We start from the raw sequence: 124,467 nt of genomic DNA, 5'->3' as shown, positions 1-124,467 counted from the left end.
TGGAGGTATTTAAAAGACGTGTGGATGTGGCGTTTAGGGACATGGTGTAGTGGGCGTGGTGGTGTTGAGTTGAGAGTTGGACTCGATGGTCTTAGAGGTCTTTTCCAACCTTAACGATTCTATGATCCTATGTACATTTTCTAAACGTTTTTCCCAAGTGGGATAAAAAGATGTACCGTTGTGTGTAGCCTTGCTGCTAAAATGTACTGAATGCTACTGATGTGGATTTCAGAAATGAAGCGTAATGAAAAAGCTGTGGAGAGAATGTCTGCTAATAAGAGGATTAGGGGGATGGGACAGAGAAACTAGAATATATTTTTCAGATCTCCTCAGGAAAAACAAGTCTGTGCAATAAACACATTTTTTGTTTTATTTTGGCTTTTTTCACAGGCTAGGTCTTCTGTCTGTGTGTATTTATATGCCTGTATTGTTGTATTTAAAATTGGTTTCATTGTAGTGGGAAGCTTAGTGTAGCAGTGTCCACTTCTTGGTGGTTTTATGAAAAGAACTTTGTCATATCTGATACTAGTATTTCCTGGAAAGATGTCTTGAAGGGAAATAATTCCACCCACCCCCACCCCACCCCCCCCCCACCCCCCCGGAAATAAATCCATCTTAACTGTATTTTCTGTGTTGAATATATAATACACATATGTACATATTTCTTTCAAGGATAACTTTGCATCTCGATTTCCTCTTTTTGTCTGTTTTGGAGAGAAAGGAGAGGTTACTTTTTTCTTTCTCTCACTATTGTGATGGTGAAGGTTCTTTTTACATATGTAAATCATTAGCTGCTGCTCAAAATAGTACCTTTTACTGACATGGAGTCCATGCTTCAATCCCCCCAGTCAAAAACAGGGTTTGAATTTTACTTATGTGGAAATAATGTTAATTATTCTTTAAAATATGAAAATAAAAGGATTGTGAAAATAGTATGCTGTTGTCACTGTTAGGATGTTATTTTCATGCTGTTAGTAACAACGGACATCCTCTGAAAACCCCCACAAGAATAGAAGGTAATTCTGAAGTGTGTTTGGGAGAACTGTTCATAGATGTTGTGCAAGGAGAATGCCTTACCATAACTTGCCTGTGGTTGCCACTTGTATGAGAGAGCTGTGGCATGAAGCAGTCCTAAACTGACCGAAGTATTATTTCATACTTCTCTTTGCTCTTTCTGGGATTGAATCTTTTTAATGGGTTGTAGTTCAATTTTAGTCCAGTTAAAAGGCAAACCCAATATTAAATCAGTAGAGTGCAAATTTTTCTTCCCTGCCCTTGCTGTAAAGCTTAAGGTGATTTCTTACCAGGTTTGATAACCTGAGTTCCACCCCCTGAGGACAGAAGCTCTGGGGTTTAGAGAACGAAGAGGTGAAAAGTTAGCTGAAAGAGAACAGAAAGAATGGAAGACAGATGTAGGAGGTTCAGGCAAGTAAAAGTAATGAATAGAACATTAAATAGAAGTGACTGAAATGCTTTAAAACAATTTTGCCTAAATATTGCAGCAGTACGTAACAATGCTGATTTCACGTGACTGGAGAGATTTGATAGGATGCATTTGCCAAGGAAGAAGAACATTTACCTACCACACAGAAGTTGGAATTGCATCCCCTAAGTGCCTGGAAGTAGTACTTTAATCTTTGGTCTCCTGAGTGGAGGAAAACAATAGAAAGCAGCAATTGTATTTATTGTTGAGTTGACTTTCTGGGAGTCTTTTGAGTTGTGCAGAGATGACGTGGGTGCTCAGCAATGTTGACTGACTGATCCACACACAGTCTTTGATTTCTCACAGCTTACTGTTCTGTGCAGTAGGATGCTGGATGTATGCAGTGCTCTCTTCCTGAATCTACAGATGGAGTCTAGAAGGTAGACCAAAAAAAGTGAAGCTCACTGCAGTAGATTGTCACTTTGTGATTATTTGTTGGCTTTGGCTAATTAATTCATTGCTAATTCTTGAGGCAGAAGCTTTTAAGTGTTCTGGAGCTACGGGCAGAATTCAGATACTGCTGCATGTTTCTTGATTTAATAAGTTACAACTGAATCAATCTTATCAGTGATTCAGTATGCTAAGTCAGAAGTAAGACTTTTGTTGATGATTAGGTCTACTGTAAGGGTGTGAAAAGGGTTTCCCTCTGTAAGGGAAAATGCAGAAGCCAAAAAGAATTGCACTATTCTGTGCATGAAGAATATGTCTTACGTGCCAGAACACTGCTGCCCGTTAGCGTTTTACCTTACAACATCCTCATAAAGTTTCTAGATTCTTCACAGGTGTCACCAAGTTTAATACAAACTTCTTTGTTTATTACCTTTGGAAGAATAATACTTGCATTACTGCACATATGCAAATTTATGTGTTCAGCTGCACTCCTTGTAGTTTGCTATTGTATATGCATTAACGCTTGCCTGGAAATTAAGGGGTTTTTTTCAGACCTGAAGATCTAGTTTTTGTGCAGTGTTAATAGATCACTGGATGGTCCTGTAAGCTTCTCTTTCAGAATGAAGAGAGTAAATGTAGTCACTGAAATGGCTGCACTTTGTAGCTGTTATTAGCTTTATGCTCATTTATTGGTGCGTATATCAGGGATGTTGGAATGTTACGAAACTGGTTTGTCTAATCTGTGTATCTGACTGCTGTCTGCTGCGATTATACCAGCTACAGGTTTAGGATTTTTCTTAAGCATTTTGTATTTCACATTTTAAATATGCTGAAGAGTAAACATCTGCCTGGTGTCATAAGCCCTGGTTTGGAATACAAAGAATTAACTTTAAGTTCTGCTTTCCCATAGTGTACCTTGTGGGCTTGGGCAGACCACGTAATCTTTATGCTACCTGTAAAATGGGTAGAAAAGTTTCTTCTGTGGGTGGTCTGATTTCTACCAGAGACCTGACACTTGCCCAACATTGGGAGGGGAACTCCTTCCAGTGTCTAAGAAAATGTAGGATACGTTCAGCTTTGTTTACAGTGAGAAGGTTAGCTATGCTGACAGGCTTTCTGAAGGACTCCACTGAAGATGCAGGCTTCGCTAGTCAGACTGATCTGCCTGAGGGTTGTCTGATGGCACAATTATCTTAAGAGTGAAAAGAACATCAATGGTCGTGAAAGTTCAAGGTGTAAATTGGCATCTTCATCCTTGTGAGTTCTGCAGGAGACTAGACTCAATTCTTAAGCAGGTCTTTAAGTCTCCTAATGGCCTATGTGTGGTGTTTCTGGAGTGCAGAGAAGCCTATTTCAAAGTGTAACACCTGGGAGTTCTGAGCATTTTAACTCAAAACCATGGGAGGCCTGGGAACAAAGCTGGTTTAAGAGTCAAAGTGAAAATATCCTGCTAGTTCCTGCTATTTAGAAGACCTACTATGTGGTAAAAAATCACGTCTAGCTGAGCGGGATTGGGCAGCCTGCTCTTCCCGGAGAGCTGGGATGAGAGGGAAGGCACAGTCAGGTGAGGACAAAATTCCCCTGACAGAGCTGTTCACTGAAATTTACTTCTTGCCTCATTATTGCCTTGCTTTGACTAGATTATTTATGCCTTGTATGTGATAATTTGGGAATCAAGAATTTAGTAATTCCTAGGCCTTTACTTTGGCAGTTTTCCAACTTGGACAAACCACATAAATCTCTCTCTCTCTTTTTGTGTCTATAGATAGGGACAGTATCTGTTTATGTTACAGTAATGTTGTGGGCATTAGTTGCTTAAAAACTTTGAACATCAGGGAAGCCTTATTACTAACAGATATCTCTCTGACCCTATAGGTTGGCAGCATGAAGCTTCTAAGTGTTCAGACGAGGAGTTTCGGAATCCTGTCAAAGAAAGTTTCTATAGCTGTATGTGTGGAAGGGAAATCCTGCAAGAGAAAAGGAGTCAGGGTGAGAGCAGGGCAGCAGAGCAAGGATCGTTGTGAAGTGTGTATGAAAAGAAAGTTGTAGCTTGTCGTGCAACCAATGGGGAGAGCAAGAAGAGAACGAGGGGACCCAAATGAGGAAAAGGGAAATGGCATCTCTATCCAAATACGAGAAGAGATTTGAGATTCATGTTTCTGTGGACCTAAGTGCCATCAGAACATCTTTGTCTGTTATCTACAAATTATGTACAGGTGTTGCTCCCTGATTACGATAATCTGCTTTGTAAAAGTAGCTCTCTGATTCACTTAGCTCTATATCTTAAGCTGGAATGGTTTGTGGGACCTCCAACTGAAATGCAAATTAGCCTTAGATGTCTCTTTTTCAATTCACACTTCTTGGAAGAAGTGGCACAATTCTTGAAAATATCGTAATGATGTTTCTGTGATATGCAACCTCTTTATTATATACGTAGTATAGCTAATCTGAATCATACCAATATGCTTATGGTCTGCCTGAAAGTGTAATGTATGCAAGTTGCACAGCGTGTGGTATTTTTCACTGAATGCATGATCTGGTGATCTCATGTAAAAACAAAAGTTATTTTTTCAGAGAAGGGAGAAAAATGGGGGGGAGGGGAAGTGCCCTTTACCAGGAAGGGACCAAGCAAACTGTAGCAGTTAATGAACGTATGCACACCAGCTCCTAAAACTTCAGGATTTCTTTTCCTTTTAACTTAAAATCCTGATCCTTTTCTAAATACAGGTTTAATAAAATAAGGACGGAAAAATTGTTTGTTTATGATGATTAGTTGCATAGTGAATAGAGGTGGCTGACTCATTTCCAGTTCTCTTCTATAATGATTGGTTTTTGCTTTCTGAATGTTCAAATTGTAAATTTTCCTATTTAAAAATACCTATTTTGAAACAAGTTGCACTGAAGTCTTCTGACCCATCAAATGGTATAGAGTATCCATAAAAATGAAATGCTCATTCTGTATAGTAACTAGGAAGCTATTTTTTCTGATTTTAAAGATGCTATTTTCCAGAATATGAATAATGAAAAAAACCTCATTTTGCAGCCATAACCGTTTTCTTCGTCTATTAGAACTTCTTGTAATCATGATCAGAGAGCATTGTAGTAGGTATGTTGAAATATACATAGCACCTCAAAGAGCTAAAAATCTAAGCAGAAAAAACAGATGAGAGATGGGAGAAGAATTAAATGCTATTCCTGTTCTGCTATTGAGAGGACTTGAGGAGCAGTGAATGTTAGTGGGTTACTCGGGGGCAGTGACCGGTATGTGAAGCCACTCTACAGAAACTCTACGTGAACTCTACAGAAACTTATCCTGACCCTTCAACCTCTACACTGTAATATCATGGTGTTACTGTTTGACAAACAGTTATATATTATATGGGGCGATAGTGGCTGTTTGTAACACAAAACAGTCATGTAAGCAGGACTAAAGTTTAAGTGATAAATTTAGCATACCCTAAATAGTAAAAATGTAGGGTATTGGGACCTTAGATCCATGCTGTTGTAACTTAATGTCTCAGTGGTCTACGTACGGCATGTTGCTGAGGCCCAGAAAAGGAAGCCTTGTATTCACAAAGATAAAAGTAAACGAAGTGCAACTCACCTTGAGGAAGTACTTTTCACTGGACTAAAACCTATCTATTGTGTCCTTCTGCCAGCTGAATCCTAGAGCTTCCATGAATGACACCAGCCAACATGTATTTCTCTAATGTGCAACCAAACTGTGAAGAATTACTGCCTTCCAGTAGTTAAGCTAGCATCACTTGAATTGTTTTCACAAACCCTTTGAGCTGGCATTTGGAGATTACTGACCTACACTATGTTCCTGTAAAACACTTTTACAGCATTGACAGAGAATTGTCACCTCACAGCTGGTGCCAGGGATAAGAGGTTAAAATCCTTTATTACATGAAGAAACTTAAGCATCTAATGCAGACCTACTGAGGTCTCGTCCTGCTGCTTACTTCCAATCTTGTCATGTTGATGAAAGTGTAAACTAGATGCAATTCCTTTGGCAGGGTGACTGAAAGTGTTTGTGTGATGGGACTGTAGCCATTTAAGTTGAACTATTCATACAGTCCCGATAATTAACTATATTTGTTAGTAGTTTTCCATTAATGAAAAATTCTGGTGTAGAAGTCTGTGTATTTGGCTTTTTATTCAAGCTGATGATGTTTGTTTCAGTAAAAGTGTGGTGTTTCGACCATATGCTCAAATGTTAACATGTTTAATGCCAGCAGCAGAATATTTACATTGAAGGACGTGGAGCCAAGTTAAACTCAATTGCAACTTTATTAAATGGATTACAGTATTATCAGCAAAAAACAGCTGTGATAATCAATTGAGTGATCTCTTGCTTTTTTTCCTCTTTAATTTTCTGAGCAGGCTCAGGCAGATCTGCCCTTGTTGGAAGTTGTGCTCTAATTACTCTCATAAGCCCTAGTGCAGCAGGGTAGAGGGGGTTCCAAGAGGCATTCCGCTTGGACTGAAACCCTTGAGAGGGAGGAATAGGAAGGTAAGCATATCCAGGATTTTATTCCATACTCCCTCCCTCTTGTCAGGGAACTAGAAAATGTTACATGCTTTCTTTTGACAATGCACGATTTAGCTATGTTAAATTAAGCAGTAGTTCTGGAAGAGAGATTTTACAGGTAAGACTGAGACAGTTGAGTAGATTGTCCCCAAAAGGCTGTGGATGCACAATATCTAACTGTAGCAAACGCCTCATGAGGTTTCCACCTCTCAGATCAGGCTTGCAAAGATTTACAGTTATGATTGTATAACTGAACCGAGGGCATTTGATAGGAATGGCTAACAGAGGGATAACCAGACTAAACAAGTCAGCAGATTTGAGGAAGTGGTAACTCTGAGCAAGGCATGGCGTGAACAGTTAGTGATGGACATCTCTTCTGCTCTGTTGCAGCCAGGGAAATGGTCTGTTCATAGATAGTGTCAGAACTGGGACTGCAACGCAGGAATAAAATCTCTATGCTTTGTTTTAAACAGTAATGAACAGATTGTTGCCTAGTGGAGTCACAGCTCGTGGTAGGATGATGTGACCGTGAAGCTCAGAATTTGAATAAGCATTCAGTCTTAAAAAAAAAAACAAACCAAAGGAAAAAAAAAACACAAAAAACAAACCCCTAACAACCTCAAACCCTGGATGTTCATCATGCCAGTTTGGAAAGAGGATGAGAAAAGTCTTTCTTTTCACAGTTCCCCTTTCTGTCTGAAAAAGAGAACCATCTGAGGAGCACAGAAAGGAGAAGTTCAACGACACTTTTATGGTTTGTTTGTTGGCAAACACTAGGCCATTTTCTTCTTTTTTTTTTTCCCCTTCTTTCTTTTTTTCCCCTCCCCTTTCCCCTACCAAAGTTGTTAATTCTAGTTAGGCCCATTCCAGATGATCTTGGAGGGCTGACAGGGAGTTAGCATCATAGTATGATCCAGTCACAAGTGATTTCTGCAGAAGATGGACCTTCAGCATCCCGTGTGTATTTTGTATGCAATATGGCTGCCCTCAGAGGAGATCTGCCTTTTTGTTGAGACAAGAAGGCAGCAGAAGGGGCGCACAGTGAAGAATGAAAAGCTGAGGAACTTACACAGAGGAAAAATTGATCTGCCACTTGGGATTATGCAGCAATAGAGCTGTAGACAGTTTTCTCCTTGCTGAGCTGATGTTCCTGAGGCTGGGGATGGTGGGTGTTCAGGCAAGGTGGGGGCTTGTGCACTCGTTTTTTGGAGAGCACAGATTTCTAAGAGTGAGCGTTGGAACTGGAGTTGTCTGGGTGCTCAAGGTGAGAGGAGGCAATACACACTATGGAGGCGATACATATGAAAACGAGAGATCTAAGACGACTGTGGAGATGAAAGAAATAAGTGGATTTTTCTGAGGGATCTTTTTTCCCACCTTGTGTGTTACTGCTCTAACTTTACACTCGTGAGTGGGAGCAAATGAAAGAGACCCTTCTTTCACTTGTTTGTTTCTCAATGCCCATCAGCTTTTCTGTCTCACTCAGCAAAACCCTGTGACACACACTTTGACCACAGCAGCTTGTTTCTCGTTTTAAGAATATGGTCAGACTGTGGTGACGCTTAGAAAGGGGTTATACAGATAGTAGCCTCGACTTCCCCACTTATTTTAGGCCCCAACCACTTCTGAAAGGAGGATGAGTTCACTCATGTTAGGGGGAACAGTTCACTTCTTAAAGCCATCAAGCTCTCAAGCCATCTTGTGTTATTTTTCTAGTTACAGTGTCTTCTCAAGAAAAGATCCTGTACGATGCAGGCACTGACCCAAGAAGGAAAACAGTAGTTGGAAATGTCAGGAGGAACGGAAGGAGTACTTCCATGTTTGCAGAAACTTTAACATTTGGTCATGCATTTACCGTGGTTTTCCAAATTTTTTTTTAAATGTTTTTTTTCCCTGTATTCAGTGACCTTGTCCAAATCCTTGTAGACAATGTTTTTTTCGTTAAGGTGATCACATGTGGAAGTTGGTTGGAAAGCATTGTTCAGTGGTGCAGGCAAATGAAAAGAAGCTCAAACCTTAAGAAAATATGTTTGGGGGGAGGGAGCTGCATAAAGATTAAGTTAAAATGCAAACATTATCCAAAACAAACTGTGGGCTTAGGTCTGAGTTAATTTTTCCTCTTGAAGTAGTTGGAAAATTGTCTCTTGCATTCCAGATCCCAAATTTAAAGTGCAGTCATGCTTTGTGAAACTGAAGACGTATTACAGATGTTGATTTCTGTATGTGATTTAGTGGTTATGGCAAATGGCAGATTTACAGCATCAGGACTTTCAAGTTTTATTGCAGACTGAGTCATTTAGTGACCTTTGGGTGACTCTTGGTTAAACACCTACGTACGGAGCTTGGTCTTGAGCAGTGAGGAATGGCTGCAGCTTCCCCGGGCCCTGCTTGAGCTTGGCCAAGAGCCACGCAGAGGGGCAGGGACGGCCGCCCTGTAACGCCTGGCGCCCCGCATTTCTGCCTGCCATCAGCAGGGGTAGCTAAGCTGCTGCCGTCTCTGGCAGTCCTCTTCCTTCCCTTTCCTCGCTCTTCCTTGCCTGGCAGAAGGGGCCAAGAGAGTAACCACAGAGCTTCTCCCCCCCGCTGCCTGCGCTGGGACGGGGACAGGAAAGGGGAAGTGGTGCCGTGTGTCAGCTCAGAGGGCTGCTTTCCTGGAAGCATGCTGCTTCCTATGGAGGTGTGCATGGAGATGGGAGTTACTGTCGTTCCTTTTTCTTCCCCCCCCGCCCCCCCCGATGCAAGACTTTTGGTTGAATGTCCTGAAGTTTGCTTTCTTGATGTTGAAATGAGTTTGTGACAAATGTTTCAAGACCCTGAATGGAAAAATGCCATTTGAACCTCTAGGAGACTTACAGGAGGTGAGGGAAGACAGAAGGTAAGATGAGGAGAAATGACAGCTTCATCCAGATTAGCTTCCGAGTTAATGCCACATGGCAGTCAGATGACTGAGCACAGCTGCATGGCTGCGTGGTCACATTATCCACATCCTCGCTAAGTAGTTTGTTGGTTAGTTCAGAAGGACAAGTCAAGGAAGGGGAAGGCAGAGAGACTGCTGGGACCCACTGTCATGTGGCATGGGAGACTCTGTGGTGCTGTGCTTCATGCTGAGACATGTGAAAATAGCGAGCAGTGAAATACCTTTGTGCGCAGAGCCTGATTCTGTGAAAACCCAGGCTTACCGGGCAAAGCAGCGCAAAGAATTCTTGTGCAGATGAGTAAAATGCTCAAAGATTGCTAGTTTCCACCTTCAGCATTGACTTTTTTCACACAAAGAGATGTGGTGGCGGGTCTGGGGCTGCTGGCAGGCACAGGAAGAAGCATTCAGCTGCATGGGCAGTATTTACTGTCTCCGTTTCCTCCAGAGAAACAACTGTGGGCGGGTCTGGTTTTAGTGCATATCTTTTCAAACTAGCTTTGCACATCATGCATGGTGTGCATACCACAGTTTGGGGAGTCCTGGCCTAGATGAAGGGAAGCCAGTGAATTACTGCTCTCAGCCTCTTTGAAACTACAGTGCCATAAGTAAACGCTGCTTCTAAAAGGAGTTGTTACCAGTAAGGTGCAGCAAGCCAGTGGTGGTGTTACTTACCTGATTATTAGCAGAACTGCTGAATCAGTCCCACTATTTGCATTCTCTAAATTTAGTCCAACACTAAATGTAAAAATCAGGTAGAGGAGGGAAAAAGCAGGCAGGGAGGTGGCTAATTTACTTCTGTTGCTGTAATCCTTTGGCTTCACGGAACACATCAGAAAAGGATGGGAGAGGCATGTGTGGCTGGATGTGGGGATGGAGCAACTCCTGGAGAAAGTGTGTGAATCTGAAAGCTGTGGAGTCATTGAGACATCAGCTTCACTTCCCATAATTACAAGGAGGGAGGAAACTGGAATAAGGGTTCAGACCCTGGCTAAAGGCGAGTCCGTCGTCTTCGAGGCAAAGGGTGTCCTAAAGGGATGATGAGACTGGGCTGGCAGTAGGGCAGGATGCTGCCCTACCATGTCAGGGGCAGCCATGGCCGCTTCTGCGGAAGGGCAGGAGAAGTGAGAGTGAGTGAATATTTTGTATTCACTATTGGCTACATAATACTTCTCTGCCATTCTGGACATGCTCCAAGACTTTGGTACCTTATGCTCAATGTATTTAAAACATCGGATATTTCATGAGGCTGTTATGACATGCCTATTCTGCTGTTTGTCATGAAAGACTGCTGTGTTTTGGTAAAAGAGGAGTGGGATTATATGAATTTGAGAGATCTCAAACAAGTTGGTTGTGACCTCTGCAGTTTTTTCTTCTTTCTTGAAAAAAAACCACCAAACAGACCCCCCAAAACACAAAAAACCCTGAAAACAAAATTTTTTTTTTCATTGGGGAATTTTGAAATGTTCAAAATAAGCAGCTGTTTTTTCAGCTGTTGCAGGTATTAAACAACAGCAAGAAAATCCTCTGCTATGACCTGTCACAGGAAATAATCCTTTCTTGATCATGGTGAACAGCTGGGTTCATTGCTTCTGCTGCAGTAGTAATCCTCAACTTCTCGACTTGTTACCTGCACAATGGCTCGTCAAAATTTTAAGCTGACGGTATAAAAAAATGAAATAATGAAATTGCAGTTGTTTAAGTGCATCCTTGGGATTCATAAATTATGGGAACTACAGTGAATTACTGTTAGGAATGAATTAGGTGTTTGGAAGTGACTTACTTTGAAGATATTTTTCCTTTTTTAAAAATGCTAAATGCTTTTGACCTTTCTTCCCATTGCAATGCAAGTGACCACCTAATAACACCACTTCACTTTTGTTGCTTTTTTGTGATAATAAATAGCATTTACTTTTCAATGGTGATACTTGAATTATGCAAATCAAATTCTCACTAATAGCTTTTTTCAGACCCCACAAATCTGCAGTGTAATTTGTTCTTTAAAAAATAGGTCAGGGGAAATACAACAATGACAATGGTGGGCAGACGCATTTTGGATCCTCTGTTTAACTACATGTATGCCATGTAGTCACTTAAAAAAAACAAACAAACAAACAACAAAACAAAAAAAAACCCACAAAAACAATGCCAAAAAGCCCCCCAAACTGTATAAATGTTAAGAAATGGAAATCATTATTGGAATTGCTGTGTTTTGTGTTGTTATTGTCAATAAAGGGGCTGTTGCCACTTTACTTCACTTAACAAATACCAGTGGAACCAATCCTGAAAAATCTTACTCTGAGAATATCCTGTAGGCTTCCTTTACTTGGAGACTAACATGTTTATTTCTGGCTTGAATCTGCTTATTGTTTAGATTAAAATCTGCTTTGCGTGGTCAAGATAGTTGAAAGCGAGCAGATTGCCTTCTGACTCCTACATTATCAACACAAGAGTAATTGCAATCACAAAAAGGCAGGAAATAACATGCATTACTTGAAAAAGAACACAACTTTCATGTTCACAGATTTTTAAGGTTAACAGTTACTTCTCCTCCTGCTTTCAAATCAAAACAGAACCCTACCCCTGAAAAACACCAAAAACTCAGGAACAAATAAATTACCCCAAAAGCTGAGAAGCAGGCAGCTGTGATCTGTAATTGCTGGGACAAATAAAAATGGACTTTTGCTGTGTCATTTCTAGAATCATATTTGAGATTGGAACTGTGACTGAATTGTTGCTGCATTACAGAAATAAAAGCATAGGGACATACTGAGACAGAGTTGCCAGACCAGAAACCCAGTGCACTGCAGATATGTTTAATTCTGTATGTGGCAAGACAAAGTTATTTCTGGGTGATGTCTATACTCTCACATGTACACCAGCCATGGCCATTTCAGCTGGCTGATTGCATGGGATGGAAGTCTGGTAGATAATCTGAGGAGAAGTGGAGTCGTGAGGAGAGGGCTTGGAAGGAGAGTAGTGCTTCGCACTATTCTGTATGCAGGGAGAGTAGTGTGATAGGCATAGCCAAAAAAGGTGCATTTTAACAGAGAAGATTAGAAGTTCTCCATGCCATGCTTGTCCCTTCCCTTTACCATCATTTTCACATTGTAAGTTTTTATAAAGAAAATTAAGGGTGTAAGAGCGTGAGACACCTTAAAGAATCAGTAGGTGAATACCAGTTCTTTGAAGATAAGCACAATCTGTCTCAGAGGACTTGTTGATTATCCAACAGCAATTTGATCTCGTGCTCTGTTGGTTCAGTGATTTGACACACTGTGTTGGCATTGTTACTTAGGGCGTTTTATGTAAACCAGTATGAGCTGGTTTATCCTGTTTAGAGCGTAAGCTAGTTCTCCCATTCCTGCAACTGAATCTAACAATTTCATTACAGTGAATGCTTTCCTTATTTGTCCCTGAGCTCTTAACTACCGTCATGAACAAAACAGCTATGTCCTCTGTCTCTGATGTGAGGTTGTCAGACTTTTCTTAATATAAGACAGGGGATACTGCCCTTGCTTTGGATAGCTGTTCCCCATTATCTTTGGAACTGAAATCTTTTTTTAAAAAAGGATGGTGGTATCTGAAGAACCTTCATTATATCAGTGTTTCTCAGGCTACAATCCTGGATTGCTGGTCAGCCATAAAACATGGAAGGTTATCCCAGGGAGGACAGAAAGTAAATCACGCAGACTGTGCCATGTGTGTGCTCTCACATATGTCGGCAAATCAACAAAGTGGGAGGAAATCAGCAAATAAAAATAGCAGACAGTCAGAGTTTTAGCCTCATTTTTTGTTGGGAAATTTTAATAAGTAACAGAGCAACAAGCATGGCATTGGATATTGCTTGTCTAATTTCCTGAAGGGGCAGATAGTCTTTTGATTTATTTATTTCTCGGTTGTTGGGAAGCATTGTGCTTGGGCTCTGTTCTGGTGGGTCTGATTATTGTAGACAAGAGATGCCGTCTCTCCTGCCTCTGGTCTGGAGCACTGGTGTCGCAGGCACTGGTCTGCAGGAAGAACTAATACACCTCCCATCGCAGCCAGCTCGTGATCATCGAAACTTGGAAACTATTTGATCCCAGTTTTTCACATTTAAAATCCTCAGCACGGACAGTCGTGCTATTGCCGTTCTCAGAAACACCTGCTTTTCTTCAGGGCTAAGTGGCGTGGCACATCTGTCTCACCTGAACCATAGACAGGCTGCTCTCCCTGCAGTGCTCAATTCGGGCAGCTTTCAGAGCGGTCTTTTTACATGATGGCTCGGAGGTTGGAGTGTTCAGGCCTCCAATTTCTGAGGAAACGCAACCCCTGCAAAGCTGAACAGATGGATCTGAGTCCCAGCAAGTAGACAGGGAGCTATGTTTAATTCCCACATCCTGAATGAGTGCTCTAACCGCCAAGGAAGGGCAAGGAAACTGCTGCTTCCTCTGGCCACGCTGTGTAGCAAAGATGTTGCCTTTGCTCATGAGAGCAAAGGGGTAGGCAGGGCAGACCTCAACGTGCTGAACTGCGACTGAAAAGAAGGGCCTCCTGTTGCCCTTCATGAAGAGCCTGAGCCCCCAGAGGAGGTGCATTTAAGGAGCTTCTCTCTCCTCGGTGCTCCCTGGTGCTGGCTGAACCAGCTTATCGTGCAGTGAGCCTTTTTGCGTGGCTCGCACTCTGAAGCATCAAGCCCTTTCCTGCACATTGCATGGGGAACCTACTTGCTGAAATCACAACTGTTTCTTCTGCTGCAAAATCTAGGGACTAAAATAGTTAAGCGCTTTTGTGCAGCACTGCTGTGCCAAAAACCTAGGTTCACAAATAGATTAATAGTTTGTTCCTTAGAGGGCATTACACCACAATACTCTTGAAGAGTAATATGTGCTTGTACAGAGAAAAAGTAGCATTTGGTACTACTTTCTTCCCAAACCCTCCTCCCAGCAGTCTCCATATTAAATATACATTAACACACCCCCCCCAATAACCACACAAGATTGACAGTTGAAACAGAATTAGAGGAGCTAACATAAAGCTAGACCCTGTGTCCCACCTGCACTGCAGGCTGCTGTCAGAGCACCTGTCAGTCATGATTTGCATCTGTGTGAGGATTTCTTTCCTGGAAAAAAGCAAAACAAAAAGCAGGCTTTCTTCCAGCCTGCTACCCTGATAAAGCTTATCAGTCATAGTGACAGCGAAGGCATAGCGAGGATAGCTTGTAACGCTTGCACCACTTTGCTCTTAGAAGCGTAGATGACACAGCGCTGAAAATCAGTTGCTTGCATCTCATTGCACTTCTGCTGCCGGTGGGACATCTATCAGCAGTTACAAAAAAAATCCAGCTGTAGCATATGCAAAGCCCACCTTGATATTTCTGTGGACCTAACAATCAATTTCTTAATGTCCCGCTTCTATGCAAAATTTTTATGAGATATTTGTGCAAGAAAAAACCACTCCAGTTTCTCTAGAACGCTCTAAGCTGCCGGGAGTGGTCTAACACCTGGAGTCCTGATGATCTACATGTTACCATAATTCAAGAATGGATGGCATCTTTCTCTTGAATAAGCAGCATGATTAGCAGGAGAAAGAAGCAAAAAGCACCTTTCCAAATGGCTGGTATAATACATTGGCATTTTCAAAGGTTGTTCTGGACTTTTAGCATTTACTCTGGTAGCCCTGAACTCTGAAGTTTCAGTATATTGCATTCATTGCTTTGGATGGATGCCGCTTTTCTTTCTAAGCTAAGATCAAGCACAGAGGCAATTGTATTTTCAAGATAATAATGTCTTTAGTTAAATAAACCTAAGACACTGCCATTTTTTAAAATGTAGCTCTAACCCATTTGTTGCAAATTATGGCTTTCTGTGTTTGCACTGCTGTGACTATGCTGGTTCCTGATGTGGGCTCATTAATAGATTATTTCCTTGCTAGCTGTAGGTAAAGCTTTGACCTAGAGCTGATTAGGGAAAAGAACTTCTGTATCTATTATCTTTTCTCTCTCATAATTAGTATAATTATGCTTCTGTGCCCTAGACAGAAATCTCAGACAGTCTGCTATGGAGCCACAGAAACCGTCTGGGCTGCAGGAATGGAGTTTGCTGTTGAGCAAGGGATGGCCGGGTTCTGTAGCATCAGACAAAAGCTGAATTACAGCATTACACAGAAAGTAACCAAACCAGCGGAGAGAGAGTTCCCTTCCTCCCCACCCAGTTAAATCCAATTAACTGGGAGGAATGCAAAAAGCAGGTTCTGTCATTTCCACTTTTTTTAAGGCAAATTGGCATGCCTATGAGACAGAATCATTTAAGGACACAGTATTCCAATTTATAGGTGGAAATCACAGGTAGTGTTGAGCAGGAAAGCATCCAAATGAAACCACTCTGGTTTTGACACAATACTACAGCTTTTTAGTAATGCGTTCACCTGCTCTCTCTTGACTTGGGCTGGTTGAGAGTGTTTACAGCTGTGCAGAGTGGTGTGACTGGGACTGATTCAGCACTGGGGTGGGGGCTGCTGCCCACAGGTGTGGGTGGGGTTTCCCTGCCCAGGGTGCACTGGCTGGCGGCCGTGCAAAGGCCAGCTGCCTCTGGACTTAGGTTATAAAACTCTTTCCCAGGTAGATCTTAGTAGCCTTTAGGTGGAAGCAAGTTAAGAAGGTGAGTTCAGTTTAGTACCTTTGGTTTTCATAAAGCTTCAAGCAGCCTAGAAAGTCCTAAAAAGGACATGGCTAAACTATTGGTGTGTCTGGAAAGCACTGAGCAGCTTAAATGGCAAGAAATCTTGAAGCTTAAACTTGGAGGAGTTTAAGAGTATGTTGGAGGGCACTAACAGCTCTCTTTTTGTTGCCTCTTGCCCTTCCCACCACGTTTGTTCCTCGGGGTATGTGTGGCTTTTCCTTGTAGTGCAGCTGGACTGATAGGATTTAACAGGACTGTTGTTCTTTATGGCCATCTCAGATAGCATCGCTGTGCTGCTATGGAAGTGTAATTCCCTTCATAAAATGGCGGCTGTACCTAGGCACTTCCCAGTAGGGCTGAGATGCAAAGCTCAATAGAAGGAGAAAGGAGGTCATGGTGGTAGGTGAGGGTGCAGCAAGCGTAATTCCTTCCTTGGGCTCAGGGCTTGGAGACCCCACCTCGTGCCTCGCAGTGGAGTTCTCCAGTGAGGTGGGAATGGGTAGTTGTTCAGTGGGAGCAGCCTTCATCCATCCTTTTGAATTAATCTTGCAACTTGAAAGAGTTGCAGTCCGAGTGCCTGTATCTGAAGTGGAAAGGGAGGCTCTAGTGTTTCATGCTCTTCTCCATATAATGATAAATGCATGAGCAGCCCTTGGAAAAGAGGAGAAAGCTCAGGCTCTGGGATACTGGTAGCTTAAGTGTTAGAATGCTTTCTTGGGAACTAAGAATTATAAATTTGGATCCCTTCCAAAAAAAGAGGGTCTTTAAGGCCTCATCTACCACATCTCAGCTAAATGCTGAACTAGTTGTGGTCTGAAAGAAATTACTTCTGCTCTAAGAGTAGGACTAGCGGTGCTTACTTTTAATCAAAGGATGTGCATCGTGAAACAGTGGTCCTGCTTCTTAACAAACCCTTGAAGGCCCTGGGCAGGCTGCAGGAGCTTCTGCCAGGGATCCTGGACTGTGCCGCTTGTCTGCCCCTGCATCTCCTCTTGAGGTACCTGGTTGTCCCTGGGCTTTGGGTAAGCTCAGCGGTTGTGTTGATGCAGTCCCAAGTTCTGCTCAAGGCCTGGTGATCAGTTAGATCCTGCAATGCTAGCTGTGGAGCTGCTCGAGTCCCTGTTTGGGATAGCCATCAGCCCTGCCAAGAAATAAATCACTGAAATGTGTGAAAATACTTCGTGTAATAGAGTACCTGGCAACTGACAGGGAATAGTTGGATTTTTTTTTTTGTTTGCTTGTTTTCATTATATCACCTCTTTAAAAAACAAAAAAAAAGGCTTAATTGATTAAATGTAAAAATAATCCAGTTATAAATGGCAAAAGCACTCTGGGTTGTGCTGCTGCATCCTGTGGTGTAATATCCATGTTCTTTCTGTGTTCCACAGTGATAAAATAACCTGGGAGAGAGTAGGGTGTCTGTAATCCCGTGTCCCTGGCTCCCTGCCTGGAGGTGTTCCATAAGCAAAGATGAGCCGTGATGTGGGGTGTGTCATGTGTTACGGTTTGATGTGGCAGGGGAATGAATGTGAGGCTGTGATTAAGGCTCTTGTGATATGCCGTGAGAAAGTAAAAGGCTTGTGTGTGGAAACAGAAAAGGAGATTTGTGATGTATGGAGGAGTCCGCTCCTGCGTTAAACCGTTTTCAAGCTGTGATTAAATGCTCTTATAGGTAATGATGATTGTCTGAATTTTTAATACAGCATTGATAGAACTGTTGTGTTAGTCTAATAATTAGCACATTTTGGAAGAAAATACGCGGTTGAGCACAAGAGCTTGTATGTCTAAACTAGGTTAGTGGCTTGGGGCCCAAGAAAACAGGTAAAACCTCTTGTCAAGAAGAATGATACCATTTAATCCCGGGTTACCAAAGAGAAATTTGAGATAGTAAGCAAAGGAGAAACTGCCTGCACCTGGAAACATTACAGGCTTCAGCTAGATTTTTACTAATTTTAAGAGACTGAGGTCCAGCTAAGACGTGTGAATTGGTTTATTAACTGGCTGTTACTGACCTTTCTCTCTGTTTACTTATGTTGCTAATGCTTTCTGTGCATTACAGCAGGAAAACATAGCTTATGCTTTCTTCCTGTGGAGCTTGCAAGCATTTACTTTGCAGCGTGAAACCTCTCCCTTCAACTGATAAGGAACAAACTGTGTTAGAAGCGTAGCTATTCAAACCAAGACACAGTCCCAGTTGTACTGGGTGGAGGCTTAGGAGTGCTAATTAGCAATGGTTGAATAGGTCCACGTTTCAATGGGGACAAGCCCAGTGTGAGCAAGGCTGGCAGAGAGCAGGTGGAGGAACTAGATGATCTTAACCTGTTTAGACAACTTACTGACAGTTTACCAACCAAATAAATAAACTTGCATGCTGACTGTATCCAGAATGAGTCAGGTCATTTTACAAGATGTCTATTTTGGTTACAGAAGTGTATGCATTCTTTTCTTGTCAAAGGTACTGAAAAAGAGTGAGACTGACTTTCTTCTAATGTGTGTGGAAGTTCTGGCATTCACTCCTGGGGTTTCCTTACCTCCTGTTTGCTTGTTACCTTAAAGTGTGTTACTTTTTTCTAGACTTTCTGAATATAATTTCTTTTTATTAGCAATCCAGTCATCATGCCATCTTCCAGCCTAAGGGAATTAGTCATTCCCAACTCCTTTTTTCCTTTCTCATTTTCAAGGTGCCTTAAAATCAAATATAAAACCCCACAGATTGGGTGTGGCTCCCATGTGAGAGTACTTGAAGAGATTGGATTGATTTGTTGTTCACTGACTTTCCTTTGAAAGTATTCAAAGTGAGGGGCTTTAATGTTCATATTTTTGTGCTTCTCTTAAAATGAAAGAGATGAAAGGGTCAAAATCCTTGTCAATGGATTTTGACTTCTACATAGTATCTTGGTTTAGATCCCATTCCTTGCCACTTTTGTGAGAAAAGCCTTTCTATTAATTTTCTTACAGGTTACAACTATTCTTTTTATAATGTTGGCTTCTGTAGGTATGGTAAACAGGTTATTGAGTTGCTAAGAAGGGAGGTAGAGAGGATTTTTTTTAAAAAAAAAAAAAGAGAGAGGAGGAGATTAAAGAGAGACCATAGGTATGATTTCTGATCTTCTGGAAACGCTTTGAGTCACAAGCACCAAGAGCTGTGTTTCATTGGCCGCAGAACCTGGCAGGATATTCAGAGTCATGTGTGAGCTCCTGTCGATGACCTAAGTTTTTTGTTCATTTTCTGGAATTTGTATAGGTGGTCATAGTAATAGAGCTCCACGGCAGGAAAATATCATAAAGGCGTAAGCAGGTTTTCTTCTGGACTGATGGAGGGCAGTGGACAAGCGTATGGAGGGAGGCAGTTTACTAAAATAATCTCCTGTGAACAGAAGTAACATAATGATAAATAGAAGTCACCTAATAATTCTCATAATGGCCTTTTTTTTCCTCTCAAAATTTCTTTCCCAGCTGATGCTGTTGAGTCAGTCAGGGTGGTGAGGCTGGTGGAAGAGTGGAGAGCTCTGAAAGGGTTCTATGGCTCCTGCAAGGCTGCAGTCAGCCTATGGTGAGGTTTAAAGTGCCGAGACTATTGAGGGATGAGGAGAGGATGATTTCTTAGTAGAAGGAAGAGGTCTTGTTGCTGATGCATAAGAGTCTGGGTGTCCCAAACAGAAGTAACAGCCTGGGTACTGATGCTGACTAAAGACCCTGGTTACCTTCTCTATTAGGACAAATCTGTCTCTACCATGTTGAGCAAATAGATCTCTTCAGCACCTGAAAATGGATGCAGAGAAGCAACTCTTCAAATCCCTGGAGCAATTTGGAAGCTGCAGAAACTTATGTGGCCCTGAAGAGGATTAAGACTTTTTGCGGTCATTATTGACGTCTTGGTACTCCCATGCCACTTGTCGTGCCAGCTCTGAAAACAGTATTCTGGCTTCCCGGATCAATTTCTCTGCCATTCCTGTGGATTCACTCCTCCTGCTCGGTTCCCAGAGGCGCGCTCTGTAGGCAGTATTGTCTGCTCACGGTTTGCATTCAGGTCCCTGCTTGAGAGCCTACCAGATGGAGGCCTATGGTATAAAGGAGAAGCCGGACACTCAGTAGATTACCTTCGCTGTGTAAATGATCCTCTCTGTCTCGGCCTGACTTCCTGCAGCATTGCAACAGGCAACTGTAAAATTGCATCCACAGCAAGAAAGTGTTGCAATCTCTCTCCTCAGACTGTCCTTCTTCTCCTCCCCCCGTCTGTATTATGCCAGGATTATGCTGATTTTCACTGTCTCTGTTTCTTTCTTTAAGGAAGAAATTGAATGAGATGGAGCTTTCTCCTTTTTCTCTCTCTCTCAAGCCAGTCTTCCCTCCGTCACATATGATCCATTCAGAAATCCTCAGACCATGTCTTGCTTTGATTGGTAGCAGTTACAAGATGGTGCTTCTTATTCAGTATAGCTTGTGTGCATCTTGGAGTGAAAACTGTGGTGAGCCTGGCTGGAGTTCTGCAAAAATTGCTGGGTTGTCGTACTACTGACAAATAGGCAGGGCTGAGTGCAGTTCACTCGCTTTTGTGTCATTTCTTACACCTTGATGGTTATTCTGTAGTACTCTGCAGAATGGCTGCATCGTCTTGCCTGGAACTTTCCCACGAGTCCTATATCCAGAGTAATCTTAGCGTTTTAAAACTTTATAAATTACCTTTTGGGAAGGACCTTTGGAGAACTAAGCTGTTGTGAGGGTTTCTTGCATCTTGAAAGGGCGAGAGGGTCAGGGCAGCACTGTCTTAAATAGCTCTCTCAGCCTGAACTCAGCCTTGTAAGCAAGGCTCTGAGAAAACTATGCATTTCATAAACCATCTCCCAGAATCTGTACTACTTATATGCCAGGTTTTGCAGTATACCATAGACTGTTCTGTGAGCAATCGAAAATTGTATAAACAAGGTCTATCTTTGTAAATCTGTAATTTGGGAAAGAAAAAAAAAAGGTGTTTTAATAAGTATGGAAATAGATGTTACTGTAGTCTGATCTACAGTTAGTCTGCACCTAAATACTTTTCCAAGTGGCTAGCGGAGTGTTGGATGGTTAATGTGAGATGTTAAAAAGAAGCTGAAGTGCCCGTCTGTATTCCAGTAATCAGGTGGCTTGAAAAGGTTTCAAGCTGTACACTCTGAAAGCCTTGGAAGGCTCCAAGAGCTTGCAGTGTATTTGGCCATGTACTTTCTATAGACTTCAGGATGTTGCTTCATTCTTTCCCTTAAACCATAGTGATAAGAGTGGGGGGAAAGAAAAGTGGGGGGTTTGCTTTCTACTTATATGGAGTTAAACTAAAGGAAGAGAATTTAAGTATCTTCATCTCCAATTGTCTTACCCCTGACAGACTAGAGTGCATTTGACTAGAAAATACCCTTTGCCACAGGGCTGTTGGCAATCCCCAGCAGCCTTTTAGAGATCACTGCTGATTAGCTGGGATACAGCCCTTCTGCCTCTGCAGCTATAAACCAGTGGTCAGATGCACTTCTCGGCTTTACATTTGGGGCAGTTCACTGAAGACAGCTTGGAAAAGTTTTTGCACAATGGGCTGTTTTGTTTAGCATTTTGTGCAGTTATTTCCGAACGAGGCAGTACAGCGTGCCTGTAATGCTGGAAGCTAGTCCTTTTGCATTGAACTTGCTGTCCGAGACAACTAGAAGCATCATTGTTGAATTGTGTGGCACTTCTCTAGCTGAAAGTTGATTCTGACCAGTGGGTTTTGTTTTCTTCCCTTGCAGCTAGCCAGTACTTGATGTGGTATGATTAGAATCAGAAATCATTTTGTATGGATTTTTGCTGGGAAAAAGCAGTCAGCAGATCTGCATCTCTGGGGGGTTTATTTTTTGAATTCTTTTTTCCAGACATGACAGCATCTTTCCCGTCTCTTGATGATGCAAATAAGATTTTATGGGTCATAATGAAATATTTTATTGATCACATTATGAAAAATCAATGAAAAAGTTGCCCTGGCTGTCAATCCTGTGCTACCTACTGTGTATACAGTGACAGGTTTGACTGCTCTCCATTGTGGCTGAGAAGAGAATACCTGGGGGTGCCCAATTACAGCAGCAGTGAGAGGAAATTCAGAAGAGTAATTTTGGCTTCCTTCATTGCCTTTATGTTGGCCTCTGAACGAGTGGCTGTTCCACTCCTTTCAGATTTCACAGCAGCAAGAGCACTAATGGCAACTCTGTGCAATTTTGACTTCTCATGTCCATGAGATTGAATCAATGCTTTTCCTTCCACATTTAGTAAAACAATTTTCCACGCACGCTGAGCAGCTATTCTTGTCTATACCTGCTTTGAGATGGGCTAGATGAGCTGGAAGATTTTATAGAAGGTCATCTCTTTCATTCTTTCTTCCTTCCCCCCCTGCCTTTTTTTTTTATTTAATAAGATTGACAATGGAACAGTTCTCTAAAGGAGGTATTTTTAAGGCAAAGATGAGGAAAAGCCAAGTGTTTTAATAGGGCTTATCTCATAAGAGGTGGAAGTTTAAAGCAGGAAAGAAGAAAGTTAATGTAAACAGAAAAAAAGCAGTTGAGGTCTCCCAATTCAAGGATACATAATTCAGGTGCTCTTATGCTGTTACCATAGTATCTGAACACTTAAATTGTTCATGTGTTTATTACTATAACATTCCCATGTGGTTTGGAGTAGACCCTTTTGCAAGGGACCTGTGACCGAGAAACCCAGTTAAGGGGCTTGGGTACCTAAAGCAGGTTCTAAGCAGAGTTTAGATGCTGAAATTCGTAACTGCGGTCCGTGTGTTCCCTGTTCAGTCACTACTTACCCCTGGAGGTGGCGCATCTCCCTGACATCTGTGAACAGCTGGATTTTAGATCTGCTATCCTGGTAATTTTCCCAGCAGCAACACTCTCATACTGGCCCAGGACTGCTCAGAATGGGAGTCCCACAGCATAGCTCGTAGGGAGGTGTAACCTGACCCCAAAACGAAGCGTTCCTCTGCCTAAGTTCTGATCAAAGTGGACTCATTGCTCAGGGGAACCGAGCTCCTGACAAACATCACGCCTCTGTTTTGACCGCTTTTAAAGCATAGCTGGGGAAGGAGAGAGCCTATTGGGGAAGGTGCTTGCCTATGAAGAGGAAGGCAGGGGTCAAGTGCTATCTCTGAGCACTGTCTTTTAATGTGCTGTTTAATATTAGCATCACATCCATAAGCAGAAATGAGAACAGGCAGCAGAGCTCTCCATTCCCCTACTACAAAGTCACACTTCCCCTTAGGCATAGTTCTCTCCCTCTGGCCCAGCAAATACAGTGTTGTAATTTGGGTTGAGTGGCAGGAGGAATCTCCTTCCTCGCGGAGAGGCGTGTCTTGGACTACGGCTCTCGCGCTCTCCCCTGCATTGGAAGGCTTGAAGCTCTCCTGGCAGTCATTTAGAAATGGTGACCACGCTTCCTAACAGGAACCCAGCTGCATTTTTGGAAGATGGTTGTGTGCATGGTAGGGAAGAGATCTCTTTCCAGCCTCTGTGGCAAAAGGTCATGTGTAACCTATAATCTCTCTTCTTAAGTGTAATTGATTGATCAGACTTAATGGAACAAGCAAGAACTTTGTTTGCTCTTTACCAGGAGCTGTTTGGGAATGCTCACTAACAGCAGGGCCCTCCGCGGATCGAACAGCGTCTGCTCACTGCTTAGTCCGTGCTCTAGAGGCAAGCAGGCAGACATCAACTATGCAGCAAATCTCTTTGGTTTGTTTTTATCAGCACAAAAATTACACATAACCATCCCGAAAGAGGGCAGTGGCTTTCCTAGAGCGAAAGTCCATAAATTACGCTGTGGAGAACTACCTCCAGAGAAGTCTAACAGCCATGTGTAACTGGTGACTATCAACTGGCAGCAAACTACTTCTGAGGAAGAGGAAAAAACCAGCCGCTAACGTTCCCAGCTAGTCAGATGTCAGCTATACCTGACCGTATGCATACTTAGCGGTGTATTTGAGTAGTTTTATAGCGCCTTACTACAAAGGCACGAAGAGACCACATAGGAATACTTGTTGGATTCACAGAAATTTGTCAGGTTCTCTTCAGACTTTGTGAAGTTTTCTTCTTTCCCGTGCACTCAAAATGTGGGTTTTTTGGGGGTCTAAGTATGCGTAAGCGAGCTGCTTGTCTGCCTTTCCCAAGGAAGCAGCTGCCGCTGTGCCGCAATAGTGAACGTGGTGGCAGAGGAGGAGGCAGCACTGCTTTCTTCACATTAAAAGCATAGCTGCAGGAGCTCTGAAACCTCGTGGCTACACTTGACCTGGTTTACTTGACAAAAGCACATCTGGTTTTCAATTTGATTTAACCTGGAAACCATGCCTCTGCCTGCACTGGGGCTAGGAATCCTGAGTCGCAAATCCTTCTGTCAAATGCTAGTGTGTTGCTGCTGGGAAAATTACCAAGATAGCAGATCTAAAACATTCCCTGTGTCCTCTTGGTAGTCCTGTGAGAGAGGCTCACCTTTGTCTTGTCACCTTATGTGTCTGGGATTTGCATCTGGCAATTTGAGTGCCACGGGAACTGTCAGACCTCCTTTTCCTCCTTGTACTGCTTCGGTTTGGCTGGTATCGCCCGGCACCTCCTCACACTGTCATTGTCTTGATACAGATGAGTTTCCTCATCCTACCGTTAGGTCAGCTAGTATTTGTTGCCTGGCGTTTTGGCCAGGAGGAGCCCAGGGTGTCCTCTGCGAGGTGTGTGTGTGTTGTGCCATGGCCTTGGTCCCCCTCTTCCCTGGAGCCCCTCAGCTGAGGACTTTCTGCAGCTCAGCTAAGCCTGGGTCAAGGTGGAAGTAGGCTGCTCTTGTTTGCATCCTGTGCTGGAGACATTGGAGTGCTTTGGTGCAAATGAGCAGTCGTTTTCATCGTCAGAGCTGGGAGAATACATGCCTGCAAACTGCAGCCCTCTGACAAAATGCATGCTTGCTTCTGGTACGGGGAGTGTTAACTGCAGAGAGACAAACAGAGGGGAGATTTGCCAGGGTTACTGATTATAAGACTGTATAAATTCTTGAAGAGCAGGCAAGCCTGAGGTTTTAAAATTCTGCCTTATACGGTCCCTTCCAGTATCCTGTTCTTCTGCCTTAGGAAGGCTGTGCGGATGCTGCAAAGGTTCAAATGCAGGTCCAACATGCGGAGTCTGGATGTTTTAAACCAGGGCCTGAACTGAAGGGCTGTCAGGCAAAACAAATGTGCTGGGGGTGGTGGAGGAGGAGGGAACAGCTAATAGATGTTTTCCCCTTGCTTGACATCTGTCACCTCCCCCCACGCCAACCCTTCCTCTGTTTACAGCAAACCATTTGCTCCCATTAATTAGAACTGGATTCCTGCCATCTGACCAGCTTTATGCCTGTACAAATGTCAACAGAGCCAGGACTACACAGGTGGGGAGAAGGGCTAGTCAGAGGAGATCTGTTGCATCTGTTTGGGGAGGGATGGATGGGGGGAAAATGCCATCCCCTTCCAAATCAGGCACGTTAGCTGCAACCATAATTGAAATGCGGACTGGGAGCCCCAGGATGCCACTTTCCCCATCCCTTTTCAGAGCAGACTGCACTTTAAGCCATCCCCTCCAGTTAAATCTCTTTACCAAAGTGGTCTGTATGAAGGCTTACATACAAGAAGATAATGGTGCTGTCACTTTTACAAATAATCACAACAGGAGCAGAAAAATAAGAGGAAGATGATTACGCCTGAAAATCCAATGAGGTTCCAATTGCTAATGCAGTGGAAGCTAAAAGGAAGCTGAACCACGATCCCAGGCTGTTCCTGCCAGGCACCGGGCTGGCTTTTCTGCCGTGATTTAGGAGTGTACAGCTGCGTTGCCATTACATTAGAAGGAAATGTGCTTACCCTGGGATGGTTTTCCCTGTGTAAAGTACTATAAAGACAAAATATTTAATATACTAGTTGAAGCAAATCCTGAGTGGGAGAAACAAGTTAACCTTGATTAGCTTGACTGGATTGTAAAAGAAAAAAACCTGCAAACCCGCTCGTGGCCTCAACACAGCGACTGCTGTGTTTCTGCTGGGATTATGAATCAAGAGTGGCACTGTTTTTCACTGAGGATTAAACCCCATCTTAAAAGGAAGTGGAACAGCAGGCTCTCCCTCCCCCCACTCTTTCATATAATCATTTGAAGTATTTTTTTTATGTGATGTGGGAAGGAGGAGGGTGATGTGATGTGCCTGTGTGTACCCCAGACTATCTTAAGCCTTTTACAGCCTGTAAGATGGTGCTCTGAAGCTGTTCAGGCAAGGAGGACCTGAATGTCAAGGTTGTGACTACTCAAACCACTGAACTAATGGCAAAATGGTCTGGGGGAGAAAGCGTGGTGCCTTGTTCCTATGTCTGAAAGAAACAGGTGCGGGCTCCAAACCTGGAAGGAAGGCGACCCTTTGAAGCCAAGAATAAGGAGATTTCTAAACTGAAAGGCCTTGGGTATGTTTTTATACTATGTTGTAGGAAGTATGTAATTTCTTTCCCCATGGCCTGGCATCTGAGGACCCCTCCCTTGTGTTCCCCTGGGTGGACAGGGGCCACCGGCACCCCGCTCTGCTGCAGGGTGGCTACAGTGAGCGTGGTGCTTGGCTGGGGCTCGAGTGCCTCGTGTTGCAACGTGCAAGTCAAGTACACAGCTTCAAGCCCCAGTTTTCTCTGTTGATCAGAGAGAGTAGAAGGGATAGCAGTAGATCTTTTACAGACCTTTTCCTCCTCCTTTCTCACTTTCTTACCCCAGTGCAAGATTTTTCTTCCCTCTAAACAGAAGGATTTTTTTTTCTTTAAATCAGCAACACTTTCTGTGCTAGCTTCATGTACATCAGTTACTCCCTTTGCTGGTTAGAGATGAGGCAAGTAAAACATGGAGCTGACTGACTTATTTGCAAGTTCTGCAAGAATCTCTCCTAGTACAATATTTGCCCTAATTAAAATAACTTAGGGAACCATTTACAGATGGGTAAGTAAGTAAAGGGATCCACTTAATATATAAACTTAGTTGAAAAACATTGATGTGAGGGAGAGCTGTCATTATAGCTTATGGGGTGGCGGGGATAAAATTGTCAGTCCTCTGAGACAAAATGGATATTTACTGAGTGCCTCAAAATTATTAGTTGTGTCTGCATTAGGTAAACATAGTTGAGCGTAACAGAAACTTGACAGATGCATGTTTTTCAGAAAAAAAAAAATGTTACTCTGTCAGTTAAATAGCAGAGTATTAATTTACTGCTGAGATTATGGTATCTACCAGTTCTCATCTAGTGCTGCTGGACTATCAGCAGCAAGCGTCAGTGAGTTCCGCGTGACGCTTGTCACACAAGTGTAGAAGTAACGCAGAGCCCTGCCTTGCAGCTCTGCTGGCGGGCACGGTGCCGTGCTCTTCTGAGCAGCCTATGGGCAAGAGAACGTGCATTTCTGTAAGCTCTGTTTTGCAGCTAGGTGTAAACCACAGGGTTCACATTTACATCCAAGGTCTTGTTCCCCTGCTTTGAGTTTTACTTGAGGAAAAAGATTTGAGGTTTTTTAAATTTCTCCTAATTCGTATTCGAAAGTAGTGGTGAAACTGTGCATACGGAGAAACCACGATTACCTACCACTTCTTAATCCCTGCCGCCTTCTGTAAGGTGCTTTACTTCCCCAGAAGAAATCCTTTTGTTTAAGTGTTTTTTCCTTTTCCCCATTCCTCCCTGCTGGATGTTTTTCTGTATCTTTGAGCATAACCACCTGTTGCTCTTAAATTTTGCCTGGGGTTTTTTCAGATCATCACAGGCTTTTCAGTCATCCCCATAAAAAAGCTGTATTGTCCTCTCTGTGAGACGTCAAAAGGCACAAAATGACAGAACAGATGGGTAGGAGAAGAGGAAAGGCAAGGCAGAAGCTACCTCTGGGAGCTGGGTGCTGAGCTGGGCACCCCCAGTTGTAACTAATTTATCAGGGCTAGCAGCCTGTGGTTTGGGTAGTGATGGTAAGTGGTGCCTTGGTCACAGCCACTTGAGGCACACGAGCAACCTGCCCTTGTCTGGGGGAGAGCCTGTGTTGCTGGGAGAAGCGCGGTCGGCAGGTACAGTTTGTCTCCCCAGTGGCCTTGGCTGGGAGCGCGTTAGCTGTGCCTCTGACGCGAGATCTGTCCAAGTGCACTGAAGAGAGAGCTGCTTATGTTAAAAGGTGGCTGGTGGGAGTGTTCATTAATGGCAGGATCTTTTTTGGTAGAAGGCTAAAGGGGTGACAGACCTTTGTTAAAGCGAGTGCATCTGTCGGTTCCAGCTGTCTAATGCATTAAAGTGCACCTGCGCACAGAAAAGAGCAACACTTAGCGGCTGCAGTGTGCTAGCCTGCCTCAAGACATTCCCATCCGGGAATATGCTGAGAGCCAGGGGTGGACGTTACAGATTTTTTGAGTTTTAAACCACTGCTTCCCGAAGACACTTAGCTATATGAATGTACAGAGTAGGGGGGCTTTCCCAAGGCGCGTGGCATTGATGGATGGGGTAACCAGGGCTGACAACAAACTTGGGGTCTTAAAAAAGAAAGCTTGAAAAGCTTTCAAGTACCAATTGTCGCAGAAACATTTTGCAACCATGGAGAGAGCAATTTCTGTCTCCTCCCACAGAAGAGAGTATGTCAGGATTCAGTCCTGATATCCCTTGAAGTTAAAAGAAGGGGCCATGAAAACAAGCTTTTGTCTGGTGCCTGCAAGAATGTATGTCCTGGTATCGTTCAGACACGCTTTCTTATTGCTTCTACTTTTCCCTAGATTACGTGTGATTTAGATCATACATGAGGTTTTAGGCTTTTATAATTTTGTTTTTTCTTAATCATAGAATCATTTAAGTTGGAAAAGACTCTTAAGGTCATCAAGCCCAACCGTTAACCTAACGCTCCCAGGTCCACCATTAAACTACATCGCTAAGCGCCACATCTACCCATCTTCTAAACACCTCCAGGGGTGGTGACTCAACCACATCCCTGGGCAGCCTGTTCCAGTGCTTGACAACTCTTTCGGTGAAGAAATTTTCCCTAATATCCAATCTAAACATCCCCTGGCGCAATAATACTATCTGTTGGAGCATCCGACCATTTGGGAGCAATTGGAAATCAACTGAAAAATGCATAAACAGGTAGAGATAAATACCCCAAACAAACCAATGAACCCCTAGAGTCTCCCCCGCATCCTGCCTCTGCCAGGTGTGCATTTGTGGCTGTTACTTGAGCAGTGAGGAAATTCCAGCAGTGAATATGCCATATTCATCTGTGTCCACAAACACCAGCAGGAAACGGGCAGTGATGCTCTACACCCTCTTCCTGCTCATAAAAATGCCTCCCTCCTTCACTGTAAACACAGATTTTATCGAGCAGTAGCCTGGGCTAGGTAGCTAGCGTCCCAATCCGTTAGAGGCAAGAGTAAAGCAGAACTAGGAATAAATGTGATACCTAGGTCTCCTGTTCTGAAGTCCCTAGTGATGCGTTTTGTTTGAGCACGATGCTTGAGTCGGGGAGGATGGAGGGGGGCTGAACCCGTGTGGGCGTGTGGGCCTGCTTCATTGAAAAGTTTGGGTTGTCTTAGTATGTCAGTCGATGCATTCAATTTCTAAGCTGCTGAAGTATGCAACTTCCTCCGTTTCTCATAACATAGTTTTAGATTTAAGTTCCCCAGGCTAGCAGTTTCCCCAGCCCTGTAACTGTTGTCCAGTTCCCCTGGGGCTCTTGACCTGTGGCTGGTACTAGGGGTCACGTTTCACTGCGGTGACTTTGTTGTCAGCTGATAAAAGTGACAGGGAAAGACAAGTTTCTGCAAGACAGACTTAGAGTGCATTAAATAAATATAAATTTTATTAAAAACACCACATCTCAGCGTTATCAGGAATGATATAATAATAAACAGCTTTCAAATAACCTGCATTACATTACAATACTTACAGTATTTATAACCATCCTTGGATTCTTTTTATAGACATACCAAACATTTCATGAAAATGAATGAAACTAAAGTAAAAAAAAAAAAAAAAAAGTAGAACATAAGCATAGAAAATGCACACAGAAGTTCATTACCTTAGTGTCAAACTGCTAAAGTTTCCTACACAAGTTAACTACTAGCTTTAGAAGTGAACTTTATACCACTGTGCGTCAATCAAGATGAAAAATTCATTCAAGTAAAGTTGACACCACTCAGAAGCATCTTCAAGTATGGCTATAGTCAACCTGATAATCCTATACAAGCAATTTTATGTCTGCTTTGTCATTCGTTCCAACTGAGGCAGGGTTCTGTACACCAAAAATTACAGCTCGGGTATTTACAATACAAAACTGATTCACCAACTAAGCTTCCTGCTCCTGCTGCCAGCAGTTTGGCAAATGACAGTGCACAGCATATTAACCAAACATCTACTATGGATTACATGAATAATATAGGACTTAAAAAAAAAAAAAATCACCGAAAGATGAAGATTTATAATGATTTAATTAATCTGACATATAACCATCATTAATTTTTTTTTTTAAAAAAGGCGAAACTTTTGTTTCAATGCAGTGGGTGAAGTCACAGACTGAGAATTAAAAAAAAAAATTGCCATAATAAATATTTGACCATTAAACCCAAAGGCCTCCTTTATTTACTCGAGTTAGGTTGTGATTCTGTTAGATAAAATTTCTTTCGACCAAACTTAATCTTACAGTATATTGCACAAGATATATCTGGGACATGGAGGTTTGCATGTTTAGGGAAGCCCTTGTACAGACTGTACCTTTTTATATTTTATTTTATTCATTACAGTATCCAAGAAGCCTTGTTTAGAGAGTGACTTGAACAACTCTAGCAAACAGTCACTTGCCAAACCCCTGCCTTACATTTTTCCCTTTAATCAGCTCAGTGCATTCTACTTTCTTTTTGTTTATTTGTTTGAAACAGGCAAAACATTCTAAATCTCTTAAACACTTTCATTACAATAAAAAGAGCTAACGAATTTACAAAATTAGTTTTAGTTACATCAATACATGTACAAGAAAAATTAGAGAAGGGATTCAAAAGAAAAGCATTAAATCCCTGAAAAAAAAACCAAAACAAAACAAAAAACCCAAGAATAATATATTTAACCTACAACAGCTTTACATACACACAGGTGACACGTTGGCATAGGAGAACATGAGCTGAAATATCCCTGAATTTTTAGAACAAAAAAAAAAAAAAAAGTTGAAGTTCAAGTTATACTTGCTAAAATGTCAAGTATTGAGAGAGTTTTTTTTGTTTTGTTTTTTTTTTTATTTGTTTTTTTTTTCAAAGGCTATTGGGGGAAAAAGATGGTATACAATATATAAACTTTCACACTCAGTTCAATATCCTATTGCCAAACTAGTGTTGAGGTATATGACAAGTAGGAACATCACTCAAACCTTTTAATGTTTTTTTAGCTCACATTATGATATATTTGTAGCAGGCTGAGTAGCACCATGGTGTGAATTCAGCTCATAACCCAAATATATATAGATTTAATATTTTTACAGTACTAAAATACTAAAGCATTGCGTTAAAAAAAGTTTTGTTTACAATTTAATTTACTATACAACTCTCCTGCTTTTTTTTTAATAGAAATTAATGATTTAAAACCACCACAGCAAGCCAGCTGCCTATTTTTTTTTTCTATTTAATCAACGGAATCACACAGAACTAACCCTGTTTCATTCATCTTGTGTAGGCATCGGTCTGCTCAATCTTCCTGGAAAAGAGGACGCTTGCACCGAGAAATGACTTACACCACAATGTACATAATTATCAACACAAAAGCAATCTGCCATTCAATATTTGAAGAGCATACAGATCTTTAAAAACAGCAGAAGCCCAAGCTAACTAGTTGTAGTCTGTCGCATGCTGCTAATTATTACCTGTGGTTAATATAAAATTCTTTCCTTAAAACTGTACATATTTGAGCAATGAACTTGTCATAATAATTGTAGAAAACAGTTTACAGTATAGCTGTGTGAGATGAGCACCAGAAAAACATGTGTTTTGTGTACTAAAGTATTCCCTTATATCCAGTAAGCCCCATTTTTACCATAACCGACTGTATTAAAAATGGATATGTAGCTCACTAGCAGATGCACAGCTAAAACAAAAGTATTTAAAAGCTTTTTTAGTTTAAAAAAATTATCTTTGCATTTTAAAATCAAAGTAAACTCTTTTTTTTTTTTTTTAATGTCTTAGTACCTTAGCATTGTTCAAGTTGCCAAGCTTAGGTAGACAAAGTGCTTTTGAAACACTATTTAAAAAAAAATATCTCTCTATATATTTTATTGTCCTTTTCTAGGACTTGACTGGATGAGCAAAATCCAGAGGTCTTTGTAATTTCCATATGTTAAAAAGTAAGCTTATTTTAACACCAGGTAAATTCAATACATACATGAATGAAAAGGTCCTCCCTGTTGTTGAAGAACATTTGACTACATCATTGACATTTTGTAAAAAGGCATTTTTGACTGTTAAAAGAAAGACACCATTCTTTTAGATAGCACCATGGTTTTAGAATATCCAAACAAATTCAGTGTTTTGCTGTCTATTCATTATGCTTTATACTTATCTACTTTGTTAAATAAAATCAAGAGACTAATAAGAATACAGTAAAAACTGCATGTTAAAAAGCCATAATTCCAGTATTTCAGTACATCATAGATTCAGCACCAGATGTTATTTTAAGATTCCTGCAGTTGTAATACTACAGTATTATTTTTTTAGGGTTTTTTTTGCTCCGGTTCCATGACTATGCAAACTTGATGACATTAAAAGTGGCCACAGATGTGCAAAACTGTAAGAAAAAAAAATCCATTTGCAGATTATCTCTTTCAGTAATAGAGCCAGTGTTTTCAAATGTAAATTGTGAAACACTTTTTTGTTTTGTTTTTGTTTTTGCATAGGATGCTTTGGTCTTGTTTCCTACGTGCCATCTGTGTCCACTTAAAAATCAGTGGAAAATAAGTGCGCTAGTGAGATTACCTCTTTTTGCTGGTGTGCTGAGGCTTTTTCCACTGATGAGTTTCGTAAAAACACTGTTTTCTTCGCCACCCTTGCCTTCCCCAAAACCTAAAGAAGAACTACCCTACTGACAAGGTGTTTTTTCAATGAGGTAACCAACAAAGGTGTGAAGTTAGATATATCGGTTGTAAGGCCCTGTAACCCGTGTAAAGGCATATGGAGATGTAGTTACTGTGGAGTCTGTGGTGACCGACAGTGTCCTTTGTGCAAGAGACTTGATGAAGCGCACGTACGTTGGCTCTGAGGGTTCATGTGGCTCAGCAGGCTCCCGCTTTGCTTTTTTGCCGTAAGACTTCTGAGGCACGTAGTCTGGACCGTACTTTTCACATTCCTCCTCTTTCTCTCTTGCCTTCTCAGCCATCTTTGCCTCCCACAGAGCCAGACCATGTTTTGGCTCATTCATACTCTTGTGCTGGTAAAAGACAAGGGATATTCTGGTGGGATGGTTCCTGTTGGGATTTTTTAAGGGAGTCGTTGCGTGGAGCTCACGTTTTGCACACTCTATGAGAATTGACCCATGAGACGGAGCAACTGCCACTCCTCCAATTTCTGGATCCAGAAAGCTCTGCTCACTATCTGACCAGACTTCATCGGGATCCTCTGCTTTTTCTGGATTCAGCACATCAGTTCTATCTAAACCACCCTGGGGAGTAGTCCTATCATGGTTTTGACCTGGAAGCATGTTCGACAAACCATTAACTGCATGTGAAATCATTTCACTATCCTTATTTTGGAGATGCAGTGAATTAGGAGGACCACTAAACATACTTGGAGCAGAATGGTAGTCGTGTGCTAAATGTGGAGGGGGTTGCACGTGATGATGTTCACCGGTTTTACTCATGGAGGCATAATCCATGCTTGGATTACTCAGAGTAGATTTTAACCTTGAGGCAACCTCCATAAAATGGCCGTCAGCCTCATGGGTGGAGTAAGAGGAAAAAGACCCTACGTGGTGTACGTTTGGTCTAATGGTGCAATTACTGAAGGAGTCTACCTGCATATTTTGGTTTCCATAATTCAAGTACTTGGGACCAAACCTCTGGTTATTCCCAAACCTATGCTGGTATAATGTTTGAATGGGTGGTAGACTTAGTTTAGACATATGGTCTTGGCTCTGGCAACTATACAAGTCCATGTGCTGATGCTGGGAAGGGTAGGAGCCCAAGTAAGAGGGGCAGTTGTCCATAGGTATGTTTCCATTGCATTGGTAGGGTGGATATTGGTTATTTTGACTTAATGATCCTGAATAAGGGTTCATGGGACTGGAAGAATTCAAATAAGACCCCGCAGGCTGTGATGAGGTTGTGTAGAGGTTCATGGGACTGGACCCTCCATAGGGATCTGACGTGTATGAAGAGCTTGGATAAGCATTGGCTGGATTGGGCAACCTTACATAGAGATTTGCAGAACCTGAACCCGAGTAAGAGTTAATAGGATTTGACTGAGGGTTGTTAGGGAGAGTGCGCTGTGGATGTTGCTGCTGCTGTTGTTGTGTGGCTGGTCCTGAAAGACGTAAAAGATCTGTAGATGTGAAAAGAAAAAAAACCACACAACAAACAAGCTTTTTTTTTAAAAAAAAAAAAAACAACAATCTACATACTTTATAGACTTTTCATGATACATATCTATGAAATTTCTAAGAAAAGTGTATCATATGATACGTTAACAGAGGTTCCCCTTCTCATATCTCAAATACCATCCTTTAAGAAACTGACTAAATACTAAGGCCACTCATCCTTTTTGGCACGTGTCCAGTGAGATCAGATGCTACTGGCAATGGGGAAAAAGAGGACAGTGCAATCTGTTCAGAGTCACGTGCACAAAATCCAAAGAGTTGAATCATCGTTTAAGTAGCCCATGAAATGGAGCATCAAAGTGCTCCCAAACAGCCGTGCACAAGGTGACCTTCTTTTCCCCAAGAATTAATAATTCTTCTCATCTATATTAATAGAACTGTCTCAAAAAAATGTCCCTAGCTTTATGTAAAAAAACAACGGTGACATTCACTGATAGAACAGTTCAGTAACAAGTGAGATTAACTGAAGACATAAGAGCAAAAACTTCATTCATTAAAGTGAAATGGCATCGTTTAATGGTTACAACCCTCCCTGGGTCATAGGACAGCTGACTTCTATTCATAGGTATTTCAGTGACCTTCTGGGTGGCCTTGGATGTATCGCTTTTTTCCTCTCTGAGAGAGTTGCTGTAACAATAAAATAGTCATGAGGAACTCCTTTGCTCAGGACTCTCAAATCTACTGATGAAAACGGCCAAGGATTGTTAAGTGGATTTTTAAACTCTTACTCCACTATGGAAAAACCTGCTCTGCTTTTGGTCTTGAAGCAGAGAGTATAAATAGTGGTAAAGAGGTTAGGCTTGAATCCCCTCAAATTAGGAGGTTCTCTGTAACACTGACAGACAGTGAGTGATGTGTAGGTCATTCTTTCTTTGGCAGCACCATCACACACTTCTCTTCATGGCTTCTAGCACTACTAGTCTTTTAAAGGTACTTTACAGTACACTGGATGGCAAGCAGAGTTTGCAAAAGCATCAGATTTCTACAGGTGTTAACTATCCAACAATAAAGGATTTCTCATAAAACTGTTTTTTTTTTGTCTTCTCCAGAGTTGACCACAATTTGGCACTCTAGTATTTATAAATATACAATATTGATATTTACTTTCAAGAATTCTCTTTCCTTTTTACTTTAAAATGTTCTTGGGCTGAGAATAATGGTTTTCTTGAGACTCATTATACATGGCCGTGATTTCTAGGAAGCTTACCACTGTTGATAAAGATCCCGATCAGATTCACATGTTTACCTGCTAGCTGCTTTGCATGACCTGCTGCCTCAGAGTTGCCTTGCTTGTTGCGTGCTGTAGCAGACTTATCTCTTTCAGCTTTGCTAGACCCATTCTCCAAGGAGGAAAGCTTTTCTGCAGCTGCTTTCTTTGCTTCTAGCTTCCTTTGCCGACACGTCTTAACGGGCTCTGCTAACATCCTTACTTTTCGGCGAAAGGAAGTAAGGACCTGGATACTGCCATTCCTCTTCTTCTCCTCCTGGCCTTCAGTGCTTCCGAACTCATCCACATCAGAGACTTTGTATAACGGGAGGACATGGAGCTGCTCGTCTTCTGGTGTTTGGCCAATTTCACGATTGTCTTCTCTAGTTAGTGTGCAAACCTGTCGGAAAGGTGTGTTAGAGTAACTCTCTCAAACCAGTCTGAGATGAAGAGATCTGAAATACTAGCCTGTGCATTTACCCTGCCCTGCCATTGTCAACGTTGGCATCTGGCAAGCTATTTGTAAACTGTAAGTTTCTGTGCAATTTATGCTTATCACAACAAGCCTGCAATTTCATTTCTTCCATTGCTCTGTTCGACAGTGTTAATGGAAACAGAAGGCATACATATCTATTTCTTGTACTTGTGCTGAAATGAACAGTATAGCTAGGGATTACCCTAATGTGAAATAAACTGTGTGATCCATTGTACCTTGGCCAGAGAGCTAAACCAGTGGAACTTGGGACTTCGTACTCACCTGAAGATTTTTTCACTATAATACATTAGCTAGCTACCTATTAGAAATAGTGTGCAAGATAACATACTGCCATTGTATTTCACACCCCCTTAAAATGGCAACTTCCAAGACTTTGCAAAGGAGCAAGTCACTGTCATGTTAATAATAAGGTTTAAGGAAGTTACTGTTGTGTCATGCAGCACGCTCATTGTGTTAGCTCCAGCTAAAACATATTGGGAGGATCTCAGTGGAAAAAAAGATGCTGATACAAACATATTCTGTAGCAAAATCATTGCCTCAGCCAGTTTTAGGAAGAAAGCTCAGCTAGAAATATATATTGTATTGGTGGTGGTTGACTTGTCAATTAAGTCAGACCCTGGAAACAGGAAAAATTTAGTTGGTATTAAGAAAAGTAGATATGCTCTTTGGTTGTAATAACAGCTGCACTGTGAATCTAGGTAGTTACTTCAAATTACAACCATGATGATTATTCAGAACTGAAAATTATTCTTCCTCATGTTTACCCCAACTGTATTGTCACAGAGAGAGTAGGCAGGGAACAGAAACAAACCAATACACATTGAAAACCAGCTTGTTTGTCTGGTATCTTCTACAGAACCTTTGCTGTATGTGCTAGAGATCAGAACTGAAGAGAGTAAAGGGCACGTAAAGGATGGCAAGGCTTGCAGACTTTCTGCTCATCCCAAGCAGGAATGAAATCCACAACTTCTGAAACCCTCCTGGAAAGAAGTTATTTGTTTCCATTTTTATTTTATTAGATGATATAACCCAAAGTTGCTAGAAAAAAAGCATTTCAAGAGGACAAATATAAACCATTTTGTGCCAGGAACACTGAAACAGGCATTTCAGCCCTGCTGGGACCTTCTTTGCATTGTCTCCACAGTTTCTCTCTTACCAGTTCTGTATTAAACCTTTCTTTAATACACCGTAAGTCTCATTCATTTGAATGAAAAATCGTGTAGGGGGTAATAAGTTAGCTCAATTACTGCTTAATGTTTCTTTTTTTAGCAATCTGCGTTATGCAAGTATAGATTTAAACAGACGGGAGATAATGAATTAATTATGTATGTGAAATTAGTGCTGGAGTAAGGAGGCTATATGCATCACGGACTTACCAGTGTACTCCCGTTCTGCATATTGTGCAAGTCTCTGTGAGCATGAGCGCAAAAATCCAGGCAGGCAGTGACCCCTGAGAATGGACGACCTTCTTTTAAACCCAGGCGACACTCGGGTGCTCTGTGTTCATACTCGATCTGGAAAGAGATGACAGGTATCACTGCAACTGAGCTGGATGCTGCAGTACACGGAATTAGCACTGAATGCTCTGCCGTGGCAACATGCATGTCTCCTAACGTCTTGGAGATGGCAACATACAGATCTCGAAGGCAAATAAAATCGAGCGATTTGATGGCAATTTTGTATCTGTACTTCATTCCTTGCTGCTTTGTTCCCTGTTACCTTCTGTCTCTGGCGTGATTGTGAAACTGGCCAATAATACTTTTCCTTGCGTATTAGTTTTGATTCTCTGCCAGTGGTTGGTGTTTTTACATGACAGATGCAGCGCATGGTTTCAGCATCTGGCACTGTAATAGTGATATGTTTGTGTAGACTGGAAATACACCAAGCTATTAAGGGAAAATGGCTTTAGAAAACTGACTTCAGAATGACTTCATGAAAAATAATTTGCTTTTTGATTTGTAATATTTTGGCGCGCTAAACATATATTTCATTAGCTTAAGTACAACTCTAACCCCTGACCAAAAGGAGAGATAATTCAGTCAAGACAGTACTTTCTACCCATGCACTCATTATTAAGGAGGTTTAGAAAGAGTTGATAATGCAACAATAAACCTTACACAAAAAGAAAGGATTTTGTAACGGAAGATCAAGCCTTAGACAAATGACGGTTTCATATTTTATTTAGAAAATTAGAAATGAAACCACGTTTGTAAAATGCTTTGCTGAAATTCCTGAACTTTTCAAGTGAATGCAAAAAAATCTACACGTAGTGGAACTTAATGGATCCCATTTTAAGTTAAGGTGAACTTAGAAGTTTTGCCAAGTCTTGATCCAAGATCACTAAAAACATGTCTAGTTTGCTCACAGACCTTTTTTTTTTAAATTTGGAATATTTACTTCCCTGGAATCTGAAAATAAAAGCAGAACAAAACTTGAAACATGTAAACCTCTTTGGAATTAAATGAGAGTGGTCTGAAATGTTAGCAAGGCTATAATTATCTGATTAAAGTACACTGGTGCAACAATTCTCTGAGATGTTCTGTTGGGTCCAGTTGGAAAAACAGACCCTTTCCAATTCTAGATTTTAATCCAGTAGCAATCCAGACTTGGATTAGAATAAATCTGGGAATTTCTTTTTCAAAGGGGGATTGGGTTTAGGGCTTTTTGGTTTTAGAACCTTTTATGATACCGTACCAATTAGGCCTCGATCATCTCTCTTTAAAGTCACTGAGAGTAGCTTGATCAGGGTTTCCCCACAAATACAAGGTCTGCATGAAACTCCTGAAATAGGCCAAGCTATATACATGCTTTATTACACAAGGCAAAAAATTGAAACTTGTAAAAGCATGTATTTTCAACAAGTGTTGGGCAGGACCACGGCTTACATGGAGAAAAGTTCATTGTGAATTTCTGTGGGAAAAGAAAAGCAGCCCAAGCAAAGAACCATTTTATTGTTCACCACCCCCTCATTTTTTCTTCTTCTTCTTCCTTTCTTCTCTTGCAGAATGTCTCCCAGATACTTGGACAGGTAACCACAGCTAGTGGGCACACGGCCACAGTTTCCTCCGTAATAAGTCTCCAAACATTATCTGATCAGGTAAGTGAAATTGGGTAAGTCTGCACTGAATCTGCTTACCCTGTCTAGTTGCTACTAAATATGCAGTAAAGGAGCAAGTTTTACGGCAAATAAAAATGGACAGTTTTGTGTTAGTTTACTGTTTCCGTTACAGTTGAAAATCTTAACAATCTGTCTTGTCTTGGTTGCCACAGCATAATGCTGTCAACAAGAAAGAAAGAAGATGTCGTATTTTGCAGTGATGCTGATAGTTTGGAGACTATAAGTTCTGTGAATGTCTGTAATGGTAGTGAACCTGAGCAACGAATATGAAGGCCAACAGTTATGCGTTTGCAAGGAGTATGTTGTCAAATTTCGATGCAAATATCTGAAAGACGTTTGGTAAAGGAATGCAGATGAGAGACAGCCACAACTGGGAACCTCATAAAAGCTTTGAATGTGCTTTTTTTCTGTGAACGCTGCTTCACAGAAAATACGCACGCACGATGCCCTCATGCAAGAAGGCTGGTGCAGGCACTTGTGCGCGCGTATGCGGGATTGAATGTGTTCAAATATGAAACTTTGCTTTAAAAGCATGTTTGTAATGGTTATTTTGGTGAAAACTACATTCATCTGCCACTTGAGAGAGCAGAATTGAAACTGTGGTGTCAGGACTCGAGTGCAATATGATACACTGCCTTCTGACGCTGTTGCCAATCTCATACCATCTTCATGGCTGTTTTGCTAGTTTACCTGGTGAATCATGCTAAATCCAGAAGTTTGTGTTGTACAGCTGAAGAGTTCTGCTCAAGAGTGAAGTAATTTTATTGTATTGATGTAGGTGAAAAGATTAGTTCTATTTAGTGGACCAAATTCTGCTAGTTTTACTTCTGAAAGCATTTTAAGTGGAATTGTTCTTTTCCATTTGTCTTTACCCTGCTGTTAAAGAAATGCTGGCACAAAATGTACATAATGGTTTGGTGCAAGGTTGAAGCATTGGGAAGTGTGGTAAAAATCAGGTTATTTGCCTGACTACTTTGATTCCTTTTTTCCCCACCATACCTGGTTGTTATATGCATCAGGTGCAAGCTTCTTGTAGGTAGGTGCCATTAGGGTTGACAGATTCTGCAAATTGGATTCTAGTTTTTCTTCCTGTTAGGAGATGAAATAGAGTTCAATGACATTTCCATACTGTATGTATGGGATCTAAGAAGTTAGGGTCTTTACACAATTATGTTTACTAGTTGTGTGAAGGCCTAGACCATTGTCATTCTTGTTTAGACAATAATTGTTGTTAATCTTCTTTTAATTTTATTGTTTCACAGCCTTTAAAGTAATGAAGTAGTAGTGTAGTGTGATCCTTGCAAGACGACATCATATACTATGATCTTGATTTGGTTTATATTAAAAAGAATCACATTCTTTAACATGGAGATGTTTTAGATCCAAGCAAGATGACCCTCATTATTTTCCGTACTGGAGTTTTGGGAGAATAATACTCTTCAGAAAGCTTGAGAGAAATAATATCAGAATGGTCCATCAAGTAAATCTGGCTAATTTAAGGGTTTTGCACATTGCAATGACAGCACTTCAACACACTGAAATATCTTTTCATGCAGCAATTTAAAAGTATTTAAATACTGCAGACTTCAAAAAGTTCCCAATTCTTAAGCAATGAAGAATGTGGATGTGTCTAGTAGTTGGTGATATGGGGGTAGGAATGACCACACTTTTTTTTCTATAAGGAGAGGTACACACTCTCAAAATGAAGGGCTCTTTAAAAATGATGTACTCTAATAACATACTCCAAAGTTGTTCTCCATCCTTGCAGGATGAGAACCCCAAATTCAAAACCTTGCGTGTATGAGGCCCTTATTTTTAATTTCATGTGCATAAAGAACAGTGGCATACTGGAGTGGTATACTTGTTTTTAGGAGTTTGTATACTTTAGGAATGTGTGAAGCGCTGTGAAAAACCTATGGGTTTGAGAGAGACGTGTAGGTGCATTAAAAGTTTGTATCTCCTACTATGGGACTATATCCTAGTTTGGGACTCCAAATTGACATTATGAAATTGTCAAAAAATCTGTGACCTTGTGGCTGCTGCCAGAACTTGGAGCTTTTGTATGGCCCGTAGGTTACCATTTTTAAGTGTAACTTCTAGTTTTTATTGGTAAGGATCCTATTTGTGTTGTCTATAAACTGTGTCTATGCTATGGGACCCAGCCCCTGGATGCATGCCTTGGCTGCCCCCAACTTTGTGTGAGAACAAGACTGGAGGGTAAAACCATCTCCCCTGCCCAGCTCTGGCTTCTATGGGAAGTAAATCCAGGAATGCAAGTTGGAAGAGTGCCCCGGTGGGCTCTGGCCAGGTATCCAGCTTAGAAAATTTAGCAGGTTTAGGATTGCAGGCTATGATAAAGAAGGCTTTGTGCCGCAGCATGACTGAAGGAGAGCTACTCTGTAATTCTTGGGGCCGTAGAAGAGCAGTGGGGAGGAAAAACTGTATGTTAATTATGATGATATTTTAAATAGTGTGCTATTCTCAGCACAGGCCATAGGATGCAGAAGTACCCAGCTCTCTGATCATGTGAAAGAAATGCTTGGATTTGTGTGAGACACCAGAATACAGTGAAAGCTGTGGACCTATGTGTCAGTACACAAGCAAGGGACTAAATTTGCACGTGCTTGCCAAAAAACAGATTGGGCCGTTGGAGCCTCCCAGACACATGACTAGCTGGAGGTGTCCAGGAGTCGCTGTAGTCATAACTTCAAAGGTATGTCATGCCCAGGCTAAGGTCAGTGTTTTTTTTTATTACTCTGACTCGCTTTAAACAGTTGCCAGTTTGCTGTAACACAGATCCCAGTCTGGAAACATTCAGTGGGGCAGGACTGTATGTAGAATGAGTCTTCCTATCCTCTTCTTCCTATTGTCATCTCAGAGTTTCAACATGTTTGTCTCCATGCAGTCTGCTCTGGTTCCCAGTTGCAATGTTATGTGCCTTCAGTTGGTAAACTTTCTGCTCTGCCACTGGGGAATGCCCAGTTGCAGGCCTAATACAGCCACAATTATTCAGGCTGTGCCCTCTCCTCTAATTGTGAAAGCCTGCAAACATGGTTTCAAGTCTCAGGGCTTTTACTAGCTGTCAGAATTTGGACAGTCAATTCAGCTGACTCAGTGACTGGAATCAATCAGTTTTGACTGGCAGTTATTTAATTACCCTACATGTATGCCATTCAGGCAGAGCTCTGGCCCCTGGTCTCTTGTACTGTATCTCTATTTGCAGCGTGACAGAAGACATTTCCTTGCAAATGAGGCTCATTTTAGAAATGGACACCAACCTCTTTTGGGTCATCCCCCATCAGCTTAAACTTTCTTGGAATCTTGCTTCTGGCAAACTTACAACCATTGTAGTACATGCTCCAGGAGCAACCAAAGGAAAATGAAGCACCACAAGTTTCAGGGTCCAGCCCTTGACATGCGCAAGTCCGTCTGAAAAATATGAGAATATGGCTGTTAGCAGCAGGCGGGTCACCCTGGGGCGCTCCCGCAGCGTGCGCTCACTGGTCTTGGATTGTCTTCCATCAGTAAATAATGAAGAAATGAAAGAGGGAGGCAAACGTGTTAGAAGAATTTATCAGAGTGAATAATTTCATGGTTGCAAAGCAAGGACTGTGGGGTTTCTATGCTTCTATGAGAAACCTGGCTTTGCTCGGAAGAGGGTATGTTTGTATGGTGCCTTGCTAGGTAGTGATATTCGTGGCACCTGAAAGGGGCATATGCTGATGGCACTGCAAGACTGTCGGAGCCCTCTGACAGGGACTAAGCAATAATTCCTGAAATATAACTCTACCCATGAAGCCGTAGTAACATACAGTGATAGCTATGTTAATTTTGGTCTAAATGTTCTTCGCTATCAGAAAGAAATGGGAAAACGATATAGTGCACTTTCTTTAGATTCAGGCTAGCTTCTGTAGACTTACAGTATGATTTAGTGCATCTAGTTTTTATTTCAAGGTTGAGGTATCTGCTGTCCTGCGCCCTGCTGAGATCTCTTTCTTTATATATACCGAGATGCTTCAAAACTCTGGGAAGATGTTTTTCCCTGATTTATAAGAATGTTTACTTTGCTTTTCTCACAAGGTTTTGGGTTTTCAAACTGCCTGAAATAGTTGGAAAGGTTATGCGTATTTCAGGGTAATAGGACGAGCGGAGGTGCCAGGTCCGAGGCTGAAGGTGGGGTTGCAAGTTTGGCAAGCGTACCCTTTGTTCCACTTACTCTTCGTTCAGGGCGCACCGCCGGTTTGTGAGCGTGCCATACTTCCTCAGGGTGTCGGTGAGTTCGGAGTAGAGCTTGTCGGCCAGGCTTGTTGGGATTCCCTCCCAGACCAGGATGAGAATCACGATCACGGCCGTCTCACACGTGTGGCCCGCTCGCTCGCGCACCAAACAGAGTAGCTTTTCCTCCTGACTGCTTCTGCGGACTACCTGCATGCACAGCAACACACACCCCCAGAGCCCCAACACAAACAATGCGTTTCTTAATGTGAAGAGCAAGAGAATAGGAAACCTCAGCATTGGTGTGCGTGTGAGGAGGTTACTTCTACCTCTCTGTTCCTCTGTTTCTGGCAACTCGGTCCATTTTTCTTGTTTAGCGATAAGGGCCAGGGCTACCTATTCTGTTTAATGAAGTGGACTCCAAGAGGCTAAGCTTGACTGATGGCATGGAAAGCCATGGTGGTGGAAACCAGCTTTGTAAAGGTATCCCTCATGCTCTGATTCAGCAGGAACATTCTCCTGAACCTGTGCTATGGTGTAAGTGGTCTAGTTTGATTAGTGGGCAAAAGGAAGTGAGCAGTGAGATGCCCTCCCTGCACAGAGCTGGATGGTGGACACCTGCGCTTAGGGCAGGAGCCACGCGGGGAAAGGCAGGCAGCTAAGGAAGGGACTAAATAACTGGGCACAGGAGCTTTCTCCCTTTCCCTCCCAGACTTACGCAGCTAAACTTGTAATCAGCCACTCACTTTTGTGACCTGCCCTTACTACATACAAACATTACAGTGATGAGAGGAAAGCAGTAGATGTTGTTCAAATAAAAGTGTCCCTGCTTCTCAGTGCTTGTGCTACTGTGGGTATTTCTGACAAAAAGGTGCCGTCTGGCATGCGTAAAGACTATAATCATGTATTAGTTTTTCCTCATCCCGTCTTTCCCCAGCCTACCCAAACCACTCGGTCATTTGTGCCAAAGTACGACAGTGTTTGCTAAGAGGGTGTCCTAATGCCTCTCTCGAACTGGGAGTGCATTTTAAAAACATCATAGTGGTGCACTTACTGGACTTACTTGTAAGCTAAAATTAAACAGCAATGAGAATGTCTGGTGTTGTGAATCTTAAATCTAAGAGAAACTGCCTTCCTTCTTGGGTTTTCATACCTTTAAGCCAAATTTTATTCTTGCCATTCTCCATGTAACAAGTAAATGGAGTGTGAGAGACAGGGGTGGGAGCAGGCTACAGGAGTCCTGTGCTACTGCTGCCATTGAGCTATTTTAAGTTTCATAGTGTCAACTAACAGAAGGACATGTCAATGCTGTCTGCTTGCATGAACCATCATACTGAAGTAGATTAGTCTTAACATTTGTGTACATCACTTACCCATTTAGCAATTGGACATCCTTGAGAACTTTTGCCTTCTTTCCCAGTGTAGACAACCCTCTCAATCCTTATAGCTTTACCCTTCTGTCCAAATCTTAAACAAACAAAAATATGTACAATAAGCAGATTCATTTGGTTCTATATGAACACTGAAAAGATGGAGCACATTTGCCAGTCTTATCTTAAAAAAATAAACACTATGAATTACAGGGAGGGATGGGCAATGCGGTTTATCTTGCTGATTTTATTATAGTGGTGGATTGATACGTTAAGAGAGGCAAATGTCTTTAATACATCATGGATGAGTAAAAATTATCCGTATCACATTAATATTCCCAAATCTTTTAACTGTTTCTGTAGAGAATTTGTTATAGATAGCATTCTGAAAAGTGGACTTGAAGTCTCTCTATTTTGGGGAGGAATTTTACATTTTTCTTTAATTTCTGGGTTAAACTTAAAGTTATTACTCTGAAATGTATATAATTAAGTTGTCATGGAACAGCTGGCATGCAGTAGTCACTCCATTATAATTTTCTGTGCTTGTTTCCGTCTTAGATACAGTGTGAATCAGTTAAGTGATGATTAATTTGCATCATATCTATTTCCTTTACTTTATTATCCGCTCATAAATTGTTACTTATTTACTTCTGCCTGACTTCTATACTGAATTAGGATCACAAGGTGCCCTCAAATGATGTCGTTTGTGTACCTCCTGGCGACCGAGGTGGGCAAGCTCAGCTCTTGCTGAAGCATTTAATCAAGGTGATTATGCCATCAAGGCAGAATTTAGCCCTACATGCAAGTAGTGCTGTTACCCAGAGCAAATGGGATCCACTTTCCACATCCTCTGATGGACCAGGTGGAAATATGCAGCAAATGCTAAGTGAAGCAAATCTTGAATCAATAAAAAGCATCAGACCTGTTAAGCCACCTCCAGGCATGTTGTCTGGCCAGACCTCTCCCCGGCTGCTGCAGCTGCGGGGTGCCCACCTGCTGAGCCCCAGAGCACACCAGGTCTCGGGTGAGGCTGTGCATTAGAAACCTCAGTGCCTGCAACATTACAGATCCAGCTACCGCGTTGACTCGGCTGCATTTTGGGGACTGGGCAGATTGCATTTCCATCACCGTTTCCTGAATTCTGCCACTCTCATTGGCGTTACTTTTTTCTTTTTTTTAATATAACCAAGTGTGGGGACTAAATCACAATCTCCTTGTTCTTTGCCTGTTACCTATAGAGCAATCAAGATAGCGCCTTCCTGTTATGCAACCATTTAATGATGCCTTGAGAACTTTTGACCTTTCATCCCTCTTGTTTTTGCACCAAAATCTTGGTGACATATTTAAGAGCAAATATTTGTATTTAAACTTCTGTCCTGTAAAGGAAATGAAAAATTCTTATTTTTAGATGTGATCTCATTGTGAAATTTCAGTGTCACAGGAAATTATACAAATAAAATCAAGTTGTACTACACATGTTCTGCAGGCAACTGTTAGGTCACTTTTTCCTACTTAGGCTTGGATGTTAGTATACATTTGTTTCTTTAATTAACCACATAAAAAAAAACATTTTTAAATCTTAATGTTTTCTATCAATTTGCTAATCTGGATTGCAGGACAACTGTGCGGATGCTGCTAGAGAAATACGTTGTGCATTACACACTGGAAATGAAATGGACTTTGCCTCAAATCTTTTCAACTGTCACAAAGGAATTTGTGCCTGATGTTCGTCATGCTTGCTTTCAGGCCAGAGTTGATTGGCTTTAAAACCAGAGCAAAACTCGCTGAGCACGAAGTAGGGACTGGGAGAAGGAAGAGGTAAAATGTATGTATCCACCATGGATTCTGCAAGGAATTTGTTCTGGTGTAGCTAAAATATTAACTGTAAGTCTAAATCCAAATCCTGGTTTGTTTGGCAGTGCTGATACCTTAAAAGTCAATCCATATTCATGGGAAGCCAGTTTAAAAGTGCTTCAGTTGTGATTAGTGTCACCAACTGCACACATGTGCTTGAGAGTATCTCTATAGTTAAGTGCTTTTTTTACTTAGGGATACAAAATTAACTAACGAGGAGGAGTTCTGGAGTTCTTCAGTCAGGGAATCACACAGTTCATACCATATGAACAGTTGAAAACTAGCCATTGTTCAAGTGGCTGCTGCTATATTCTGCTGAACCTGGCTGAGTAGATGCATGTTATCTATAATCTCTCAGGATTTCCTTCTGCCAACATAAAATGAAATTAATGCAAAAAAAAAAAAAAAAGAAAAAAAAAAAGAAAAAAGGTGAGGTCAATATTAAGGATGAAAAATTACATTCCAAAGTAAAGAAATGAAAAAAGTTTCATCTCTAATAATTGACATCATGACATGAATGACCTTCCTCTTTTATTTATTCTTTGTAAATACTAAAGAATTAACCAGTCAATAAGAGCTCTGAAGATAACAAATTGTAAGAAGCTTCTCAGGAGGGTCAGTGTTCACTCCCCCTTTGCAGAAAGAAGCTGATTTATGTATCTTACATGCATTTGAGCTGCTCACAAAGCTGAAAACAAGTATTGGGGCAAACCCTGCACAGGAGTCACAGGGAAGGAGGTACTAAGAAAGAGAAAGGACCTTAGGACTTAGAGGTAATCCAAAGGGTTTAATATGCCCTAAGTGGCCCATGGTTGTGCAGTGATGAGCACAAGCTAACAGACCTTGCTAAGAAATGGTGCTCCTTAGCTTTTGGTTCTGCAACTAGCTGGAGCTTCTTTGCAGTTCTGAAGTCCAGATTTTTAAGGTATGAACAAATAAAATTCCCATTTGTCTCTGACTTACTGGGGAGCTTTTTGTTTGCTTGTTTGTTCAGAGCGGAACTGAATTCCCAGATACCTTTAAAAATCTGGCCATTAATGTCTATGCAATTCAAAAGCTACAAGTAATGCAGAATTCACAGTGCAGAAGTCACTTTTGTGACAGTTTTGAATTTAAATACCTTAGAAAGGCTGGTGGGTTTTGCACTTACACATATTTTTAAATCATGTATCCATTCTGTGCCATTCAAAATTCCTGGTTTAGTTGGCTTTGATGTAACAAATATATCACAGGATGCAACACAATACAGGGGTTGTCTACAATCAAGGTAAGGCTGGTTTTGTGTAATACTCCGAGGAAGGGGGATGTCTTTTCACAAAACTACTTATTGATTCTTGGGCTGAAGTCCTATCCAACAATTTTGTGGCACTCCTCTGGATGTGACCAAGTTAGATTTAGCCCTTTAGGGTTGTACTATATACTTAGTAATTTGGGGCAGGGGAGAGCTAATTTTGGAGTTTGGTATTCTGCTCTTCATCTTCCTTCTACCGTGGCATTCTCCTACCCAGAGGGAACACCAGGTCTACGCCTGCTTTTGCAGCCATTGCCAAACGTCTTGCTTGGCAGGCTGGTGAATACTTGTTCCTGCTTGGGTTTGCTGGCATCTGTCTCAAAGTGCGCAGCCTGTGCCAGCCAGCAGACTATTAGCCCTGTCAAATATTGTGACTCTCTGGTGAATAGCACAGTGCGTAATGTTGGCAACACTGGAGTAGCTAAGCCTACAAGTAATTACTTGATTTGCAATTGTTTATTTCTTTATGTGCAAAAGCTGGAAAAATTCTGACATCCACAAAAGGATAAACGTTAATCTGCCCTGTGCCTTTGCACTAATTACCTTTCTTCCATGATTTCTCTAATAGCTGCCACATTAGGACCGGCTCCTAGATGGGTATAGAAAGGACCTTCATCTTTTTCAATAATTTGCTCTGTTTAAAACAAAATAAAGGTTATTACTTCGAAGCTTAATTCTTTAATGTAAAAAGTCACATTGCAAAGCTTACATCTAGGTCGTTAGAATACTGCTGCATGGGTCTGGGGTCAGAGTTTTCAAACACTTATGTCTAAAGTATGCCCACACAATTTGTACAAAACATGCAAAGCACGTGCCTAATCCTGAAAATAGCCGTGATACAGACTGTGTGCCTTTTGCTAGCACAAATGGTTGTTTCACATCTGGGGCTCTACGCTGAAATTCAAAAGGCATTTTCCTGTTATCACCGAACAATTGTTTCTCCTTCTCCCACTTCCTCCTCTCCCAGTATCTAGAAAGGAGGATAAATGGGATAACAACGGTAAATATTGACGTTAGTGAGCTGTACAGTACTTGTTTTTCAGCAGACATTCAGTTACAGTGTAGGAACCTACAGCTTCAGAAAGTGGCCAGTAAGGTTACAGAAAGAATTTCTGCCACGCACAGAAAGACTCTGTGGAATCAAAAAAAACAAGTTTGCTGAAAGAAATCCGACATAAGGTTTAGTCAAAATGCTTGTATGCTAAGAATGTGGCCTCAGCTTTCTGTATGTAGGTAGGACCATGTCAGCATTCGCAATATATGCTATATTCTTGGTCTGATACCAGGAGGCAGGCTCCAGCAGTGAGAAAGAAATGGCCAGGCTCGCCTTGGGTTCGGGAGGAGATGGTGGAGCTGTGCTGACTTGTCTGAGGCCTGACTTTATGCTTTCTGCCATGCTAACTCCAAAGGCTGGATGAGGTGATGCTGCTCTTGACGTACAGCCTCCGGAAGCATGATGAAGGCATGCTATAAACCTGAACATGCCAATGGGGGAATGGCTTAATTTAATCTTACTAAGGTCAAGTATTGGTAGGAAAGAGCAATAAACCCTATCGATTACGCTGTGGCACTGTGCTCTTCAAAGAGGACAGGAACTAAGTTTCATGTTCCTTTATTTCCTAGAGGGTCTGCTAAGACTGAAGAATTAAAATGCAAGTGGAGAATAAGGACTTATGCTTAGTTAGTGGTTGCAGTACTGGCTAAAAAATAGTGAGAATAATGAAATGATTGCTAGAAAAACTTGTGTCAACTACACTGGAGAAACCGTCTCAAGAAAAAAAACCCAAACAACTTCAGTGTTTTCAAAAAAATGACATTTTGTAGATTGTTTCTTATAAAACAACAAGGAACAGCAAGGAACTGGCTTCCAGTTTTCTTCCTGGGAGCTTTGGAAATCCACTATCTCCTCTTTATGTTCCCATGGATCATCTCTGAGACATAGCCCCAAGCGTTCGAAAAGGAAACTCCATTTTGCAGTTTTGGAGGAGCATTGGTTCAACTTTCCTCTTTTATAGTTGGTACAAAATTGCAGTAAGTGAAGCTATAACAAGGATGACTTTTTTTTTCCCATTTTTGGTGCTGAACCTTTTGTCTCAGTTTATCCAGTAGAGTCTGAAAGTGCCTGTTAGACCTGGCTATGTGCAGTGCCAGTGCTGTATGGAAGCTCAGGCTACGGGGCCATGCCTGTCACTCTACTTTTCTTCCCTCTGCTCTATTCTTCCAGCTTTTGGAGATCGAGTATGCCATGAAGAAACACTGAGAGTCCCCCTTGCTGCTTTTCTGGTGCTGCTTGCGTAGCTTCTCTAAGAAACTGCTGATCTCTTTAGCCTTGCAGGAGACAAGTGCGTGAAAGGGAGGATAAACTGTTGCAACAAGTGAGGAATAATCTGTCATCCCTTCTTTGCTTAGGCTTTACTGAAGGAAACTTTAGCAGTTAGAGCAAAAAATGGCATAAGGATCTCAAGTTTTGGACCCAGGACATATTTTATAAATGCTATATCTAACCTTGACGAATAAATTAGATTATAAAGTTATGACCTGCTTTTTATCAGCAGGTTGTCATTACATGTCTGCTGCTCGAGGAGAATGGATGTGAGGGGATATATTACTGGCCATAAGCATTCTGACTGAAAAAGCAAATAGGTAATTGCTTTATGAAATATTGAGAAAGGGCCCGTGTGTAGGGTTGGATAAGTGGAGTAGGCATAAGTGTATAAAACTGCAATTTTATAAGTCTTTACTAATTACTGTTCTAAAAAAAACCAACCCAAAAAATCCTCCAACAAAAACATCCAACTAACCCTGCGATCCCAACTTGAAGGCTCATTTCCTTCCTACGAACTAGTATGTTTTTAGTACATCTCAGCACTTACCAACACAGCTGCAAGATGGGAAATCATACTGGGTTTTGGCAGGTGTGTCCAATAAATTTTTTACAGGAGTATCCAATAACTTGGAAGGTGAGTCTAAAAAATTATTGAGAACAGTTCCAGCTGTTCTTTTGGTCGGGGTTTTCTCAGCAGACAAGTTTGCTTGCTGATCTAAGGTTGGGGTCTGAGTGTCAAAATCTGCAGCACTGGTATTTCTTGATAGGATGGTAATAGGGCCTGCTGTTTCAACCTTCACATGTTTAGGTGATTTGATAGTAAAAGTCTTGTGATCAAACAGTGATTTGACCTGTATCTGTTTTAGCTGCTGTTCCATTGTCTCGATGATGCTCTTTTGTTGCATGTTCTCACAGCCAAAGTGCTGATTCTCTTGTTTAATTGTTTTTTTCCACATTTTGTTTTCCAGCTGTCCAGTTGATGGACGCATGCAGACGTTCGACTTTGTGCCAGCCTCAATTTTTATAGGCTTGCGCGCTGCACTGGGACCAATCTCGGTTTTGGGTTGCTGGTATGCTTGTTGCTCCTGTTTTTGCAAGAGATGCCACCTTAGAGCAGCATGCTTTTGAAAATCCTTAGGGGTTTGGGACTGCAAATGACAGCCTCTCTGGTCTTGAGCATGTGGGGCAGTTTGCTGGCTGTGTGGTAAGTACCGCTGAGGAATCTGTGTAGCTTGTTGGCTCGGGAGATCTTGGTTCAGACTACCACCGTAGCATTGTGTTTGCTGGAGTGGTGGTAGCTGTATAACTGAAGCTTGTTGTGTCTGTTGCTCTTGTTCTTGAAAACAGTGATTCACATCTTGCTTTGTGGTCAAGCTATTTGAAAAATACTGCACATGTTGCAAGTCCTGCATTTTGTTGGCTCCAAAGCGTTCAATATTTGCGGCGTTTTCTTTCTTCTCAGAAATCAAGTGCATGTTGTTTGGGCAGGGATGCTGCAGACTAGCGTTTGCTTTCTGCGTGTAAAGGGGAGCTTTGTTGTTAATGCTCTGTACCTTTTCTAGGCCTAGCTGAGGGTTATGCAGTGGGAATGCAGTTGATTTCATGTACTTATTCCCAGTTTGAAAACATTCATCTCCTTTAAGTTGATTGAAGGATGTCCTGTCTAGCGGCTGCTCAGCATTGCTTTGGGAGTGGGAAATGGTTTGGGGCAGGTCTTTATTTTTCATTTGCAGAGCCTGTTGCTGGTTTGGGGTTAGCTGTGGACTGCACGGCAGTTGCACCTGCTGTGCCTGTTTTTGAAGCATCTGTTGCAAAATGTGTGAATGCAAGAATTGCTCATTTTCCCCTGGCTGGGGATTCAAGTGCTGCTGTTTCAACGGGGCCCCTAAAGGCTGTTCAGGTTGTTGTTCTGGTCTTTGCTGGAAATGGAGCTGCTGAGGAGCATGTTGCTGCACTTGGGACTTGAGTAGGGAATCCATCTTCGTGAGCTGTGGCTGCGGTGAGTGTTTCTGGAACGGCAGCTGCTGGTCAGCTGTGGGATGCGGCTGCAGCTGGGAGGTCTCGCTTTTGTACAGCGGAGGAATTTGTTCCTGTTGCATTATCTTCTGGCTCTGGGGCTGTCCTGAAGGCCCCTTTAATGCATCAGGACTTCCAGCATACTGTTTTGTATAGGCTGTTTCGGCTGTGTGTGCCTGGAACTGAAGAATTGATCGCAATAACGCTTCACTGGGCTTTTGGGGAGGCTCTCCCTGGCGGAACTGGGTGGAAACCAGTTCTATCCAGGCTGGTTTTGAATAATATTGAGCCTGTTGCACAGGCTCTTTCACTTGGTCCTTTTCTTTGTCGGGAGGAATCTCGGGTTCTCTCTGTCCTGGGAAATGCTGATAGTGTTGCTGCAACTCACCCTCACTTCCACGTGCTTGCAGGTTTTGGAGGGGAGGCTCTGACGCCGGCTTAATTTCTTCTGGGCGCTGCTGAATTGAGGCGGCCACAGCAGCTTGCGGGTTGCTTTCACTGACATCTTCTTGTGACGTTTGTGCCTGTTGCGGAAGTTTCTGCTGAGGGTGAAGTTGTTGCTGGCTGAGGCCGGGACTCTCTGACATTGGTCCCTGCTGTTGCCCTTCCTTTTTTATCTCCCCAGGAAGAGTTTCATCACATCTGTTGTCATAGGAATGGTGTCCTTCTCGCACCACGACGGACAGTGCATGGCTCATTTCCGGAGCAGGAGGAGTGGAGGAATCTTTGTGAAACGTTGAGTTCTGTTTAAAGAAAGCACCATTTTTTTCTGCTTGCTCAGAAAACCTTTCCAGAGCGGCGCTCTGAGCTTGCAGGTTACTGCTGGAACTTAGAAAGCGGTCTTGGTTGGGAACCTGCCCTACGCTTCCACGAACAGTACTGTTTCCTACGGGTAACCGGTGTGGATCATAGCCCGGAATCTGTTGCGGTAGCTGTAGTTCTGGTTTCTGAAGCAAACAGCTACCTGGCAATACAGGTGGTTTACTGGAGTCTTCTGCATTGTAGACCTCAGTAACCACTACAGCTGGCACTTGAGGCAGCTCAGAGTTTGAGGTCTGTGGGGAAGTGATCTGCCCTGAGGTATGGGATGAATGCGTTGTCTCATAGGACAACTCATTAGTAGCCTGACTGGTAATGGCATTGATATGAGATGTGTTCTTCTGCATTGCTATGGAAACATGTTCTGGATAATATTGAGACAGTGTTTTCTCCAGGAGTTCACCATGCATGCTTTCCATGGAAGAGGCAGAAACTGTAGCACCATTAGGCATTGGCACTGCCTTGTTCTTAAATAGTAAGACAATATCCCTGTTGTGGCAATGAATGTTTTCCCGCTCCTGCTCATCCTGAATCAGGAGGTCATGAGGGTTTTCTGAACCACCACTGTTGTATCTTGTAGACTGTATCAAATCTGAAACTTCATTTTCTTGTCCTGTAAAACTCTCGTGTTTCTTCTCACTGTAACAATTGGAGACGCTCGGTTTTTCATTATTATCCTCTGGCTCAGCTTTTTCTCCGTTTACCTCTTTGTCTTGTTTCACTTTCTTGCTCTCATGAAGTCCATACAGAGAGGGCTCACTAAAAGTGCGTTTTATCCCACCATTTTGCATATATTTGGAATATACTTTCTTTTCTTGTAAAAGGTCAGGGCTAACGCGGTTGTTTGGACTTCCCTTCAGGTGGGGCACTCCATAGTTGCTTTTAATGAATAGTCGCTTGTGGTCTCCATTTACTTCAACTTCAGGCCTCTCTGTTGCTGGACTTCCATTCCGTAGCTTCACTGCAGAAGGCTCTGCCTGGCAAACGTGAGAAGATTGCGGTATTAGAAATGGACTCAATCTATTGCCGTCAACATGGTTGGTTCTGTCCTGTTCCATCTGGCCTGCTCCGGGGCCATCCACAAGGCTACCCTCTGAACGTATCTGAAAGAGGAAAGAAATGGGAGAGAATCTAAGTCAATTTTAGTTTCCATTGATGGACAGCCAATTACTGACAATTCCTGCAGCATTCAAGCATACATTGTCCTGACCAGCTCCCACACACAATGTGCACTCGCAGGTGCACCCAGGAGGGGTGTTTCACTATCCTATCGCATTTTGCAGCCGCATGTCTCCCTTTTTTCTTTAAGGTTTGCTCTTCAAGATGAAAAGAGTGAAAATACAGAGTGGCTCCTTACCCCCGTTTAACACACAAGCAGATATTTTACCAAAAAAATCTCTCCTAATGGTGCAAAAAATACTCTCTGCTTTTGAATGATTTGCATAGACTCCTCTGTTGTCACTTTTTCCCCTTGGTAAGGCAGAAAGTCATGCCAAAACCATGGTTCCCAGACTTGGTGCTAATCCCGTTATTTGATTAAGTGTGCCAAACCTCTTTTGTGTGACTTGAAGGATTATTGCCACCAAGCTTGCCAATTAGAGGGGAAAACCTCCTTTTTCCTGTCTTCAGCTGTCTGACAAGGTGTTTTAAAACTGGCATTCCTAAAGACCACGCAAGTGGCACGATACACATGAGAGACAAAGCCACGCTTGATTGCTGTCCATAGGAACTCTTACAGTTCATCAACATCTTGGAAATGTTGACAGAAACAAATCAAGAGATTTCTGAAAGGTTTGATGGAAGTGGTGTTTTTTCAGGTATTAATATCCTTTCAAATTTACATATAGACATCAAGCATGGCTTAAACTATGCATTTGGGTTTTGAACTGAGCCCCACAGCTGTGGAGCTAGGATTTTTTTCTTCTTTTTTTGGATAGAAAATCCCATTTTCTCATATACTCTTTGTATTTTATTTATAAAATGAAGTTTTTCATTGGATAAAAGTACTGACAATGTGTAGTGAACAAATTCTATATAATGACAAGCTAATCCTGTTCACATGGATCTTCCCAGGATTCACAATCCCAGTTAACATAGATAAAGCCCTCGTTTGACTCTGCTTGTAATTTATTCTTTGTTGTCTTTATGGTTCTCAACCAGTCACAAATGACAGAAGACAGACTGACAGAGGGTCTTACAGATGTGAGATTGCACAGAGAAAACTTGGACTCATGCATGTCTTTGTCCTGAAGCCTTTAGTTTTAGTTTGCATAAAGGGGAATCTGAAGAATTTTCCACTACCAGGTCATCCCTGGTTGGACTGCAAAGTCAGGAGAAGCACTATGCGTGGCTGGTATTGCCACTACACAGGAAGAATTACTATACTGAAAAATTTCTCCCATCACGTTTGCTCTGCTTATGTATTTATCCTACACTAATTTTTTTTTTTTTAAATGCTAAGGAACGTCTAATTTATACAGTTTTCAGTGCAGTATTGCCTTACTCAGTTGAGTAATATGATTCTAAAATGCTTTTAAAAGTAATATTAATTCATGAGTTTCATTACATCTAGCAGAACCCACTCTGCTTGCAGCTCTGATTTCAGTATCGAGACAATTCAAACATACATTTTGACTGGCAAGCACCTATATGATGACTTGTATCTGCTTCCTCCTTATCCCAAACTTGGTTTTAAGTTGCTTTTGACCTCCTGAAGTTTTTTTCTTTTCTTTCTGTACTGAATTTATGTTTTGTATGACAGAAGTAGAGAAGTTTTCTCTGCAAGTAACAGTACTTAAGAGTTTTTGAAGGGAAAACTAAGAATAGGGAGATGGAAAAGAATGTTTGTCCCTCTTACCTATTTTCTTGACAAGGTAAGGTAGGCTTCTTCCCTTCTAGATATATTTCAGTATATTTCCCAACCTAGCTTTAAAGTACCACAAGACACAGCCTTTGCAGCTTTCCCAGGGAGACGATATTCCACACTTAACAGAAAAGCAGCGTGAAAAGGATTCCTCTGATGTGTCATTCTAGGCCGGGCGGCAGAATGATGCTCCCAGAGTGTCTCAAAAATAAAATGTCAGCCTAATTTGGAAACCATTCTTTGCCTTTGCACCTTTCATACCTAGAAATTGCAGCTGAACCACAACTCAGACATGAGTGTGTAGGCTGCTGTATTTCGCAAGTATGAAATGAAATAAAAGGCACTGTAGTAATTAACACTGTGCTGTCAAGCTGCTTCTACAATATTTATTTCTTTAAAAAAAGTTTTAGTCTGTGTGATTGAGCCGTGAGAAACTTCCTCTGGCCCTCAAAGTTTGCCTTGCTGCTTGTGTTCTGGTGTACTGTGTGGCTTGCAACTAAATTCCTTCCGAGAGTTCCCAGACAATCTTTCTTCTCAACTCCTTACTGATAGGGAAAAACACTTTTTTGTTTAGAAGTGGGGACTGCCCGACTTCTCTAAACTTAGCTTGCAAGTGTCGCGAAGAAGCACATCTGTGCTTCAGAAAAGAGTCTTAGGTTCATGCCATCCCCGAAAACCGCGAGATTATCTTCACTGTGTGACATGGATTATTTATTCACGGTATTCTCAAAGACCTCATGGTATGAGTCAACCAGTTCCCCCAAATTCTGATCACCTCCAGTGTAAAAGGCACTGGTTTTAGACATTGCAAAGGACACGGGAATCATTTGGTTCTTTAAAATACAAAGTTAATTAATCGATTAAAAGTGCCAGATTTGCATTCTTTGAAATGCATCTAGGCTTGCGGTGACTTTGCATTATACTTCTTTCTCTCTCTGTCTACACTCAGTTATTCACAATCCTCAAGTCACACCCGAGTACAAATCTTGCTCAAGCAGCTACAAACCACAGCAATTATTTGTAATTTAAAACTGGCAAAAGACAAATGGCAGCTATACCTTTATTACTGGTTTTAACTGGGACACCATGAAGATATTCTTGATGCTACTACTAAGCAGACCTGGTTGCGCCTTACAAAGTCTCTGTGCTCTTCTTTATAATTGTTGGGGGGTGAACTGTCTGCCTCTCAAAGTAAATCTACCTTTCCCTAAGCGTAGCAGTTAGCCTTTTTTCTCTTTCCCATAACTGTATTTTATCCAGACCATTTAGTAGCTCCACATATTTTTCTTCAGCGATAATTCATTATAAATTCAAGTCACATCAGCAGCATCTGTGAAACAATTACTGCATCTAGGACTGACTCTGCAGTCTAATCCATCATAATTATGACTGGCCTCTTTGAAGATGCCACGATGCGTGACTTAAATATAGCACATTACTGTGCAAATGGATCAGCATCTCATCCCACCAATATGCATTCAAGTTATAATTCAGTCCACCACCGTTTGACTTTTTCAGATGCAAACAATGTATGTACATTTATTTCTTGCCACATATGGGGCACAAATTGGAAACCAGCTACTGAAAGAGGGTTTGAGATTTTTTGTTTGTTTGTTTTATGGGCAAGCTTGGCATAATCCTGCCACTCTATCAATACGGGAATACTGAAAGACTGTGGAAGGCCTTGTTATGAGCGCGACAAACATTTCGGCGGCAACAAAAGTACTCTTAGTTATGTCATTTTCTCTCATGGAAAACCTTTCTTTACTTTTAGCCAGTTCCAGAGGTTCATAGCTTATTTCATATAGCACCCTTATCTGGGGAGTTTGTGAATGCAAAGCAGCTCAGATGAATGAACGGACCAATACACCCACTGCAGAGGAGTACAATCTTCTGCAAGGCTAAGCAAGATTCCCAGTAGAAAAAGTAGGTAGGGGGATGCTGTGTTAGAGTACTTACGGCCCTAAAAGGACCGAAAGGTGGGATGTCAGATGGGTTGTTTCCCCTTCTGGGGTTAGCTGGGATAGAAATATATCTCCTCAGAGGTTTTTCTCCCCAGCAGAAATATACCTCCTCAGATCACGACCTCAGCTGACTTGTGCTCGAGTGATTATCAGGATGAGACTCAAGAAAGCAGAAGTCGGATACCCGGGAGCTTGTTGATGGCTTGCTGGGTTGTTGCTGGAGCGCTGCCACAGCCTCCATCCTGCTGGCACTCTTCTGCCACCGCCAGATGACACAGAGGTCTAAATTGCTCCCAGACAAGAAACCCCTGGAGCACTTTCTAGACAGGAGGTGAATTTACCTATATGTCTTGCCAAACTCCAGTTTGGTAGGCTGTACTTTCTGCTTACACTCTCCTGCTCTTATCACCTGGGTACAGTAGTTGGCTTCACTTCTGGCTTAATTTGCTATGTATTATTATGTGCTGTTGTGCAGTTGCTTCTCTTCTCTGAAGCTCATGCCGCTTCCAATCCTAAACTTCCAGCAAGTGAAAAGGCTCCTAAAATGAAGGGATTTTTTTTCCTATTTCAAGAATAAATGAAAATTTGAGAAAAGACATGAGTAGAGTTATTCCTAAGTAAGGACAGTCATACATGGCATTATCAGAAAGCTCAATTTCTGCACTAAAACTTTAAATCTTCCGGACTTGTATATGTGTGAAATTGTTTCTGATTAACTCTGTGTCAAAGTTTTCTCTTTTTTAACTTTGGAACAAGACGTGTAAGCAGTTATAATGATGCTCAACACCATGACTTATAGCCATGTGGTTATCGTGGGATGTCATTTTTCTCTGGCCTATCTAAGTAGTGGTTGCTTCAGCTGTGCCTTGAGCTAACGCCTGTAAGCAAGCTGCAAATGTCACTAGAGGAGAAAAGATGTGCAGTTAACTCAGATGGCTCATGGGTGATGTAACACATCAAAGCTCCTTACTAGTGAGACATTCCCATTATTGCTGGGATAAAATGTTGCACAGATGAAAACTGTGGTATAGCTTAAGGATTTCCTATATGGTTTGCACTTAAGGTGCAATGTGTTTATACACTGAGAAACAAAGCAAGCTTCCACATGGAAACTAATGGGAGAGGCAAGACCAGGACTATGCCTGCCCAGACGCTGAGTGGTTTGCCATTCGCAGAACAGCTTCTTCCCAAGCCAGGATTGCTGATAGTTTGTAATAAATACAATACCATCAGAAACCAAACCCCGTGTGGGCCTGTTGTTTAAATAAGGGTTTAATGTGCTTTTCTGAAGCCAAGGCACCCATGAGAGAGAATTTTAACCCTGTTGTCCAAAGCAAATTCAAAAGAGAGATTGCATTCATGCCCAAGGTGAACTGAGGCTCTGAACCCCAGAACACGCCCTAAGGATTTGCTCTGCTCCCTACCAGCATCGCTGCTGCCCTGCTGCAAGTGTGGTGGCTGAGGAAAACACAGTGAAACTTCAAGGCAGATGTAAAGGAGGCCCCAGAAGGACAAGGACACTCTGTTGTTAGCTGGGCTCTATGGCTTACAATGGGGTCCTTTTGCACTGCATTCAGCTGTCTCTTCATTTGGATAGTATATTTATTCACTGCATTAGCAATGCTTTGGAAAAAACTCGCGTAAGGATGCCATGCCTTCTCTATCCCTTGAAATTTTTAAGTTAAGGCTATATTTCTTTCTAAAATATACCTATTGCTTTCCCATTGTAGCTTTAAATAGCAGTTAAGGGGTTAATCTAGAAACTACTGGATGAGACTCTATGACTGTATTCTGCAGGAGGTCATATTACTTGAATATAATTGTCTTCTCTGGCATTTAGATCTACGAATAATCTGTGTCAAACAGAAAAGAAAATGTGGGATGGCTAAAATTTGTTACCTATTTATAGCTAATTTATTCTTAATTTACAGGGAAAATGGTGACTAGTGAATATAGATATAAGCAGACATAAGGGAATGAAGAGCATGGGATTTGTGAAATATAAGGATCAATAATTCATTAAATCTTATCCAAGCCAGAAGCCTCATAATTCATGCATTTTTAAATCAACTAGTGCTAAACCCCCCTCAATTTATTGACACCAGTTCTTGCATTTCAGTGACGCAATGATCTAATCGCAAAAGCACCTGAATCAGTTTGATTTTCAACCTTAATACAGAAGGCAAGAGAGTAAAGCTAAACTGGTCTGCACAGTGATTTCCCCTTGCTACATTACATAACCATCAACAAGACTGGATACTGCATAATATCTACCCAGACATGAAAAATTGCACTATTTTAACAATTGCATAAAATCAAGGGGAGCGAAAATTAAATGCCTCTACAATACGGGTGGAAAAAAACGATTATGTGAAGGAAATTAATTCAGGAATATAAAATGCGAGTAAATAGGAATTATAATGTCACATCACACAGCTCTCCAGTTCGTATTTTTTGTCATTTATGTCCTATACAAACTTTGCACCTAACTGTACCATGTAGCATTTCTAACAGAACAACACAACTCTTCAAGTCACTTGTAATATGACTAGATTAGAAATGTTTCCCAAAAGGTCGAACTTTAGAACCAGGTTGCATTTAAGAGACAAAAGGACCTTCCTGCTGTAATAACCAGAACATTCAAGATGAGGTTGGCACCTACGCTTGCTGGTTGTAAGCTCGTTTCTGTGGTTTAGATTTGGAGTATGGTGGATCCAGGTGGTTTATACTGACAGGCCATCGCACAGAGCTATATTACTTCCTAAGTTAGCCTGTTTGACGTTACCTTGGGTGTTGGTATGCCGGCATACTCTAAGACCAGTATTGCTCAATTTCTTGAGGACCACCTTGACGACTATACATCTTTCACAAATACAGGGAAGCTGAACTAAAACAGCCTTTTGCTTTGCTGTTTTTGAGAGTCATTGCAGTTGATAATTGCAACAGGAGAGCTGCGGGGATGGGACTTACAGTCTTAAATGCTTGGGATGCTCAAATACATGTGCGCTGAGTGAGATGCTCCTATGCCTGGGTATAATGAGAAACTTCTCTTGTATGCCTGTGAAGTTTGGACCAGCAAAATTGTTTCAAATTGTGACCCACACAGGGCATCATTCAGGTAATTCACCAATGCCTGTGGATTCAGCATCGGGAAACATGTTGGGGTAGGAAAACAGAACCAAGTCTTTTTTTTCCTTCATCTCAGCCAGTTATGCTAGGTTAGGTGTGGGCAAAGGTTAAGCAAAGGCTGGCAAGGTAGGGTGGGTGGTGTTATCAGGTGCACAACTGGTGCTCAGACCTGGTTTTGATTTCTGGAGAAATGGTGTAATTTGAGGGATGATTTTCCTCTCGTTACTTCAGCTACCCCATGTGTCAAATGGTAATGATGATACTGGCGGCTGATTAAAATCAGCTATCCGAGACCAATAGCTAACTGCTCATGCTATTCTGACCGAGCCCTGTAGTGCAGCGTGCCTCTGTGTGAGCATGCCAGAATAAGCAAGCGTCAGTGGCTGAACCGTTCTTCAAGACACACTTGATGTTATCAACCTGCCGTTTAGGGAAGGTTACCAAGAGGTCAGTGTCATCATTATCTTCCAGTTTCTGTGATCTTTGTCCATCTGGCTTCAGACCTGGATATAGCACGGATTTCTTGGGTTGATGACTTCCTGACACCAGTTGAAGGTCGGTTATCCGTGATGATTTCATCACAGCTGTCGGCAGAGTTAAGTAATTTGCTATTAAGTAGTACATCCTCCTTGAGAACTAGAAGCAGTGGAAGACATTCTCTTGGCTCTCTTCACCCAATACTGTAAAGAAGAAAAGGAGGATCCAAAGGAAGAACCACTGAAAAGCTACAGATTTCAGGGTTTCATCATGTTGGGACAGTAACATTAGAAAATAGGAACAAAAATGGTCCTGTTTGGCATGTGGGTGGAAGAACTGATAGAAGAGAGTAAAACATTGTGGGCTGCAGCGTCCTCAGAAAGCCTATTTACACAGCTCTGTTTTCCATTATCCTTTGAACTTCAAATAGGAAATCCTGTTGGTCTCCCAGTTCTGATGAAAACAGAATTTTGGATGAAATGCAGTTTTCTTAAATGTCTTCTCCAAAAGTTGAAGGTGAAGGTCATACCGAGAGGAAAGTGGGGAGAATGCAGAGACAAGGGTTGATGACTCTGAGGATTAGTCTGACTGTTACTCCCACATGTCCAGATGAAAAAGCATAGCTTTGAGCCTCTTCACTTGTCTCACTATGGTAGCCTTTACACCCCTATACACATTCCTTCTCTGTTTTTCTTATGCCTCCGCCACACCTAGGCTGGGATGCTGTAGGGAACTCAATTTTCGGCTACTATTCTTGGCCATTGAGAAATGAGAGGCAGCACAGAGACAGCTCCCATGCTACACAGCGTGCACTGTGCATGCCGGCGTACCCGAGGGGCAGGTGCTGGGGATCCCTGCCGGGTGCGGCGAGCCACAAGATACCCGTGTGTCCGTATGCGAGATGCTGCATGCCACTGCAGCTTCTGCGTGGTTTCCTACGTCCTTCTGGGGATTTACTTTGGGATTTACCTTGTTTTGGAAAGATCTTGTGCTGTTTTAATTGTTGCGTGATTTGATTTAAAAATGTGTTTTCATGCCCACTTGTGATTTTTTTTTTCCCTTTCCTTCCAATTTGTGCCTTGCACAATTTACAAACCAAACCAATCACTCATAAACACATGGGAAAAATAGGTTTGTCAGGGGCCTGAGGAGATGAGTGCCCTGTTCCTCGGCTCCAGGTCAGCACCATCCAGACCTGTACCTCTCCACTCCGACTTGTTTTCAAAGGTAGAGATGAGGGTTGCATAATAACCCACAGTTACATGCACTGCTTCATTAACCTTACTTATTAGAAAGCTTCTGCCATTTAAAACATAACCCTAGATTGTCTTTTCCCATCTACCACAGACTCGTGGAACAGTTTTTTTTCTCCTGTGCTATGGCTTCTTTCTCCCCATGTAACTGAAAACTGTTATTAATGCTCCCCTCTTAGACAGAATAAACAACCCAGTTCATGACATCTGATCGCCTCCCCACGTGGATCTATATCCATACCATTTGTTCCCTGACCAGATGCACAGAGGTCACAAAGCAAATGCAAGTGTCTGTTCTTCGGAGACCTTCTGCACATGCCACATTCTGCTAGATTTTCCCCGAGTTCAGATGTTTGATACACAGGCAGCTATAATATGTGCCTATATAATATTTCAAATACCTGTACGAATTAACTTGGCTTTCCCCCAGTAACTAAAGTAAGTTTTATTCCCTCAGCATGACAGGGACTGTATAAATCGCATTGAAATCAACAGAACAGTCTCGTTACTTTTAGCAGAGCTTTATAGAGGAGGTTGTTTCCTTAAAGCCTCTGACTTCAGTGAGCTACTGGCACAAACACCTCTCCTGACTTCCACTGTTGCTGAGGCACCACAGAAGATAAGAATCTAATGCATTTTTAGAGGTCTATTAGAAGATGCTCCCTGGAGCTATGGTTGCCATTCAGCTTCTTTCTGCATTCGTGTGTGGTCTTCAGGAGCAGTTTTCATGTGGGTTATTTCAATCTATACACAACAATGGCATGGATTATCATGCTGAAATCTACATCTGAGAAAAGAGTTACAATTGCCTCTCCAGATGTACAAGAGATGAAAGACAAGGTGTTTTTGATGACCAGAGCCAGCTGACGACCTAAGAGCAGTCGAGATCTAATCTTGATAAAAGCACAACTCCGGGAGAGAAACGAAACGTGGGAGCCGGCACTGCCTTGCCACGGTTCTGAGCACAGCAGAGAGCTTGGCACAGGTACTGTTGCTATCCCCTTCAGTTTTAGGTTGGAGATGAAGATGTGGAACTACATTTTCATTTTGAATACTCAACATACGAGCTTGGAAAGAACTTGGTCATTGACTAATCTTAAATAAAATGGCCCAGGGCCCAAACAAATTGTAAGTCAAGAGACACCCACTTCACATCATGCCAGCATTTATCAAGGAGTTACAGCCTAGCTGCTTAAGGTTGGCTTGAAAAACAGATTTTCTATAGTTACCATCTTGGCTACAGTCATTTTTCCCCTTTTCTAATTTTAGCTTTTTATTACTTGGCAAGAAAGTTTTTAGCTTTTTCTTTAGAAGGCCACTATTAATCCTGTTCTGAGGATCCAGCAACGGGCTCCAGTTCGTGCTTCCACACAACTGAGGCCATTTCCGAGTTCCTTCTTATCTTGTTACATCCTTGCTTACAGAGAACATGGTTTTTATCTATAGCCATTTAAAACTTCTTAACATTTAAGCATAAATGGGCAGTATGTAAGGAATTTTATGTATTTTGTGGCAAGAAACATTTAGTTAGAGAGCTACTAGAGAAAAAAGCTTATTACAAGGAGACAGGCATTTGCCTTTCTGTGGAGTCTCCCTTCAGTGTTTCAGGGAAACCGGGAACCAGTAAAAAGTCTAGATTTTGTGAACGAGATGTTTGTTTAAAATCACAGCTCTAACATGAAGGTTTCTCCCTTTAACCAAATTACAAGACTGGATAAAAACTTGGGATTGCTGTGCCGAGAAAGGGTTGGGATCCCAGAACGAGCTGGCATTCCTGCTTTCCTTTAATTTCCAATAATTCAAAGCACATTCTTTCTCCTGTTTAAATTTTCCTCTTATGGCGAGATGCAACATGAAGAGACAGAAAATTCGCTGCCGCCAAGCTAAAAGAGGGGGGGGGAAAACTGGCAGATTGTGTTTTAACTCTCGCTAAGACTTTCAGACTCCCACAGCTGACACTTGGAAGAGCGGTATTTGAGCAGTCCTGAAGGGAGCTGCAACACTCCTCTCTCTGTCCTTCCCTTTCAAATATTTTCAAAGCTTTGAAAACAGTCAGTTGTTCTTCGTTCTGGCAACTCGCCATTTGCTGCTGGCTCACATCAGTTCATAGTCTTCCGAGGCATCCAGTGGCCCGCGTGGATTTGAGAGAGTTTGAAGCTCTAACGAAAGACCTTTGATATTTTGGGATATTTAAGAGACATACAGAAACGGGTGAGTTAAAAGAGCTGTTGTCAGTTCCTGCAAAGCCCGCTTCATATTCTCAGTCACGAGATACCGTTTCACTAATTGATTATTGTCTGTCCATAACACAGTCATGCTCTTAGTGCACAAAGAAGCAGTGTGGATGAAAAGCTCGCCATTGTAAAGTACACACTCAACTGGATTTAGAAAGCTGAGAACTATAGACAAATCTAAGATACGGGACTACTTTGAGTGAAACTCATAAATCATAGCTGAGACTTTTTTCAGCTTAAGTAAACATCTTTACTACAGACGGTGAAAATTAATGGAAGCATTTTAAATGCCTCTCTTCACTCTTCCTTGGAAGGGTGGCAGGTGAGCTCTCCTCTAAAGGGTCAGGTGACTTTTCGTTATTTAAATCCACACCTCCAGCAACAAGGACCTGATCCTGCAAGTCCTGCAGAACTGCTCCTAGCTGGCAAGGTTATAGGAAGTGTTTGCCAGGCTAGTCCTTCAGCCAGAAGTCTAATAGCTGCGGTGGTCTTGAGCTCAGGAATGCAGGTGAAGGGATGAACGCCTTGCATTGTGCTGGTCGAGTTCCCGTAAGCTTATGGGCGTCCTTGTACACGAAGTGTGATTGCGCAGCACAGTCGCTGCTTTTCTTGCCAACACAAACCTTCGCTCCCTCTTCCAACCCCCTCCCCCAAAACACATCAGGGAGAGAACAGCATTGGGGGCAAAGCAAGGATGATAGGCATTAAGCTCTGACATATGCAACCGGTTTTGCTCAGAAGAAAATGCAATGCAGTCTGCGCTTGGTAGTATTACTTCTATACAGGCTTTTGGGGCAATGAACAGCTGCTTTTCCTGTTAAAAAAAAAAGGGGGGAGGCTGGGAGAAGAGAGGAGACAGCTCTCAGGATACTAAATGTCTAATCCAGTCATTTAAGCTAACACTGCCGAATGAATAAAAGGACACTTTATTTTTGGTTTGTTAACAATTTGAGGGTCAGCCAGGTTGATTATGAGAAAATGAGCTAATAATTTTACTGTGGGAAAGGTGGGGGACAATGATGAATGGCAAAGTTTATCTGCTCATTACACTCCCCAGCAAACAACTTTTCCTAACAGCCTCATCTAACTCACAAAAGCTTGCATGTAATTGATGTGTAATAAATCAGAAGTATGCCTCAGCTCCCCAAACCAAAATGATCTTAAAAGTTTATGATAGGTATCGATGATTAAGCAAATGTTCTGAAAAGCTAGTTGCACCTAAAATTAGAACTAAAAATGAGATGGGCAGAAAAAAATATTCTGCAGTACCTGCAGTTAACCTTTGAAAAAACACGTGGAGGACTAAAGTAAATCAGGTGAGTACTATAGACTGGATATGTGTTCCCATACTGCTGTGCATCAACTCTGCAGCATGCCACATCCTTCAAAGAAGTTATGGCATGAAGCTGTTCAGAGTCTATGTTCAGGGTGCTGATGCCTCCCATCCTGTTTCCTACCTTCTCCCTTTGGCACCGTTGAGGTCCTTTCACTGGCTGGTCCCAACAAAACCACGCTCCTCTCTTCAAGCCTGGCACATGGGCCCGGGGCACGCGAGCAATACAGGGCATGTGTCAGCACCGCCCCGCAGGGCTCCAGTCCCGTCCTGGCAACCGATCCAGGGATCCCAGCAGCTCCCGACCTCCCCCAGCCTGAGTATCCTGCCCCAGCCGCTGTTCCCAGAGGTGTGGAGGCAGGGATGTCTTCAGAGCTGTCAGAAGCTTAAGACAGATGACTTGTATGATCAGGACGCTGGCTCCTCTGATGTTAAATATTTGTTTGCGTTTTTTCCTCCTGTCCCACTCCCTCATACTCCGCAATATAATCAGGCAGCACGAAGTCTTAGTTTATGCTTTAGTTTTTCTGGCTTCATTCAAAAAATTCAATGTCTTGAAAACAGCTGCTACTACTTAATGAACTTTTGGTAACTAAGGCTGATTTCTTTTGTTATCCTCTCTGAAGATTAAATTTTGCTCTGGACTCTATTGCCTGAAGGAGGCTATTGTAAAACAAGATACTCAGAAATCGGCAAAAAGATGTTAAAGCTAAAACAGAAAACCAAAGCACTTTAACTCTAGTGGTGCTGCTGCCAATGAGCTCGAGAAAAGATCCTGAGATAACGCTAAAACCAGTCTGGTATTGTAGGCTGATGGCTGAGGAACTGCTTTCTGACAATGTACACAGCCTTGCAAAAGAGTAACAGTTCCATGAGATGAGAGATGCTTCTTTGACGTTAGGTTTTAAATCCTGATTTGATCAAACAGGCTGTCATGCAAATAACTAGATGCTAGTAAGCATTGCTATTGTGAGGAGGAAAATACAAAGCTCAAGGATTTGCAGACCCTTTTACAAGAGACCGGTTGGGGAGAGCCTGCATCTACCGAATACGGAAAAGCTCGATTAGGATTACAAAGGAAATTGCTACAAACGATTAAAATATGCCGTCAGCAGTAATAACTCTCCCTCTGTTTGTTGTCTCAGATTGTATTTGTGTTGGAGGAAAGATTGGTGTACTTCAGATAGCAGCAAGGAAGAGAGAGAAAGGTTTCGAGAGAGATTTTCCATGACAAGCTTAATAAGAGGAAGTGGATGGGGACGGGGGGATGTGCGCCACAGAGCTGCAGGAAGCTGAAGTTGGAGGAAGGTAGTGCAGCAACTAGAGACTAGAGCTGAAGACTTTGATAAGATGAGTACAAACACTGACAGTAGTTTTTGGAGATGATTGCCAACTGACTCGGTCTTCAAGTCTCCCCTTCTTGGGATACTGCTGCGGTGCCCGCCGGGGTTAGCCTGTCCCCAGGGATTGGCAGGCAGTGAAGTTCGTTGGCTTTTTATTACAGAAGGCTTCCCCCTTGCTCAGGTCAGCTAGGAACTCACTGCATAGTTTGCACTGACTGTGGAACTAAAAGTTATCGCTATTTATGTTGGTTATAAAAAGCTTTTGTTTAAAAACAGCAAAAGGATACACACAGAATACCTGTGTGTGCAAAGGAGTTGGAGGAGGACTGTAACGAAATTCTCACTGAAATGATTGCAGCATTTTATCTTCTGTGCTCTCTGTTTGTCTGTTGCTTAGAATTATAATAGTGATTCAAGGGCCCAAAAAGGCAGGAGAATCAAGCTAATTCCTCCAGATATGGCTGATGAGAAAAGCCTTCCTTCTTAATTGAAAGTTTAAGCTCTTGCTTTGCAGCTATGGCATTCGTTTCCAAGTGACTGAAAGAACTTTGATTCAAATCAGTCTTTATAGGAACTTGCCCACATGACCCTCTGTACCTCCCAGTGCAGAGCAACTCTGTTATGCTTCCCGGATCCTGCCGACTTGCGCTGAAATCCTCTCCTCTGATCTAGCCTGGTACCAGGAGACATGGTCATTTGACCTGAGATACCAACTGCGGGATTTATGAAGCCTCTTCTTTGAGGCTAACTGTCTCTGGAGAGTCCTTCTACTCCCTGCAGCGAGCAGTGGGTTACTGAATGATACCGGGGCTTGCACGTGACACCACTTAGCCTTCATTTTTCATTCCAGCTGAAACAGTTATTTTCAGCCTTTGCTCAGTTATTTTGCTCATACAGGTCACCACTGCAGATACAGATTCACAGGGAATTACAGTAACCAATACGTAATAATGTGCAAAATTTAGGAAACACATTTTGTAAGCACTTTAATTACTCGCTGTTACCTCTTTCTGTTAAAGGTACAGATACATATTTATAATACACAGAACAAGATTAAGGCAAGTACATTATCTTTTAAGAGGAGATTTGCATTTCACACACAAAGACATGAAGATGGTAACTAGTGCACGTGTTACGCTGAACAGTAACTCTCCTTGAAGGATTCAGGGTGGCCAGACTGCCACCGCATCCCAGACTGACATGGCTGGGAAACCCCAGCACCTTTTTCATCCCTGGGGTGCTTGCAAAATGCTATTCCCACCTTCGGCTCGCCTTTGGGTACCTGGTAGGCACTGTGTCTGTATCTACGCACGGTTCTTTGTTTGAATAATTAAGAGACTTAGGACCTAACATGAGAAGTGGGAGGCTGTGCATCTGCCTGTTCAAATCACAGCTCGCATGTCTCACCACAGGCCACGCACCGTGTACAGCTTGGCATGGCAAAGTGTAGCGCACTTAGTACAGGATATAGGGTGTTTTTTCTGACCAGAAGTTCAGGGGTGAACTATTCATAGACGTTGTAAAAGAAACAGCTATACTTTTAAGTTTTAAATTAACTTTGTTGACTTGAGATTTAGCAGGTTTCCAATAAGCAGACTGAAAAGAGGAGCAGCCGTAACATGTGTTGTTAACTTTTGTACTCATTTGCGGCCTTATCATCATTTAGATTTAGTTTTAGGTACAACTCCTAAATAAGTGCAAAGTGATTTGTTACTTTATTTACACTTTCATTTATATGTACTATACATGGAAAAGAGGACCATAAACTTTTGCATCTGTTGCAATGGACAGGAAAACTGGCATTGACTAGACCAGAGACCAGATTTTACACAGAAACATTTCTAGTAACTTAGAGGTGCTACTTTCAATAACAGGAAAAGTAGTCAGTGGTGGTATTTTTTATATTTGTCATGCCCCAGTAACTCCCACAGTGCTCTTCTTTTGTAATACTGAGTCTTTCATTGCTTGACAATGTTTATTTGCATTCTTTGTATTTTTTGCTCCAAGGGAAACTCTTCTGTGAGCCTTTTTTTTTTAAAAAAAAAAAAAACACCACTTTAATTTTGAAGTCTAGTTTCTGTATTTCTCATCTTCTCAAAGGGAAAAAAATAGGTTTATAAGACGTGAATGAAGAAAAGAAGATGGATAATATTAAGTACCTGACACCTCCAAAAAGCAAAGATCATCAGGTTTCTCTTCTAGTGTTATAGTTAGAAAGTGCATTTGACAAAGTTATGCTGTCAAATAGATCATCTGCTGGGAAGATTTACAGAGTTCTCTCACTTGTTATCTTTTAGCCATGACACAAAGCTCAGTTAAAGTAAAGTCACCACAGATGACAAACAAGAAAGTGTTTCTTCACTTAAAATCTCTGGTGACTTTAAAATGCACAAAGTAGTTGCATTAGAGTTTCCTGCCCCGTACGATGTTGCTCCTGAATGCGTATTCCAAAACCCTACTCATCTGTGTTGCTGCATTTCTGCTCACGACAATTTAGCATCTGAGCATTTGAGTCAAAGCCCAGGGAAGTCAAAATGACACTGCAAGGTCTTAGATAAGACCTTAAATAAAACACACTCCATACCCAGAAAGGTATGTATTTTCATATACCATATGACTTTGGTCCATGCTCAGTGTCTGTCTTACAAGCAGAATTGCAAAATGCTTTACAGCAGGAAACTGAATTGGTAATGGATGGGCAGAAATCTCTTTCTTTCCTCAGTTCCACAGTCCTCACAGTTGGTTGTTTTTATTGTTTTTATTTCAACAGTAGTATTTGAGAGCTGCTGAGGAAGGAAGAAAATCTCATGCTTTTTGTCCTACAGAAAAAGTTCTATATTCCTTTTTCTTTTATTCTTCCCAATCTTAAAACAGAGCTGAGATTTTTCTTGGTTATCTTTAGGGGTGAGGGAAAGGGATTATTTCTTTGCTTTAAATAGCATTTTAGCAATCCAGAAAAACAAACCTCTGTCATAATGAAGAGCAGTATCTTCACCTTGTAGTAGGTGATATAAGTGGTGTAGCAAGATTATTGTTTTTGCAAGGGTAAACTCTAGTTCTGTAGTTCAGACATAAAACGGGAATCTTTCAAGATTAGAAGAAAAAGGAGTTACAGAAATGCATAATCCTTGTCACAGTTGACCTTTTCTCTCCTTGAGCTAATGGGTGTTTTCTCAAGAAGTAGAAATTCTTGTTCTTGCTGTGCATGGAGGAGATAAGGACAGTATCACAGGGGGAGGCAGTTGTGTTTTCCTAAAAGGTAAGTTACTATTTACGGAGGAGGGAAAGAACAGACAGAAACTGCTTGGGGGGGATGTTTTGCCCAGGGGAAGGAGAAAATACATAGTATCACAGCTGAGATCAATTACACTGAAAAGACTGTAAGAAAAGAGATGGAGAGAGTGTGGAGGGGATCCAGAGTTCGTACAAGGAAAATGCACCCACCAAGGGTGGAATGGCAGAGATCAGCATTCAGATTTGAAACTCCTGTTTTTTTAGAGAAAGAAAGGATGGGATGAGGGGTTTTTTATCATCATCTGATGAAATGTTTATTTAACAGAGAAGAAAAGAAAAATGCAAATACAGGAAATCTTCCTGTGCCTGGGTTAAGAAAACCCTCAGAGTCACTAATGCGTTGAATAAATCCTGTTTTAGGCAGGTAATGACTTGAAACTCCCCGCTGAAAACAAAGGTGGTTCACAATGATGCATGACAGATGCAGAAGCAATGTGACTGTGAGATGGCACAGTTATTCCAGTTTCAGGGATGATGGGAGTTTATCTAAGGATAAAGGAGGGAGGGATTCCCTGTACAAGGTCAGTGTGCGGGAGAGATCCAGGGGGAGACCAGCTGTCTGTACTTACTAACCTCTAATCCAGCAGCACAGCTTTGTTGTGCTGCTCCAAAACAGAACAGGTTAGATTGAATGCCGATGAGGTACCGGCCATCTAGGAAGTCATTTTCTGTTTCACTGATTTTGGTTCTTGTTGTTTTGTTTTCCCCTCTCTTTGTATGTAAAACAAGCGTTCAAGGAGTTCCTGAACAGAGGTCACCCTGCTCCTCTGTAATAGCGGTATTGCGAGCAATGTGGCTGCTGCTGGCTGAAGGGCTCACCAGCACTCCACAAAATGCCCCGATAGTACATAAATTCAAATCTTCACCAGATAGATAATTTTATGTGGTCCACAGAAGAATAGGCCTTTGTCAGAATGAGATGATAGCTGACTTTGTTGGGGGGGGGGCGGGGAGGGAGGAGGGAGTTTTCTCAATTTCTGTGTATTTCTATTCAGCTGCTACAGAAACATCCCCATCTGCTTTGAATCTACATTTTAATTCCAAACCCTAGCAAGAAATAAAGCAAGCTGGCTTGCTCTGCCTGGCAAAGTACACACACAGCAAGTTGCCGAGCTGAAAGCTGTTCCAAAATCCAGGAATGTAACAAACTTAAAAGCCAAGTTACCTGGCTTTGTGCTCTGTTTTACTGTACAATGATGATAATCAGAAAATGAATTTCAACAGTCTGTCCTTTAAATGTTGTCACTTACTCAGGAGTACTCAGTAGCTTTCTTTGCTATCTGCTCTGTCAGGACAATTTGGTTTAAGGAAGTGACACTGTAAATAAGAAAACCCAAACCCATTTCATTTCTCTGGTGAAAGCAGGCAATGGAGCTTTGCCTGCTCTCCTGCATGATTAATAGATAGTGAAACAGAGGGTGGAAATTAAATTGTTGATTATCCTCATTTATAACACCTGCATCTGAATTTATGTAGTATGAGATGATTTTTGCCACTAACAGTAGAATCTTGCATATTTATTTTTTTATATATATTATATATATAAAAATGCTCAAGGGCTTATTTTAGCTTTATGATCTGCACAGTTTGAATTTTTGTTTGCCTTTCCTAGTGCAGGAAATTTTATCCCTAACTGTCAACAGGTGTCAGAAACAGAAGCAGCTGGAGTCAAAGCTGAACAACATTTCTGTTCTGATCTGATAAACTTGCAAATAAACCACATGTAACTTCTGTTATGGATGCCCAGCAAAAGCTAATCGTGATGCAGACCCTAAGTTAATTTCTGTGCCTGTTTCACAAGCTGTAACGGGGGATAGTGAGTGATATACAGACTAACTTGCAGGCTGATAAGAAGCAGAACTGCCTCTTAAATTGCTCCTGGCTGAAAGGAATCATAGAAATGCAAGTTATTTGCATTGCATTCTAGAGAGAGTATAATTTAAGAGAATTTTTTTGTGATGGAAAGAAAATGGACAAGCGAAACTGTTGAAGCAAACTTAAGCTATTGTGAGAAAAGACAGAAGAGGGTTTACTGTGAGCTGAAAGGGAAAAGAATTGAAAGATGCCCATTCAAATGCTTCATCTGCCTGCTAATTTTAATTAAGGCTCCTCCTTTGTAACTATGCCACAGAGCCTGAGTCTTCAAAAAAAAAAAAAAAAGTTGTCACTAGGCAGATTTCTGAGAGTCTCCTGATTGAATCATCATTTTAATCTCTTCACTGCCACCCCCCTCTCCTGAGCAGAAGCTACCGGCTGCATTATCTAACAATTAACATGCTGAGAAATGCTACTCCTCGGGGAGTTTCAGCGATGCAAAACACTGTTTTGCTGTGTGACAAAAACACCAAAACCTTTAAAATATCCCATGTGGCAAAATATCCTGTGTTTTCTGAAGCCTGGATGCACCTTGTTTTCACTAGGAAAAAATATTCTTCGTGAACTTTTTCTGAAGCAGAAAATACTCCTTTCCTTCAATTCTTCTCCCCCCCACCACACTCCCCAATATCCCCTCCAAGTTTGGAGAACTTGATAAATACAGTGGTCTTTGCAAAGAAATACTGGTCAGTGACAAAAACTGCTGGCTGGGTTTGCATGTCTTTGGTCAGTGACCTTGTTACTGTCTCAGATCCTTCCTTGTCCTTGTCTTACTGCTTCACGTTTCACCTCTCTTCCCTAACAAAGCACTAGAAACAGCTTCTTGCTCCGTGCCTGGTGGGGTCCCAGCCTGCTCTTCTGCGCCGCCTCACTCCAATCCCACAGAAGCCAAGCCAGGTTTATTGAACTGGGTCACTGGTCCCAGTTAGACACCACCCACTGTACCAGTCTCCTCTCCTAGCAACAGAAAAAGGAGGGCGGGGAGGGGGGGAATAAAAAAAGCGAACAAATCCTTTCTGCGTTTTCTCCCTCTGCCACCTTTGTAAGCCACAGATCAGCCCAAGCAAGGTCTGCCCACAGGGACACGCTAATTGAGATGCTGTTTGGCAGCAGACTCTGTCCTTGCACAAATGTTCACAAAATGACTAATTAAAAACAAGCCTCTTGCCCTGCTTCCTTCCCTCGACAAGTTAACATAGGCACGTTTTTCCTTTCATTATTTTATGGACAACAATAACGAACACGCTAAGGAAAGAGCACTTCAGGAACAGTTTTGTCTGAAGAAAATACCAAGGGTGGTTAACCCTTTCTTCCCCCACACCCTGATGGCTGCCTGCATTGCTGGGAAGTACAAACCAGGAGGAAGTTGTGCAAGAGGGGGTGTACGGGGAAAGGTGGGTCATTCCAGGCAACTTTTAATTATAGTGAAAAAGGAGGAAATATGCTTAAGTTTCTGTTGTCCCAAAAGTATTTTTGGTGTTTGATATGAGAATAAACAGATTTTCTGTGAAGCCAAGAAGGTTAGGTCTCGGTGACGAAACCCTTCGGGTTCTGCTGCTCAGCTGAGCGTCTGTCCTCCCACGGCCTTGCTTGGAAACCAGAAGGCACCAAGTAGGAGTGCAGAGAGCTGCGTTACTCCAGAAAGCACACATGATGCCAAATGGGCAGAGCTCTTAATTACATCATAGATAATCATGGTGTAATCACGGAAACATGCAAGGAATGGGAGTAGCTTTAATTCAGGAAAAATAGCTAACCGGGTTGTGTAATGGGGAAAACCAGCAAACGCAGGAGAAGAACGCAATGGTGAGGTGACTGCTGCAAAGCGGGCAACAGAACGATTTCCACATTGATCGGAGATCGTGAAGCAACAGGCTGGATTTTTATCTAGCTGTTGTACGTGACTAACACGAGCTCTGTGCGTACATGAAATGCTGAGGAACTGCTTTCACTGTTACTCTGCTGTCTGTGTGTTCATTGTTGTCTAAACTTGGGAATAATTGCTGTGAAACTTTCAAGTGCATAAGAGTTTTCCTGTAGGCAGAGTGGACAAATCCCCAAGGGGGAAAGGAGTTGGCTCCTTGTGAGGACCTTGATCTCTAGACTTGGAGAGGAACAGCTTTGCTGTGCTGGAAAAAGCTGCATGCGCATCCACGTGCTTTGGAGGCAGCCTCCTCGCTGGGCCTGAGCCAGCTGCCCGATAGGAACATGCTGAGGAAGCAGCTCTCCGCTCCACGCGCAGCCAGGCTGCTGGTCGAGCGCCCGTAATGCACAGGGACACGGAGGGGAAGCCGTGGTTATTCCTGCCGAGGCTAGGAAGGGACGACTGTGTGGCACAGGGCCCACTCTCCAGGCAGCTGGTGGACGTTGTTCTTCGCAGCAACTGCTCAGGAAACCCTAACAAAACTTGAGTATGAGACTGAAGAAATGAGCAAAAGATGGACCAAAACGTGCAATGGTGTTTAAGCACATAGACATGCAGATGGGCACCTCCTGGGGATTTACAAAATCATTTTGGTAGTTAATGTAATTATAAACTTCATGGGAATTACGGAATTATCCATCTGACTCTCTAGACATCTAAATGCCTCTGGAGAGATGGTCCTTAGGGCCTCTTTTACCAGAAGTCAGGTATGCAGGTTTGGTGACCACAGCACACACGGATCAGATGCTTGCAAACGCAACTCTCGGGCAAGGTACCTGAGCTCTGCTGTGCACTGCTGGTGTTTTGGTAGCCAGCTCTCCGAAATGCCTGCCTCTGGCATTCGAACAGCAGTCCCATACGTAGCTTGTGGAACTGCCGCTGACCTCCGCAAGATCCTGTCAATATGTGCACAGTCGCCAGAATCAGCTTTATGAAGCTGAGGTCAAAGTGTTATGCAAAAAAATGAAAAGTGCAGTAGCAATTCCACCCTGAGCCACGATACTGGACCTCCCTTGCTAGGCAGGTAAATTAACTCAGTTACAAGGAAAAGCCAAATGCTGCAGGAAGTAGGGCTCATATTTCCATATGTAAAGCCACCTTCCCCTTATGTTAGCACCAAACCCTCCACACAGAAGGACAAAGTAGCTTGATTTACAAGCACAAAAATCTGTCTTCCTCTGAAATAGTTAACTACATTTTTGTTCAGACTAAGGAAAGGGCAGGGAGTGAACAGAGTGATCTTTACATGTTGGGTTTTTATTTATATAAACTATACAGAACACCTTGACAATCTTTGGGATACACAGAGCTATATATAGAAATGTGAGTAACTGTATTAGCGAGCGTGACACTGTGTGCAAGCCAGAATATTCCCAAGTGTTTTCAGCCATGTGCTTTCCTTCCCCCCTCTAGCCTTGCATAGGTTATTCTAAATTACTTTAGCATTTTCTAAAATAATTTTTTCTTGCCTTTTACGGTAGTTATTTCTGTATGAATACTGTGTAGTCTGAGACTTCTTCAAAAGCTCCCAGTTTGTCTTGCAATTTCTACTGAATAAATACCTTTATTAGGATCTTGTAAAGCTCTACCTCCATCCCATTGGAGTAAGTTATTCTGCAGTGAGCAGGTTATACAGAAAACTCATTGCTGGAGACGCAGAAGTGTTATGACATGAGAGTCAGTAGATCAATAACCCCAATAGCTGATGATTCCTCCAGAACTGGTACATACCTATCGTTATCCTGACTGACTTACAGAGCTTTTTAGACCCAAACACAAACCTAAGAAATAACGTCCTTCCAGGCCATGCAATCACACAAGGGGTTTCAGTACTGTTACTTGTATTTTGAGGTTTAAGAACACAATGCTGTGAACTAGTATTTGTTACTCCTAAGCTGAAATGCAAATGGTAAATGATTCTGACTGGAGTGGGAACTATTCCTGATTTGGGACCCATGTCATGCTTTCCAAGCAGGTAGTTCTGGGAGCAGCAAGCCTCAGGAAGCCTGAGAGTCCCATGGGTTTGCTTTTCTTGGGCGACTGTGAGTTTCAGCAGAAGCTTTTCCCGTGGCTGGAACATGTATAAGGGCTCTCTCCCATGAGGGTTCTCTGACATTTAATAACATGTGAAGTTATGCATTTGTTGTTCCCTCACTTGGGATGTTTAGAGGGTTTTTCTCCTTTACCCAGCTTCCGATCTTCACAACAGTTGGAGCACTAAATCTATCACACATGGCTGAAACCAGCCAGTTGACTCAGACTCTCTTTGTCGGGGATGGACAGGCATATATGCACGGTATCATCACATATTATTCATTTTGCTGGGAAACCAGTTTAATATATTTTTTCTAGTCACAAGATGGACGTATGATGGCAGTAGCTTGTGGTAGTGAGCAGAATGGTCGCTGGTATTAATGGGTAAGGGAAATCTGTTCAAACCAAAGAGCAGAAAGCCGTCAGACATACCACCTTAACCACGAGTCAGAGGACACCAGGGAACACTATCTGTAAGAACTGGAAGTGGAGAGGAGACAACAGAGGAGGGTAATTTTTAAACAAGCCTGGACAGTAGTTGACTCCTGGACCCTGCAGGGTCAGTGGGGATTATGCGAGGAGTTCCTCTGGAGGCAACTGGAACAGGTTCACAGAAGACGCTCACTGTTTGGGTTCACAGAGAGAGGTGAGAAGGTAAGAAGTAAAACCAAGCAAGCCTCTTCCAAGCAGTAGACGTACTGTAATTTGGGACTGGCTAGAGGACAGCACTTTGGATTGATAGCTTTCTTGTCTTCTAAGGACAGACACTTGGTAACTGATGTTTTGGGGAAAGCAAATCAGAAGTGTTTGACAGTGCACCCAGAGCAGTGCTTCAGAAAGGGGCAGGGCAGAGAGGTGGTGCAGTTTAGAAAAATTCTGGGTTGTTTTAATGCATGTTAAGTCATGCAACTGCAGGGTAGGAATTTTGTGCCAGTCAACAAGTTTTCCCAGAGAACAATTTCACTCACATTAAAGTGACACACGTGAAAGGCTGGAAAGCCTCAGAACCAAAAGGGACTGGCAGCTGGGAGCGTGTTAGAGGAAGTCCCTTCCTAATTTTTAATTTAGGAAGGGAACTGTTTCAGAAACAGTTGAAAGTAGTTGCAAAGTTTGGTGGTGGGAACTGAAGAGAGAAGTTTGAAGGATGTGAAGGGAAGCAGGGTAGTCACATGAACAGAAAATGTGTAGGTGCTTTGGGAGCAAGCAGGCTGCAAAGAATTAAGGAGAGTGCTGTACGTATCCAGATACAGATGCAGACCTTGGTTAGATTAGAGAAATCAGATGTCTGGCCTTCTTTGGGCATGGGAAAAAAAGCAGTGAGATAAAAGGAAGGATCTTACAGGAGGGCAAGAATAGATGAGCGAGAATGTGAAATGAGGAAGGCTAGATATGAAAAAAAGAGGTTCTGGATAGAGTGGGAGAAAAAGCTTACGAAAGCAAGTTTTGAAATAAAGCAGTGATGCTTTTCAGCTTGTAGAAAGTGAACAGAGCAAGCGAGAGGTGAAACAAAGTTTATATAGCCAAGAAAGGAGACGACAAAGAAATAAGACTTTCTGTTTTCTTCCTTTTAAAGCCATGCCACTAACAAAATTGTGAGGTTCGGCTTTCTGTGAATGAAGATTGTTGCTCTTACCTACTTCTAGAGCTAGCGTGGTGTGACCAAATGGTAATAGTGATGGACATGATGAGAGAAAGGTCTCTAGTGACTACACCAGCAAAAATACACGTGAGGATGAATTTACCCATCTAGCTAGTTCGCAATAGCTGCTATGAACGTCCCATTCAAAACGATCAAATGGCTTATGCGATATCTTTCCTGTGACCCGTGGAACCAAATCTGTGTCACGGAGTAAGGTCACTACACTGTCAGCTGGGTGACAAACCTAGTTTGAGCATTGACTCGGGATTGCAGGCCATGGGCCTCGGGCCAAGGGATGTCGAGCGTGCCACAGAGGTGACGCGCGTACTCCCGGCGGAAGGCTTCCAGCCGATCGGCACGCCGCCACGCCATCCCCGCGCCAATTCATGGAAAGGCAACCGGGCCGCCTCTGAAGGGAGCGACTCATCTGGCTGTCCAGATGGATGTGGCACTGTGCTGGCAGCAGTGAAAACCTGGCGGAGAGGAGGAAGGGAGTCTGTTGGGTAGCCGTTGGCCGTTCACGACCAGCTTTCTAAGGAGACTGAACACTTGCTGAAGATGCCCTGTTTGCTTTGGCCAAAAAAATTTGGTAATTTTGCAAGAAATGGAGGAGACGAGGGCAGATGTCGCACTGCTGTAGATTGGGGTAGCTCCACTGATTTCAGCAGAGCCATACTGGTTGAATATTGGCTCAAGGTCTGAACAATGGCATTAGCACAATGAGACTGTGTTACGTACACTGCCGTGAAACGGTACCATTCCAGATATTTCTGGTATAACATAGACGTAAGCCTGTCCTCTCGTGCATTACTGCTAAGATACAGTGGTGCTGAGAGTTTGTTTAGGGTTTCTGTGTCGGTTTGAACAGGTAGCAACCTCGTTGCTGCAGCTTAGGCCTTCAACAATGCCATGACAACTGTACCACACAGTGCCTGCCAGGTTCAAGCAAGGACACAGCAGAGCGCACGTCAACAGTGGAGCTGCAAATGAGGTAATGTGTTATCGGCAGACAGGTCAGGGCTCTATGTATCAACTCCTGGAGCACAGAGTGAGTAAAAATAACTTTCTATTGCAAGTACCCATTTCCCGAAGAAGGAAATGCCCTTGTTTAACACCTTCCACCCCAAACAAACCAGGAATGACTTATCGCAGTTCCCTTGATATCCCAGTGGTCTAGCTGGACGACTGGCTCAAGTGCTCTGCTTTCACCTCCAGAAGGTGACCAGAAGTCAAGAGTCATATAAAGACCTGAGCAATCCCAGCCACATCCCCATCACCTGACCGTCACCATGGGTAATATTACAGTTATGCATCAGCCTCTCTCTCTCTCAGGAATGTGAGTGTCTGGAGCATGTGTGGGACTGAACTACTCGTGCCTTTTGAGGCACACATCATCAGATCAGGATCTAGACTACTAAATAACCTCACACGTCAACTTCTCACTTGGGTCTAAACTGTGAAAGGAGAAGCCTTTGGCTTCTGTTATTAAGCCAGACTTTATACCTGTGCACAGACACCAGAGAGATCCCAAGAAAATAATATTTCTATTCTTAAAAAAAAAAGAAAAAAAAATTTAAAATCACTATTCATTTGTAGCTTAGAGTGTGCCCTAAGAAGTTTATTTTATCCACTGAACTGTAGTGGATGTTTTGGGCCTTGCCATGTATGAAGAGGTCTACAGCACAACACTTCAGTGCGAAGTGTGCGAGTCTGTTCTCCCTGGCACTGTGGGGTTCAAGTCAAAGGGAGAACTGAGTGAGGTCCAGTTTCTCATGAACATTGGGGAAAAAAAAGTTTCAAACTTAGGTACTCTAGTTGTATTTATGCATCTTCACAAAAAATGTTTATCTGATTTCTATGGGCAGCATGTTTTACTACCTTGTCCAACAGCTCTGATGCTTTTACTACTGGCCAGGCAATTTCTATTCCCCCTGCCCTCCTAATTATTACTTTTCCAGATGTTTACATCAGTAAGTCATGGAGTATGCAAATCCTATCTAATGAGAGTGGCAGATTTACAACTGTGCCACTACAGGCCAATGCAATCTTCTCCTGAAGATATTACTGCTTTGAGAACCCGCAACAGAGGGCAAAAATCCACCATAAATAAATAAATAAAGCAAGCCTCAAATGCTACTTGCATTAATACAAGGGGAGGGATCCTCTTCAATGAAAAAGCAAAAGCATTTTGAAAAAGCATTTGTACTAATAGATACAGCAGAAACAAGCTTTTTCTGAAGAAAATAATCCATGGCACATCTCCTAGTGACCAAAACCACAAGTGTTTATTAACACACGTAAGCAATGAGCTTAAACGGGGCCATTGGATCAGGCAGGCCAAAACTCTGCGTTTGCATTAGTTGACTCAGGACTGGGCTTTTTTTTTTGCCTGACTACAGACAGTGCAGAGAGTATAAAAAGGACAATTAAGCACACTGCTGAGCATGTCTCTTCTTCCCATGTTGCACACCCTGGCAACAAATCAATTTTGTTTTTTGCTGTGAGACTTTCTCTCTCTCTGCCGGCTCAAAATTACTCTCCCAGAATCCTCTAGAGCAACTTTTTTTTCCCCTCTACAATTCATCCTGCCAGTTGCCACTTTAGTAAATAGCATATAGCAAGCAATAACTTTATTTTTCCCATTCCCTCTAAAGGTTAACTATAGGTGAACGTTTTATTCTTTATAACAAGTAATTGACATGCATGAGCCAACTTTCTGTTCAGAACATAATTTGTATTCTTGAGAGATCTGTGCATATTCTTGTTCATATTGCTTCTTCCCTGAAGGGATCTGGGAGGGGGAGGAGCGGGAGCAGCTTTTAAAGTTTGGCTCACAAAAGTTACAGAGAAAGATCTAGGCTTTCAGCTCCATCAGATAAATGGTAATGAAACTGCACAATGTACAGTACAGTGGCACGTACTGATAGGAAAAGAACAGAGTAAATAACGGGAAGGGAGAAGGGAAGTCAGCAGGCAGAGAAAAGAGAATACTCAGCATCCAGACAAGCTTGCTGCTAAAATATAAATAATCAGAAACTTTGATCCCAAAGGCTGGTGGGCTTACCTCCCTCATTACAGACACAATTCAAGTGGGATTTTAATGGGAGCTTTCTAATGAAAAGTCAGTGGAGTTCTTCATATCCTTACACTTGGGCAGCATTTGCCTAATCAAACCTAATGATTTGATCCCTAGATCACTGAAATCAGATTTGTTTCAGTCACTTCAGAGGGTTTAGGATTAAGTTCGAAAAAGCAGCATTTTTATGGGGGTGCAGTGGGGGTGTTTAAGGAGCATGCTTTTTTTTTTAATAAATCAAGAGTCTTCTCATGTGGTTACATCTTCTTGTGAGAAGGTCTTTTCAGAATTTATGTATAAGAAGAGTGTCAGCACATATGCAATGCCTGTAATTTAGAACATAGCTTGCGGGTTGTGGTCTCCTCGGTCAGGCTGGTAGGTGTGGTGGGTACAGCTGCGTAATCCTTGCGATGCCATAATCTGTCAGCTGCTACTTCAGGCCTTTAATTTTACCACACAACGGTGAATTTTTGTTTTGTAGTAAGGATTTTCAGCCCCCGTACATACAGTTTTTTAAGGATTAAACAAATGTAAGACCCACTTCAGCAAACACAGAACGTATTGCAAAATTAATGTGAAATCGCATTTAAAGACTTGATATTCACACTTTCACCTACAAGGGTAGGTCCTGCCTTTCAGAAATGACCTCCTTAGCTTTTAACATTCAAATTTGTGGTTTTAGAAGAGTGAACAGTATATTTTTACTCAAGAAAATATAATTTACAGATGGAACTGGGACAGGATTATATATTAGTTGCATATTATTGTGGCAACTTATGAGAATTAGCTAGTGGAGAGTCTTCACGCTACTTAGGTTACAGTATCCTCTTGTAGTCCCTGACCTGCAGTCGCCCACTGCACCCACTAACAAGCATTCTCCACACACAGATCCCAGTTGTCTAGTAAAAAAATTACTCTAAATACTAAGTAACTAAGACAACTTACCCAGACACAGCCACCTATTCTGTACAATGAAAGCCTGAAAGAGCACCACGAGGTTATTCTTTCCACTCACACTTTATTTCAAACAGGTGTGCAAAGGGAACATACCAGAGAGATTTAAATAGAAGACTAAGCAGACTGTAAATTTCCATCTACGCTTGGTCTAATTAAAGCTATGAACATACTTGAGACTGAGAATTTTGTTTAGAGTAATCCCTTTATCAAAACTGTCATATGCCAGGAAATGTTAGAAGCAGAGTTTCTTATTCCCCATGTTCTTAAGTTACTGTGTCTGCCATTTAAATATCAACATTTCTCAACAGCTTTCAGTTTAACCCACAGAGATTTCCCACAGTAACTACTGGCTGACTTACGAGCCCCTTACTCATAGCGGTGATTAGTTAATTCCACAAATAGCTCCACTGACTGCAATGGGATCACATTTAATTATGACTGCATCAACGTAAAAGATTTCCAGCCCTTTAGGACTAGCACAGATAGCACTATGAGATAATCGCAACAGCAGTACTCCCAGAGGTTGTGATCACCAGACTTTTTTGCTGCTCTGCTTGTGTGAACGATAAGCCACTGCACCACAGACAAGTGGCAAAATGTTACCATTGCAAGCCGTGCTAAGCCTGGGTTTGTTTTTTTCCATTGTTATCTTCCCACAAAGAGCTCTCTGCCTCTTCTGCCTCTTGTATTCTACCATAAAAGTAGTATTTTAAGCTCTAGGGTGCAAGGATTTTCTCAACTCTACACTGTCTCACTTGGTGGGGTCCCAAGTTTTGCACCTCTACCCAGTATTTGCACTTACAAATAATTAACAGATTATACAGAAAAAATATTTATGTGCTATTTATGTACCACAGCAATGTCTTCAGGCCTCAGCTGAGCTAGGGACCTCCTTCTGTTAGACACACTAGTTAGTAAGGATATATAATGTGCTTTTGATTCCCCTCACTGTTATCTGTTTCTTCCCAAAGGGCTATATTGTGAGTTTCTTACACGGATGCAGTTAAAACCACATGATCTCACTGCAGTCAATGACATTATTTGTGAGATTAACTAATCATCACTGTGGAAAAGTGCTCATGTTCAGGTCTATAGTTAATGAAGGCAAAAGGGGGAAAAAAGCTTTTCAGTGCAGTGACTACAATCCTACATGGAGCAGCAGTCAAAGGCTAGGACTGGAAACAGGTGCTCACACATCAAGCAAGCCCTCCTGAAGCCACTGAGTGGGTCCAGGGCTAAATCTACATATAGACCACAGGGTTACCCGTTCCCCTAGGGCTCCTTTTGCTGGTGTCCCAGGGACAGATTTCCCTGCTAAGCTTTCGCCTGAATGCTACAAAACTTTCTTTTTTGAGAACTGCTACGTAATAACCTAAAATAGCCTGCCCCATCCATCCTGAGTGCATCTGGGCAGAGTTCCTTCATAATATCTGTCATGCCTAAAAATATTCCTGTTATGAAAATAGAGACAGAGATACTATGTCTGGTTTTGTGTGCTGCGCCTGTGTGTTTAATATACATGTAAGTGCATGCAGAGTAAGTCTGAGGGTGAGCTTCCTCATCCACAGAGCGTGAATGCTGTACTGAAGAATGATCTAAAACAGTGAGCTTCATGAATATGAGCTTGATATTTGTTTCCGAGTATTTGTCTATAGTTCTGCTGCTGTGCTATAAATACATCTAAACCAAAGCAGATAATATATTAAAGCAGGGCAGGGAATACCTCCGACTTCTAGACTTGCTAAACTTGCAAAGCTGTGGGCAGTGCTGCTCACAGTAATACTTCACAGGGGTGAGAGAGAGAAAAATACAACTAGGAATGAGGCAGGCTAAGCCTCACGAGTGAGATGAATTATAATATTTGACTGTTTCCAAGGAAAGAAACTAAAGGACAGTGCAAAGTAGGCAAGATGTACTTTGACTGGTGTGTAGAGGATGATAGTGGTGAGGACCATAGTGACAAAGCAGAAAGGTGGGAGGTGTTTTAGATCATATGTGGTTTTCCTCCTCTGAAAGTTTTAAGTCATAGAAAAAGCCCATAGAGGAATCAGATATGACCATACAGAAACAGGAACTGATGAAACAAATTGAGTCTCGGGGTAGAGGAAAACCCTATTAGTTGAGTGTTTGTCACAGCTTTTTTCCCTTCTTTCTTTTTATTTAAATGATGATGTGTTCAGCTTCATAAAAAAGGCAAAACCTGCAACTGGGCCTGCCCAGCTTAGGTGTTTTAAAGTGCGAGGGGAAGCAAAAACCTGCAAGCACAAACACCTGCTGAGTTTACGATACTAGAAAGAAACAAGAGAAAGAATGAAGCAAAGAAAATGCCCAGGTTGTCTCCAGTTCCCTCTGAACCTAGTCCAGGTCAGTACTGTTGCTAGCTATACCACAAGATAGGAGTTTCAGCAGGATGCCCAGATTTTATAGAAGGATGGGTATTTCTCACAAGTGCTATCTTTACATCAGGTTACTGTTGCTTTGAAACCTTCTTTGCTTCATAGTTTCTACGGTTCTACAACCAATACCTCTGCGTACTCATCTTCTGTGACTGCTGAAAACTACTTCTTAATTCCCTGGAGGGAAAGACACAGGCAGATGAGGCAGCACTTTCCTGCCCAGTTCTGCACAGGACAACTAGTAACCCTTCCAAAAAGACTGCCATTTACCCCCCTGAATATCCTGATTTAGCGCAAACTCATATTCATATATATAATTAACATTTTAAAAGGATTTCTAAAGTCTGTGTCATAGCCTATAAAATTCTTTGGCACATGCAGAGGAATTTAGGTACTTTCAGGTTAAAACAGTTTTGGCGGAATAAAGGAAACTGAAAGCAGTAATAAAAAGCCCAAATCCTTGAAAGTACAAGATGTGTCCTTCCCCATGCATTAGGCTACAACAAGCGTGTTGATAGGCAATGTTAGATATGCAGGGATGAAGTAAACAAAAAGCCTGAGGATTGCAAAGTAAATATTTGGGTGTATTAGCTAACTGTTTGTGGGTGTTTTGTGCTTTTAAATTTGTTTGTATTAATGTTTGAGTCCAACTCACCTTCCAAAAGAAGATAACTGAAATGATCTGTCTCCTGCCCACAGTCGTCTCCTCCATCAATATTTTTGCTTATCTCTCTTCTCATGTTTCATGTTGTTTCAAGCAGCAATTTAGCGAGCCACAAAAATGTTAGCTATCCAGCTAGGTTTAAGTGGACTCCAGCTGAAGTAAATACTCCATGCAGGCATACTATCTTTCTTTTCCATTTCTTGGTTAGCCCTCTTCAGGCCTGCTACATGTAGATCAAGAGTTTTAAAAATGTTTAGTGAGGAGACCATGCATTACAGAAACTATTGCTTTCACAGTGCTGTGTTTCTATAGTAACCATCTTATTAAAGCACTGCAGCCATCTGCTTTAAATATTAACTTCACAAGACCATCAGGACTAGCTTAAAACAATATCACATGTTCATTAAATATTAAAACTAGAAACAAAAGGAGAGAACTACAGGAGAGAGCTTTTTCCTGTTCTGTCAATCTAATCTTTAAAAAAAACCCAACACTGGTTTGCTCTTTTTAGATAATTTAACAGTTCATGCCACTGCTTTAGAAATAACTGTTTAAGTGACCACACTAGCTGCTGGTGGCATAAACTACAACTTTCTGGGTGTTGCAAAAACAAACAAATGAAGAAAACAGCTTCTTGGGGTAGGTGGTCACTTTGTATATGTTCTCCTAATAACAGATTTTCTTGACCCTGTTTTCGTAGCAGTAATCTCAGACGTACTGTGGCAAAGTCTTCAGAGGAGGGAGCATGCAGGGAAACGGCCAGCAGCAGCTGAGAAGTGCCACACTGGAGCAACTGTCTGTTTTTATCGTAGCCTGCTAAAGGGCAGATGCCTCAGAGAAAGGTATAAACACTCAGTAATGCATTCAGCCAACCTCCAGCTTACAGCCAAAACCATGAGACTTAAAACCCCCCTATAGATTCTATCACAAGGAGCAGGAGCCTAGATGTTGTCCCAATTCACAGAAATGCCTGCTACTTACAAAAGAACCTGCATCAGCAACAGGTTGTGACAGTGAGGTCCTTATTAAGCACACCCAATTGTATTTGTTTCCTTTCAGCAATTTGAAATACGTTGGCTGTTACTTCTCTCTCTCCAAACTGTGCCAGAGAGCCGAAGGTAAGCTCCTGAGAGCCCTTCTATGCCTTTAACGTATGGTTATGTAGCTCACCCTCCAACGTTACTTTCACTGTGCTCTCCTTCCTGCTCCCTCGTTCTGTGCCGCCCGTTTTGAGGCCCTGACCCAGCACAGGCTATTGTATTTGGAGTTAGAATACATGGGAACACTCATGATTTGCAAATTTCATCTGAAAATTTCTCTGGAACAAGAGGAGGAGAATTCAGATCTTCCCACAGCAAAACCGCACACCTCTGGCACTGTAGCTCACTGTAGCTTCAAGTGTTTTGGGTTCTCTGAAACACACTTCTATCTCCATCTATTACAGCTTAAGAAAACTGTACATACTACCAAGATTAAGTACTGTACTGCCTCTGTTTTTCCCACTTCTCTTTACTGCCACATTGAGCAAGTGCCTACACTAAGCTGTTTGTGATATTGTCCGGATCTTCTTCTGTGGGAGAGAACTCTTTGCATTATGCCTGGAATAGCGTCAGTGTGCCCAGGTAACAGACACACACGCTCCTTGTCCAAGAAATTCATAGCCTAGTGGATCACCAGACCCTCACAAAAATGCGTAATTACTTATTTTAAGATTCCCCCAGTATGCATTTCCTCCTCCTTGATGACACCAACTTCTCTGTTTTCACACACTAGCTTTGTTTCTGAAGTTCTTCTGGGGTTTCTCGTATTGGTAACCCAAGGGCAATGTCTCAAAAGGCAGGAACAATCATGAGCACAAACACTGAATGAGGAACACAGTTCCCGGAGTTATGGTGAATATCAAGCTGAACAGTTGATGTCAATCCTTTTGAGAAAAAAAGGCAATTTTTGCACAGGCTATAGTCCTGTTTGTGTGGCTTTGTCAGGCATTCAGTTACCTTTTCTCTCAGCCTTGGCAAGGCCTCAGCTGGAATGCTGTATCTGTCCAAAAAGAAAAAAGTTGATCAAAACGAGAAGACTTGGAAGAATATAGAATCTCCACTAGCAGAGGTCTTCTAGAGCAGATTATCCAAGTATTTGTCAAAAGTGAGTTATGATTTATCTGGCTTGGGAGAAGATGATGGATTAAATTGTCTCTTCCATGGCTATTTCATACAACTTTTAGGAACAACTTGTCCGTCCTTCTCACTGCTGTACACTGGTACAGGGAAACTCCATTTAGAATCATAGAACCATTAAGGTTGGAAAAGACCTCTAAGATCATTGAGTCCAACAATCAACTCAACACCACCATGCCCACTAATAGAATCATAGAATCATTAGTATATCCTGGTGAGAATTTTCCTGGACGAGGGTGCAAGCAAATTTGTACAGGTCATAAGGGGCTCACAAAGGGAAGATGCTGACCACTCTTCCCCTCAAAATTAAACAAACCCTGGTTTTCCACATCAAAACTTTACGCTGGAGCATGACATTCTTTTACATGGAGTTTCATGATATTTGCCATGCTTGAGACACCCATTCTCTCCAAACTCGTGGACCCCTTTCCTTTCGGTAAGGAAAAATAATTAGGAAAAAAAAAAAACCTGCCAGATAGTGGAACATGAGTAGAAGAGAAGGCCTAATTTTGCTGCTTCTGATGTATCTCTATTGAATTTATAAATCAGGGTTTCTGCTGTTTGCCTGTTACATAATAAAGGCTGTTTTCTTCCATTGATATATAATTCGGCTTCTAGAAATGGGGGTTTCGTCATATTTTGAAGCTTTGGAGATTGGCCCTGGCCAAAGGCAGGCTGGTGGGCAAAGCATAGTAGTGTTTTTTGTAGTACTGAAAGGCGTGGGAAGAAACATCAGCACCTCACTGGTTTAATCCTGTGAACATGAAGAACAGCCATTGCTGGCATGGCTCAGCCAACTTTTTTTTTTTTTAAACTTACTCTATAACGTGGGATTTTCTTGCTTTCCTAAGACTATCTCTGGGCATTTTTCCCTATACATTCCCCAGTACTGTAAAAATCTAAAATACTCCTTGTTCCTTTCATTGTTTTTGTTCTCTTTTGCCACACATTGTAGTTCTTGTGACTCCTGAATTAACAGGACTTGTTTTGTTTTTAAGTAGGGTGATGGGAAGCATTTTCTGCCTGTGGTTTGTGCTAAGCAGATATTCTGCAGGCCTGTTGCATGTTCCTACCTTGCCTTTGAGTGCTGTGGGCAGTTGCTAACATAACTTAATGTACTGTCCAGCAGGTGTTCCATATGTTTTCTTCTCTGTGCACAAAAAGAATAAGCAGTTGGTCTGTTAAGGAACCATGTTCTGCTGAGAAAGCAATGAGTAAGACAGACAGAGGAACAATGTGGTCCCTGTCTGTCTACCTCCCGGGCCAGGGAGTCCTCCTGCTGCCTCATTCAGTGCTGCAAATTTTGGTAGTGCAATTCAGATCCCATCCAAGATTCCCAGCTCCAAGAGACATCAATGAAATATCCCTCAGGTAAATACCACAAGCACTGTTTCATCTCTTCTCCATCTCCCCCTGCTTTTTTGGTAGATTGGCTTTTGGAGGGGGCGGGGTGGAGAAGGGGGTTGGCAGAAGATTATAAATTGGTGAATAATCTCTTGCTCTCTCTCACACACACATGTGGCAGAGAAAGCTATGGCTGGGGATAGTTGTTTATTATGCCAAGGGATTCTTTTCCCCAAACTATGCACTGACATGATTATTGATCAGCATATGTTCTAAGTATAAGAAAAATCAAAAGTCCCAAGTCTGTTCTCTGGTGGTTGGGTAAAACTCTTTAGTGAGAATTGCACCCATGCATCTGAAGACATAATTAAACTTTAGGTGTGCCTTTTGCTGAACTTGTTAAACAAGATTTCCATTACTTTTTTACCTAGAGGACAAACCATGACAGAGTCTGTATTTATTTTGAGATACTCATCTAAACTGACACAATGGCGGTATTCACCCTGTAGCATACAATGGTAATCTTACACTATTCGCTTCCATCCTGCCCCCAACTAAAAGCATTGAATAAAATAATCTTCGTCATAAGCAGCATTTCTTTCCTTATATTCTCTTCATTGGGCAACTAAAAGAAGCTCTTCATATAATGTAAGAAAATATCATAAATGGTAACAATAAGAAGATTCTCCGAGTCAAAGATGCACCAGACACATCATTTGTGTATCTGTATAGATCTTACACTGGTTAAGTTAAATGTACGGGTAAAGCCCACAGACATCATAAATACTAATAAACCAGTCCTTATAAACCTCAGTACTTTCTAATTCAGAACATTTAAAAAGCGCTTCAGAGCTGCTGGAGAGACTCCAGAAGATGTACAATGATGTACCCAGGAAAACAGCTATATACATTTAGAGAAGGTTTTATAGTAAGGCTCTAGATCTCCCTTCTCCGAGTCTGCCCATACTTGTACAGTTTCACAGTAAGGTGGATTTGCTTTCCTCAGGGAGGAGAAATGCCACAAAGAACTCTTAAAATAGGAACACAGCAGTGACCTATTTTCAGTATTTCCATTCTTATTTCTAGGTCTATTATTACAGTGTAATGAACATTGTAATGAACGTTCAGCAGTGAAAAGGCATCGATAACCGACACAAGCACATTTGCTCATATTCCGAATGCAATGTTAAAAATCAGCTAGGAGACTGGACAAAACCAGCGATGGGTCGGGGGCTGACCTGCAGAGCACTTCACCTGCTCAGGTTAGAGCTATCTGACCACGTGAAATGAGTTAGTGACCAGGCCAGAGTGGACACGTGCTGGCCTCTCTTGTTTTGTTTACATAGTGAAAAAACTCTGCAGGAGCTTTGACAACTCTAATGTAGAGCTGCCATGGGTATGGATGGAAAAGGTGATGACTATGGACTAGCTTTATACTCACAAAAGTTTTATTCAGTAATGGGATTGAATCGCATTGGAGAAGAGGCACGGAGAAGCTCGTAGTGTATCTTTCCTAAGGGCTTTGTCATTATATTTATAAACACTGAGATGTGTCATAGTAACTAATATAAAATAGAACTACCATCTTTCTACTGTCTTGTCTCTTTCTGAAAAGTCAATCTTTCTATTTGGGAGGGGAAAAAATCCTTCACCATTTAGTAGGCTTCTGCAAAGCTGGGATTAAATTCTTTGATTCCAAAAGTAAAAACTGGAAGTGATTTATTAACAAGTTATTTTTCGTAGTTTAGCAGCTTTTTCAGAAAAGCTCTGTTTATCTTTGGCAACCAGTCACAGTTATATAGCCCGTCTTCCTCCACATACATGTATTTCTGAGAAAACTTCAAGAACGCTAGAATCTGTCAAAAACTAATCATATGACCATGTACTTCCATTTTACAATAAACTGCTAACTTCTAGGAAGGAAACTGCTTTAGGGTAATTTGGCGTAGAATATAAATTTTAAAGAACTTCAAGGGTAAGGAACGGACACTTTTTTTTTTTAAAGTAAACATCTACTGTGTCCAAAAGTGATTTTAAAAAAAAAAAAAATCAAGATAGAATGTGGACATTTGACAGTTGAGCATACAATGCCTGGTTTGCTAAAGGGGCATTTCAGCTATGCATTTTTTTCTTAAGGCCTATGTCAAAAAAAACAAGTCAGCCATACAGTGGTATTTGTATTTTGTAGATGGAGGTATGTCATTTGAAATTACTAAGGCATCTTTTTCCTAAATGGATGGTCACAACCTGACTACAAAGCACTCATTAGTGCCTGAGTGCCAGTGTTAATAAAGGAATAAAAAAGGAACTGTCAATCAGGAAACACAAGATCACGCAGTGTTCTGTTCTTTTAGCCAAAGTAAGCCAGCTTTGCAGTTCCTTCCCACTTTGACCATTTTATGTACTTTCTGAGTCAGTTCAACGCAGAACAGACTTACGGTGCCGAAGAACACAGTCACTTCTATCCCTGAGTTGCTGAATCACTTTACCCGCCGCTCCTGCTAGTTAATAGTAGCTATTTTTAGTTTACGGTGGAAAACTCTCTCATGGTGGCAATGATATTTCAAAACAGTTTGGGAGCAAAATCATCTGCCTCAAACGTCTGATGTGCTCTCAGAGCCTGCGTTCGGTACAAGCGCCTCGCTATTCACTCCCAGCACTGGCGATCTAGGTCACCCTCGTGCGCGGGATGCGGCATTCGCTGGCTCTTTCATAACTGCCCGTAAGAGTTCTGGGGTCATGTTTGTAAACACTGCTGCCATGTGCGCGTAAGCACGTGGCGAGACACCAGCATGACCTGGAGCGCCGAGCGGAGAGGTAAACCTTGGCGCCCGCGTCCATGTCGCTAAGCCAACTAGCGCCAACTCTCTCGCTGGCGCGCGCCCCACACAGCCCTGTGAAACGCCGCGGCGGGTTATTTGAAGGGCAAATGGGAACCTTTTTCCTGTACGTGGCACACGTGGACGTGTGCTAATGTTGATGGTGTCCAGGCAGGTTCCTTCTCTCAGCCATAAGCAAATGGCAGCGCTGAATTGTTCTCAAGAAAAATAAAACTAATTTCTGCCCTAAGTCACTGAAATTGGAGCCAGCGTGGTCCCACAACACAATGCAAAACTATGGCTATTAGGAAAAAGAATTGTATAAGGGCACATTGCCAAAGTTTCCAAAATGACTTCAAAGACAGATAACCAAGACTTCGTGTCTGTAATAGCTTTTTGCTGGCTCTGCATTGATGAAATTAAGACCACGTTTCAGGCATTTGAGGAAGTAACTCCTAAATTATTTCTGTTTATCAGTAGAAGTTGCATGAAGCTAGATATGGCCAGTACAAACAAAAGTCATAAGTCTTTCATTTCCTCTTAACGAGAAATTAGCAGATACAGCCACCCAAAGCCTATGGAGTTTCATCTCACCCTGGCCACGCACTTTATATGCTTCAAGAAAAAAAAACGCGGGGGAGCGGGGGGGAACAGTTAGTGGTTGCCGTCCTTCCCTCCTATACCGGCTCCGTTTCAAGTGCAGCTGTAAGTCTCATTTGCTTTGACCTTTGCTGGGAGAGCCGAGAATAGGACAAAGAGTTAAAGTGTTACCAGTCCCTGCTGAGTCTGCACTTCTCGGCCAGGCAAGCCAGAGGGGCGGCTGAAGAGGGTGTGCAGGCAGCAGAGGGTAGGCGGGAGGAGGCGCCGGGAGGGACAGTAAAACAAAAGGAGAAAAATAAACAGTGCACACCCCGAAACAAAACAGGGGAACAAGTAGAGAGAAAGGCTCGTCTTTGAAGAACACGAACTTTTCTGTTTGTTTCCCTCCGTGTAGTTATATCTTGTTATCTGAACTCAAGGTACAGTAGATATATGAGTCCTTGAACTCTGAACTCGTGAGGAGGGCAGCAAAAAGTAAGTCAATACAAATTTAGCTGAGCGGCTGGAAAGAAGCGTGCTTTGTCTTTTTGTGCCTCAGCTATGGGAGGCCATTTAATGCAGCAACACCAGCTGTTCAAACCTCTTTCTTGCTGTATGCCAATGGACTGCTAAAACAAAGCAAAACCAAGGCGGTCTTCTCTTGAGTGATAATGCAACTGTGGTTTCAAATACTAGCTGCTGCAAGCTACTTATGTTTCGCTGAGACCCATCTCTTAAACCTGGACAAAAAGCAGTCCCCGCTTTGTTAGCGGGAAATAAAAAAACTGTGCCCATTCATTTCCACAGGCTTTCTAAAATCCTGCACTACCGTAAATGTTACCCAATTCCCTAACAGTGTCTCTGGAAAGCAGAAAAGTACCGTCCTCGCTGTTGTGTGTATGTCTAGCTAGCGCTCTCCAGCGCTACTACTCTATCGAGCAATAAAGTTTCTATTTTTGACTCACCATGGACAACCTTGCTCTAAACCCCTGGCCTGAATATTGTTTAAATGTAAAACGAGCAAACCCGAACGAGCTAGCAGACTCTGCCAGCCCATCACAGCCCTGCCTTTGGCCACGATTGCTACGAGCAGCCGCGTACGTGGGTGAAAAGCAGGGGCTCTCGCAAGCCGTGCGAAGGGAGCTCGGCCCTGCAGTGTGGCACCCTCTCGCCTGTTACGCGGTGCCTCGGGGACGCCCGGGAGGGTGTTTGTAAACAGCGTGGCCACGTGCATGCAAGTCACGTGGGGGCTTGGCCGGCTGAACCTCCAAACCGGGGAGAGGAGCCGTGGGGAGAGGAGCAACTGGGGGAAGCAAGTCCGAATGCTCCCGTTCCATCCTTTTCCAAAGTAGTTTGCAGCGCTATCAGATCTCTAAACATGGCAGGGAAAAATCCATCTGTCCTTCACAGTCAACTGCCTCTGTCAGCATCCAGAGACGCTGCATGAGCTAAATTACCCATCGGATTTTATTTCCAAATGCATTTCATCATGGATTGTATCACGAGTCTGTGAATGTGTTGAAGTTACTTAGGGTAGCCTCTCAGTTAAATGCACTACGTACCAAACCAGGCAGGCTGAACTATGACTACCCACAGCAAAGGAACTCCAAAAGACCAGAGAGAGACAACATTAAAATCTACTGTCTCCGATTCAGGTCTAGGAGGCAACAGGTGACTGTTGCACAGAAAGCTATGAATGCTGCTAAAGTGGTGTCACCTGCATGGGTTTGTGCATCCCATCTCCAGCAGAGAGACTTCTGATAACAAATTAAAGTTGGTTTTGTTTTGGTTTTTTTTTTTTTCCTTTGAGCTCTGCTAGTAAGTATGATGTCAGTGTGAGGGTTCGTGAACCCTGACGAACCTTTAATTGATAAAACAGATCAAAACGGGAGTTGTGTGGTAGGTTGGAGCTGATGTACGGGAACAGTTTGCAGACTGTGGGAAACCTTGCCTGAATGAATAGGAGGATCAAGGGTATTAAAGGTTAATGGGAGTTATTGGAGTACCTACTTATTGAAATGACATTACACAACTCGGTTTCACACACTGCAATTAACTGACACAACATACTATTTTTAATTATAATTAGCTCATTGTGAGATTTTGCTTATTTGTTTGGAGGTGCATGGAGACATCTGCAGTGCCAGTAAAACTGAGATAACCGTTCCTGCACCGTTTCTCACTTGGAGTGGAGGGTTTCAACAGTGCTGCAGTCAAAGCAGTGCGCAAAAAGCCGTCCTCTTCACCGAGGAGATAAACAACAGTATTTAATTTTCTGGGTTGTTTCGGATGAGCGCTGCTGGTTTAAAGGTCCAAAGGCTTGTGCAGCAAAAAAGGAGTATGTTGTCAATCAACAGAAAGTGCTACTGAAAAACAACTTCTGAAAAAAAGTGAAAAGCTACTTGTTTCTGAGTCTAGTTTCTGTTTCTTAAAATTGATACTTCTGTTATCTTAGTAAGCAGAGAAAACTATCTGTAAACCTCGGAATGAGCAGGAAGGAGGGTATCATGGGTAAAGCACTGGGGCTTAGGAGATACGAGCTCAGTTCCCAGCTATACCACAGCTTTCCTGTATGTCTTTTAGGGTTAAAAAAAAAAAAAAAAAAAAAAAGGCACTGAAATGAATGGCTCCAGCAGGGTTTGTACCACGTTGCGTGATCTGTGTGTGCTTTCGCTCTCAGTTGTTGCTTATTAATTTTGTACCCTTTCTCTTACTCTTTGTATGTTTTGCCTGCTCATTAATATTAGCACCCTAGGGAAAAAGACCACAGCAATGCTGGTTAGGAACTCCTCTTAACACACACACACAGAGCAGGTAGCAACAGCAGCTTTGCTTTATTTACTGCAAATATTTAGTTTTTTGGAAGGGAGCTGCCTGCCTCTGCTTTGCGTTACAAACAAGAGTTACTAACACTCTGGCCCCTTCTGCACTGCCAGACCCCTTTTCTCTGTCTCCTTTACTGAATTAAATAGCAAAACAGAACAAAAATGGCTTATGTTTGTACAGCCCCAAGCACAGTGGGATTCTGTTTCGTGGCTGGGATATGAGGTGCCTCGTAACGTGCAGTAATTAATTTCATTCTATCCACTCTCCTCATGTTTAGAAGCATCAGAGTTGCCATCCTGAATTAGACTCATGCTCCAGCTTGTCCAACAAAATATCTCCCACCAGCTAGTAGCAGTTGTTTCAAGAAAAAGCAGCTATTCAGTAGATAGTTACCTTCACTCTTCCAGAGGCAAAACTTCTTTCTAATCCATCAGCTAGAGTTTATATTTTATAGCAAAAAACATGTTAACTTGCAAATGCTTTGAAAAGTTTTTTTTTAAAAAGTAAAAATTAGTTTTTAGCTTTTATACCTGCCTCTAAGTCTTTCCATTTCCTCTCCCTCCTCTTTCAAAGAAGAAAAAATACCCCTAAAACTACTTTTCTTTTTTTCAGTTGCTACAAAGTATCTGACTGACAAGGTGCCTCACTCCTGCAAGTGTCTCTACATAGGCAGACTGTTACAGCTCTGTGAGCTCAAGGAAAATGAATAGGGCTTTGTGAAAATGGCAAGGGCTGCCATCAGTTTGCAGGATCACAAGTCAGCTGACAGCACTGGGGAGGGGGGGAAAGCCACCTATATGTAACATATTGTCAACTGCACAACATAGGCACAGTGGAAAAATACATAGAAATCTGTGTTTTCCTACCTGGTCTCTCACTTCTCAGGCACTACACACAGTAATAGAGAGAAAGAAAAGAGATCAGCACAACTCTTATTTTTCCTACTCCTTTCTCACATCTACAAAAGCTGCTTCTCTGCATTAAGGATTACAGGGAAGCAGAAAAATACAGGTCCAAGCTTATTTAAAGAGAACAAATGTTCTGTGGAAGTATGGAGAGCGCCACAGAAGAACAGAGAACTGAAAGGCTGTATTTTTCTGTTTTGTGCATTTTTCATGTTTATAAATATCAAGAGTGCTTTTCCCTATTTGATCAATATTTTCATTTGCTCCTGGGTATGTGATGTGTACACTCACAAACTGACTGTGCGTGGAATGGAGACTCACTACCATAGGTTTTCTTTCCCCCAAAATGTCTACTGGTTATATGAGTTAAATAAGTGTTAAATCTGACCCTTTTCAGTTGCTCAGCTTTCGTGTTTTTGATTTTTACTGTTGCCATTTTAGTAATACTTCAGACCTTTTTGGACAGACAAACTTGAAATCAAACAGACAAGCAAGCAAAGGAGTGCAGTGGGAACAACCAAAGTTGGTAATTTGAAAAGAAAATATGTTAAGGTCTGTAATACACACATACACACATTTCTCCCAGGGAGAGGCGAGTCCAATGTATTTTCCAGCTTTCATATGTTCTCTTTCAGGGATAAACTGCATTCCTTTTGTTAAGTTACATGCACTTTAAGCTTCAAGGAAATATCTCACCTTTGTAAACTTTAGTAACTTTGGGGGAAGGGAAGCAATTCCTGCTTTACTGCAACAATTCGTTTTCCTCATTTTACCATGAGCAGGACAGTAATGCTACTTGCACACAAGAGGAAATATGCAATCATTCTTTTCTCCTTTTTGCTTACATAAGAGCTGAAAGAGTTTTGTGTCCTTTGGCAAGTATAAAAATTGTATAACTTCAAAGTATGTGACTTCAAACACAAGTGAAGTAGCACTGAAAGAACAAACAGATTAAACAAAGATGAAAAAAAGTATCAGGGGTATAAAATGGGGGTGAGTGCCGCATGAACAGTTGTCTCTCATGCTAAGGGACAAATATGAAAAGTTATTAAAGGACACTGAAGTTGAGGGCAAAACTCTCCTGTCAGCGTCAGGCCCTGGGTTAACGTTTACCCTTTGATCTCTCTAACAGCACTGAAAGTGGCAAGAGAAGGAACAAATAGTGCAAACTCAGAAACGCCTTTGTCACATATTCTCTCATATAATCTTCATTCTTGCTTGCTACCTTCAGCTACCCAGCTGCTGCAAGAGTAATGGGAACTGTGGGTCAAAAAGAAGTCAGAAAAGAAAACGAAAGGAGCTGAAGAGCTTAGTGAAATAGAAGCAGGTTCTGGATGTGACCCAAATAATTGTGTCTCGCAAATGAGAAGACAGAAAGAAACCACTGGAGTAATAACAAAAATACAGTGATTGTAATCAACATTAATATAAAATAGAGGCAACTAATGTCCACATACAACTAATAGCAGAAGTCATGTATAACAAGATCTGCGGACTGGCCTTCGTACTCTGTTGTATGATGGTGAATACCATGACTCATCTAGACAAATTCAGAATATGGAAGAGACACTTGTACCAACTGCTTCCTCCCTACGAGGAAAAATCAGTTCTTAGGATTCGTTTTGTAAAGCAAGCGATGTGCTTTGCACACCATCCCAAACGCTTGCTGCAAAACTGCATGAGAAAGTCTAAAAAATGTGCATGGGACTGGAAAATAATGTTTCTGGATCAGGAGCAGAACCTCTGCTAATAAGGTCCCACAGTGCACACACGGCGTAGGCTTCAAATGTCTCCAGAGACCAGAAGCTGCCTGAAAGCTTTGGTTTAGGTGCACAGGGGAGGGCATGAAACACATTGTCAGTTGGGTGCTTCTGCCAGCTACAATATATTTTCATCTGTGCTTCCTGAAACCATCTTGGCAAGACAACCCCAATAATTACCACCACTTCTCCCCCACCCCCCCCTTTTTTTTAAAAAAAAACCAACAGATTGGTGGCATTGTTCGTTTGGTTGAGTAAATGCAGAAGTTTCCACCAAGCTTCTTACATCTAATGGAGATCCAAAACTTGCCTTGCAGTGATATTAGCTTTCGTAACAGCAACGCCTCTTTGTGTCAACATGTCTCATTAAGTAATAAAGACTTTCAGCTATTTGATTTTACTTATAAAGTTAGTAAGATTCATTATTTCTTTTTTGTTCCTTAAAAAGGGAATTGTTCTAGTATTCTAACAGGCAGTGAGTCATGCCTAATTAAGGAAAAAAATATATAACCATTTACAGTGGGATTCTTGTATTGCAAAGAGCTGTTTTGTCATGAAAGCTTTCAGGGATTGAATTCCTTATAAATTTTTTAAAAGGGGAGGGGAGCAGGGAAATAATTTGAAACCTTTGCAACAATTCCCTTAATCCCCATCTCATACTTGGGGTCAGTCCGTTCCAGGCAAAGGCATCGATGCAGCCCAGACTGCGCTCGAGTGGGAGGAAAAACAGCAGCATCTGACAAAGGAACCAACGCTCTAGAATGCAATGCAGATGCAGAAAGCTCAGCCAAAACCCAAACTACAATATGTTTTCTCGAACTTTGCATTTTTTATTTCTTTCCCCCTCCGCCGCCGCCCATGAGGACCAGGGACGTTCCTAGAACTCTGTCCTCGCTGGCTGCGTCAAGGCAGCTGCCGAGGATGCTGGGACACTGTTTGTAAACACTCTAACCACGTGCGTGCAACCACATGGAGAGTCATCATCCTGACCTAAACATCTACCCACTTGGTAAGCCGGGATATTACTGCAATGGAGCCAAATCCTTTTCCAACACGATGTGACTTAAAGCAGCTCACGCCAGGACATTGGAAGACAAAGCTTGGACTGTTTATGCATTATTAGAAAGGAGATTACGCAGGGAAGTTGTTTAAATTTTAGTCATTGAAATGTAAGTTTAAGGATAGGGTAGCTCATGTAGAGTAAAGAATGCAGAAGTCATTATCCTCTTTATACGTCTGTGAAAAATTCAGCTTAAACCTGGAAACTTCTCCTCCCCCATGCATACACCTGGTGAAACCAATATTCATATGCTGGGAACCCATGTGGAATATATTTGAGATTAGAGGTAATGCTGTAAAACACATGAAGATATTTCATGTTGTCTAAATTGCATCATAGTAATTAATTAGAAAGAGCCGAGGCTACTGCCCTGTACCCGTGGAAGTCACTTCCAGGGGTAGTTGGTTATTTGGCTATTCCTGGTTATCTTAGCTATCTAACCACTCACCTGCTCACTTCTTTGCTACTTCTTTGAAACTGTTTTAAAAGATACGCTGTACTTGATTAGGATTAAAATGCTGAATTTTCCTTTCTTGCTGAACTGAAGCATAGAACAAGCCTATTCCTTTGCACACTGCAATAGAAATGCTGCCTTTTTTTTTTTTTTTTTTTTTTTTAAGAAGAGGAAAAAACCACACACACCAAGAATTAGGTCAAACTGAAGCCTCAATACTGCAAGCCTTTATTTATTTGTAAGAATAATCCTCCTGGGGTTTTTTGCCATATGTACGCTACAAGGCAACAACACTCCAACCTGGAATCCACACCTCCACAGAAAACTTTGTTTTTGAAGGACAGCCTGAATTTTGTTCAGGTTGCTAAGATGATTCAGCTTTCTGGAAGGTGTTTGACAGAGATGAACAAGCCTGCTTGAAAAGGTAGACAGGAACCTAAATCTTTATGGCTTTTAATTGTTAAAGTGTTTCTCAAAGCATAGCAACTTTCTTTAAATTGTCCCCAGATTTAAAATCGTTTTCTATGAACAACTGGTAGAACACTCTTTCTGATAAGGCAGGGCATTTTTTTTTTCTTCATTTCAAGAACAGTGTGAGATACGTGGGTGAAATCAGTTTGCTGTTCTTCCTATTTCTCAAACCTTGTTTTTCTCTACCTTCCTTCTGTTACTCCAGACTACATAATGCGAGGCACATTCCCAGCATTTTAATCCAAACGTTTTTGGGTCAGTCATCAGCTGTCCTTGGGATTAGGCCAGCTGATGGTGGAGGTTCAGAATTTTATTCCATAACCCCACCACCTCTGTCTCCACCCACTGAGCAATTCCGTGGGAAAATGGGTGATTCCCTCCCCCTTCCCCCTCCTCCCCCCCAAGAGACTTGTCTACCCTAACAGAGGGCAGAGGTGATTTCTTTTCAATGGGTGACTGAGAAGATGATTACTCATGGTACTTTCCATTTGTAACATTTTATTATCTAGAATATTGGGACGAGCTATGCAAATTGAATATGCAAGCAGTGACGATCTGAAAGTGTAACAACTGGAACTATGACAACTTGTTACTAGTTACTTGTTCAGTGTTCAAAAGGATATTTTTCAGGCAGAATATCATTAAATGAGTAAGAAGGTACTCACTGCCTTATGGAGTATGGGATCGGAATAATGCTACAAGTGTGATTGATTCATATAATTCCCTTTTTGGCTTTCAGCCATGATGCAGTCATATGCTTTATCTCTGTTCAGACTACAGCTTTTTTTTTTTTTTTTTTTAAATAATGAATCATAGTACATCCCACTCCATTTCAGAACCAGAACATTGCCTTTCAAAATGATGTCACAACACTCACTGCTGCTGGCTGCTGCCTTAACAGCAGAGAGCTGGACTAAATAAATACTGTATATTATTTGGCAAAATCATTTGTGGTTGTGTTCTCCAGCACAGTTTCCAAGATAACCACCAACTCTACTTGAAACTTGGCAACCTTGTTCTACCACTTTCAGGCTCCAATTGTGAAGCTGGCTTACAGATGCTGTTACCACGCTTAGAGCTACTGTGTGGCAGTCAAGTGAGAGAGGTAGAAGGGTCACTCGCTGTGACAAGCCAAATTTGACAGCTCATCTGAAATTCCACCTTGAAAAATGGACAGTTTTCAAAAAAGGACCTTATTTGGCTCTTGGAGAAACACGAGACACATCTTCCACTTGGAATGCAATGGAGCAAGGGATTTAAAGTCACTGCTTAAGTGTACTCTGAGAAAGCCTCTCTATTGCCCATGCAAGTAACTTAGAAGTGAAGCATACCCTGTAATCCCAAACAGGGTCAGTAACATTAGTCCAACCCAAACTTTACGTTTTTCAACACCTGAGCAGCAGATTTGTCCCAAAACATGAGGTGACAGTGTGGTTTGGTGGTTTTTTGTTTGTTTGTTTGTTTGTTTGTTTGTTTTCCTTTAAGACTGTCTGGCTGCTGCTAGTATTTAAAGGAACCGTATGGGAGATGGAGTCCCAGCAGCATCTGAAGCACTCGGAGCAAGAGGGAACAGTCCCTTCCAACTCTGGCAGCTGTATCACTGTTCCAGCAGCAACTACAGGGTCTCTGGATTCTGCACACAGAAACCAAAACGTTCACAACCTCCTATTTCTGTTACCCAATGCAGCATTTGGTGCCAACAAGAGACCTTGGAAATCTGTCCGTCATAATAACTCCTCAACGGGCACACGTTTCTTGTTCTTTAAACAATGTTGACATGCCAAAGTCTAGGACCATGCGCACTATATCAAAACAATACCAGTTTCCCTGGCTAAAAGCCAGGAATCAGCACAATGCCAAAGTCCTCGTTAAAAGCCTTACTATGAACAGTGATAGTTCAGCAAATTCGGGAGCCTCAGTCTCCCATTCAATCTTTTCTTCTTTTGAAGATTTGTTAATAATTAGTTCTGAAATGGGCAACACAAAACCACTTTCTGAGGTTCCCTGGATGCATTCACAAAGTTTTTTGATGTCGCTTCCCAAAATGAAACAACTATTTCCACTGAAAGATGACTTTTGAGTTCTTCATTTCATGTAAGCAGCAGTTTAGTCCCACCACCTAAGCACTGTTATTTTTCACGTCTTTATCCTCCCTTTTTTTCCCCCCCTCTCCCTACACCCTGGTTGCTAGGGTTAAATGTTTTCTGACTTCACTGGCAGGGTTCACACTACGCTTTCCGTGACACTGAGGAAGAGAGACAAAATATTGCCCAACAGTGATTTATTTACAGTGGTTCCAAATTGTTGTTTTTCTGCAGGATAAAACCCAAGATGTGTACATTCTTTCAAAGTGTTAACAGCAGGAGATCTGGCAGACCAAGAGTTCTTGACTTGCTAGGTTTAATAATGTTTTCAAGACACAATGGACTTAAATATAATAGAATATAATTTGGCAGCAGGAAAAGAAATATACAAAACTGTCCTAACACGGATGCAGCAAAATAGTATCAGTGTTTATATCCAGTTTTATTTGAGTCTTTTGAAAAAATTAAGATATTTAGCAACAGAGAACTGAAGTGTCAAAGGACAGCACCAACCAAAGGGCCATGTGTTTGAGAAAGAAAGAGCTGAAAGAAGTACTGTTTCTGTATGACAGTCTATTAAAAACTGTTACCTGACCATTGTTAGTCATGGACCTTTAGCGATGATATACAAATGATAATCTATATAGAAACTGCAGAGGCTTACCTTTATTTGGAGGGGTGCAAGAAATTAACTGTGAGGTGACCAGGAAAAGGGAAAACCCACCAAGAAGGAAAGAAGTTTTGGGAAAGAAATGGTAGTTGAGGGGCAAGCAGCCCTAAGGGCTCAAAGAAACATGCTCATTTTCCGTGGCTACTGGTAAAAGGAACAAATACGTTCATCACACACCACTTAAGGAAATTTGTCTAACTCCCAAAAGATAAGAGAAGGAATGATTTATAATCTACGGTCAGGCTGCCGTGCCGAGGGCATCTCTTAAAAGGACATTGCATGTACCACAGTGTTGTTTTTGCCACCTTTTATTCAGTCAGATCCCCCTCTAACTCGAGTTTATACATGACTTTCGACCATTAACATCTCCCTGTTGAATACCTTCGGCAACCACGTCCTGTTTTGCACTTTACAACCTCCAGAGAAAGTGCCGTAGTGGAATACACATGCAGATACACAAGTGAATATACATGTTACTACACTCACCCCCTGCTGCAGTAAGTCAACCTACCATTAACATGCAAATAGAATGGCCTCATTAGGCGACAAACAACACCCACTGACCTGCTTTCACTAGGGACAGTATCTCCTCATCTCTGAAACTCACAAACTTCACATTCAAAAAGAAAAAAAAAAGAAAAAAAAAAGAAAAAAATTATGCTGAACTGATATTCAGAGCTGCCGATCACTGCTCAAAGCCTGCACATTTGCATGCCACTCATCATGGAAAACAAATCTTGTGATGAGATCTTTGGTTGCAACATTTCGATGGAAGCACGCTAGACCACATCACTTCTCCATTCACCTCACTCTCTGAAAAGGAAAATTACTTAGCAGAAGAGGGTCTGCTAAATTTCCAAGATTTAAACCACGAGCCGAAAAGCCTCCTTTTAACTAAGGGCACGAAAATGACTGCCAGTGTCTAAGGGGGTGATTTAACGCCAATAAATGCCACGATGCGAGCATACGGTGCCGCGCGTCCGACTTACAAATGTGGTAAGGTTGTTGCTCTTGTCTGTCATCTGGCGGGGAACAAGTCTGACCTCGCCGAAAGCGTTATTTTAGGGGAACATGCACGAGAAAGTAATTTTTTTTTTCTTCCCGTGGCCACATTGTGCAAGTGGCCCCGACGGCAGGATTTAGCAACGCGGACAAAACGCGCGTGTAGATTGCACGGAAAAAGGAAGGCCTCGCAACGAGCCCCCCCCCGCCATCCGCAGGCACTTCTCCCTCGCCCCCCAGGACCGGGTTTCGTTTCCCCTCCCCAAACTCCGCAAGCTCCCCCTCTCTCCCCCTTTCCCCGGGGCTGCGCCCGCCTTTGTGTCCGCCCGGGGCCGGAGAGAGGCACAAAGCCGGGGCCCGCCGCCGCCCCAGCCCCCCGGCCGCGCTCCGCGGGGCTCTGCGCGGGGGCGGCCCCGGGAAGCCGGGGAGTGGGGGTGGGAGGGCCGGTCCCCGCGGGGCGCAGCGCCGCCCGGGGCGCGCCGGAGGGGAGAGCGGGGCAGCCCCGCGGCGGGGAGCCGCCGGCCGGCCGGCGGGGGCTCAAAGGCGGCAGGGCGCCTCCCGCCGCCGTCCCCGTTCCCCCCGCCGCCGCCGCCGCCGCCGCGCAGACAAAGGCGCGGGGAGGGGCGGCGAGCCAAAGTTGGGGGCCGGCCCCATGGGGAGGGGGCGGCGGGGGCCCGCGGCGCCCCCCGCCGCCTCTGTCAGTCAGCCATGTTGGGGGAGCCGCGGCGGCGCCCACCCCCCGCCAACACCCAGCGGCGCGGCGCGGCCCCGCGACACCCCCGGGGGGCCGGGGGGAAGGCGGCCGGCGCGGGGGTCCCGCTCTGACCTCTGCCGCGTCCCTCAGCCTTGCCGACATCCAGCACGCACAGCCGGGCGCCGCGCTCCCCGCTCCTACAGGGCCGCCATCTTGCTTCCTTCTGCTCCTTGACGAAAGCGGCCGGGCCCCCGCATCAATATGCACGCGGCGCCCTGACGTCGACGCCCGCCCCGCGCGCCGCACCGCCCCGCGCGCGCAGCACATACCCCCCCACACACACACCCCCACACCCCGCGGCACCCCTGCTCCGCGCGGCGCGGCGCCGTGCGCCCCCGTGCAGCGGGTGCGGGGCGCCCCCGCCCCCGTGCCCGTCACCGACCGCGGGGCCGCGGCCCCGCCGGGGGGTTTTTTTCCGGCTACTGCCGCTTTTTGGCCTTTTGGGGGGTTTTTACCCCCTTCTCCCCTCCTCCCCCCCCGCTTTTTCTGCTTTCGCCTCTCGCTGCGCACCGTTTTGCGCCCCGCGCTGCGCGGGAGCTGGTGGGTCCGTGGGGCACGGCGGGGTGCTGGGTGCCGCCCGCCAGCGGCAGCCCCCGCCACCCGGGGCACCCCCCTTCCCGCATCCCCCCCCTCCCCGGGGGTCGGCGGCTCTTTCCCACGGCCGCGGGAGCCCGGCTGCCGTCCCCGCGGGCCGGGCGGCTGCGGGGGCCGCGGCTTCTTCCTCGGGCCGCTGGGGGCTTCGGGGGACCGGTTATGCCGCTGGGTAGCCGGCTGGCAACGTAAAGGAAAAGCCGAGAAAAAAGAAAAGAAAAAAATCAACGCCAAAATCTCCCCAGGTTTCCCCAAAAGTGGGTCGCGTGCCCGCAGACACCCGGGCCCGCGTGCCGCGCCGCGGCTGCGGGCGGGGATTGCTCAGCGCGGGGCCAAGGGGACACCGGGCCGGCGAGCGCCCGCTTCCACCTGCCTGCAAACCCGCAGCCCCGGCTCGGGTGCGTGGCTCCTCCCGCGTCCCTAGCGAGCGGGGCTAACTGCACCGCTCCCGAACTCCGGTTTTATTGCTCTCCGCCGGAGAAACGGTTTCGCCGTGCCCGCCACAGCTGGAGCGCCAGAAGGAGGTCTGACTGCCGGTCTCAGCCCCGCGGCCCCGGGAGCGGGGTTTGGTGCCTCCCCGGCCTGCCAGCCCTCGCCGGCGGGTGACAGGTTGCGCTGCCGTCCCCTCCGTACCCCGCCCCGCTCCCGCACTGCTCGCCGCCCTCCTTCGCCGGAGGAGCTGGAGCCTTCCCAGCGGGGCGGCTGCGGGGAGCAGAAGTAAGAGTATGCAAAACCGCCTCTGTGGGGTTTCACACCGCCGAAACACCACCCCGGAGTCCTGGGCGCCGGGGTGTCCCGGTGGCCTCCTCTCCACGGTGCCGTCCCCACCGCGCAAATTCCTCCGGCCTGCCCGGGAGGCGTTGCGGGGCTAGGGGGGATTTTAGGAGAGCATTAGCTTCGCGGCCAGAGCCTCTCCCAAGCAGGTGCTTGCTCATCGGTGGTGCCCGGGAGAAGCCGAATCCTCAGCTGTCCCCTGCCCGGGGAAGGCAGGCTGGTGAGAAAGCAAGATGCCAAATCCGGTGCACTCGATGCAGATCAATGATTTCTAGGAAGTTCAGGTCATCGCTGAGTAATTTGTTTTTCACATCACAGGCTGTTCTCTGGCTTTTGGTTTTGCTTTAATTTCTGTGAAACATTTCAGAAACAGAGTGGAGATAAAATAGCTCTGCGCTGGCAGCAGAGTGTCACTCCTGTACCCATGCTGGGCAGCTCGCTCTCTCCAGCCCTCGGAGAGGCGCTGGCCTGGCTAGTCCTATCCCTCAGGAAAATGCATGGGTTTTCTAGACAAATGTCTTCGTGTTTTCTTCCGCGGAACTGACTTCAGCAGCGCCTCGTGCAGCCTAAACCTGTGCAAATAGACTCTGTCTCTTTTTGGAAGAGTAAATGACGCAAAGAACGGTCAAGGTCTGTCTCAATTTTGCCAGATTTTTTGTGCTTTCACAGCACTTGCTTGATTTCCAGAAGGCTTTAATCAGTATTTCAAACTCTTTTAAGTCTGCGTATTTCTTAAAGCCTAAGGTTGCTTTTTCCCCTGGTGTGGCACATCCAGCTGACACTACCAGGAACGAGCACACTCGACCTCTTAGCACGTGCAAAGTGCTGTTCTCCTCCCTGAGCCATTCTTAGAGCCCCCGCAGAGGCACCTCCGTCCTCTGCACCGTCTTGTTCTGCCTAACCAGGGCACAGCATCGACAGGGTTCGGCCAGGCCTCTCTCTGTCGGTGCTTTTCTCCGGTATTTGCATTGCACTGGGTGAGATGATGCTCCTTTGCATGGCTCAGATCCCTCCCGTGCCCATGCGCCCTTTGTGGCTGGAAAGAGCAGGTGGCTGGTTTTGGCAGGACCCTGCCGCGCCGGCTCCTGGTTTCAGCGGGACCACAGCCCTCTCTTCCCTTTGCACGAGCAAGCAGCTGCAAACCTGGCTAACTGGGTGGGTAAAATGCAAAAAGAAAGAAAAAAAAAACAACAAAACAACCCCAAAGCCACAAGCAGGAGTTTTACACTGAGCTGGGATTCTTTCCTTTTCTTTTCCTACTGTGCTCCTGTGCTGAAGATAAGAAAGAGACAACTCATGCATATCTGACCTGCACGTATGAATGTGAGAGAAGCGTGCCTTTTTGAAATGCTTCCTGCCATAGGTGTGGTTCACTTCGCTATTCTTTTCTTTCACTCTCTTTTTTTTCTTTTTTAAAACTTTACTGCCCTAATGACAGCCTGTTGTAATCACCAGGCTCAATAAACCCAGGAGCAGTCCTGCTGAACCAGCAGTACTGTCTTCCCTCCCGGAGCACAAGGCACATGTATCGGAGCCTCCCCTGCTCGGCTGCGTTGTGCTCAGCTATCTTGACCTACAAGCCTCCTAATTGACCCGGTGCCCTCCCATAGTCCTGCCACATTTTGACAGACCGCAGGATCTTTTGGCTTCCAAATCAAGGGCTTTCTGTTACGCATGCCTCTGTCAAATGCAGCTTGCTCTACAATGCGCGTTCCTTGGTATCCGTTAGCAGTCTAATGAGAGGGACATGGATCTAATTTCTCCCTTGGAGTAGTTCTGTTGGCTTCAACGTATTTATTGAATGAGAAAAGTTGACCCATTTTGCTTTGCCGTATCTTTACCTATCAAACAGGGAGGAAAAATGCCTGAACTTGACCATAGCGAGGAGTGCTTTAAAAAACCCCACACCCTCTCACCCTTAAAGAGTTGGGGGGAAAAAAGCCTTTTACCTCTTGAACATGCTGTTCCTAGCCTGAAGTTGCATGCTTTTTTCCAAAACAAGTATCTGCTGTAAAGAATGGATATGCAGCTTCCTTGGAAATGCACTGAAATGCACGTAGCTCAAGCGGTATTTTGGAGCTGTTTCTAGGGCTGTCCCAGCCACACCATTTTTCTTCTCAGTCGGTCTTTGCATTGTAAGCAATGAAAAGCAAAAAAAAAAAAAAGACATCTCAACTGATTGAAAGCATGGAGTTGGGAATCCTACCAAAAAAACCACTCCAAACTATGTGTGTCCACTGCTATCTTTGTCAGGAACAGCTTTTGCTCCTCTCAAGATCTGCTGGAAACAGAATAATCATCTGCTTCGATCTCTCTGAGCAGAGAGTTAATAGCAATAAAGCCCAGAGGCCCGATTGTCACAGGGTGCGACTGCAGGACAGGCGCTTGGGGGAGTCACTGCGGGTCGTGGCTGGAGTGGTGTTTCTTATTTCCCCAACAGGCATTGCAGCGAGGCAAACATTTCATGGGCAAAATGTCAGGTAAAAAGCATCCTGTCACTTGGCAGTTAGAGCGTTTGTGTGTACAACGCGTAATTGCACGCAATTAGATCAATGGTTTAAAAGAGCCTGGGCCTTACCCCTCTGCTAGAGGGAAAGCGCGCTCCCCGTCAAGTATGTTGGGGCGGCCAAGGGACGAGCTGCAGCCAAAGTTTCGTCTTAACTCTAAAACTGCAACAAGCAAACCTGACTGACTTACTGAAGAAATGTAATGTACTTGCCCCCCCCAGACCCCTGCAATTAAACATTCAGAGAGACATACAGTGCAAATAATTTTTCACCCTTTACCCCGCATTGAAGAATAAGGGGGTTTATATAACCACCTGCTTCACGTAGGTGAACTACCTGCTTGCTGGGCCAAATACAACTCAAAATTTCTGTGCAAAAACCAGTTCAGAGCCGTAATTAAATTGTTTCTACTGAGCCTGCAACTCTTCGTGTTGTTTTATCCATGTGTTCTTCCCCCCATGATAAAGTGTGAACAGCTGTGTGAGGTGAGGGGAAACAAATTTGCTAGATAGCCCATTTCACCTCCTCGAGCAAACCCCAGGAGTCCAGAGGACTGTCAGCTGCGACACGACAGGCCTACAGAAAATCTCCCATGTCCTTTCTCCATGTAGACATGTGTCTCTGTCTTCCACCGAGGGGCACTGATTTCTCATGGGGCCACGCCCGGATCACAGCAGCATCCACCAGAAGCCCTGCAGGGACAAGGGGTGGGAAAGACAACGGGACCAGTTCAGTGAGCCATCATTTGGCTTTGGTTTATACTTTCAGCAGGGCTTTTTCAGGTCCTGAGACATCTGCTTGTCCGTGCCCTCGAGAGCCCAGCCTCACAGCTGAGGGATCGGACTGATGCTGGGGCTGCAGCCATGCCAGCAGGCAGTGGCGGGGTGGCCCTGCTGGACCCCAACACAACAGGACGCTGCTTTATTTTTTCCCTGAATTCATCAAAGGTCACTATTTGTCATTTTTTCGCATTCCTTCCCTGGACAGGAGGGGGCTTTTCCAGGACTGCACAGATGAGATGGTGCAGAGGAAACGCGGGGGGAGCCCGGTCTGTTTGCAGTAGCTCAGTGAGGAGTTTGGGGAGCAAGGTGCCTGACGGCCGGGATGCCTGCTGGGACAATGTCGAAGCTGCGGTGTTTTATCCACCTAGGGCCGTCGTCCTGCTGGTGGGAGGCGCGTGTCTCTCGGTGATGGAGAAGAGCTGCAGATGGTTCAGCTTGTCAGCCGTTGGCTTTTTGCTGATGGCTATAGATGTCTTTATGCTGCTCTTCGGCGTTTATGGCTCTGAAGGTGACTGTAGCCTCATGATTGCTTGGGCATTTGTGGCTGGAAAACCTGAATCTGAGCACCTCAGGCACCCGCTGGGCAGCGCCTGCCCCCAGGACCATGGCCAGGACGCACGCCCCGGGGCGAGGAAGCCCCTGGCCCTGGAGCAGGGTTAAGGGAGGCTTAAGGAGAGGTGAAGCAGGAGGACCCGCTGCAGGTCTGAAGGTACAGCTTGTCCTTTTGGGGCCCCAGGCTTGCTTTTCCATGGTTGTGGGAGTAAAATCTTGAATCCTTCATGCAAGGGAAGTAGACACTCCTCTCACGGGCCTGTAGGGGAAGGTGTGGGCTGAGGGATGGAGACCTGGTCTCTGGTTTCTCCTGAGGAGTGGCTGGGACTTCTGGGAATAACCTTCCAAAAAAAGGCCAAAAGCTGACCTGCAAAGAAAGGGCTCCCAGCAGCATGTATAGATCCTGGACGCAACCGAGTTGGTGACATTCGGGACCAAAGTCAGCTGTCCCTGCTCTGCTCATCCCATTCCCCAGCCTGCCAGCATCCCTTGGGCGTCTCCACTCCCAGACTGCAGGGCCTTTGAGAGGGCAGCAGAGCTGAGAAAGCAAATGAATCAACCCAGCACCACAGACCGACATACGCAGGGGGACAAGAGCAGAATGCGTGGCAGCCCTTCCCCAAAATATCTGCCTCTGGGAGCAGAGGGGGTGGTGACCAGTCTTGCTCCATCAGTCTTGCTTGCCATTGCTGAATGCTCTCCCACAGGCGAATGCCTGACATAGCAAAGCATGTGAACTGTGCTGCGTTTCTGTCAAGTACATTATGCAGCCATCAGGAGTCTCGAAACCCCACCATCACCGTCAATCCAGCTCTGGGGAGGAAAGCCACGCTGGTGCAGAGCTGCGCCATTAGCCCTCCACGGTATCATTAAAGCAATGACATGAGACTGGGAGTGCTCCTGCCCAGTGCCACCAGCCCACTGGTGTCGGACTCTGTACGTAACAGTGTGCATCTCTCACTGCCTTTCTGGGCTAGAGCGACGTTCGGTAGCTGTATCCATCGATTCTCTGATTGTTGGAGGAATTAAAATCCTTTGATAACCCCTGAGCTGTGAGCATTTTACTACTGCGTGAATAGCTAAGGGCTCGGGTGGACTGAGCAGAATTAGCAGCCTACAGCTGCCAATCCCTTTACTGAAATTTTTCCCTGCCTCCTCTACTGACGTATGGTTTTCCCCTCATCTTCAAAGCCCTCCACAGCCTTGCGGTCGGCATCCTGGCGTGCATCCTTGTGTACTGCCCATGGGGTCTGCTGCCCCTCCTGGCATCACCATGCTCGCTGGCAGCCCTCACCCTGCGGCTCCGCAGCCGTGTTAAGCGAGCGGACAGGCAGGCAAGGCCACGGAGTCTCCTACGTGCTCTCCCTGGTCTTTGCCGGTGGTGGTGATGGAAGAGGATCCCTTGCGTATGAGCCCTCAGTAGCTGCGCGAGCAGAGCCCATGCGAAGCAGGAATGTGTGCGGGAGGCTTCGGTGCTTCTGTTTCCGATACGGACATCAGTAGCGTTGGCTCCAGCCAACACAATGTTGCTCCCAGGCTCTGCCTTCTCCTCAGTTTTACTGAAAAGTGTCCCAATTTGAATGGTGGTTTGTTTTCAGGGACCACTCTGTCCTCTGTCCTTGAACGTGACTTTTGGTCGACTATGAATTGAAGGGGACAGATGGAGGGCTAAATTCCTATGGGTGCTGGTCCCTGAGAGGTGCTCGGCATCTTTTCTCCTTGGAAACTGACTCCGGCTTCCTTGGAAAATTGGGGTAGAAGACGAAGGAGTGTCTGAACACTTACGTCCTGCAACCACATTTTCAAATCGGGTGTCTGAAGACAGGCTCCCTCTGTCTGTAGTTAGGCACTGAGGAAAGGTGGCTTTGTCTCAGGTGAGCTTGATGTCTGCTGGTGTCACTAGTGACAATCTCAGGGAATCAGCACTGGTCACTTTTAGTTAGATATTTTCTGATATATAGATTAAATGTACAACTTCAGATATCAGGAATTTGGTCATTTTCTACAGTTCATCTCACAAGCAGGAGGGAAGAGGTCTTGCCATTGACTTGGAGAAGCCAAGGAGATGTGCCACTTTTTGCAGTGCAGCCTGTGATTTCCTAGCAGATATGAAAGCTGGCTACTAAGAAATTCCTGCAAAGGGAAAAGCACTGAGGGAAAACCAGCAGGAGCTGATGAAACAGCTAAACCGGGTGACACACAGAAACCTGGGCTGTGATACAGCAAATGCCGACCTTTGGAAGGAGCCTTAGCTGTGTGCCTGGGCAGGAGCTGGGAAAGGCAGGGGTTGCTTGGTCCTGCAACTCATAAAGAGCTTTACCTTTCAATTTTTAACCATCGTTTGCCTTTTTAACAAGCTCGGTGGGACTTGGCTTGTTGGTTTCCCTTCTCCCAGCACATCCAGATGAGAAGCCCAAACCTAATCATGGGGTTGCCATCGCCCCCATGATTTGGAAACTCTGTGTCACTTTTGTTAATACTCTTAGTGCAGGCACAATTATATTGAGTTAAATTCTGCTTAAATCAATTTTGCCCTATAAATAAAAGCTATGTGCAAAGCCAAGTGCTTTGCAGCGTGCGTTTAAGCAGCAATGTAAATGCTTGTGTACCCGTGATCTCGTTAGTGCAGGTTTTCTAATCTAGAAGCAATGTATAAAGAAGATAAATGTTATAGCTGTCTGTCTCTTTTGATTTCCTTCTCTGTCAGAGCAGTTCGTCTGTGATCCAAGCTGAGTTGTCAGCTTGCTTTGATTTTTTCTTGCGTTCCTGCTACTGTTTTAGGCAGGGAGTCGGCACCGTAGCTCCCTGGGGGCAAGAGGTCTGGGTTTGGACATGACCTGGCAATAGCCTGCAGTTTTGCAGCTTGGGGAAGGAGCTATGTGTTCAGTCCTTTTTTTTTTTGGTAAATGTGGGGCTGTTATATACGGTCTTCCTTCCTCCATTCTTCAAAAAGCTGTAGAAAAGCTCTACTGAAAGATGCAGACATACATCAGACACACAGTCACCACATTATATGTATTAAAAGGTATGGTTTTGTCTGAGGATTCGAAGAACAAGAGGAACAGCCTGGCAGGGCTCTGCAGCTGCGAGGCACCAGCAGAAGTCTTTGCCACCCTGAGCAACTTAAAAAAAACCCCAAATTCTGTCCTCTTTCAGGGGGTTTGGACAGTGGGGAAAAGCTGGCTGCCTTTCACAGCTCATTGGCACAGCTTTCACTCTTGCCAGCCTTTCTCCATGGGCAAAATGTACCATCCTGTGCCCCTTTTTGGCGGGCAGCGGGGTGATGCGGCAGCACGTGGGACTCGCTTTTGGTCGCTGGCATCAGCGAGTGCCTCAGGGCAGGGCTGGGGGCTGGCGACCAAAGCGTGGTGGTGGTCAGCCTTCAACCGGCGTCGTGCACCTTTCCACCCAGCCGGTCCCTCCAATGCAATATGCCACTGGCTGTCAAAATGAAAAATAGCCGCGGTGCTGCTCGGCAGTGACAACCTGCCCTGTCTTCTCCTTCCCTTAATGGGGTGTTGAGAGACAAGGAAAAAATGATTTTATGAAGCTGGTAAAAAGTAAAAAAAAAAAAAAATTGTAGCTGCTGGGACAATCTCTGCCTTGCTAATTCCATCTCTGAAAAATTAGAAGATGTATTAAAAAGTGATTGCTGTGAGAGAAGGAGATTGTCTGTGGCCACAGAATCCGAATGCCACACAGACTGCGATGTATTTATTTTATTTCCATCCAGGAAAAAGCTGTGGATGAGCTCCCCTCCTGCGTGACAGCATCCTCGGTTTTCTGCAGTGCCAAGGAAGTGGGGGTGCCACCGGAGGTCCCCAAACTGAAGCAGCTTAAGGGGCACGAGTTTTAGAAGATAGTTATTTGGCATTTTCAGCAAATTCAGCTGCTGGATGCTTTTAGGGCATCTCAAATTAGGGACCTGCTTTATGAATTTTTTCTTCCAGTCCCACTTCTCCTTGCTTTTCCATTTGTAAATAAGACCACTAATACCCTTATCAGCAGAGGGATTTAGCAAAGATAAACAGATTTGGTTTTAATTCCTTCAGAAATCATGCCAGAAGTACAGAAAATAAACAAGAAATATTTGGAAACTCAGCACAGAAGCAAACTAGGATTTAATAGGCACCACGGAGACTCTCGGAGACAGATCACAGCTTGGAAAGACGAGTAGGGAAGGGTACGGCTGATTTAGGAAAACTAAGCAGAGAAAACAGGGGTTAAATTTTGCAGCAAATACCAAGAAATGCTGTTCTTCATCTGACGTTCGGGAGGAAGCAAGAGGAAGATTTATCGAATGAGTCTGGACATAAATAAAGAGGGAAAAGAGGAGGGTGTCAAGAGGAGGGTTGTTACAGCCCACTTGGTCGGAAGGGAGATGTTTGGGAAGGTGCTGCGTAAGCAGCCGCTAAGCAGTCACCCATTGGCAATGAAGGACTTCACCTACCCCCTGCCCGTGGGGGGGACTGTCCCCGAGAGGGGCACAGGCTCTGCGTGCCTGGGGACACCGGGGACGTACGGCAGAAAAGGCTCCAAAGGCACCAGTGGGTGCTGCTCTGGAGCCAGCAGCCGGACAGTGCTGTCCAAGGGCAAACTACGCCCCGCCGTGTATTTGCCATGGGGAGGTATCCTCCGTTGTTCACAGCTTGGTGAAGCTTCAGATGGAGAAATGCAGCCAGCTGGAGGGCCGTGCTTCCAGTAATATATTAGATGAGGGAGTTCAGAGATGGTCTGCAGGAATGACAGCTTATACAGCAAGGCTTTCCCTTGAGCAGAAGGGTTTGGGACTGCTGAATCAGGATTTTGGCAGCTGTGAGGACGTGGTAAGTCATCTGCTCCGTGTTAAACTCTGTTAAAATGCTGAGCATCAACTGCCCTTCACATTCACTGGAAATAAAGCAAGAAAAAACTGGGGTAATTGGCACATCTATTGCCAAGACAATAATTTCTGACTATAAAGATAGTTCTGTGCTGAAACAAGTTGCCTAGAGAAGATATTGCACCAGAGGCTCAGCAGGGCAGAGCCTGTCAGGACAAGTCCACCCACACAGGCCAAGGGTGGACCAGGAAACCACCTGCAGTCCTTCTCAGACCCACGTTTCCATCATGCAGAGAAAATGACGGACTTTTTTAAGAGTCTCAGGAAGAACAACAGCATCCCAGTTGGAGACCATACAGGAAATAAAACCTGGGTGCTGAAAGTAAGATAAATAGCGAAGAGGTGCCATTTGCTGGGCTATCCGCACTTATAGAGTTACAGGCCACCAGTGAAGGAAGGGGCATAATTTACATTACTTTTTTCAAGGATGCTGGGGAGTGGACCGAAGTTGGAATATTAAAATATGCATTGAAAAAATATGGCTAGTTGTAAACTGAGGAGTAACTTGAATGGAAAACATTCTTTGATTTATAGAGATGGCAGTCCAACAAAGGCAAGCTTCAAAAGTGTTTTAAATTACTTAAATACAATAAAAATACTTAAATGTGAAGTCAAATTAAGGAAATAAAATCCTGATGGGAAGTACATAGGGAAGCAGGGACATTCAAAGTAATTACTGGAAGGCAATACCTGTTTGGGGATGGGGGACACACATCCAAATGATGCTGACAGGTTGGAAAGGGTTCGGAGAGGACCTGCCAGCTTGCCATCAGTTCCTGAACTTTTTTCTGAAAGGTGTAAAAAAGTTCAACCTATTTATTTTAAGAAAGGCAAGGTTAAGATCACAGTCCTCAAATGTCTTCAAAAGGAATCGTTCTCGGTACCTGCAAGTTCTTTAATGGGGCAGACAAAGGTAAAACAAAACGCAGTGGACAGGGGCTAAAGCTAGAGAAATTCAGTTGGGAAGGTTCTCATTTTTAAGAGCAAGTGGCATTCTTTTCCTAAATCGTGGAACAACTTAGCAGGGGAAGTGGTAGAGCCTTTCTGTCAAGGGTTTGTCTAAAAGACACATTGCGGTGCTTTAGCTGGTTACCTAAAGGCTGTGCTGTATGAGAGGTCAGGCGAGGCGACTGTGTGGTCCAATCTTGTCCGTGGATCACGATTTTATGTCATTTGTGCTGTTACTGTGATTAAAGCATGACGCGAGCGGTTAACCTGAAGATGTCTGTCCTGTTGCTGGAGGTCTATCCAGTGAGCAGATGTCTGGCGTTCGAGAGCAAAGAGGTAAAGTGCAAAATGCCCCATGCAAAAGAATTGTAATGGTATTAATTGCACAGTCCTTGCTTTTGAAGCCAGGGATTGCAGAAGGAGTCAAGAGAGGCAGCTGCTAGCTCAGTAGTGAGCCCGTGAAGCTCCCGTGTCTTGCTTGGTAAGAGAAACTTTGTGGGTTATTGACACAGGACTCCCGTGGCTTTGACCGTTTCAGCTAGCTGTCCCTCCCCGCCAGAGCTCTTCTTGATTTTCAAGCAACAAAAAAAAAGGGTGCTCCATCTGAGGGAGGTCAAGAGAGCAACAAGTTTATGAAAAGGGCAGGACTCAAATTAATAAATGCGGGTGGGACGGAGATGGTGAGGTGCATTTGTCTTTCACATCTAGTCACCCATGTTAATCTGTTCTAATTGCATTAGAGGGAATGAACAGGCAACAGAGCTGATGTTTGCTGAGGCCGGTGCTTGTAGCAGCTCCAGGCATCTGCTGGGAAATTTCACCAGGTCAGCTGCACTGAAGGCAAAGACGCCTCTCTCAAGCGAAGGTAGACACCATATGTAGACATATGTGTCTATATTAGATTAGTGACAGGATATGTACATATACATATGTACGCATAAATGCTCTCAGGGAAGACATCTTAGCTTAAAAGTTTACAGCTGATGAGCATAATACCCCTTCATTCCAAACTTAGGTGAGACCCACACTTTTCACATTGAAAAATAAGCTCTTAATTTCTCTTTTGCTCCTCTTGCATTTCAAATGCAATGTTTTCCCAGCAGATAATATTCATCACATCCCCCATAATGTGCTGGCTCTTTCATACTGATCTTCTTGAGCAGCAAATTGTGCCTTGTCAATGGGGGCTTCAGTACAGATCGGAGCCTGTGAGTCTCACCGAGGACAAGCTTTGCTGAGGTGAGGAGGGCAGGATCTGGTCTTGGAGCTGGACATTGTCTAGAATTGATGTTTTTTGCATTTCAGTCTATTTAAACTTGTTGATATTTTTCTCCCAACTCCATGGTTTTGCTACATGCAAATCAGCAGCAATGGGGAGGTAAAAACCTGTCTGAAGCCTCCTCATGCCACTGCTGTACCTGACGTGCATCGCCTGGTGTCCAGAGGGGACAGCCCATTTTAGTGATGTCTCCAACCCCTTTTGGCTCGTGCACATCTGCGGCGGTATCCGTGGGTGGGGAGGAGTGGAGAAGAGCGACATGGGAGCGCAGAGACCTCGTGTGCGTGTCCTCTTCATCCAACAGCCGCAAGGAGTTTACATTTTCTAACCAATTCCCTCGTTACCTCCTGTCTTGCTTCCCTGGCTTGTTTTCAGTTCTTAGGTATGGGGCAGCGAAGGCAGCGAGCTGCCTGTTGGCAGAGCACCGAGGGGCGGGCCGGGGGGTGATGCCGCACTCGGGGATGCAGCCCCATCTCCCGGCTGGTACCCTTCGGGGGACGGCGCTGGCTCGGGGTACAAGGCGGCGCCGGACAGAAAGCCAAACGGCAAACGCTCCCCTGCCAGAGCGAGGGGTGGGCCACCGTGGGAAACCACGCAGGCAGGGCTTGCTTCTGTTTAGCATTTGCAGACAATTTGAAGGGAAGCATCGGCAGTCTCCGCGTCCCTGTGGGCCTGGCAGAAGCATTTTCCTGCTCCGGGGGGTTTCCCCATCCTCTCCACGGATGGTCTGGTGCCCCACAGGCTGGTCTCGTGCGTGCTCCTGGTGGGAGCACCCACAGCAGAGGCCAGCGGGGACAGAGCTCGGTGGCTGCCTGGGACATGATGTATCTGCTCTGGGAGGGTTTTGTGTAGGCATGTCAAATTGAGTGTTGTTTCGCCCTGGCCGTGGTGGAGTGCAGCAGGGGAATGTGCAAGTGCGCTGTCAGGTATTAAAAAAATACAAAACACCCATGATCTGGTCAGCAAAGGCCCGTGAGATTGATTTTAAAAAGTGTTATTTTTTCCTTTTGTGATAACTGTTGCGTTCTTTGCATTGAACCATCTGGAGTTTGAGCGAGTAGCGACTGCTTGAAGTTTCTCCAAAACCAGCACCTTGAGCTGCAGCTTTCTGGGTCCCCTTTCAAGGGAGAAGATGCTGGGAAACCAGGCGACTCCAAAGCCTTGGCTCTTGGGGTGAGCGTGGCTGACAGGTGGGTCAGGGTTGGTCCCGGGGTGCTCCAGGCACACTGACCTGGCTACAAAGGGTGAGGTTTAATGAAACCTGCTGGGTGAAGGGCTTGTCCTGGCCTCGTCTTCCTCCAGTCCTCCCTCCCTCCCAGCCCCTGCCCCCTTTCCCAGTCACCTTCCCAGTCCGCCCTCTGGTCCCACAGAAAAGCAACAGCCTGTTCTTTCTGGGGGGAGCCGGTTGGCAGCCCCATCACCGCGACCATAGCAGCATCCGCAGGCTGCAGCCCTGAAAGCTTCTTTTTAAGGCATGGCCCCCCCGGGGCAGTTTGGGAAGCGGGGGGCCTGCATCCGTCTCCTTTTCCCCATGCTCTAAACCCAGCCCTCTTTTAAGAGCTCCCAAATTTTGGCTGGCCTGAGCGTGGGGCAAGCGGGATGCTGTCAGCGCTACCACCCAGTGAGGGGAGGAGAAGGAAACCAGGTGCCCTGGGCGGGATGCTGCAGGCTCCCGAGGGGCCAGGGCTGTCCCTCCTAATAGATTTATTGCTCGCCGTGTTGTTTACCAGGTTGTTGGGGTTTTTTAAAATTTTTTTTTTTCCGCTTTTCCCCACTTAAGTTTTGGCCTTTCCTTCTGCCGGTGGATTTTGAAAATATACTCGCAGTATGCCAGGCCTCATCCCCAGGGAAGCACTAAATGGGAATTAACAATTAACATCTATTTCCAAGCCCCCGAAAAAAAAGTGTTGACACTCTTCCTGCTGTTAGGCGCCAAACAATAGGCGCTGAGCTGTCATTACTTACCTCGCACACGCTAATTAGTCTCATCCGTGTGGCTGGGAGTGTACGCACACGGGGTGGCCGTCCCCATGTGCCTGCTGTGATCAGTGCTGCTTCTCCCGAGGTGAGGGTTGGGGACCTCTTTCCAAAGTGCCTCTGTGCTGGTAAAGGATGAACCGTAAGGGCAGAGCATCCCTCTGGGTGGGCGTCCTGAGGAAGGACGGGCACCGCCAGGCGCGGCTCAGCAAGCAACAAAACTCACATCTCAAGCACGGAGAAATGCTTTTAATTCAAATATATGGGCTCTTTAAAGTCAGAGGAGAAATCTCTGAGAGCAACAGTGTGGTCCAGCCTGCCTGGGCTTTAACCCAGCTAATTTAAGACGGCAGCGCAGCTCGCCGTTGCAGGACTGGGAATTTAGAGAGGGATTTGCCCACAGAGAAATGTAGTCCTGTGCAGCAGAAACTTCTCTCCTTTTGGTGCTTTTTGCTGGATTTCGATGGCACTAAATCCTATCGAGTCCTGCAGGTGTGTTTTGTCTCCCAAGGTAATGCTGCTGGGTAGGAAATTGCCTATAAAGTCAATTGCCGGTCCCGGTGAGTGCGCAATCTGGGGACTTGACATTTTTGGGGGGGTTTTGTTCATTTCCTCCACATATTTATTTAACTTTAAGGTGTTGGAAATATATATTTACAAGAAAGCAGCTGTCGGATAGTTAGTAAGATCCCCAACGGTCTCTCTCAGTTTTAAACAGAAAGTGTTGCTCTCTGCGTATCGAAGCCAACACAAATCAGCGCAAACAATCGTTAAGTCATTAGCAAAGGCTGTGAATGCCAGTAGTGCTAATATTAAGCCTTCTGGTGCTCTCCCTGGAATCGTCTGACTTGATTGCATCCTGTTACACTTGCAATCTGCTTTCTGCTATCGGCAGATAGGCTGGCAGACGTTTCAATTCTTATTTAGAAAAATCCGAGATCGCTTGGGTTGGGGCTTTTTTTTCTTTTCCTGGCTTTTTTTCCTCCAATGAGAACGTTGCGGTTCCCAGAGGGCAGCCTGGGGAAGGGCTTGATCTCCCGCAAGACCGAGCACCAGCAGCCTGGTTTTTGGGCTGGCGTAGCCTGCAGCAAGGGCAGACCGAGAGGGAGGGTGGCCCTTGCTGTGCGTGGGGGACACCAGCCCGCTGCTCCCCCCTGCCTCCTCATCCTCTGTCCCTGTCCCGTATTAGGTTTGTTTTCCAAGGAGATGTGGGAGAAGACGATGCCGGCGCTCCCACAGCCCGGGGAGGCACAAGCCTTTTTCGGGGGGGGGTTCCTGGCCTGAGGGGGCAGCGTGAGGGGCACGGGGGGAGCTCACTCTCACGGAGCTGGGATTTGGGTCAGGCATGAGGATAAACTTAATCTTTCTGGGGAAAGAGAGGTGAAGAGAAGGTCTTGTTTTAACATGAACAGAGAGGTTGTTCCTCCTCAAACTTCCTCCTCTCGACACAAAACAAGGGGGAGCGGGGAGAGCCCCCTCTTCCCCCCAGCCCCTCCTGCAGCCCTTTGTGCAACCCCGGCCCTCGGTGGCACATCCCAGCGCTGCGGTCAGTCGCTTGCCGTGCGGCCGGGGCACCTCCTGAGCCTCCCACCCTCCTCCCCGTCCCCTCCAGCTTGCAAGAGCAGCCCGGACAAAACACTGTTTGCTGGACCCCCCTCACAGCGCCGGCTCCCAGAGCCGCCGTTCAGCCTCGTGAAAGATTTCCCTTTGCAAACCTCCCTTGGCTGCCCGAGGTGCGAAGCCGCTGGCTGCCACCGGCGCTGCCTGGCACCTGCCATTTCGGCAACCACGGGCGTGAAACGCTGCTGGGGGTGCCAGCCACTGACGCAGCCTGCGGTAGCGTTAAGCATTAATTCATTTTCACTGTTTAACTATAGGTAACGCAGTTTTAAAAGGTTTTAAAATACACAGGGACATAAATTCCCCCTCCAATGCCTGTGTATAAGTCTCTCTCATTTGCACAGCTATGAAGATGTCAGGAAGTTTCCTATAGGATTTGGCTGGGATGTCAGCCCCAAGGCCAGCTTTTGCATCCCTAGGTCTGCTTTGCAAGAGGGATCTGCAGACTCTGGCAATGCAAATGCCATCTGCCCAGGGTCTGCCCCTCCCAGGTTTTGGAAAACCTTGTCCTGAGGGAATATTTTCTGATTTTTGGTCATGGCCCCATGTCATGGTTTCACTTCCTCTGAAAATGTCTTGTCAGCGTGGAAACCCTGGCATAACAATCCGTATACAAATCGTTAACCTATTGCGAATAAAATAATTTGCCCAGCAAAGTTTAGCTCCTCGTTACTTTACACAATGAAATCTATATAAGCAAATAAAACTTGACAACCCCACTTTTGTCTGTAATGAACCACAGTAATCCTACTGACTGCCTCCCGACAGTCACACACCCCCACTCGAAGAGAGCCATCGGATGTGCCCAACTCCTGCTCCAGGACTAGAGGGATGCTTTGGTGAGCAGTTTCCTCTGTGGAAGACTTTTTTTCAAGAGGGTCTGGGAAGCCACCAGAGGCAGATACACCCCTGGGTGGCCACACATCCTTTGGCCAGCTTTCCACCAACATGTGAAAACTGTCCTCCCTTGCTCCTTCAGCTCTGTGCACCAGGGGTGGACCCAGCCTGGGGACTGGTCCCCACCTGTGTGGTGGTGTGGTGGGATGGAGGACTGCTGGGTGTTTTGGGGGCCATTTGGTTTAATCTCATCTGCCAAAAATGGTCTCAAGGGAGGCTGAAGGAACAAACGAATGCCAGGCTTGCCTAATGGCTGTACTTCCAGAGAGACACCCACTGAAAATCCTCAGGCAGATGTAGGAAGCCTAGGAGAACTGAAGGGCGCTTCGGTAGATGCTCTGAGATGCTCCAGGAGCAAAGTCAGGACCAGCAGTTGAACACCAGGCTGATGACTTCAAAATACAGCCTCAACATGCTCTTTCTCAATCAACCCACAAATCTCCTGTGGGGTAAATGTCTTCATCCCCCTGTTACATGGAAACCTGAGAAGTAGGTTTGATCTTTCAGCTTGAGAAAAATCAGTCGGGGTGCCAGGGGACAGGGAGGCCGGTCCCCCCTGGAAGCAGCAGAGATCCCCCATCTTCACATGCATGGGACTACGTTGCTTTAGTCCAAAGCAGAAGCTGGCGCGAGATGCGGGCATCCCCTACCCCACGTGCTCTCATACCAACAAGCCTAGCCATCAGTGACATCGAGGAAGGAACGCTTGCTATTTTTAGGAAGGCTGTTATTTGCAGTGTAGGGGGGAATCTGAAAAGGAAAAGGAAAAGCTGCAGAAGTTAGATGACTTTCCTCCACGAAAGCAGCAAAGAACAACAACACCTGGGAAAGAGGCAGCAAAACCCCCTTTGCTGTCAGGACCACGACATCCCAGTGCCAGCAGGACAGGTGGGAGGCAGGGGACGTGCTCCAGGGAGGGGGTCCCTGTCCTTGCCCCCCTCCCGGTTTTGCACCCCTTTGCTCGAGGACACCGGCAGTGACAGCATCGCCTTCTTGTCCTCCCTGCACCTTTGGGGTGCTCTTTTGGGAAGAGAAGGTGGTGATGGAGCCATCAGGAGGGAAGGGTTGGGTGCTCAGGGCCTTGGCAATGGGAAACCTGAAGGTAGCTTAAGCAAGAATGGTATATATAGACATACATAAAAATATGCATGTATGTATGTGCATGATTTTAGCTGGAGGGTCTGGGGGTTTGCCCCCTGGAGCCCCCCTCAGTGTTTCCCTTTCCCCGCTCCCTGGGCCTCCTCCCCCTGCCCTGCGAGGGACCGGACTGAAGCGGCGGCTCCTGCACCTCTCTCCCCACTCCTTTCCCATCGTCTCATGCTTTTGCTGGGGGAAGAGGGGTGCTGGCGGTGCCCTCCCCGCCGCAGCTGCGCCTCCAGCCGTACGGGCAGGTGCGGGGGCTTCGCACCTGCGGCTGTTCCTAGAGGCCGCGTCTGTTCCTCGCAGCATCTGCTCGGGGAGGAAATGGCTCCCGCCGCAGGAAGGGGCCTGCCTCCCAGAGGGAAGGGGGCTTTACCTCGCTGCCGGCTCCCCTCTGAGGAAGCGAGACCTCGGGAGCACCGCAAAACGCTGCTGGGGAAATGAATCCCCTGCGCAGAGTCAGGGCAGGGGAGGGCGGCTGGACCAGGTTGCCGAGGACGGACCGAGCGCTCCCGGGAAGGCGCGGATGGGGAGGGGGTGGCACGGGCATGGGGTGCAGGTGGCCCTTTGCTCGGGGCCCGCTGATGGTGACACATGGGGTTGTCTCATTTTGTGGTACCCTCTTTTGGTACAGATGTTAATTTTACTAGAGAATAATTATTTCCTGGAGAAAAATTATTTCCAGGGCGAGTATCCCGTTGCCACCATGGGCAGTTAAGGTCTAGTCCTGTACTGCTGACACCTGCCAGATCTTCCCCCGAGCTGGGAGAGCAGCGTAAAGCCGCTTACCTGCCTCCGAGGGGAAACCTCTCTCCCTCCTCCGCGTGACAGGTTTGTGACATGTGCCTTAAAGATGCTCCGTTTCTCAGAAGTCACAAGTCACTCAGTGCCAATAGCTGCCAAATTATGTGTGCTTTCTGTGGGTATATGTATGACTATATAGGCAGTCACACAAATATATACATACATGGACATATACAGGTATATATACACACACATATGCATATATACCGCATGTGCACCCAAAACATTTATCGGTGCACAGGGTCTGACTCAGTGACACAGAGATGAAGCACGTCCCCACCGTCCCTGACTCCCTCCCTCCCGGGGGGTTTAGGGTGGTGTCCTCCGGTGTGCGGGTGCAGGGGCTCAGCAGCGCTGCCGTTGACACCGGCTGCTTCCCATGGCGTGCGGCTGTCACTTCTCTGAGTCAGCGCAGGTGGCAGATGATTCATCTCCGGCGTCGGTACAATGCTCATCTGCACACTCTTAGGTCAGATGGGGTTTTTTTCTATTTTCTTTTTTTCAGTGCCCAGATGATTCACCTCCTCATGCCGATGCTTCAAAAGCTTCAGTCCCAGGGCCACTGTCTTCTGTGGTCGGTCTTCCAGGAAAATCGTGCCACCACTTCCCTCCCTCCCCGCTGAGCAGCACTGTCTGGGCTTTTTGCACTCTCTGCTCTTTGCTTTCTTATTGACTTACGGTTGGGTTTATGTGGCATCCAGATAGCATTATCTATCTGGGAGCAACAATTTTCCTTGCCATCTCATCCCGAATATTTTAAGAGGGCAGTGACTACCACGGCATCTTCCAGTCTCACTCCTGCAGGACTTGGCAGACGGTAGTGAGACGGTTTGGCTGAAAATGTCTCACACTGACAGAAGAGTCTCCCCAAACGCCTCTCCCTGGAGTGAGTGGGCACGTCCCCCTTGAAGGAAACCAAAACGCTCACCCAGAGTGACAAAGAACATACTCAGCTTCTAGGACCACTGAGGTGAAACCCTTTCAGCTGCCAGCAATAAAGCTAGTTAGATACTGGTCCTCTGCTGTACTTGTTGGCCCATGAGGTGG

At 43.9% G+C, this 124,467-nt stretch overlaps 1 protein-coding gene across 1 annotated transcript; it reads right to left on the bottom strand.

Annotated features, from left to right (window-relative positions):
* Positions 1–29,807: 29,807 nt before the first annotated feature.
* TET2 (tet methylcytosine dioxygenase 2) lies at positions 29,808–104,831 on the bottom strand. Its single transcript, XM_075149672.1, has 10 exons — positions 104,740–104,831; positions 51,020–54,410; positions 48,690–48,780; positions 45,005–45,098; positions 43,633–43,841; positions 42,695–42,845; positions 40,416–40,505; positions 37,675–37,812; positions 35,842–36,202; positions 29,808–34,540 (listed from the first exon to the last, which is right to left on the bottom strand). The coding sequence occupies exons 1-10, from the start codon at positions 104,767–104,769 to the stop codon at positions 33,132–33,134; spliced, it is 5,964 nt and encodes a 1,987-aa protein (XP_075005773.1). The 5' UTR covers positions 104,770–104,831; the 3' UTR covers positions 29,808–33,131.
* Positions 104,832–124,467: the final 19,636 nt, after the last annotated feature.

Source organism: Calonectris borealis, chromosome 4 (assembly GCF_964195595.1).
Source record: "Calonectris borealis chromosome 4, bCalBor7.hap1.2, whole genome shotgun sequence".
Taxonomy (NCBI): Eukaryota; Metazoa; Chordata; class Aves; order Procellariiformes; family Procellariidae; genus Calonectris; species Calonectris borealis.
The sequence above is the reverse complement of the archived record's forward strand: the minus strand, read 5'-3'. Positions and strand labels throughout refer to the sequence as shown.

Coding starts and splice junctions, on each gene's coding strand:
- TET2 (XM_075149672.1), bottom strand. CDS start 104,769: ATGTCGGCAAGGCTGAGGGACGCGGCAGAG. Junction 43,842..45,004: donor GATGTCCAATTGCTAAATGG/GTAAGTGATGTA, acceptor CTGTGCATGCAG/GTAGTCCGCAGAAGCAGTCA. Junction 42,846..43,632: donor CGGTGCGCCCTGAACGAAGA/GTAAGTGGAACA, acceptor CATATTTTTCAG/ACGGACTTGCGCATGTCAAG.